The 144,179-nt window shown below is 45.6% G+C and overlaps 2 protein-coding genes across 2 annotated transcripts; both read right to left on the bottom strand.

The window, feature by feature from the left end:
* Window positions 1-55,502: 55,502 nt before the first annotated feature.
* On the bottom strand, window positions 55,503-143,235 carry COMMD8 (COMM domain containing 8). Its single transcript, XM_069744510.1, has 5 exons — window positions 143,088-143,235; window positions 139,978-140,133; window positions 119,890-120,042; window positions 67,034-67,189; window positions 55,503-56,248 (listed from the first exon to the last, which is right to left on the bottom strand). Exons 1-5 carry the CDS (start codon window positions 143,151-143,153, stop codon window positions 56,228-56,230), a joined length of 552 nt encoding a protein of 183 aa, XP_069600611.1. The 5' UTR covers window positions 143,154-143,235; the 3' UTR covers window positions 55,503-56,227.
* Window positions 120,754-123,056, bottom strand: LOC138657033 (uncharacterized). Its single transcript, XM_069744509.1, has 2 exons — window positions 120,980-123,056; window positions 120,754-120,820 (listed from the first exon to the last, which is right to left on the bottom strand). The coding sequence occupies exon 1, from the start codon at window positions 122,770-122,772 to the stop codon at window positions 121,339-121,341; it is 1,434 nt and encodes a 477-aa protein (XP_069600610.1). The 5' UTR covers window positions 122,773-123,056; the 3' UTR covers window positions 120,754-120,820; window positions 120,980-121,338.
* Window positions 143,236-144,179: the final 944 nt, after the last annotated feature.

The raw sequence follows: 144,179 nt of genomic DNA, 5'->3' as shown, positions 1-144,179 counted from the left end.
GTACTCCCCACGGCTACTTCTAGTTGCGCTGCTAGGTTCAGGGTTTGCGGTCAGTACAGGGACCACCTTCTCCAGAGTCAATCTCATGCTGCTCCTAGGCCACCAGATCATAACAGTATGTTCAGAAGTTAGTTTCTCTGGTGGATCAGCTTGCTGCTAAGGTACAGGGTATTTCAGATTTCATTGTTCAAACTCCTGCCTTAGAACCTAAGATTCCCACTCCTGATTTATTCTTTGGTGACAGATCCAAATTTTTGAGTTTCAAAAATAACTGTAAGCTGTTTTTTGCATTAAGACCCCGGTCTTCTGGTAATCCAATTCAGCAGGTTAAAATCATCATATCTCTGCTGCATGGTGACCCACAGGATTGGGCATTTTCCCTGGAATCTGGCAATCCTGCTTTGCTTAATGTTGATTCATTCTTTCAGGCATTGGGGTTGTTGTATGATGAGCCTAATTCTGTGGATCAGGCTAAAAAAATCTTGTTAGCCCTGTGTCAAGGTCAAGAAGCGGCAGAATTGTATTGCCAGAAATTTAGAAAATGGTCTGTACTGACTAAATGGAATGAGGATGCCTTGGCGGCAATTTTCAGAAAGGGTCTTTCTGAATCCGTTAAAGATGTTATGGTGGGGTTCCCCACGCCTATTGGTCTGAGTGATTCTATGTCTCTGGCCATTCGGATTGATCGGCGCTTGCGTGAGCACATAGTTGTGCACACTGTGGCGTTGCCCTCTGAGCGGAGCCCTGAGCCTATGCAGTGTGATAGGATTTTGTCTAGAGCTGAACGTCAAACATTCAGGCGTCAGAATAGGTTGTGTTTTTACTGCGGCGATTCTGCTCATGTTATTTCTGATTGCCCTAAGCGTACTAAGAGAATCGCTAGTTCTGTTGCCATCAGTACTATACAACCTAAATTTTTGTTATCCGTGACCTTGATCTGCTCATTATCATCATTTTCTGTCATGGCATTTGTGGATTCAGGCGCCGCTCTGAACTTAATGGACTTAGAATTTGCCAGACGTTGTGGTTTTCCCTTGCAGCCTTTGCAGAACCCTATTCCTTTGAGGGGCATTGATGCTACACCGTTGGCTAAAAATAAACCTCAGTTTTGGACACAGCTGACCATGCGCATGGCGCCAGCCAATTAAGGAAGATTGTCGTTTTCTGGTGTTGCATAATTTGCTGATGATATTGTGCTGGGTTTTCCATGGTTGCAGCTACATTATCCGGTGTTAGATTGGAAATCCATGTCTGTGACTAGTTGGGGTTGTCAGGGGGTTCATGATCAGGTTCCTTTGATGTCAATTTCCTCTTCCCCCTCTTCTGAAGTTCCTGAGTTTTTGTCTGACTTCCAGGATGTATTCGATGAGCCCAAATCCAGTTCCCTTCCACCGCATAGGGACTGTGATTGTGCTATTGACTTGATTCCAGGTTGTAAGTTCCCTAAGGGCCGACTTTTCAACCTGTCTGTGCCTGAACATACCGCCATGCGGAGCTATATTAAGGAGTCTTTGGAGAAAGGGCATATTCGGCCATCTTCTTCACCGTTGGGAACGGGGTTCTTTTTTGTTGCCAAGAAGGATGGCTCCTTGAGACCCTGTATTGATTATCGCCTCTTGAATAAGATCACGGTTAAATTTCAATACCCCTTGCCTTTGCTTACTGATTTGTTTGCTAGGATTAAGGGGTCTAGCTGGTTTACTAAGATTGACCTTCGAGGGGCATATAATCTTATTCGTATCAAGCAGGGCGACGAATGGAAAACTGCATTTAATACGCCCGAAGGCCATTTTGAATACCTTGTGATGCCATTCGGACTCTCTAATGCCCCATCTGTGTTCCAATCCTTCATGCATGATATCTTTCGGAGTTATCTTGATAAATTCATGGTTGTATATTTGGATGATATTTTGATTTTTTCCAATGATTGGGAGTCTCATGTGAAACAGGTCAGGATGGTATTTCAGATCCTCCGTAATAATGCTTTATTTGTGAAGGGGTCAAAGTGCCTCTTTGGAGTGCAGAAGGTTTCTTTTTTGGGTTTCATTTTTTCTCCCTCATCTATAGAAATGGATCCGGTTAAGGTTCAGGCCATTCATGATTGGATTCAGCCCACATCTGTGAAGAGCCTTCAGAAATTCTTGGGCTTTGCTAATTTTTATCGTCGTTTCATTGCCAACTTCTCCAGTGTGGTTAAACCTCTAACCGATTTGACGAAGAAAGGCGCTGATGTGACAAATTGGTCCTCCGCGGCTGTTTCTGCCTTTCAGGAGCTTAAACGCCGATTTACTTCTGCCCCTGTGTTGCGTCAGCCAGATGTTTCTCTTCCATTTCAGGTTGAGGTTGACGCGTCTGAGATTGGGGCAGGGGCCGTTTTGTCTCAGAGGAATTCTGATGGCTCCTTGATGAAACCGTGTGCCTTCTTTTCTCGGAAGTTTTCGCCTGCGGAACGCAATTATGATGTCAGCAATCAGGAGTTGTTGGCTATGAAGTGGGCATTTGAGGAGTGGCGACATTGGCTTGAGGGGGCCAAGCACCGTATTGTGGTCCTGACAAAAGAATCTGATTTACCTCGAGTCTGCCAAACGGCTGAATCCTAGACAGGCTCGATGGTCCCTGTTTTTCTCCCGTTTTGATTTTGTGGTCTCATACATTCCTGGTACTAAGAATGTTAAGGCGGATGCCCTCTCTAGGAGTTTTTTTCCTGATTCCCCTGGGGTTCTTGAGCTGGTCGGCATTTTGAAGGAAGGGGTGATTCTTTCTGCCATCTCCCCTGATTTGCGACGGGTTCTTCAGGAATTTCAGGTTGATAAGCCTGACCGCTGTCCTGTGGGGAAACTGTTTGTTCCTGATAGATGGACTAGTAAAGTGATTTCTGAGGTTCATTGTTCTGCGTTGGCTGGCCATCCTTGGATTTTTGGTACCAGAGATTTGGATAGTAGGTCCTTTTGGTGGCCTTCTTTGTCACGGGATGTGCGTTCTTTTGTGCAGTCCTGTGGGATTTGTGCGCGGGCTAAGCCTTGCTGTTCCCGCACTAGTGGGTTGCTTTTGCCATTGCCAGTCCCTGAGAGACCATGGAAGCATATTTCTATGGATTTTATTTCCGATCTTCCTGTTTCCCAAAGAATGTCGGTTATCTGGGTTGTCTGTGACCGATTTTCTAAGATGGTTCATTTGGTACCTTTGCCTAAATTGCCTTCTTCTTCTGATTTGGTTCCGTTGTTTTTTCAGCATGTGGTCCGTTTGCATGGTATTCCGGAGAATATTGTGTCCGACAGAGGTTCCCAGTTTGTTTCCAGGTTTTGGCGGGCCTTTTGTGCCAAGCTGGGCATTGATTTGTCTTTTTCCTCTGCATTTCATCCTCAGACAAATGGCCAGACTGAGCGAACTAATCAGACCTTGGAGACCTATTTGAGATGCTTTGTGTCTGCTGATCAGGATGATTGGGTGGCTTTTTTGCCATTGGCCGAGTTTGCCCTTAATAATCGGGCTAGTTCGGCTACTTTGGTTTTGCCTTTTTTTTGTAATTTTGGTTTTCATCCTCGTTTTTCTTCTGGGCAGGTTCAGCCTTCTGACCTTCCTGGTGTGGATTCTGTGGTCAACAGGTTGCAGCAGATTTGGGCTTATGTGGTGGACAATTTGGTGCTGTCTCAGGAGGAGGCTCAGCGTTTTGCTAACCGTCGTCGGTGTGTTGGTTCCCGGCTTCGGGTTGGTGATCTGGTTTGGTTATCTTCCCGTCATGTTCCTATGAAGGTTTCTTCCCCTAAGTTTAAGCCTCGATTTATTGGTCCTTATAGGATTTCTGAGATTATTAATCCGGTGTCCTTTCGCCTGGCGCTTCCGGCCTCTTTTGCTATTCATAATGTCTTCCATAGATCTTTGTTGCGGAAATATGTGGAGCCCGTTGTTCCCTCTTGATCCTCCGGCCCCTATATTGGTCGATGGGGAGTTGGAATATGTTGTTGAGAAGATTTTGGATTCCCGTTTTTCGAGGCGGAAGCTTCAGTACCTTGTCAAGTGGAAGGGTTATGGCCAGGAGGATAATTCTTGGGTTTCTGCCTCTGATGTCCATGCCGTTGATTTGGTTCGTGCCTTTCATCAGGCTCATCCTGATCAGCCTGGGGGCTCTGGTGAGGGTTCGGTGACCCCTCCTCAAGGGGGGGTACTGTTGTGAATTCAGCTTTTTGGCTCCCTCCGGTGGTTGTAGAGGGTAATGCATTTGTGCCTGGACTGCAGGAGTGGACAGGTGTATCTACTAATTGCAAAACTGACTGGGGTATATAGCTTTGCAGGATCCTTTAGTCAGTGCCAGTTGTCCATTGTTCTGGAAGGATTCACTTCCCTGCTGGTCTCTCCAGTTTGCTGTGCTTTTCTACAAAGATAAGTCATGGCTTGGTCTTTGCTGTCCACCTGCAGTGGACTTTATAGTTCTGTGCATTTTCATGTTTTTGTTTTGTCCAGCTTTGTCTGTGAAGGATTTTTTGCAGCCTAGATATTTCTCTGGAGATGCAGATATACCCCCCATGTCATTAGTCAGATGTGGTGATCCGTATTTTCTGCGGTGGATATTTTCTAGTGTTTTTATACTGACCGCATAGTACTCTGTTCTATTCTTTCTTTTTAGCTAGTATGGCCTCCTATGCTATAATCTGATTTCATATCTGCGTATGTTATTTCCCTCTCCTCTCCCAGTCAATATTTGTGGGGGGCTATCTATCCTTTGGAGATTTTCTCTGAGGCAAGATAGGTTTCCTGTTTCTGTCTTTAGGGGTAGTTAGATCTTAGGCTGTGCCGAGGGGTCTAGGGAGTGTTAGGTACCCCCCCACGGCTACTTCTAGTTGCACTGCTAGGTTCAGGGTTTGCGGTCAGTACAGGGACCACCGTCTCCAGAGTCCATCTCATGCTGCTCCTAGGCCACCAGATCATAACAGACTACCGCGAGATTTCACACTGTGGCGAATCTTTTGGGCCCAGGCATACTAAATCGTCGAGGTAATGGATATGTGCCGCCTTACAAATGTCCATGACAACACATTCGAGGAAGCAACTAAACGCCTCAAATAGTGAGCAGGATATGGAGCACCCCATGGGCAAAGAGCGATCTATGTAGTATGCTCCTTCACAGAAGCAGCCCAATGGGAGGACACTATTCAGAGGCACAGTACCCCACCCATGAAGCAAGCAACACCGCCTGTTTACCTAACTACTATGTTGTAATGGCATCTAGCCCAGGAAATCCTTTTGGGCCTAGTAGAATTTGGTGCTACTCAGCAGCGTACCCCACCCATGAAGCAAGCTACACCGCCTGTTGATCTAATTACTAATTTTTATCTGCATCTAGCCCAGGAAATCGTTTTGTACCTAAGCATTTTGTGCTACTCAGCACAGTACCCCACCCATGAAGCAAACTACACCGCCTGTTTACCTAAGTACTATTTTTTAACGGCATCTGGCCCAGGAAATCCTTCTGGGCCTAGTAGAATTTAGTGCTACTCAGCAGCGTACCCCACCCATGAAGCAAGCTACACCGCCTGTTTACCTAAGTACTATTTTTTAACGGCATTTGGCCCAGGAAATCCTTTTGGGCCTAGTAGCAATTTCTGCTACTCAGCAGAGTACCCCACCCATGAAGCAAGCTACACCGCCTTCTTTTTCTCAATCTAACCCCTCGGCTCTAGGGGTGTCCACTCTCCCTCCAGCTCTCTCCTTCTCACAGGTGGACTACTGCGAGATTTCACACTGTGGCGAATCTTTTGGGCCCAGGCATACTAAATCGTTGAGGTAATGGATATGTGCCGCCTTACAAATGTCCATGACAACACATTCGAGGAAGCAACTAAACGCCTCAAATAGTGAGCAGGATATGGAGCACCCCATGGGCAAACAGCGATCTATGTAGTATGCTCCTTCACAGAAGCAGCCCAATTGGAGGACACTATTCAGAGGCACAGGTAGTAACCGGAACGCCCCCTCAATGTCTGTTTTGGCCATTAGGGTGCCCCTTAACAACTTCTTGACCCGCCTGATTGCCTCGTCAAAGGAGGTATAGTACATAGTACTGTACTTGATTCCGCATCGATGTTGTCGTTTACTTACCTGTCCCTTGGATATGACAAATGGTGGATTAGTCTGAATGTATTGGGTTCATTTTTTGGCACAACTCCAAACGGGGGTACCACTACCATTCTACCTAAAGATTTTTTTTTTTTTTGTCAAGACGTCTGGGTGTTGGTAGAGTGAGTTTAGATTTTTAGTCCAGCCTTTCTTGATTTTAGAAGGGCATGACATGCCTATATCTGTGTCTCCTCCTCCACCTCTTTTTTTTCGCATGACTCTATGTAGTTGTGACTTTTCCATGTGTTTGTTGTGTCTCCTGAGCAGTTTGTCAGCTTTTGGACACCTTTTAAGGTGTTTTCTATGTGTTTTCCATGTGTTTGTATGTGTTTGTGTTTGCCTGCCATTGGTTTCAATGGGGTTCGACGAACAGTTTGGCGAACACCTCCCTGTTCGAAGAACCGAACCCGAACACTAGGGAGGTGGCTCAACAGTAGTCACCAATAAGTTATGCCTAGCCTGTGCCGCTGGAGGCATGCACCTGTAAGTTAGGTGGGCTCTCATCACTTCAGAAATGCCAAAGGGAAGGAGCATTTGGATTTGGGAGTGCAGAATTTGCTGAATTTCTTCTGGCGGGTGAGGAGCCATTTCTCTTTTCCAGAGCCTTTGTGAAACCAGTAACGTGGAAGCCCCCTATATTGTAAGTTGTATGGTGCATGATGTATGTTGCATGGTGCATGTTACATGTTGTATGTTGCATAGTTCATGTTGCATGTTGCAAGTTGTATGGTGCACGATGCATGGTGCATATGTATGGTGCATGCTGTATGTTGCATGGTGCATGCTGAATGTTGCATGTTGTAAAGTGTATGTTGTATGGTGCATTTTGTATGGTGCATGTTGTATGGTGCATTTGGTATGGTGCATGCTGTTTGTTGCATTGTATGCTGCATGGTGCATGTTGCATGTTGTATGTTCTATGTTGCATAATGCATTTTGTATGTCGCATGTTGTATGTTGCATGGTGCAGGTTGCATGGTGTATGTTGCATGGTGCATGTTGTATGATGCGTGGTGCATGTTGCAAGTTGTATGTTACATATTGTATGTTGCATGGTGCATGTTGTGTGGTGCATGTTGTATGGTGCATGTTGTATGTCGCATGGTGCATGCTGCATGTTGTATGCTGCATGGTGCATGCTGTATGTTGCAGATTGCATGTTGTATGCTGCATGGTGCATGTTGTATGCTGTATGTTGCACGTTGCAAGGTGCATATTTTATGTTGCATGGTGCTTGTTGCATGCTGTATGTTGCATGGTGCATGCTGTATGTTGCAAGGTGTATGTTGCATGGTGCATGTTGTATGATGCATGGTGCATCTTGCATGGTTCATGTTGTATGTTGCATGTTGTATGGTGCATGCTGTATGTAGCATGGTGCATGCTGTATGTTGCTTGTTGTATGCTAAATTTTGTATGGTGCATGTTGTATGCTGCATGGTGCATGTTGTATGTTGCATGGTGTATGTCGCATGGTGCATGTTACATGTTGTATGCTGCATGGTGCATGGTACATTTTGTATGTTGCATGTTGTATGTTCTATGCTGCATGGTGCATGTTGTATGGTGCATGTTGTATGTTGCATGGTTTATGTTGCATGATACATGTTGTATGCTGCATGGTGCATGTTGTATGGTGCATGTTTGTTGCATGGTGCATGTTGTATGGTGTATGTTGCATGTTGTATGTTGAATGCCATATGTTGCATGGTGCATATTGTATGGTGTATGTTGCATGTTGCATGCCATATGTTGCATGGTGCATGTTGCAAGGCGTATGTTGCATGGTGCATGTTGTATGGTGCAGGCTGCATTTTGTATGTTGCATGTTGTATGTTCTATGCTGCATGTTGTATGGTGCATGTTGTATGTTGCATGGTTTATGTTGCATGATACATGTTGTATGCTGCATGGTGCATGTTGTATGGTGCATATATTACTTGTTGCATGGTGCATGTTGTATGTTGCATGCTGCATGTTGTATGGCGCATGTTCAATGTTGCATGCTGCATGTTGTATGTTGCATGTTGTATGGTGCATGCTGTATGGTGCATGATGTATGGTGCATGTTGCAAGGTGTATGTTGCATGTTGTATGTTGCATGGTGCATGTTATATGTTACATGGTGTATGTTGCATGTTGTATGATGCATGTTGCATGGTTCATGTTGTATGGTGCATGTTGTATGGTGCATGCTGTATGTTGAATGCTGCATGTTCTATGCTGCATGGTGCATGTTCTATGCTGCATGGTGCATGTTGTATGCTGCATGGTACATGTATGCTGCATGGTACATGTTGTATGCTGCATGTTGTATGGTGCATGTTGTTTGTTGCATGGTGCATGTTGTATGTTGCATGGTGCATGTTGTATGTTGCATGTGCACTCAGTCTAGACAAGTCCACTCTGCTACATCTGGATGCCTTGACATCCAGATGTAGCAGAGCATGTAGATGATCGCCAGAGATAACTCTGCAGCGATCACCTATGCTGCAGCGTTCTCACAATCAGCTGATCAGGTGACAGTGAAAACCAGCCTAGTGACCGGAGGTAACCCCCATTCACGTGCATGGCAGTTCTCGCGATAAGCTAACTTATCACGAGAACTGCAGTGGACGAGGGACTTCCGGCAGCAGGACAGGTGAGCCGGCAGACATGCGTAGTAAGCTGCGTTTACGCAGTTACTACGCATGTGACTAATCATTAGATGCAGTTTTACCGCATCTAATGATAGTCTATGGTAAATTTACGGTGCAGTGACGGAGCGTCGCCGCATTGTAAACAGACATGCTGCGTTCTGAAAAGACGCGCCGCATGTCCATTTACGCAGGTCTGCCGCCTGCGTGTCAACGCATAGTGGAGACGGGATTTCATGAAATCTGCGTCAAACATGCAGCGTTTCCTGACCGTGGAAACATACCCTAAAAGGGGTTAATTAGTGGGACAGTTTTGTAGGTCGGGTTGTTGCGGATGTGGAGATACCAATGTAAATGTACTTTTACTGTTTATAATTTTTTTATTCAAATATTTATAGATACAATATCCTTTGATTTTTTTTTAGATTATTTTTGATTTTTAAAAAAAATATTTTTCCAATTATTAAAAAAAATGCTTACTTTTTTCTAACTTTTTTTACTTTGTCCCACTATGGGACTATTATTTTTTGCAGGCTGATCGCTTCTACGGCATGGGGATGCAGCAGCATCCATATGCTGCAGAAACTGTCAACTCTGCACTGACAAACTTGCTCATCATGCACTGGGCATCATCAGCAAGTTTCCTAGGTCTGGTTACCCGGATGTCATCATGACAACATCTGATCACCATGGCAACGATCGGGACCCCATGTCACTCCATGGGGTCTCCAATCCAAAGGCAAAGGAGCTGTCAGCCCTATGCCGGATCCCGGAATGCTGCAATCGTATTCAATTGCAGCATCACGGGGGTTTAAGTGCCGGGAGCAGTCTGTGACCGCTTCTGCCACTTAGTGCCAGGTGATAGCTGTCAGAATCAGCTGCCAACCGGCGGCAGTCGCCCGTATGCCTCTTGTGTGCGCAGGCGATTGCGCAGACGTAATAATCCGTCCCTGGTCAAATAGGCCCAGGGCACATGGACGGATTATTACGCCTGATGTTAGAAAGGGGTTAAAGTTACCACTTTAGGAGAGTCTAAGGGCATCTGCACACATTCAATATTGGCAACATAAAAACCTGCATAAGAAAAACAGTGTAAAATACATGTTTTTGCCACGTTTTGTTCCCCCAATTAATTTGACTGGGAAAAATGCGACATAAATGTTGAACAAATTGAAATTCTGCAACTTGTGGAAAGAAAGGATTTGATGGCTGAAATCCGCAAGGAAAAAATAAGCAGCGTGTGCGTGAGATTTCAGAAACCGCATTCACTTTGCTGGTACAGTAAAGCACTGCATTTGTTTCAAGGACAAAGACAAAAAATGCATTGTGTTCACATACCCTAAGTTATACCTAAAATACAGTAAGGTGAACACATCCTATGGTTCACATTGAACTTTTAGAAACGGAAACTCCAAGTTTTTGAGGGTTTGGGGGCAGATTTGTAGAGTTTTTGCTCATGAATTAATTTAAAAAAATGGAAAAAAAGTGAACATATCCAAAAGAGCAAGAAACCTGAAAGGCGAACAGGGTGCCTGTAACTCCCAGAGATTTTATTAGAAAGGGACAGTTGCACCTACGAGAATGGGAAACGGGACTTTTTGATACAAGTGCATTGCAGGAAAACTTATTCAGTGTTTCTACTCAAATCCATATTTCTTCCAAATAATTTCTTTTGAAGCCGTGGGTGCTGTGTATAGGGGTATACATGTTCACCCAGGCAACATTTTCTTCTGCCTTATCTAGGCCTCGCTCTTGCAGCTTGGTATCGTGTGATTATTTGTCAGATGCATTTGCCATAGTTTTAGAAAGTCTTTGAAGCCCGAGACAGATGGCTCTTTATACTGTAGTTAACCAGTTTGATGATGTTAATAACCGAATCAGAATTTTATGCAAGAAACTTCAATAGTAATGGAAGTAATGCTTCTTTTTATAACATGGGTGAAGAAAAAAGAGCAATATCATCCATAACCGAAATCTGTTAGACTCAGGGGCTGTAGGTATTCCTTTTTTGTTTTACACCCTGACAGGCACAAACTGCACAATATTTCCACTTCAGATATCTTGCATCTATAAAAAGAGCACCAGAATGTATAATAAAACCTACCGCTCGCTGGCATACTGGCCGTGAATTTCAAGTGATTTTCTCCACACCATCTAACAAGCTTCACGGGTCACAGAAAACAAAGGTTTCTACTCAGATTCTGCATTGATTAAGTCAGTAATAGGTGACCTTCGACACCCCAGCTGTACACAGGATTCAACTTTATTTCCCATGATGCTCAGCCAGATGCTGAGCATCGTGGGTGATGTAACCACAATTTAGCAGCACAATCTAGGAAAACCATTGAGTATGCATGAGCATTAGCTCACATTTCATTGTTTTTGGCTTGCATTGATCAGTTGCTATAGATGAGTATTGACTGGACCTTGGTTTGATAGAACATTATAGTTACCCACACGGTAGTGTAGGTAACGAAAATGTAAAATATTCCATAGGAGAGACTGTATATGAGCAGCAATTCTAAAGCGGAGTAAAAGTATGTGATGTTATAACCTGAAAATGGTGTCATCAACTATTTTGCTCTATACTTTGCACATATAAAGTAACAGAAGGCTCCATGAGATAGAAGAGCCTAGCGTGAGGTCATCAGACATATTCAGGCTCTCGGCTGCATAAAGGGATATTCTGCTTATCAGTGATTCACTCTAATTCACATATCGAATAAAAGATTCATAGTTTGGTTCCTAATGGTGAATAGTCTGTTACCTTTAGTGTCCCTTCCCCTTTCATAGTGCCAGTTAGTGATAAAGTCAGAGGTTCCTGTCCAGTGCTAGTGGGTACGTTTAGTTGTGAATTCTCTAGTGATCTAGAGATTTGTAGACCCATAGTGTTATATCAGGGGAACAGCAGCTTTGTATGAATATCCCTATTTATTATAATTGCCAGACCTGAAATAACAAGCACTTTTCGTCTATTGTGTCCCCCCATTTCCTTGTAGATTGTAAGCTTGCGAGCATGGACCTCACCCCTACTGTCACTGTTTAAATTGTCTTAACTCGTACCGAATTTATTGTCTGTACATGTCCCCCGTAAATTGTAAAGTGCTGCGGAATATGTTGGCGCTATATAAATAAAAATTATTATTATATAAATAAAAATTATTATTATTAACAGTAATCCATAGTGATTGGAAATCACCAGAAATATGAGCATGTTGTCTGGTTGGCATTGACTCACAGTCAAGATTCTTATGATCTATTTCAATAACTACTAGCTGTAGCAAGAGATCTGGTTGACCAAAACATTGTTGGTAAAACTCCTTGTAGATGTTCTCTGCGTGCTTGCGTGGGTTACCTCTGGATATTCCGGTTATCTCCTACACTCCAAAGACGGATGGAACCACTGTTGGGAGACAAGTCAAGAGTCGATATCAAGAGCAGAACCACAAGATTTATGTGACACATTCAAGAATGGAAGTGTAATCCAGAAAAAAGGTTGAGAGAAGGAGGCAAGAGCAAGGCAATGTAATGGCCATCTGATCCTGGTTTTCAAGGCCACCAGATGCTTCAACAAGCAGCAAGTGAACCATGGCCTGATCAGCTGAGCTATGCATGCGAGGAAGCTCAAAGTCCACAGAATACAGCAATACCATTTTGTAGAAACCGGATCTAGGACCACAAGCAGCGAAAAGACAAAACAGTCAAAAGGAGAATGCCACATCCTTTTTACTGGCCAATAATCGGTTAATGAGGGTTGTTCGAAAAGCTTATTACACACTATCAAGTTCGTTCTTCGGGTGTAATTTTTTTTTTAACTGGCTTAAAAATTCTCGGCAGATCATTTCCTCAGTAAACAGGAAGTATACAGAAGAGAACAATGATATTCCACACACAGAACAATCATATTAGTGATGTGTTTAGAAATACGCCCAGCCACAGGACATTGAACAGTCGAGTATTAGATAAAGCCAATCGGTGGTCAGCAGCTGCCGACACATATAAAACTAGCATAAGACTGCTCAGGAAATGTACAAAGCTTTCCACTAGTGATGGGCGAACATGCTCAGATAAGGTCTTATCAGAGCATGCTTGTGTGCTAAACGAGTGTCAAACTTCGAGCACACAGAAGACTGTTAGCACCCGAGCACGTTCGCTCATCACTACTTTACACAATACAACGAACTTCTCAAAGCTACTAAGCGGAGCATTACGAAGTTGCTAGAGTAACTGCTTTGAAACTCAAGTTCTGTATCTACTAAGCTAAATTTCTAAGGATGCCATTTAATTAGAGTGTATATCTAATTTAATTATAGTCAGAAAATTGCATTGCTTCCCAATGATAACGTCTACAATGTGACTCAATGTCAAACACTCCTGCATTCGTAAGATCTCTTATGGAAGCTTTTTAGCAACATCCTTGATGCCACTAAACTCATCTAAAGACAGAGATAATTATACCCTTAAAGAAAACCTCTCACCAAGTTTTGTCTCATTCTTATCCTTTATTTTATAGTAGTTTGTGAACTCAATTACAGGAATTGGATACAGAAAGGCAGATAGAGCAGGATAAGACAAGCAGATCTATCAGTATAAAGTATATGAGTAGTTGAGTGAATTTGTTCGGATTTAGTCACCGAATCTGAATTTGCCATATTCGTGCCATATTGGTACCCTATTCGTGCCGAATGTATGTTTGATGATCGGTTCTGAACATATTCGGCAAATTCTACTTCCATTGACAAATGACGTTCGGCTATGTTCGATGAATATTGCAAAAACAATATTCGATACCTATCATATTCAGAACTGAATCCGAACAAACTACTATCACAATCAAAGAAGCCTGTTTTTCTCTTTAATTGTCTGTATAGCGAGTCAGGTAGGTTCAGGAAATTAAGGCGCCATTAAGTAAGGTCAATACAGCACAGGGTCTATACATTTACTGCAGTTTAAAATGTATATTCATTTGGAATTGTGCAAATCTTGCAATAAGAAGTGGAAAATATTTAGGCTATATGTTTACATGTTGCTTTTTTGCTGCTTTTTTTTCTGCAGGCAAAACCTGCTGTCTTGGTGGTAAAGAAGCCGCTTACAAAAAAGGTTTTGTTGCATTTTTGCGGCAATTTAAGTGCGTCATTTGTCAACAGTAAATGTATAATAAAGCTAATTTGATTCGCCAAAAAACGCAGTAAAAACGTTTGGTTGAGTTTTTTGCATTTACCCATTGCTTTCTATGGAGAAAAAGAGCGCTGCAAAACAGCTGAAAGAAGAGACATGTAGTGTTCAAAAAATGCAGCAGTTTTCCAATTCAGTCAGAGACAAAACGCAAAACATGAGTCTGTGCATGAGGCTTCTGAAATCATATTGCTTTTGCTGGCACTGTAAAAAGCAGCTTTTAAATTTGCATAAAAAACAGCTGCAAAAGCACAATGTGTGAACATAGCCTTTCTATACAAAATGTAAATTTGACCATAAAACCTATGTTCTATACATTATTTAGAAACTGCGGAATTTCTCTGAACTGGACTAACCAGCCTAGATTCCCTTATTAATCACAAGATTATTTGTAACAGTAGCACAGACAGCCAGGAGTGATACAAGACTAGGGAAGCAAAAACTAGTTAAATATAATTACAGTGGTATATTCTTATATTTTATAGCCACTGGCCCCAATTTGCAATTTAATCAATAAGGTCAGACAGCCTGCTGTATACAAAAGTGAAGACAGTTGTGATAATGGAATTCTAATAAATTACGACTAAACTTTGTTAACCCGAGAAATACCTAAGATAACAGTAAATGTTTTACAAGTGCAATCACCAGCAAAGTAAGGAAACAAGTAGGAATTACCTTTCAGGCTGAAGATAACATTTGAAGAATGACCGAATCGTACCAGGTACAGTACAGAGCAAAAGTTTGGACACACCTTCTCATTTAAAGATTTTTCTGTATTTTCAGGACTATGAAAATTGTACATTCACACTGAAGGCATCAAAACTATGAATTAACACATGTGGAATTATATACTTAACAAAAAAAGTGTGAAACAACTGAAAAGCATTAAGCTACTTACTGGTAGCGGCATTTTTCGGAGGCCCATGACAGCACTACGAGAGAGGGGATCCGCCCTCCAGGAACAGGAAACCTACAGATACAAAAGGGCGGCACCTCTCCCTTTGCATCAGTTGTATTTCAGAGCCTGAGAGGACTACCGCGGTTAGTAGCACACAAATATACAATATATACAGTTTATGTACAAAAATAATCCATCATATTGAACTATATACCACACGTGAGATCTATCTATCTCATTATATATACTATAGGAAGTGCAACCCCCACGTGAATAGGGAGGGAACTAAGGGTGCTGTCATGGGCCTCCGAAAAATGCCGCTACCAGTAAGTAGCTTAATGCTTTATTCGGATTCCCATGACAGCACGACGAGAGAATTACAGAGATGTAAACTACCTTAGGGAGGGACTATAGCCTGCAGCACCCTTAACCTGAAGGTGAGATCAGAAGAGAACCCCAAGTCCAACCTATAGTGTTTGAAAAAGGTGGAAGGGGATGACCACGTAGCCGCCTTACATATCTGGTCGATCAACACTCCAGATCTTTCAGCCCAGGATGTAGCCATGGCGCGGGTGGAATGTGCCCTCAGATTCTGCGGAGCTGGACCTCCACCTGCAGTATAAGCCAGAGAGATAGCCTCCCTAATCCACTTCGCTAGCGTGTACTTTGAAACTCTAAGACCTTTCCTGGGACCTTGGAAGGATAGAAACAACGCATCCTCTCTCTTCCAAGCATCAGTGACTGATATATATTCTAATAGACATCTCCTAACATCTAATGTATGGAGTAACTCCTCTTTGGAATTAGAAGGATTAGGGAGAAATGACGGTAACACTATCTCCTGAGATCTGTGAAAATCTGAGGCCACTTTTGGTAAATAAGCTGGATCTGGTCTGAGGACTACTCTGTCCTGTAGAAATTCTGTATAAGGGGACAGCCTAGAAAGAGCCTGTATGTCTCCTACCCTACGAGCAGATGTAATTGCCACCAAAAACGCTGTTTTGAGGGATAGTAATTTAAGTGAGGCTGAATGTAAGGGCTCAAATGGTTCCTTAGTCAAGGCTGAAAGGACTAGATTGAGATCCCAAGGCATTGACCTATTCCTGTGTATAGGTCTGGATCTACTAGATGCTTTGATAAACCTTGATACCCAATAATTACCCGCAATGTTACAAGAAAATAGAGCCCCCAGGGCTGATACTTGTACTTTTAGTGTACTTGTGGATAGATTTAGCTCTAGCCCCCTCTGCAGGAATTCTAGAATCTGGTTGATTGGTATACCCTCTTCAATATTAAAATTTGAAGAGGCCAGAAATTTCCTCCAAGTTCTAGAGTAGATCTTAGTTGTTATGTTTTTCCTACTCTTCATAAGGGTATCAATTAGGTTTGGAGAAAAACCTCTGCTTTTTAACAATGACCTCTCAAAAACCATGCCGTCAAATGGAGACCCTTCACTTGTGGATGGTTGATCGGACCTTGATGAAGTAAGTCCGGAATGTCCGGCAGCACCCAGGGGTCTTTCACGGACATGGTCCTGAGCCAGGAAAACCAAGCTCTTCTGGGCCAGAACGGAGCGATCAGTATGACTCTCGCTTGATCCTCCCTTATCTTTCTGACCACCAGCGGCAACAGATTGAGCGGGGGGAACGCATATGCCAATCGGAAATCCCATCTGATCAGGAAGGCATCCACTGCCAGTGGATATTCCCTGGGATTTAAGGAACAGAAATTTATCGTCTTTCTGTTGTGCTTGGTGGCAAATAAGTCCACTTCTGGATGACCCCACATGTGGACAATCCGGTTGAAGATCTTTGTGTTCAGAGACCATTCTCCTTGTTTTAAGGTGCTTCGACTTAGAAAGTCTGCTCTTATATTCTCTCTCCCTCTTATGTGAACTGCGGATAAAGATAGAAAATGGTTTTCTGCTGTCTGGAGCAGGCGATCCGCTACTTCCATCAGGGACTTGGAGCGTGTTCCACCCTGGTGATTCACATAGGCCACTGCCACCTGGTTGTCGGAGAGGATTTTGACATGGTGACCCTGTAGATATACGAGGAGTTCTTTAATTGAGAATTCAATTGCCATTAACTCCCTCTGATTGGAAGAGGCTGATGTTTGGGGATCCCATAAACCCTGGACTACTACGTCACCCGTGTGTGCCCCCCACCCCGTGGGGCTGGCGTCCGTCGTAATTACCCGAGTCACTTGAGTCACCCAGGGAACTCCTGCTGACAGATTGTCTTCCTTCAGCCACCATATAAGAGATGTCAGAACCTCTGGACTCAACGTCAACTGACCCTGCAAGGAACCTTGTAAGACTCTATCATAATTCAGTACGTCAAACTGTAAAGGTCTGGAGTGGAACTGTGCCCAACGGACGGCCAGAATACAGGAAGTTAGGGAACCTAACAAAGACATAGCCTGTCTAAGTCATGGTTGGTTTATTAATTGCTTTTAATACCTGTTGTTGGATATGGAGCAGTTTATCAGGTGGAAGACAGCATTGTTGGGACTCGGAATCTAACAGCAGCCCTAGAAATCTCTGGGTTTTTAGGGGTTGTAATCGGGATTTTTCATAGTTTATAATCCAGCCCAGATGCTCTAGTTTAGACATAGCTGTTTTTACTTGAGCAAGGCAATGGTCTGCTGAGTTTCCAACTATCAGGAAATCATCCAGATAAGGGATTATGAGGATATCAAATTCACGTAAGTGTGCCATGACCTCCGCAACAACTTTAGTGAATACTCGGGGAGACGTTGAGAGGCCGAAGGGAAGGGCTCTAAATTGAAAATGTCGAACAATACCCCCCATAGACACTGCCACACGTAGAAACCTCTGAAAGTTCTCATGGATAGGAACATGATAATACGCATCTTTTAAGTCCACAACTACCATGAAGCAGTGTTTGAACAACATTTTTATTGCAGAGCTGATTGACTCCATTTTAAATGTGGCATTAACCAGGTATTCATTAAGGGATTTAAGGTTAATAATAGTCCTAAATGACCTGTCCGGTTTTTGAATCAGAAATAGAGGAGAGTAGAATCCACTCCCTCTTTCTGACTCTGGGACCTCAATCAGCACGTTTTTAAGGCATAAACTCACAACTTCTGCCTCTAAAGCAGTCTGTTCAATAGTGGAGGAACGTAAGGGGGTTAGCATAAACTTATCCTGAGGCCAGTGAATAAATTCCAATTTCAGGCCTTCTGAAATAATACCTCGGACCCAGTCACTATTTGAGATGTTAGTCCATGCGGAAGAGAAGGCTGACAATCTCCCTCCCACAGGGATTGCTAGTCATTGGTCCGGTTTCTTACGTTCTTTTGAGGAATGGCGGAACATGTAACCCGTACCTCTCCTGCGTCTATCCTCCCATCTAAAATTCTGTCTAGAGGGCGAGGATGCGCGCTTCCTTCCGCGACCAAATCTCCTCCTGTTGACTGGACGCCGATAAGAGGCTGATGACAAACTAGGGAATTTTTTCTTGTCATCTCCAGCCTTTTCAAGCAGCTCATCCAAGGTTGGCCCAAAGAGATATTCCCCTTTGCATGGAATAGCGCATAATTTGGACCTTGATTGAATGTCACCCGACCAACACTTCAACCACAGGGCTCTACGAGCCGCGTTGGAGAGTCCTGCTGCTCTGGCCGCCATTCTGACCGAATCGACCGACGCGTCCGACAGGAAAGCCGCAGCATTTTGAATCACCGGAAGCGCACTTAGAATAGAACTTCTGGAAGCGCCTTCTTTAAGCTGGGATTCCAACTGTTCCAACCAGACCATTAGGGATCTGGCTGTACAAGTCGCAGCCACTGCCGGTCTCAAGGATCCGGCTGCCATCTCCCAAGTACCTTTAAGGAAGGTATCCGCCTTCCTGTCAAGAGGGTCTTTAAGGGATCCCATGTCCTCGAAAGGTAATGCGGCTCTCTTTGATGCCTTTGCCACCGCGGCATCTAATTTAGGGGCCTTGTCCCAGGTATCCACAGTCGTATCCTCAAAGGGATACCTGCGTTTTAAAGCTGGTGGTAATGAGCCTTTCTTCTCCGGTTTCTTCCATTCTCGGAGAATCAGATCTTGAATTTTAGCATTCACCGGGAAGGATCTACGCTTCTTGTGTTCCAAGCCACTGAACATTAGCTCCTGACGGGAAAGCTGAGTCTTAGGTTCTTCTAGGCCCATCGTAGCTCTGACCGACTTAACTAATTTATCCACCCGGTCCAGAGGCAGACAGAATCGGCCATATTCCTCTTCTGATGACGAGGAAGAGAGATTTGAGCCATAAGAACCTTCCTCTTTATCTTCCTCTGACGAATCAGAGATCACCGAGGTTCTCTGTTTTGAACTTCCCGCCTGGGACATAGACCGCAGGGATTCCCTTACTTCTGTGTGGATCATCTCACGTAGATTAGCCGTAGAAGCAGATTCTTCCGCTACCTAGGGGAGGACAATAAGGGTGATACCATCTATCTAGCCTGATGTCACTCAACCCCTCCACTCCTGTAGACCTCACCGTCTGTTGTATACAGGAGGCGCATAATTTTTTAGTATAAGAATCTGGTAACGGGACTTCACACAGGGCACACTCCTTATGTTTCGACTTTGCACTTTTCTTCCCCTAGAATGACAAAGTATAAGGGGCCCGAGTCACTGAGTGAGCATTCACGTAGGTCTCTTACCAATGTACACCAACAAAGGTACCGGAACACGATGGGGTTCTTTGCCAGTCGATGCTCTAGATCCCTGCTTGGACGAGCTTTTACGGCTGGACTGGTCACTCCTGGCATGCTCCTTCTCCGTGGGCTTTTGTCGCACCTCCTCCGACAGCTGAAGCTGCCGCTCACCATCACTCTCCATGATGTGGATGTGACCAAAGGCAGAGCTCTAAATCCAGCTCCTGCTTAAATCCCCCTCAGATCCGGTCAGCAGGCTGCCTGGCGCCACTCTCATTGGTTCCTGCTGATGAGGCTACAGCTGGGGGGTCAGCGCAGTGTGTGAGGAGTCTGGCATTCAGGATCGATGGGTGCCGCCATCTTGGATGAACTGCGCATGCGCAGTTCCCCAGTGACCCGGAAGCACCTGCTGACTCTGCCCCCTCGACGTCACTGCACCCGGAAACGCTCCAGCTAACGCTGAGAGCGATGCAGGATGCCGAAGAGCACGCAGCAGCGCTCCGGATAGCGTTCCCTTCCTGGCACCGCTACCTCACCACCGCACTGCACCACCACATGAACCGAAGGAGCGCTATACTTACCGGCGCCGGCGCTGAAGGAGATCAGGAATCCTCCGGACTCTGCTCCCTGCTGTCTACGTCACTGACGTGCAGTCCAGCCAGGACCACCGTGACGTCTTCCAGGGGCTTCCGCACCGGCCGAGGTAGGAGACCCCCCCGCTACCTGATTCGGTCCGGCCGGCCTGGGATCCATTACGAGATTCATCTGTAGGATCCTGTCCCTTCAGGAACAGGAAACCAACTGATGCAAAGGGAGAGGTGCCGCCCTTTTGTATCTGTAGGTTTCCTATTCCTGGAGGGCGGATCCCCTCTCTCGTAGTGCTGTCATGGGAATCCGAATAAATATGTCTTATATTCTAGGTTCTTCAAAGTAGCCACCTTTTGCTTTGATGACTGCTTTGCACACTCTTGGCATTCTCTTGATGAGCTTCAAGAGGTAGTCACCGGGAATGGTCTTCTAACAATCTTGAAGGAGTTCCCAAAGATGCTTAGCACTTGTTGGCCCTCTTGCCTTCACTCTGCGGTCCAGCTCACCCCAAACCATCTCGATTGGGTTCAGGTCTGGTGACTATGGAGGCCAGGTCATCTGGCGTAGCACCCCATCACTCTCCTTCTTGGTCAAAAAGCCCTTACACAGCCTGGAGGTGTTTGGGGTCATTGTCCTGTTGAAAAATAAATGATGGTCCAACTAAACGCAATCCGGATGGAATAGCATGCCGCTGCAAGATGCTGTGGTAGCCATGCTGGTTCAACAACTGAAAATATGTCTTATATTCTAGGTTCTTCAAAGTAGCCACCTTTTGCTTTGATGACTGCTTTGCACACTCTTGGCAATCTCTTGATGAGCTTCAAGAGGTAGTCACCGGGAATGGTTTTCACTTTTCAGGAGTACCCTGTCAGGTTTAATAAGTGGGATTTCTTGCTTTATAAATGGGGTTGGGACCACCAGTTGTGTTGTGCAGAAGTCTGGTGGATACACAGCTGATAGTCCTACTGAATAGACTGTTAGAATTTGTATTATGGCAAGAAAAAAGCAGCCAAGTAAAGAAAAACGAGTGGCCATCATTACTTTAACAAATGAAGGTCAGTCATTCTGAAAAATTGAGAAAACTTTGAAAGTGTCCCCAAGTGCAGTGGCAAAAACCATAAAGCGCTACAAAGAAACTGGCTCACATGAGGACCGCCCCAGGAAAGAAAGACCAAGAGTCACCTCTGCTTCTGAGGATAGGTTTATCTGAGTCACCAGCCTCACAAATCGCAGGTTAACAGCAGCTCAGATTAGAGACCCGGTCAATGCCACACAGAGTTCTAGCAGCAGACACAACTCTACAACAACTGTTAAGAGGAGACTTTGTGCAGCAGGCCTTCATGGTAAAATAGCTGCTAGGAAACCACTGCTAAGAACAGGCAAGAAGCAGAAGAGACTTGTTTGGGCTAAAGAACACGAGGAATGGACATTAGACCAGTGGAAATCTGTGCTTTGGTCTGATGAGTCCAAATTTGAGATCTTTGGTTCCAACCACCATGTCTTTGTGCGACGCAGAAAAGGTGAACGGATGGACTCTACATGCCTGGTTCCCACCGTGAAGCATGGAGGAGGAGGTGTGATGGTGTGGGGGTGCTTTGCTGGTGACACTGTTGGGGATTTATTCAAAACTGGAGGCATACTGAACCAGCATGGTTACCACAGCATCTTGCAGCGGCATGCTATTCCATCCGGATTGCGTTAAGTTGGACCATCATTTATTTTTCAACAGGAGAATGACCCCAAACACCTCCAGGCTGTGTAAGGGCTTTTTGACCAAGAAGGAGAGTGATGGAGTGCTACGCCAGATGACCTGGCCTCCATAGTCACCAGACCTGAACCCAATCGAGATGGTTTGGGGTGAGCTGGACAGCAGAGTGACGGCAAAAGGGCCAACAAGTGCTAAACATCTCTGGGAACTCCTTCAAGATTGTTGGAAGACCATTTCCAGTGACTACCTCTTGAAGATCATCAAGAGAATGCCAAGAGTGTGCAAAGCAGTCATCAAAGCAAAAGGTGGCTACTTTGAAGAACCTAGAATATAAGACATATTTTCAGTTGTTTCACACTTTTTTTGTTAAGTATATAATTCCACATGTGTTAATTCATAGTTTTGATGCCTTCAGTGTGAATTTACAATTTTCTTAGTCATGAAAATACAGAAAAATCTTTAAATGAGGTATGTCCAAACTTTTGCTCTGTACTGTACATGTAAGCGATCAATGTAGTAGATCAAGTATACAAAAGGAAACATAAGTAGCTTAATATTTGAAAAAACAACTTTTTTTTTCTAAGAAAAGAGGTATACTTGATATGCAGGATTTCTAGAAGGTCTCTGTTGGAGGTAGCAATCCTAGAAGTCAATATTGACCCTCTAAAAAGTCGTGCCTTATGACTTCAGATATAAAGCCAAAACCTTTCTCCAAAAGGGAAAGAACTCCATTTGTTCACAGCTGTAAAGGAGCTCTAGCTCCTCAATATACTGAAGCCATGGTACCAGTCCTCAATATTAGAAGAGTCTAACAAGCCCTGAGACTTCCCAAGTCACGTCAACATGTGTACTTGGAGTATACTAAAAATGTAAGTAGTCAGATGCCGCCTTAGGGAAGGTTAGGTGCAACCCTTTAGGCACAGGAACAATCCCATCTGGTAATCTTAGCCTGTAGTCACAGTCTGGGCATTGTCAGTCTACGTCTAGCAAATTCCATGTCTAAAAGATGCAAGCAAGGTTCAGTGACAAGATAAACATGAGGCTGATATGAAAAACCAAGAAATCTGGAACACAGAATAAAAAAAAAACCTTTACTTTGACAGCGAACCAAAATCTGAGATCCAATGCAATTCTTGACATCATGAGGAACATTTCATATTGGATTCCATGACACTCATCTTTTAGACCCAACTAGATCATCAGAGCAGAAACCACTGTAGGTGAAAACATGCTGTGGTTCCTAGGTTAAAATTTGACCCGGGGCAACATCGAACGGTGTGCTGCCTACCTAGCGCTCGAGTCCGACACATCGCTGATCGGGTGGACAGATTACTGGGAGGGGCTGGTGAGGACCCAGCGGTCATGGTGCACATTGGCACAAATGACAAAGTTAGAGGTAGGTGGAAGGTCCTTAAAGATGATTTCAGGGAATTAGGCCGCAAGCTGAAAGCAAGGGCCTCCAACGTGGTATTTTCCGAAATACTGCCTGTACCACGTGCCATGCCAGAGAGGCAACGGGAGATTAGGGAGGTTAATAAGTGGCTCAAGAATTGGTGTAGGAAGGAGGGGTTTGGGTTCCTGCAGAACTGGGCCGACTTCTCAGTTGGCTACAGGCTCTACGCTAGGGATGGGCTGCATCTCAATGGGGAAGGTGCAGCTGTGCTGGGGGAGAAAATGGCTAGAAGGTTGGAGGAGTGTTTAAACTAGGAATTGGGGGGGTATTCATTTTATAGGAGGGGAAGATAGTGCAGATAGAGACCTGGGCACAAATAAGGAAGTTGGGGGTGGCGGTGGCATGGGGGGTGGGGTTAGAACAGTTAATAATTTAAGAAAGAAGAGAGGTACAGAGAGGAACATCAAGTGCATGTATACTAATGCCAGAAGCCTCGCCAACAAAATGGACAAATTAGAACTAATGTTGTTGGAGCATAATTATGACATGGTGGGGATATCTGAAACGTGGCTGGATGAGAGCCATGACTGGGCTGTTAACTTGCAGGGCTACAGCCTGTTCAGAAATGACGGTACAGATAAGCGAGGGGGTGGGGTGTGTCTATATGTAAAATCGTCCTTAAAACCCATCCTGCGTGATAACATAGGTGAATTTAATGAAAATGTAGAATCCCTGTGGGTGGAGATAAGGGGAGGGGGAAAAATAATAAATTACTGATAGGGGTTTGTTATAAATCACCAAAAATAATGGAAGCAATGGAGAATATCCTCGTAAAGCAAATAGATGAAGCTGCGACTCAAGGGGAAGTCATTATTATTGGGGACTTCAACTACCCTGAAATAGATTGGGGAACAGAAACCTGCAGTTCCAGCAAAGGTAATCGGTTTTTGACAACTATGAGAGACAATTACCTTTCACAACTGGTTCAGGACCCAACAAGAAGGGGGGCACTGCTAAACCTAATATTAACCAACAGGCCAGACCGCATAGCAAATACAAGGGTTGGGGGTCGCTTGGGAAATATCGATCACAAAATAATAAGTTTTCATGTATCCTTTAATAAAATGTGTAGTAGAGGGGTTACAAGGACACTAAACTTCAGGAGGGCAAATTTCCAACCGATGAGAGCAGATCTTGGTGCAATTAACTGGGACGATATCCTGAAACACAAAAATACAAAAAGAAAATGGGAGACATTTATTAGCATCCTGGATAGGACCTGTGCACAGTATATACCGTATGGGAATAAGCATACTAGGAATAGGAGGAAACCAATATGGCTAAATAGAGCTGTAAGGGGTGCAATAAGTGACAAAAAGAAATCATTTAGAGAATTAAAGGAAGTAGGTAGTGATGAGGCATTAAATAAATACAAAAAATTAAATAAATTCTGTAAAAAGCAAATCAAGGCAGCAAAGATTGAGACAGAGAGACTCATTGCCAGAGAGAGTAAAAATAATCCTAAAATATTTTTTAACTACATAAATAGTAAGAAACTAAAAAATGATAGTGTTGGCCCCCTTAAAAATAGTCTGGGTGAAATGGTGGATGAGCATGAGGAAAAAGCCAATATGCTAAATGACTTTTTTTCATCAGTATTTACACAAGAAAATCCCATGGCAGACAAAATGACTAGTGATAAAAATTCCCAATTAAATGTCACCTGCTTAACCCAGCAGGAAGTGCAGCGGCATCTAAAAATCACTAAAATTGACAAATCTCCGGGCCCGGATGGGACACATCCCCGAGTACTGCAGGAACTAAGTACAGTCATTGATAGACCATTATTTTTAATCTTTAAAGACTCCATAATAACAGGGTCTGTACCACAGGATATATATAGGTATAGCAAATGTGGTGCCAATATTCAAAAAGGGGACAAAAACTGAACTCGGAAATTATAGGCCAGTAAGCTTAACCTCTACTGTGGGTAAAATCCTGGAGGGCATTCTAAGGGATGCTATACTGGATTATCTGAAGAGGAATAACCTCATGACCCAGTATCAGCACGGGTTTACTAGGGACCGTTCATGTCAGACTAATTTGATTAGTTTCTATGAAGAGGTAAGTTCCGGATTGGACCAAGGGAACCCAGTGGATGTAGTGTATATGGACTTTTCAAAAGCTTTTGATACGGTGCCACACAAAAGGTTGATACATAAAATGAGAATAATGGGGATAGGGGAAAATATGTGTAAGTGGGTTGAGAGCTGGCTCAGGGATAGGAAACAAAGGGTGGTTATTAATGGAGCACACTCAGACGGGGTAGCGGTTAGCAGTGGGGTACCACAGGGGTCAGTATTGGGCCCTCTTCTTTTTAACATATTTATTAATGACCTTGTAGGGGGCATTCAGAGTAGAATTTCAATATTTGCAGATGACACTAAACTCTGCAGGGTAATCAATACAGAGGAGGACAATTTTATATTACAGGATGATTTATGTAAACTAGAAGCTTGGGCTGATAAATGGCAAATGAGCTTTAATGGTGATAAATGTAAGGTCATGCACTTGGGTAGAAGTAATAAGATGTATAATTATGTGCTTAATTCTAAAACTCTGGGCAAAACCGTCAATGAAAAAGACCTGGGTGTATGGGTGGATGACAAACTCACATTCAGTGGCCAGTGTCAGGCAGCTGCTACAAAGGCAAATAAAATAATGGGATGCATTAGAAGAGGCATAGATGCTCATGAGAACATAATTTTACCTCCATACAAGTCACTAGTTCGACCACACTTAGAATACTGTGTACAGTTCTGGTCTCAGGTGTATAAGAAAGACATAGCTGAACTAGAGCGGGTGCAGAGAAGAGCGACCAAGGTTATTAGAGGACTGGGGGGTCTGCAATACCAAGATAGATTATTACACTTGGGGCTATTTAGTTTGGAAAAACAAAGACTAAGGGGTGATCTTATTTTAATGTATAAATATATGAGGGGACAGTACAAAGATCTCTCTGATGATCTTTTTAATCATAGACCTGAAACAGGGACAAGGGGGCATCCTCTGCGTTTGGAGGAAAAATGTTTTAGCATAATAACAGACGCGGATTCTTTACTGTAAGAGCAGTGAGACTATGGAACTCTCTGCCGTATGATGTTGTAATGAGTGATATATTACTTAAATTTAAGAGGGGACTGGATGACTTTCTTGAAAAGTATAATGTTACAGGGTATATACACTAAATTCCTTGATAGGGCGTTGATCCAGGGAACTAGTCTGATTGCCGTATGTGGAGTCGGGAAGGAATTTTTTTCCCCAATGTGGAGCTTACTCTTTGCCACATGGGTTTTTTTTGCCTTCCTCTGGATCAACATGTTAGGGCATGTTAGGTTAGGCTATGGGTTGAACTCGATGGACTTATAGTCTTCCTTCAACCTTAATAACTATGTGGCTATCTGCAAAACGTGGTATATTTTCTTCACTATTGCCTTAGTTTCTGGTAAGACTCCAAAAACATAAAACAAACAAAAAAACGTCGGTAGAAAATCAGCTCACAGCCATACTGGAGTAGATGGCAAAAAAAAAAATCATCGTTAAAGTTCGTCAGCCTCGGTATGACTGACTAAAAGCATTTATTAGCTGGTGTTTGGATTCATATACATTTCACTGGTTCATAGTCATAACTTTGTCAAAGACTACAGCTAAGCACCTGCCTGGGGTTGAAATGTCTAAGCGTGGATTCTTCAAATTGGAAGTACTGTACATTGTCCACTAAGGGTGGGGGACTTTTGACATTGGTGCAAATTTGTCAATATATATGCTTGAGAAAGGGACTGGTGTGATCAACATCAATGTACTGTGCCATGGAAGAAAAAAAATAATGGTGCTGCAGGTAATTTACTGCTGTCAGTCAAAAAAATCTATAGGCGTTTTTAAGAAGAACAAAATCAAAAGAGAAATTGTACAGATGGCTTTCATCAGTTTAAAAAAAAACTACTGAAAACCATTCCAGGTAATAGCGTTTGCACTTTGTTCTGTGAGAAAAACATTTTAACAAACAAAGCCTATAAAAAAAATCTTAGCGGAAATGCAAACATAGATAAAAGAAAGTGAACCCTGAGAAATGGCAGTGAAGAAACTGTATAAAGCAAACCAATATACAGTTCAGGATTGAAGGGAGGATCAATAATCTACCGAGCCACATAGAGAAGATAAATCCAAAAGGATTAATAACGTGTACTTAGACTTAGCCGTCAAGAAATCATTACACCAGTCAAGAGGTCGTATTTATGTATTATGCTTCATAGGCTGAAACAGGAGAATCTGTTCTTTCACATAAACAGCAATGTGCACATCGAGACTATCAGGGCATTTTCTTGTCACATATCATGGTCATGCAACCACTAGCACGCTGTCTGAAGATATAGCGGTAAGAATGAGAAACCTGTGGACTCCAGCACCATCTAGTGTAGACAATGCTATGTGGAGCAGCTAGACCTGCAATAAACCTGTCTGTCCTTTGATCAAATCATGGCTTCATGCATGATGGATTGTTTTATGGGTCACAGTAAAACATGTGTGTGTGTATGTTATATATATGTTCTTACCAATGTAAATTAATGTAAATTACACAACTTGATGTTCCTCATCATGCAATCTTGACCTTCAAGCATTTTTTTAAACTACTGAAGTTGTAATGTGCTGCAGAATGTTTGAGTTATAGAAATAATAATATTCAACAAGAAGTAAGGCTTAAATCTATAAGAGCGAAGGCATTAATGTACGAGTAAAGGGTTGATTTACCTGTGGTACACAGTATGAACAGACCCCTAGCCTGAAGAATTGAGAAGAACCTTAACATTTAGAAAAGATCAACAATTAAAGAGGTTGTCCACTACTTGGACAACCCTTTCTCATTCCCCATGTTTGGGCACCATAAAATAAAGACATACTCATTCCCAGTGCCAGCGCTGTTCCAGCACTCAAGTTTCCAGGCCTCACGTGCACCTATGACACGTGAGCCAGGCGTCCAGTCACTGCTGGCGTCACTGTCATCACCATCAGATGTATACACATTCAAGAGGGAGTGGGAACTGCGGCTGTCACTCACTTCCTCTTGTTTACTAGAACATCTGAAGGTGGGGACAGCTTTGGTTCCGGGATCACGCGCCAACCACACGGGAGCCCCGGGAACACGAGTGCCAACACTGCTGGAATTACACCGTCACGGAAGGGGAGTATAGGTGTTTTTATTTTATCGAGGCCAAACATAGTGAATGAGAAGAGGTTGTCCAATTCCTTTAAATGTGTATTATACTTTAACCCCTTCTGTGACTTCATAATCAGGTATTTATCTAGACGCACTTCCAGCCTTCAGATCATACACCGCTCACCTGTTATTTTACTTTATTTCATATTCCTCCTTATTTCCCCGTACAGTAGGTTTCCTTGCCCGGTTCCCTGTACCCGCAAGTATGTTTCCTCTCACACATACACACGTGGTGGTGGTATATTTCTTGCGCTGACTTATCTACACTTTAGGGTGTAATATATATGGCGGTCTATAAGAACTTTCTCCTATATGGTACTCTGTCTGATCTCTTGTTATGTCATGGTATACATCTTTTACATATATGGTGGCTTTCCTGAACATGCCGTCCCCTTCATAGATGGATTATTTTCAGTCTATTTGGAAGAGCCTCCATTGTCAAACTTTTTCTGGGTCTCATGACATTTGGTTTCTATACTATACAGGGGGGACATGATGTAATGTCCTCCAGTTCTTTTCTTTCACTTTATTCTTACATTAATTATTATTATTATTTATTGTTATAGCGCCATTTATTCCATGGCGCTTTACATGTGAAGAGGGGTATACATAATAAAAACAAGTACAATAATCTTAAACAATACAAGCCATAACTGGTACAGGAGGAATGAGGACCCTGCCCGCGAAGGCTCACAATCTACAAGGGATGGGTGAGGATACAGTAGGTGAGGGTAGAGCTGGTCATGCAGCGGTTTGGTCGATCGGTGGTTACTGCAGGTTGTAGGCTTGTCTGAAGAGGTGGGTCTTCAGGTTCTTTTTGAAGGTTTCGATGGTAGGCGAGAGTCTGATGTGTTGTGGTAGAGGGTTCCAGAGTAGGGGGCATGCACGAGAGAAATTAATGATTTATGTTATCCTTATGTATTTTTCAGAAGGACATTTAATCTCTTGAGAAAGGCTTTTTAAGCCGAAACGTTGAGAAAGAAAGTGTATGTCCAATTAAGTGTACAGAAACGCCTTTTATTTGGAAATCCTATGTTATAGCATACATTGCTGAAATTTGCTGGAAAATAAATCATAATCTCATTTGGACTTTATAGTGTGCCGGAGTTTTTTCATCTCTTTTATATATATTGGTTTTCTCCTGAGCACCTCAAGTTACAGTGAGCACCTCATTTACCCTGATATATGAACTCATAATGACCTGGATAATCACAGTCACAGGTCAGTTTTAGCATGTGGTGAACATGGTTAAAAAAAAAAAAAAAGTTGTTGAATTGCACTTTCTTTTTGCAATTTAACAGCACCTTGAATTTTTTTCCTGTTTTTGTGTACACGATATGGTAAAACCAATGGTGTTGTTTAACCCCTTTACCCCCAAGGGTGGTTTGCACGTTAATGACCAGGCCAATTTTTACAATTCTGACCACTGTCCCTTTATGAGGTTATAACTCCGAAACGCTTCAACAGATCCTGGTGATTCTGACATTGTTTTCTCGTGACATATTGTACTTTATGATAGTGGTAAAATTTCTTTCATAGTACCTGCGTTTATTTGTGAAAAAAACGGAAATTTGGCGAAAATTTTGAAAATTTCGCAATTTTCAAACTTTGAATATTTATGCAATTAAATCACAGAGATATGTCACACAAAATACTTAATAAGTAACATTTCCCACATGTCTCCTTTACATCAGCATAATTTTGGAACCAATTTTTTTTTTTGTTATGGAGTTATAAGGGTTAAAAGTTGACCAGCAATTTCTCATTTTTACAACACCATTTTTTTTAGGGACCACGTCTCATTTGAAGTCATTTTGAGGGGTCTATATGATAGAAAATGCCCAAGTGTGACACCATTCTAAAAACTGCACCCCTCAAGGTGCTCAAAACCACATTCAAGAAGTTTATTAACCCTTCAGGTGTTTAATAGGAATTTTTGGAATGTTTAAATAAAAATGAACATTTAACTTTTTTACACAAAAAATTTACTTCAGCTCCAATTTGTTTTATTTTACCAAGGGTAACAGGAGAAATTGGACCTAAAAAGTTGTTGTCCAATTTGTCCTGAGTACGCTGATACCCCATATGTGGCAGTAAACCACTGTTTGGGCGCATGGGAGAGCTCGGAAGGGAAGGAGCGCAGTTTGACTTTTCAATGCAAAATTGACAGAAATTGAGATGGGACGCCATGTTGCGTTTGGAGAGCCACTGATGTGCCTAAACATTGAAACCCCCCACAAGTGACACCATTTTGGAAAGTAGACCCCCTAAGGAACTTATCTAGAGGTGTGGTGAGCACTTTGACCCACCAAGTGCTTCACAGAAGTTTATAATGCAGAACCGTAAAAATAAAAAATCATATTTTTTCACAAAAATTATATTTTTGCCCCCAATTTTTTATTTTTCCAAGGGTAAGAGAAGAAATTGGACCTCAAAAGTTGTTGTCCAATTTGTCCCGAGTACGCTGATACCCCATATGTGGCAGTAAACCACTGTTTGGGCGCATGGGAGAGCTCGGAAGGGAAGGAGCGCCGTTTGACTTTTCAATGCAAAATTGACAGGAATTGAGATGGGACGCCATGTTGCGTTTGGAGAGCCACTGATGTGCCTAAACATTGAAACCCCCCACAAGTGACACCATTTTGGAAAGTAGACCCCCTAAGGAACTTATCTGGATGTGTGGTGAGCACTTTGACCCACCAAGGGCTTCACAGAAGTTTATAATGCAGAGCCATAAAAATAAAACAAAATTTTTTTCCCACAAAAATTATTTTTTAGCCCCCAGTTTTGTATTTTCCCTAGGGTAACAGGAGAAATTGGACCCCAAAAGTTGTTGTCCAATTTGTCCTGAGTACGCTGATACCCCATATGTGGGGGGGAACCACCGTTTGGGCGCATGGGAGGGTTCGGAAGGGAAGGAGCGCCATTTGGAATGCAGACTTAGATGGAATGGTCTGCAGGCGTCACATTGCGTTTGCAGAGCCCCTAATGTACCTAAACAGTAGAAACCCCCCACAAGTGACACCATTTTGGAAAGTAGACCCCCTAAGGAACTCATCTTGATGTGTTGTGAGAGCTTTGAACCCCCAAGTATTTCACTACAGTTTATAACGCAGAGCCATGCAAATAAAAAATATATTTTTTTCCACAAAAATTATATTTTAGCCCCCAGTTTTGTATTTTTCCAAGGTTAGCAGGAGAAATTGGACCCTAAATGTTGTTGTCCAATTTGTCCTGAGTACGCTGATACCCGATATGTGGGGGGGAACCACCGTTTGAGCGCATGGGAGGGCTCGGAAGGGAAGGAGCATCATTTGGAATGCAGACTTAGATGGATTGGTCTGCAGGCGTCACATTGCGTTTGCAGAGCCCCTAATGTACCTAAACAGTAGAAACCCCCCACAAGTGACCCCATATTGGAAACTAGACCCCTCAATGAACTTATCTAGATGTGTTGTGAGAACTTTGAACCCCCAAGTGTTTCACTACAGTTTATAACGCAGAGCCGTGAAAATAAAAAATCTTTTTGTTTTCCCACAAAAATTATTTTTTAGCCCCCAGTTTTGTATTTTCCCAAGGGTAACAGGAGAAATTGGTCCACAAAAGTTGTTGTCCAATTTGTCCTGAGTACGCTGATACCCCATATGTTGGGGTAAACCCCTGTTTGGGCACACAGGAGAGCTCGGAAGGGAAGGAGCACTGTTTTACTTTTTCAACGCAGAATTGGCTGGAATTGAGATTGGACGCCATGTCGTGTTTGGAGAGCCCCTGATGTGCCGAAACAGTGGAAACCCCCCAATTATAACTGAAACCCTAATCTAAACACACCCCTAACCCTAATTCCAACGGTAACCCTAACCACACCTCTAACCCTGACACACCCCTAACCCTAATCCCAACCCTATTCCCAACTGTAAATGTAATCTAAACCCTAACCCTAACTTTAGCCCCAACCCTAACTGTAGCCCCAACCCTAACCCTAACCCTAGCCCTAACCCTAGCCCTAACCCTAACCCTAGCCCTAACCCTAACCCTAACCCTAGCCCTAACCCTAGCCCTAACCCTAGCCCTAACCCTAACCCTAGCCCTAGCCCTAACCCTAGCCCTAACCCTAGCCCTAGCCCTAGCCCTAACCCTAGCCCTAACCCTAGCCCTAACCCTAACCCTACCCCTAACCCTAGCCCTAACCCTAGCCCTAGCCCTAACCCTAGCCCTAACCCTAGCCCTAATGGGAAAATGGAAATAAATACATTTTTTTTTATTTTTCCCTAACTAAGGGGGTGATGAAGGGGGGTTTGATTTACTTTTATAGCGAGTTTTTTAGCGGATTTTTATGATTGGCAGCCGTCACACACTGAAAGACCCTTTTTATTGCAAAAAATATTTTTTGCAATACCACATTTTGAGAGCTATAATTTTTCCATATTTTGGTCCACAGAGTCATGTGAGGTCTTGTTTTTTGCGGGACGAGTTGACGTTTTTATTGAAAACATTTTTGGGCACGTGACTTTTTTTATCGCTTTTTATTCCGATTTTTGTGAGGAAGAATGACCAAAAGCCAGCTATTCATGAATTTCTATTGGGGGAGGCGTTTATACCGTTCCGCGTTTGGTAAAATTGATAAAGCAGTTTTATTCTTCGGGTCAGTACGATTACAGCGATACCTCATTTATATCATTTTTTTATGGTTTGGTGCTTTTATACGATAAAAACTATTTTACAGAAAAAATAATTATTTTTGCATCGCTTTATTCTCAGGACTATAACTTTTTTACTTTTTTGCTGATGATGCTGTATGGCGGCTCTTTTTTTGCGGGACAATATGACGCTTTCAGCGGTACCATGGTTATTTATATCTGTCCTTTTGATCGCGTGTTATTCCACTTTTTGTTCGGCGGTATGATAATAAAGCGTTGTTCTTTGCCTCGTTTTTTTTCTTTTTTTCTTACGGTGTTTACTGAAGGGGTTAACTAGTGGGACAGTTTTATAGGTCGGGTCGTTACGGACGCGGCGATACTAAATATGTGTACTTTTATTGGTTTTTTTTTTTTATTTAGATGAAGAAATGTATTTATGGGAATAATATTTTTTTTTTTTTTCATTATTTTGGAATTTTTTTTTTTATTTTTTTTACACATTTGGAAAATTTTTTTTTTACTTTTTTACTTTGTCCCAGGGGGGGACATCACAGATCAGTGATCTGACAGTTTGCACAGCACTCTGTCAGATCACTGATCTGATAGGAGTGCAGGCTGCTTCACAGTGCCTGCTCTGAGCAGGCTCTGTGAAGCCACCTCCCTCCCTGCAGGACCCGGATCCGCGGCCATCTTGGATCCGGGGCTCGAGCAGGGAGGGAGGTGAGGAGACCCTCGCAGCAACGCGATCACATCGCGTTGCTGCGGGGGGCTCAGGGAAGCCCGCAGGGAGCCCCCTCCCTGCGCGGTGCTTCCCTGCACCGCCGGCACATCGCGATCATCTTTGATCGCGGTGTGCCAGGGGTTAATGTGCCGGGGGCGGTCCGTGACCGCTCCTGGCACATAGTGCCGGATGTCAGCTGCGATAAGCAGCTGACACCCGGCCGCGATCGGTCGCGCTCCCCCCGTGAGCGCGGCCGATCGGCTATGACGTACTATCCCGTCCAGGGTCAGATAAGCCCAGGGCACCTCGACGGGATAGTACGTCTAAGGTCACAGAGGGGTTAAAAGTACAACTTGTCCTGCAAAAATCAAGCCCTCACATGGCCATATTGACAGAAAAATAGAAAAGTTAAGGCTCTGTAAAAAAGGGGAGCTAAAAACAAACGCAAAAACGAAAAAGGGCTCCGTCATGAAGGGGTTAAAAGAAATCTATAACAGTTGCTTGTCTCAGGGTAGGTTCCAACTTGCGTACCGGGGCTTTGCAAAAGGCTGCGTACTTCCTCCCTGAACCTCCACCCACTTCCGCACTTCTTCCGTTTAGGTCCGCCTACTTCTGCATGCGCACCTATCTTTAACATTGGACTCTTTTTTTAATATAATTTTTTGGACTCTGGTTCAGCAACTTGTCCAGGAGGTAATGGGCCCTCTTTGTACATAATTTTCAAGTAATATGGGGAATACCTTTCCTAAATTAGTGTGCATGTGTTTTTATGTGCTCCATTAAGAAGAAAAAAAAAGACTGTGTGGCCCTATACGAAATGAGGCACTGTACACAAGTAACATAGGATGTTTACTGAATGAAGATTAATAAATATCTTTCTCAATGCTTTCAAACTACGAAAAAAAAGCATTTATAAAGTATTTTCCACTAATGGTTTTGGATTACAATTGCTCTGTTTTAGGGATCGTTGTTCTAGACATGTCTTGGTAATGGTTAGCTCTGGGGATAAAAAATAAATTAATCACAGCCAGATACATGCTTTGTCAGTGCTAATGACTAATATCCCAGTGAATATTTTTCTGATTTTGATCGGCATTTTACACACAATGACATTTGAGTTAATTTAACATTTATTGAACATATGTTATGCACTTAGCCATTTAATCATTCAATTTAATAGTTCTGACACATTGATAATTGGAATGCTATTACACGAAACACAAAGACTGAACACAATTTTCCATTGTAGAAACCCTGGTGGAATTTTACATTTTGTCTTATAACAGCCAACAGTTTTCTGCATTTAGTAAATTTTAATAGTGTAATACATAGTTACAAGCATAGTTACATAGGTTGAAAAAAGACCTGGGTCCATGAAGCACAACCTTTCTCTAATTGTACATTTTGTCACTAATTTAACTATAACCCACAATGTTGTGTGTACTGAGGATATCATTCAGCCCATTTTTTAAACATGTCATAGTGTCTGCTATCACTACCTCTTGTGGTCGGACATTCTACAGTCTGACTGCTCTAACTGTAAAGAACCCTTTCCTGAGATAAAGCAGTTATTCCATGGCAAAGAACTAACATCCATCTTCTCTCTTCACACAGGTACAAATTCCCTCTGCTTACTGTCTCATCATAGTAACATAGTAACATAGTTAGTAAGGCCGAAAAAAGACATTTGTCCATCCAGTTCAGCCTATATTCCATCATAATAAATCCCCAGATCTACGTCCTTCTACAGAACCTAATTGTATGATACAATATTGTTCTGCTCCAGGAAGACATCCAGGCCTCTCTTGAACCCCTCGACTGAGTTCGCCATCACCACCTCCTCAGGCAAGCAATTCCAGATTCTCACCGCCCTAACAGTAAAGAATCCTCTTCTATGTTGGTGGAAAAACCTTCTCTCCTCCAGGCGCAAAGAATGCCCCCTTGTGCCCGTCACCTTCCTTGGAATAAACAGATCCTCAGCGAGATATTTGTATTGTCCCCTTATATACTTATACATATTTATTAGATCGCCCCTCAGTTGTCTTTTTTCTAGACTAAATAATCCTAATTTCGCTAATCTATCTGGGTATTGTAGTTCTCCCATCCCCTTTATTAATTTTGTTGCCCTCCTTTGTACTCTCTCTTGTTCCATTATATCCTTCCTGAGCACCGGTGCCCAAAACTGGACACAGTACTCCATGTGCGGTCTAACTAGGGATTTGTACAGAGGCAGTATAATTCTCTCATCATGTGTATCCAGACCTCTTTTAATGCACCCCATGATCCTGTTTGCCTTGGCAGCTGCTGCCTGGCACTGGCTGCTCCAGGTAAGTTTATTATTAACTAGGATCCCCAAGTCCTTCTCCCTGTCAGATTTACCCAGTGGTTTCCCGTTCAGTGTGTAATGGTGATATTGATTCCTTCTTCCCATGTGTATAACCTTACATTTATCATTGTTAAACCTCATCTGCCACCTTTCAGCCCAAGTTTCCAACTTATCCAGATCCATCTGTAGCAGAATACGATCTTCTCTTGTATTAACTGCTTTACATAGTTTTGTATCATCTGCAAATATCGATATTTTACTGTGTAAACCTTCTACCAGATCATTAATGAATATGTTGAAGAGAACAGGTCCCAATACCGACCCCTGCGGTACCCCACTGGTCACAGCGACCCAGTTAGAGACTATACCATTTATAACCACCCTCTGCTTTCTATCACTAAGCCAGTTACTAACCCATTTACACACATTTTCCCCCAGACCAAGCATTCTCGTTTTGTGTACCAACCTCTTGTGCGGCACGGTATCAAACGATTTGGAAAAATCGAGATATACCACGTCCAATGACTCACCGTGGTCCAGCCTATAGCTTACCTCTTCATAAAAACTGATTAGATTGGTTTGACAGGAGCGATTTCTCAGAAACCCATGCTGATATGGAGTTAAACAGTTATTCTCATTGAGATAATCCAGAATAACATCCCTCAGAAACCCTTCAAATATTTTACCAACAATAGAGGTTAGACTTACTGACCTATAATTTCCAGGTTCACTTTTAGAGCCCTTTTTGAATATTGGCACCACATTTGCTATGCGCCAGTCCAGCGGAACAGACCCCGTCGCTATAGAGTCCCTAAAAATAAGAAATAATGGTTTATCTATTACATTACTTAGTTCTCTTAGTACTCGTGGGTGTATGCCATCCGGACCCAGAGATTTATCTATTTTAATCTTATTTAGCCGGCTTCGCACCTCTTCTTTGGTTAGATTGGTGACCCTTAATATAGGGTTTTCATTGTTTCTTGGGATTTCACCTAGCATTTCATTTTCCACCGTGAATACCGTGGAGAAGGTGTTTAATATGTTAGCTTTTTCCTCGTCATCTACAACCATTCTTTCCTCACTATTTTTTAAGGGGCCTACATTTTCAGTTTTTATTCTTTTACTATTACATTACTCACTACTGAGAGGCACAGAAGCAGCCATCTGCAGACCGGACATAACTGCAAGAGAAGTATGCTGCCTTCCAGGTGCGATGATCAAGGATGTGACCGATAGGATACCAAAGCTCTTCAGCTCCAAGGACGTCCACCCATTTCTTCTGATACATGTTGGCACCAATGACACGGCAAGGAAAGACCTACCGACAATCTGCAAAGACTTTGAAGAGTTGGGGAAGAAAGTAAAGGAACTGGATGCACAGGTAGTTTTTTCTTCTATCCTTCCAGTAGACGGGCATGGCACCAGGAGATGGAACAGGATCCTTGATGCAAACAACTGGCTAAGACGATGGTACAGACAACAAGGATTCGGATTCCTGGACCACGGTGTGAATTACTTGTACGATGGACTCCTCGCCAGAGACGGACTACACCTCAACAAACCTGGGAAACACACATTCGCCAGAAGACTCGCTACACTCATCAGGAGGGCGTTAAACTAGAAGAACAGGGGACGGGAAGAAAAACATTAGACTTGAACAAAGAAGATCCAGGAAAACATACTCAGAAGGGAGGTAAGAACATTTCTAAAACAATCCACAGCGAGGAGATTGGAACAAAACAAAATCCTCTAAACTGCATGCTCGCAAACGCCAGAAGCCTGACAAACAAGATGGAAGAACTAGAAGCAGAAATATCTACAGGTAACTTTGACATAGTCGGAATAACCGAGACATGGTTAGATGAAAGCTATGACTGGGCAGTTAACTTACAGGGTTACAGTCTGTTTAGAAAGGATCGTAAAAATCAGAGAGGAGGAGGGGTTTGTCTCTATGTAAAGTCTTGTCTAAAGTCCACTTTAAGGGAGGATATTAGCGAAGGGAATGAGGATGTCGAGTCCATATGGGTCAAAATTCATGGAGGGAAAAATGGTAACAAAATTCTCATTGGGGTCTGTTACAAACCCCCAAATATAACAGAAATCATGGAAAGTCTACTTCTAAAGCAGATAGATGAAGCTTCAACCCATAATGAGGTCCTGGTTATGGGGGACTTTAACTACCCGGATATTAACTGGGAAACAGAAACCTGTGAAACCCATAAAGGCAACAGGTTTCTGCTAATAACCAAGAAAAATTATCTTTCACAATTGGTGCAGAATCCAACCAGAGGAGCAGCACTTTTAGACCTAATACTATCTAATAGACCTGACAGAATAACAAATCTGAAGGTGGTCGGGCATCTAGGAAATAGCGACCACAATATTGTACAGTTTCACCTGTCTTTCACTAGGGGGACTTGTCAGGGAGTCACAAAAACACTGAACTTTAGGAAGGCAAAGTTTGACCAGCTTAGAGATGCCCTTAATCTGGTAGACTGGGACAATATCCTCAGAAATAGGAATACAGATAATAAATGGGAAATGTTTAAGAACATCCTAAATAGGCAGTTTAAGCGGTTTATACCTTGTGGGAATAAAAGGACTAGAAATAGGAAAAACCCAATGTGGCTAAACAAAGAAGTAAAACAGGCAATTAACAGTAAAAAGAAAGCATTTGCACTACTAAAGCAGGATGGCACCATTGAAGCTCTAAAAAACTATAGGGAGAAAAATACTTTATCTAAAAAACTAATTAAAGCTGCCAAAAAGGAAACAGAGAAGCACATTGCTAAGGAGAGTAAAACTAATCCCAAACTGTTCTTCAACTATATCAATAGTAAAAGAATAAAAACTGAAAATGTAGGCCCCTTAAAAAATAGTGAGGAAAGAATGGTTGTAGATGACGAGGAAAAAGCTAACATATTAAACACCTTCTTCTCCACGGTATTCACGGTGGAAAATGAAATACTAGGTGAAATCCCAAGAAACAATGAAAACCCTATATTAAGGGTCACCAATCTAACCCAAGAAGAGGTGCGAAACCGGCTAAATAAGATTAAAATAGATAAATCTCCGGGTCCGGATGGCATACACCCACGAGTACTAAGAGAACTAAGTAATGTAATAGATAAACCATTATTTCTTATTTTTAGGGACTCTATAGCGACAGGATCTGTTCCGCAGGACTGGCGCATAGCAAATGTGGTGCCAATATTCAAAAAGGGCTCTAAAAGTGAACCTGGAAATTATAGGCCAGTAAGTCTAACCTCTATTGTTGGTAAAATATTTGAAGGGTTTCTGAGGGATGTTATTCTGGATTATCTCAATGAGAATAACTGTTTAACTCCATATCAGCATGGGTTTATGAGAAATCGCTCCTGTCAAACCAATCTAATTAGTTTTTATGAAGAGGTAAGCTATAGGCTGGACCACGGTGAGTCATTGGACGTGGTATATCTCGATTTTTCCAAAGCGTTTGATACCGTGCCGCACAAGAGGTTGGTACACAAAATGAGAATGCTTGGTCTAGGGGAAAATGTGTGTAAATGGGTTAGTAACTGGCTTAGTGATAGAAAGCAGAGGGTGGTTATAAATGGTATAGTCTCTAACTGGGTCGCTGTGACCAGTGGGGTACCGCAGGGGTCAGTACTGGGACCTGTTCTCTTCAACATATTCATTAATGATCTGGTAGAAGGTTTACACAGTAAAATATCGATATTTGCAGATGATACAAAACTATGTAAAGCAGTTAATACAAGAGAAGATAGTATTCTGCTACAGATGGATCTGGATAAATTGGAAACTTGGGCTGAAAGGTGGCAGATGAGGTTTAACAATGCTAAATGTAAGGTTATACACATGGGAAGAAGGAATCAATATCACCATTACACACTGAATGGGAAACCACTGGGTAAATCTGACAGGGAGAAGGACTTGGGGATCCTAGTTAATGATAAACTTACCTGGAGCAGCCAGTGCCAGGCAGCAGCTGCCAAGGCAAACAGCATCATGGGGTGCATTAAGAGAGGTCTGGATACACATGATGAGAGCATTATATTGCCTCTGTACAAATCCCTAGTTAGACCGCACATGGAGTACGGTGTCCAGTTTTGGGCACCGGTGCTCAGGAAGGATATAATGGAACTAGAGAGAGTACAAAGGAGGGCAACAAAATTAATAAAGGGGATGGGAGAACTACAATACCCAGATAGATTAGCGAAATTAGGATTATTTAGTCTAGAAAAAAGACGACTGAGGGGCGATCTAATAACCATGTATAAGTATATAAGAGGACAATACAAATATCTCGCTGAGGATCTGTTTATACCAAGGAAGGTGACGGGCACAAGGGGGCATTCTTTGCGTCTGGAAGAGAGAAGGTTTTTCCACCAACATAGAAAAGGATTCTTTACTGTTAGGGCAGTGAGAATCTGGAATTGCTTGCCTGAGGAGGTGGTGATGGCGAACTCAGTCGAGGGGTTCAAGAGAGGCCTGGATGTCTTCCTGGAGCAGAACAATATTGTATCATACAATAAGGTTCTGTAGAAGGACGTAGATCTGGGGATTTATTATGATGGAATATAGGCTGAACTGGATGGACAAATGTCTTTTTTCGGCCTTACTAACTATGTTACTATGTTACTATTGATATAGTTGAAGAACAGTTTGGGATTAGTTTTACTCTCCTTAGCAATGTGCTTCTCTGTTTCCTTTTAGGCAGCTTTAATTAGTTTTTTAGATAAAGTATTTTTCTCCCCATAGTTTTTTAGAGCTTCAATGGTGCCATCCTGCTTTAGTAGTGCAAATGCTTTTTTTTTTTTTTTTACTGTTAATTGCCTGTCTTACTTCTTTGTTTAGCCACATTGGGTTTTTCCTATTTCTAGTCCTTTTATTCCCACAAGGTATAAACCGCTTACAGTGCCTATTTAGGATGTTCTTAAACATTTTCCATTTATTATCCGTATTCTTATTTCTGAGGATATTGTCCCAGTCTACCAGATTAAGGGCATCTCTAAGCTGGTCAAACATTGCCTTCCTAAAGTTCAGTGTTTTTGTGACTCCCTGACAAGTCCCCCTAGTAAAAGACAGGTGAAACTGTACAATATTGTGGTCGCTATTTCCTAGATGCCCGAACACCTGCAGATTTGTTATTCTGTCAGGTCTATTAGATAGTATTAGGTCTAAAAGTGCTGCTCCTCTGGTTGGATTCTGCACCGATTGTGAAAGATAATTTTTCTTAGTTATTAGGAGAAACCTGTTGCCTTTATGGGTTTTACAGGTTTCTGTTTCCCAGTTAATATTCGGATAGTTAAAGTCCCCCATAACAGGACCTCATTATGGGTTGCAGCTTCATCTATCTGCTTTAGAAGTAGACTTTCCATGATTTCTGTTATATTTGGGGGTTTGTAACAGACCCCAATGAGAATTTTGTTACCATTTTTCCCTCCATTAATTTCGACCCATATGGACTCGACATCCTCATTCCCTTCGCTAATATCCTCCCTTAAAGTGGACTTTAGACAAGACTTTACATAGAGACAAACCCCTCCTCCTCTCTGATTTTTACGATCCTTTCTAAACAGACTGTAACCCTGTAAGTTAACTGCCCAGTCATAGCTTTCATCTAACCATGTCTCGGTTATTCCGACTATGTCAAAGTTACCTGTAGATATTTCTGCTTCTAGTTCTTCCATCTTGTTTGTCAGGCTTCTGGCGTTTGCGAGCATGCAGTTTAGAGGATTTTGTTTTGTTCCAATCTCCTCGCTGTGAATTGTTTTAGAAATGTTCTTACCTCCCTTCTGAGTATGTTTTCCTGGGTCTTCTTTGTTCGAGTCTAATGTTTTTCTTCCCGTCCCCTCTTCTTCTAGTTTAACGCCCTCCTGATGAGTGTAGTGAGTCTTCTGGCGAATGTGTTTCCCAGGTTTGTTGAGGTGTAGTCCGTCTCTGGCGAGGAGTCCATCGCACAAGTAATTCACACCGTGGTCCAGGAATCCGAATCCTTGTTGTCTGCACCATCGTCTTAGCCAGTTGTTCGCATCAAGGATCCTGTTCCATCTCCTGGTGCCATGCCCGTCTACTGGAAGGATAGAAGAAAAAACTACCTGTGCATCCAGTTCCTTTACTTTCTTCCCCAACTCTTCAAAGTCCTTGCAGATTGTCGGTAGGTCCTTCCTTGCCGTGTCATTGGTGCCAACATGTATCAGAAGAAATGGGTGAACGTCCTTGGAGCTGAAGAGCTTTGGTATCCTATCGGTCACATCCTTGATCATCGCACCTGGAAGGCAGCATACTTCTCTTGCGGTTATGTCCGGTCTGCAGATGGCTGCTTCTGTGCCTCTCAGTAGTGAGTCTCCCACCACCACCACTCTTCGTTGCTTCTTGGGTGTACATTTTGCTGTCACTTGTTGCTGTGTGCCCTTTTCTTTTTTGCTTGCTGGTATTGCTTCATCCTCTACAAAGATTTGATATCGGTTCTTCAGTTGTGTGGTTGGTGATTTCTCCATGGTCTTCTTGCTTCTTTTGGTCACATGCTTCCACTCATCTGCTTTTGGAGATTCTCTGACACTTTTTTCACCTTCTGTGACCAGTAGAGATGCTTCTGTTCTGTCTAGGAAGTCTTCATTCTCTTTGATGAGTTTCAAAGTTGCTATTCTTTCTTCCAGACCCCGCACCTTTTCTTCTAAAAGGGCCACTAGTCTACACTTCTGACAGGTGAAATTGGATTCTTCTTCTGGTCGATCTGTGAACATGCTGCAGCTCACCATGTAGGTTGTCACAACTGCCATGTTGCTCCTAGATCCTGCTGACTTGCTGTGTGTTTTCCTTCTTGTGTAATCTACTCAGCCAAGCTTTCTTGCAATAATGTCCTACGGCTCACGGTTTGGTGATGCTTTCCAAGCAGCTGGTCCCGGCTGTACCCAACGATCTTCTTGCTGAGGGAGACTCTTCGCTTTTCCCAGAAGGCACCTGGAATATGCAAATTATCCTCCTCAAGCTTAATTTCCTGGTTTGGTGATGCTTTCCAAGCAGCTGGTCCTGGCTGTACCCAACAATCTTCTTGCTGAGGGAGACTCTTCGCTTTTCCCAGAAGGCACCTGGAATATGCAAATTATCCTCCTCAAGCTTGAATCCCTGCAATATATTCTAATGGTACAAATTCCCTCTGCTTGCTCTCTCATATCCTGCAATATATTCTAATGGTACAACTTCCCACCTCTGATTGCTGTCGCATCTGCTGCAATATATTCCAATGGTACAAATTCCCTCTGCTTGCTTTCTGCTATCTGCCGCTTTACCATCTAGAAACATATTTTAATGTGCCTGCTAATTCATTTGTATAATTTATTTGGTGCATTGTACTTAATACTCACTGTTACATATCCATAACAGGGATCAGTGTAGAGGTTATCTGGTGGAAGGTGCTATAGCAAATACAGTAGATGTAGCCAGGCCCAATGTCTTTGGTCATCTAACCACCCCTTGGTGTGCTGGCCCCAGCTGCCAAATTATCCTCAACCAGTTCCCATGATCCATCTCTCCTGAGCCTGGATTGTGGTCTATAAATTTAGAAACATCGTTAGGGGTGCACACATGTGGGGGTGCACGTGAGCATCCCCGAAGCAAAACATCCCAGAAGATAAGCATTGCTATAAAGCAGTTATTCCATGGCAGTTAGTCATGGCAGGAGTCAGGTAATCCACACTCTACTCTCCCTTCTATCCATGTGCTTTATTGGTATCTCCCCTTGCCATCCACATTCACCGCCCAGTCCCCCCTCCATCACGACTCATACATCAGCTCCTCTCTCCTTCCCTCTCCCATATACAGCTCCCATGCACTTTTCACCTTCCTGAAAAACCTCAGCCCATCTTGACTAAACACACTGCACAAAAAAACTTCCTACAATTCCAAAAACTACTTGCTCTTTATCTTCCTACTCCTACTGATTTCAGGGGACATCTCCCCCAACCCTGGTCCACCATCCCGCAACCTCAACCCCTACCCTACCTCACATTGAAACCTTACTAATATTAGTTGCACTCTTTCATCTCCTTTTAATTGGGCCCTTTGGAATCCAGAGTCTGCATATAACATGCTTCCTTTCCTACACAATTAATTTTTGAAAAACTCTCTTAATCTGTTGGCTCTCACGGAAACATGGATTCAGGATTCTGACACTATCTCTCCTGCTGCAATTTCCCATGGTGGCTTACAATTCTCACATTCCCCAAGACCCACAAAGTCTCCACAGTGCACTTTCCAGGTCATCCCCCAGTTTCATCACCGATTCCCTTCTTTTGAGGTCCACACCATCAGGCTCTTTTGTCCCCTCTCCCTCAAAGTAGCAGTCATATACCGGCCCCAAGCTCACCCACCCACTTCCTGGACCATATCTCTGCCTGGCTGCCGCACTTCATGTCCTCAGAACTACCAACCCTTATCCTTGGAAACTTCAACATCCACACTAACAGCCCCACTTCCACATCTGCATCCTAGCTTCTATCACTAACCACTTCTCTAGGCCTCTCACAGCTCTCAACCTCTGAAACACACAAAGACGGTGACATCCTTGACCTGGCCTTTTCCGGCTCTGTTCAATCTCCTACCTAGATAACTCACCGCTTCCCCTCTCTGACCACAACATTCTCTCCTTCACACTCACAATTGCTTGCCCACCCCAGCATACTCCTACCTACCACACATTCAGAAATCTACATGCTATTAACCCACATACACTTTAAGACTTCCTACACTCATCATTGTCCCCAATCTCCTCTTTATCCTGTTCTGATCTGGCTGTACATCACTACAATGACACTCTTAGAAGCACCCTTGACCAAGTAGCTCCCATCACCCCCAGAACCTCCAAACAGAGTAAAACAGCCCTGTCTCACATCGCAAACCCGATTTCTCCAGCGATGCTATAGGTGTGCTGAATGCTTATGGAGGAAAACTCGCACACCAGAATACTTCATACATTTCAAATTTATGTTAAGAACCTATAATTCTGCCCTTCACCTCGCCAAACAGATCTACTTCACCACTCTGATCTCCTCACTATCCAACAACCCCAAGACACTTTTTGACACCTTTCACTCCGTCCTCAGGCCAAAAGCACAAGCTCCTATCACAGACATTTGTGCTGATGACTTGGCCTCCCACTTTATAGAGAAAATAGATAACATCCGTCAGGAAATCCGCTCCCATCCACCAAGTGCAGTGACTCCCATCCCTCCCTGCATTTCCCTTGACTCACTCTCCACATTCAATCCCATCACAGAAGTCTCCAAGCTCCTCTCTTCTTCTTATTAGACTACATGAACTACCGACCCTATTCCCTCTCATCTCCTCCAGTCTTTCTCTCCAGTCGTCACAACTCGCCTAACTACAATCTTTAATTTCTCTCTCTCCTCTGGCATTTGCCCCTCCTACTTCAAACACTCTATCATTACTCCACTAATAAAGAAACCCGCCCTCAACCCATCCTGCACAAATAACTACAAACCAGTCTCCAATCTCCCCTTCATCTCTAAACTCTTTGAGCGCCTGATCTACTCCAGCCTTACCCGTTACCTCTCCACTCATTCTCTCCTAGACCCTTCACAGTCCGGTTGACAGTATTCGACATAAACTGCACTCATCAAGGTGACCAACGACCTTCTGACAGCAAAATGTAACGGTGACCACTCTCTGCTTATTCTTCTCAACCTTTCTGCAGTTTTTGACACTGTTGACCACCCTCTCCTACTCCCTAGGCTCCAGTCACTAGGCATTAAAGACACTGCTCTCTCCTGGTTCTTTTCCTATCTTTCTAACCACTCCTTCAGTGTTCTGTTTGCTGTCTCCACTTCATCTCATCTTCCTCTCACTGTCAAGAGTACCTCAGGGCTCAGTCCTTGGCCCCCTTCTCTTCTCCCTCTACACGGCCCCAATTGGACAGACCATCAGCAGATTTGGCTTTCAGTATCTTTATGCCGATGACACATAACTATACACGTCATTCCCTGTCCTTACCCCTGCTGTAATACGCCAGTGACTGTCCGCAGTCTCCAACATCATGTCCGCTCTCTATCTGAAACTCATCCTCTCTGAACTTCTTCTGCTCCCGCCATCTACTAACCTCCCTAAATCTGACATTTCCCTCTCCGTGGGTGGCACCATAATAACACCCCGGCAGCAGGCGCGTTGTCTTGGTGTTATGTTTGACTCCGATCTCTCCACATCCCATATACAATCTCTTGCCCACTCTTGCCACTTACACCTAAATAACATCTCTAGAATCCACCCTTTTCTCACCATGGAAACAAAAACCCTTAGGCCGGCGTCACACTTGCGAGCTTTACGGACGTAAGAGCGCAGAAACTACGTCCGTAAAACTCGCAAAACATACGGCACAATTATTCTCTATGCCCCTGCTCCTATCTGCCGTATTAAACTGATCAGTATTATACGGCTTTCTACGGCCGTAGAAAATCGCAGCATGCTGCGTTTGTCACCGTATTGCGCAAATAAAGCGTCAATAAAAGTCTATGGAAGCCCCAAAAATACGGATTACACGCGGACCAGCAGTGTGACTTGCGAGGAATACGCAGCGCTGTTAGAGAGAAAAGCCGGCAATTCAGTGCAGTGTACAGTAAAATCACACTGACAGCTTACAGTAGAATAGGTAGAATAAATGTGTACACATAGAATAGGTATATATATATATATATATATATATATATATATATATATATATATATATATATATATATATATATATATATATATATATTTCATCCAGCGCGATATAGCAGAAAGCCGGTAATTCAATTACCGGCTTTTGCTCTCTCCTTCCTAAACCCAACATGATATGAGACATGGTTTACATACAGTAAACCATCTCATATCACCAATACAATAGCAAGGTGGCATTAACCCTTCATTACCCCATATCCCACCGCTACACGGGAATGGGAAGAGAGTGGCCAAGTGCCAGAATAGGCGCATCTTCCAGATGTGCCTTTTCTGGGGTGGCTGGGGGCAGGTGTTTTTAGCCAGTGGGGGCCAATAACCATGGACCCTCTCCAGGCTATTAATATCTGCCCTCAGTCACTGGCTTTACTACTCTGGCGGAGAAAATTGTGCGGGAGCCCACGCCAATTTTTTCCGCCATTTAACCCTTTAATTTACTAGCTAGAACGGCCAAATTTTGCATAGACACACTACTGACATTAGTAGTGTGGAATATGCAAAAAAAAATGGGGAGAAGACATGGTTTACTGTATGTAACCAGGTCCCATATCATGTCGGGTTTAGGAAGGAGAAAGCAAAAGCCGTTAATTGAATTACCGGCTTTCTGCTATATCGCGCTGGATGAAATATTAATATATATACATATATGTGTCTACTGACTATATAACAGTATATATGTTTTTTTTAAACACATGGATCCCTTGTATAGCCGTATGTCGGTTTTGCAAGCCTGCGATAAAAACACGCAGTACGGATGCCATACGGATTACATACGGAGTATGCCATGCGCAAAAAACGCTGAAACACCCTGCCTACGGAGGAGCTACGGACCACTATTTTCGGGACTTTTCAGCATATTACGGCCATAATATACGGACCGTATTTTCATACGCTGTGTGTGACGCCGGCCTGTCGCCTTGATCCACTCCCGCCTGTAACACTAACGCTCTATTAATCGGCCTCCCCCTTACTCGACTTTCCCCTCTCCAGACTATCCTTAATGAAGCAGCCAGGGTGGTCCATCTAGCTAATCGTTACTTGAATGCTTCCGCTCCTCGCCAGTCATTGTACTGGCTGCCCATTCATTATAGAATCCAATTCAAAGTACTTGCTCTCACCCACAAAGCTCTCCACAGTGCAGCACCCCCTTACATCTCCTAACTCATTTCGGTCTATCGGCCTAACCGACCGCTGCACTCTGCAAACGACTTTCGACTAACCTCTGTACTAATCCGTACCTCCCACTCCCGACTCAAAAGACTTCTCCGATGCTGCGCCAATCCTCTGGAATGCTCTAACGCAAGATATTAGGACCATCCACAATTTGCATAGTTTTAAGCGCTCCCGCTAAACACATTTGTTCAGAGCGGCCTATCATGTTCACTAAAGTACACACCTGTACTTTGTATCTCCCCCACCTCATTGTAGATTGTAAGCTCTCACGAGCAGGGTCGTCTTGTTTTGCTTTCAATATTGTATTGTTAACGTTACTTATGACTGTTGTGTTTGAAACTGTTAAACTGTAAAGCGCTGCGGAATATGTTGGCGCTATATAAAGATTATTATTATTAAGCTGCCAATATTGTCTTTCACTCGTAATGAGTGCTCTCTGGTCTAGTATGGTCTTTGGACACAGAGGGTTTCTACACACTTACCGTGGACACTGAGGACTATTGATTAAAAATTAAGTTTATATTATCTCGTGTATACAGACCTACATGGCAACATTCCCAAAACTGCACTAGGCACTTTGTGGGTTTGTACTTCACTTAATCCATGTTTTTGATCTATTTACTATATTAGCGTTCTAATTAGTTGAGATATAACATTATTGTAGAAAATATCTTGCCCTCTAAATGGGACATCCCATTTAGACATATCAGATATCTAAATCATCAGAGATGTAATATTATACTCACCCAGGGGCGGTCCCGCTGCGGTCCGGGGCCTCCTATCTATTAGATGACGTCCTCTTCTTGTCTTCAAGCTGCGGCTCCGGCGCAGGCGTACTTTGTCTGTCCTGTTGAGGGCAGAGCAAAGTACTGCAATGCGCAGGTGCCGGGAAAGGTCAGAGAGGCCCAGCACCTGCGCACTGCAGTACTTTGCTCTACCCTCAACAGGGCCGACAAAGTACGCCTGCGCCGGAGCCACAGCGTGAAGACAAGAAGAGGACGTCATCCTATGAAGATGGGACCGTGACACCCATCAGACCGACCGCAGCGGGAACGCCCCTGGGTGAGTATAATCTAACCTCTTTTTCTCATCTCTCAGGTTACATTAGGGCTTATCTACAGCATTCCAGAATGCTGTAGATAAGCCCCTGATGCTGGTGGGCTTAGCTCAACTTCCATTTTGGAGGTGACAGGTTCCCTATAAACATGCCCCATTTATGTTAGATATCCCCAGTTACCATGACATGGTCCCAGTCTACTCGATTAAGCTCTTGTCTTAATTGGATGAAATCAGCTTTCCGCATTTCCCCTTTTGAATGTTTGACTGAAAATTACATTGAAAAATTACCATATTATGGTCACTGCTCCGAAATGGTTGGTTTGACAGGACCAGATCCAGCAGATTATCTCCCCTGGTTGGTTGAAGCCACCAGCTGAAAGATTTAATTGTCCTGAACTGTGGATAAGAACGAGAAGATTCTATGTCCCATTGAATGTCTGGATAGTTTAACCCCTTTCTGCCATTAGACGTACTATTGCGTCCATGTGGGGTGGGCTTTACTTCCCAAGGACGCAATAGTACGTCATATGCGATCGGCAGCGCTCACGGGGGGAGCGCCGCCGATCGCGGCCGGGTGTCAGCTGTTTATCGCAGCTGACATCCGGCACTATGTGCCAGGAGCGGTCACGGACCGCCCCCGGCACATTAACCCCCGGCACACCGCGATCAAAGATGATCGCGATGTGCCGGCGGTACAGGGAAGCACCGCGCAGGGAGGGGGCTCCCTGCGGGCTTCCCTGAGCCCCCCCGCAGCAACGCGATGTGATCGCGTTGCTGCGAGGGTCTCACCTCCCTCCCTGCTCCCTCCAGCCCCGGATCCAAGATGGCCGCGGATCCGGGTCCTGCAGGGAGGGAGGTGGCTTCACAGAGCCTGCTCAGAGCAGGCACTGTGAAGCAGCCTGCACTCCTATCAGATCAGTGATCTGACAGAGTGCTGTGCAAACTGTCAGATCACTGATCTGTGATGTCCCCCCCGGGACAAAGTAAAAAAGTAAAAAAAAAAATTTCAAATGTGTAAAAAAATATAAAAAAAAATATTCCAAAATAATGAAAAAAAAAATAAAAATATTATTCCCATAAATACATTTCTTTATCTAAATAATAAAAAAAAAACAATAAAAGTACACATATTTAGTATCGCCGCGTCCGTAACGGCCCGACCTATAAAACTGGCCCACTAGTTAACCCCTTCAGTAAACACCGTAAGAAAAAAAAAAAAAAAACGAGGCAAAAAACAACGCTTTATTATCATACCGCCGAACAAAAAGTGGAATAACACGCGATCAAAAAGACAGATATAACTAACCATGGTACCGCTGAAAACGTCATCTTGTCCCGCAAAAAACGAGCCGCCATACAGCATCATCAGCAAAAAAATAAAAAAGTTATAGTCCTGAGAATAAAGCGATGCAAAAATAATTATTTTTTCTATAAAATAGTTTCTATCGTATAAAAGCGCCAAAACATAAAAAAATGATATAAATGAGGTGTCGCTGTAATCGTACTGACCCGAAGAATAAAACTGCTTCATCAATTTTACCAAACGCGGAACGGTATAAACGCCTCCCCCAAAAGAAATTCATGAATAGCTGGTTTTTGGTCATTCTGCCTCACAAAAATCGGAATAAAAAGCGATCAAAAAATGTCACGTGCCCGAAAATGTTACCAATAAAAACATCAACTCGTCCCGCAAAAAACAAGACCTCACATGACTCTGTGGACCAGAATATAGAAAAATTATAGTTCTCAAAATGTGGTAACGCAAAAAATATTTTTTGCAATAAAAAGCGTCTTTCAGTGTGTGACGGCTGCCAATCATAAAAATCCACTAAAAAACCCGCTATAAAAGTAAATCAAACCCCCCTTCATCACCCCCTTAGTTAGGGAAAAATTAAAAAAATGTATTTATTTCCATTTTCCCATTAGGGCTAGGGTTAGAGTTAGGGCTAGGGTTAGGGCTAGGGTTAGGGCTAGGGTTAGGGCTAGGGTTAGGGCTAGGGTTAGGATTAGGGTTAGGGCTAGGGTTAGGGCTAGGGCTACAGTTTGGGTTGGGGCTAAAGTTACAGTTAGGGTTTAGATTACATTTACGGTTGGGAATAGGGTTGGGATTAGGGTTAGGGGTGTGTCAGGGTTAGAGGTGTGGTTAGGGTTACTGTTGGGATTAGGGTTAGGGATGTGTTTGGATTAGGGTTTCAGTTATAATTGGGGGGTTTCCACTGTTTAGGCACATCAGGGGCTCTCCAAACGCGACATGGCGTCCGATCTCAATTCCAGCCAATTCTGCGTTGAAAAAGTAAAACAGTGCTTCTTCCCTTCCGAGCTCTCCCGTGTGCCCAAACAGGGGTTTACCCCAACATATGGGGTATCAGCGTACTCAGGACAAATAGGACAACAACTTTTGGGGTCCAATTTCTCCTGCTACCCTTGGGAAAATACAAAACTCGGGGCTAAAACATATTTTTTGTGGGAAAAAAAAAAGATTTTTTATTTTCACGGCTCTGCGTTATAAACTGTAGTGAAACACTTGGGGGTTCAAAGTTCTCACAACACATCTAGATTAGTTCCCTGGGGGGTCTAGTTTCCAATATGGGGTCACTTGTGGGGGGTTTCTACTGTTTAGGTACATTAGGGGTTCTGCAAACGCAATGTGACGTCTGCAGACCATTCCATCTAAGTCTGCATTCCAAATGGCGCTCCTTCCCTTCCGAGCTCTGCCATGCGCTCAAACGTTGGTTTCCCCCAACATACGGGGTATCAGCGTACTCAGGACAAATTGGACAACAACTTTTGGGGTCGAATTTCTCCTCTTACCCTCGGGAAAATACAAAACTGGGGGCTAAAAAATAATTTTGGGGGCAAAGATTTTTTTTTTTAATTTTCACGGCTCTGCGTTACAAACTGTAGTGAAACACTTGGGGGTTCAAAGCTATCACAACACATCTAGATGAGTTCCTTAGGGGGTCTAGTTTCCAAAATGGTGTCACTTGTGGGAGGTTTCTACTGTTTAGGTACATTAGGGGCTCTGCAAATGCAATGTGACACCTGCAGACCATTCCATCTAAGTCCTCATTCCAAATGGAGCTCCTTCCCTTCCGAGCCCTCCCATGCGCCCAAACAGTGGTTCCCCCCACATATGGGGTATCAGCGCACTCAGGACAAATTGGACAACAAATTGTGGGGTCGAATTTCTCCTTTTACCCTCGGGAAAATACAAAACTGGGGGCTAAAAAATAATTTTTGTGGGAAAAAATTTTTGTTTTATTTTTACGGCTCTCCATTATAAACTTCTGTGAAGCCCTTGGTGGGTCAAAGCGCTCAGCACACATCTAGATAAGTTCCTAAGGGGGTCTACTTTCCAAAATGGTGTCACTTGTGGGGGGTTTCTACTGTTTAGGTACATTAGGGGCTCTGCAAACGCAATGTGACACCTGCAGACCATTCCATCTAAGTCTGCATTCAAATGGCACTCCTTCCCTTCTGAGCCCTCCCATGTGCCCAAACAGTGGTTCCCCCCACATATGGTGTATCATCGCACTCAGGACAAATTGGGCAACAAATTTTGGGGTCCAATTTCTCCTGTTACCCTCAGGAAAATACAAAACTGGGGGCTAAAAAAATAATTTTTGTGGGAAAAAAATTTTGTTTTATTTTTACGGCTCTGCATTATAAACTTCTGTGAAGCACTTGGTGGGTCAAAGTGCTCACCACACCTCTAGATAAGTTCCTTAGGGGGTCTACTTTCCAAAATGGTGTCATTTGTGGGGGGTTTCAATGTTTAGGCACATCAGTGGCTCTTCAAACGCAACATGGCGTCCCATCTCAATTCCTGTCAATTTTGCTTTGAAAAGTCAAACGGCGCTCCTTCCCTTCCGAGCTCTCCCATCCACCCAAACAGTGGTTTACCCCCACATATGGGGTATCCGCGTACTCAGGACAAATTGTACAACAACTTTTGGGGTCCAATTTCTTCTCTTACCCTTGGGAAAATAAAAAATTGGGGCAAAAAGATAATTTTTGTGAAAAAATATGATTTTTTATTTTTACGGTTCTACATTATAAACTTCTGTGAAGCACTTGTTGGGTCAAAGTGCTCACCACACCTCTAGATAAGTTCCTTAGGGGGTCTACTTTCCAAAATGGTGTCACTTGTGGGGGGTTTCAATGTTTAGCCACATCAGGGGCTCTCCAAACGAAACATGGCGTCCCATCTCAATTCCAGTCAATTTTGCATTGAAAAGTCAAATGGCACTCCTTCGCTTCCGAGCTCTGCCATGCGCCCAAACAGTGGTTTACCCCCACATGTGGGGTATTGGCATACTCAGGACAAATTGTACAACAATGTTTGGGGTCCATTTTCTCCTGTTACCCTTGGTAAAATAAAACAAATTGGAGCTGAATTAAATTTTTTGTGAAAAAAAGTTAAATGTTCATTTTTATTTAAACATTCAAAAAATTCCTGTGAAGCACCAGAAGGGTTAATAAACTTCTTGAATATGGTTTTGAGCACCTTGAGGGGTGTAGTTTTTAGAATGGTGTCACACTTGGGTATTTTCTATCATATAGACCCCTCAAAATGACTTCAAATGAGATGTGGTCCCTAAAATAAAATGGTGTTGTAGAAATGAGAAATTGCTGGTCAACTTTTAACCCTTATAACTCCCTAACAAAAAAAAATTTTGGTTCCAAAATTGTGCTGATGTAAAGTAGACATGTGGGAAATGTTACTTATTAAGTATTTTGTGTGACATATCTCTGTGATTTAATTGCATAAAAATTCAAAGTTGGAAAATTGCGAAATTTTCATAATTTTCGCCAAATTTCCGTTTTTTTCACAAATAAACGCAGGTACTATCAAATAATTTTTACCATTGTCATGAAGTACAATATGTCACGAGAAAACAATGTCAGAATCACCAGGATCCATTGAAGCGTTCCAGAGTTATAACCTCATAAAGGGACAGTGGTCAGAATTGTAAAAATTGGCCCGGTCATTAACGTGCAAACCACCCTTGGGGGTAAAGGGGTTAAAAAAAAAACAAAAAAAAAACAACACATAAGGGATTATTATTTGCTGCCTTTTTAATTTGTTGCAGCATTTCCTCCTCTACCTGTTTAGCTATATTAGGAGTTTTGTAGCAAACTCCAATTAGCAGATTTCCATTATTGCCACCCCATGTACAGTTACCCATACTGACTATACCTTGTTGCAGTCCCCTTCCCCACCCCCCCCAATTTCGTCACTGAGCACTGGTTTTAAGTTGGATTTTATGAAGATGCACACCCCACCTTTTTTTTTGTCTTTCCTGTCCTTTCTAAATGTAGTGTAACCCAGTCACTGCTTTCATCCAGCCAGATTTCCGTAGTGCCCACAACATTGTATTCTGTGACCGACAAAAGAGTCTCCAGTTCTTTTTGTTTGCAAGACTTCTTACATTTGCCAGCAGACATTTAACACATTTGTACTCTTACTCAGCTTCTTACCTTCCTTGCATATCCTAGCCCCACTAAATCCCCATTGACCCCTACTGTCTCAGTTGCTCTGTCTACTCTACTCTATTTAACCCCTTATTAGAACAATTACCCTACAGGTGGAATAAAATCTGGTCACAGAATTGTGTTCTCAAGATCAAAGAGAAAGGGGTGATGTATCTATGCAGACTTCATCAATGGGTTTACAATGATTTTCTCCGCTCCTCTTTGGGATACATTTGAAAATCACAATTACCAGTATTTGCAGAACTAGCTTCATATCAATTTTTTGCTGCAATGTTTCTTTAAAGTTGTATTCCACTTATAGCAACATGGGCATATAGCAAAGAAGTCCCCCTGAAGGAAGCCATTTGGCAAGGTGTACTCCAGGGGGTGGACAGGTTTGGTTGATGTTGTTTAGTATTTTGTTCATGCATTCTTCTATGTACTTTTCCCATGTTCAACGTGCTCATTATTGTACCATTACTTGTAATATACGATACATGGGGACTTAATAGTTTCGATTTGACATACGCCTACGCTTCTTTGTCTTCATACTTACCTGCAGCCAATAAAGTCTATAAACTGGTTGTTGACTACTGGATAACCCCCTATTTATAGCCCCATAGAGGAGCAGCAGCAAATAAAAATGCTCTATACTTACCTCTTAGAACGGGGCACTTTCTTCAATCACAGGGCTGAATCTCGCCGCAAGTCACCTAACACATACAATGTTACTTGACCGCTGCATCCAATCAGTGCCCACTCAGCTGAAGCTTTCACCATTTCATCAGTGGAAGGACCGTGTTTTTGCCACTTGGACAGAATAGTGAAGGCTGCAGCCAGTCAACGATAGAGGATAACCCCTTTAAATTTTAGCAATCTGACCATTTGTTATAAGCAGACAATTTAGCCACACAAAAAATATATTTTTTGTTTTATTCGGTTTATTTTTTTTTGTTTTAATCTTCAAAAGTATAAAGCATTGTTGCATTGTGAAATATACTTTAAAACAACAATTCTACCTACATTTATACCATGCACTGTAAATAAGTTGTACATACAAAGAAATGTAAATTTTTGTTCAGGACAAAAAAAAAAAACAAAAAAACCACAAAAACAATAATGCAAAAAGTATATTTATACTTCTGCAATACTAAAGATGCCCATTGGCAGAGCAAAGCAAGCTGAAAGGTGGGACCAAATAACCAACAGATGTCAAGGGGAAAAAAAAAGGATAAAGCTGTTTGAGAAGAAAAAGGAGCAGGCATGTTGATAGAGAAAATTGGTTAATCCCAGAGGAATCTAGCATTGGCTCACGCTCCCATCTTCTTAAAAAACACATTCACACTCAGCTGACCTGACTGTGGCGAAGGTAGTGGTTGGAAGAATAGCGGTCGGCAGAACGAGCGCTCAGCTATTGAACATGTGTGACCGCCTTACAAGCAGTCCATGTATTCTTCTAAGGTGAGAATTCTGGGGCACCGATGACCGTGCAGCACATTCATACAAGTGTGAGTAATAAATGCACGCAGAGGAAAATCTGGTAATGTTTTGGATACGCTGTCGGCATATTTCACCACATTAATCCATAATCAGGGCTACAGCAACGGTGTCTTACAGAGAAAGTAACCATCCACCAATTCTTCATCATTTCAGTTGAAGGACGACCTGACAACATGAATAAAATGTTAATAAAACACAGAGCACTATAACAAACTAATATATAGAAGAAAAAAAAAATGGTACAAGTTGAATCTATTGACCTCCACTGCCTGGAGAGGAGCCACTGACATCTTATTCTGGACAGAAGTTCAGACTATAGATTATTTTACCTTTCAGAAAGAGAAATAGTCCTCAACGTTTGAGGTTCAATCCGCTTTGGGATATGATAGTGTAACTAAAAGAGAAACTGGGGTTTGGTATTTCTTTATTGTCTTTATGTAGAGGATACAGGACCATCTAATAGATTCTGTATTATCCAAAGGTCTAAGTCCTTAACAAAATATTCTTCAGCAGCCATTTTCCATAGATACACACAGCTAAAATAAATAAAAGGGAACACTTAAACAACACAATGTAACTGAAAGTCAATGACACTTGACACCTGTGAAATCAACCTGTCCTGTTGTAAAGCAACAATGAATGTGAATCAATTTCTCCTGCTGTTGTTCAAGTGGAACAGACAACAGGTAGAAGTGAGAGGCAATTGGCAAGACAACCCCTATAAAAAGAGTGGTTCCGCAGGGGGTCATCACAGATCATTTCTGTTCTCATCCTTTTTAGCCGTTTTGGTCACACTTGCATTTTATCATTGTTCTCACCCCTAGCGGTACAGTAGAATGAGGCGGTGTCTACCGTACAACCCAAAAGAAGTTGCCCAGGTTGGTCAGCTCATCTATGATGGCACATCAGTGTGAGATGTGGCAAGACGGTAGCTGTGTCTGTCAGCACAGTGTCCAGAGAATGGAGCAGATATCAGGAGACAGGCCATTACTCCAGGAGACGTGGAGGGGGCCACAGGAGGGCAATAACCCAGCAGCAGCACAGCTACCTCCTCCTTTGTGCCAGGAGGAACAGGAGGAGCAGAGCCAGAGAACACCAAGATTGGCAGATTCGACATTGGCACCCTGTGCTCCATGGAAGAGAGCAGGTACCCACTGAGCACATGTAACACTCGTGACAGATACTGGAGACGCCGTGGAGAACGTACTGCTGCCTGCAACATCCTCCAACCTGACCATTTTGGCAGTAAGTCAGTAATGGTGCGGGCAGGCATTTCTTTGGAGGACCGCACAGCCCTCCATGTGCAAGCTAGAGAAACCTTAACTGCCATTAGGTACCAGGATGCCATTAGGTACTCAGACTCATTGAGAGACCATATGGAGGTGCACTGGGCCCTGGGTTCCTTCTGATGCATGACAATGCTAGGCCTCATATGGCTGAAGTGTGTCAGCAGTTCCTGCATGATTAATGCATTGATGCTATGGACTGGCCTGCCCTTTCCCACTTTCCCAGACCTGAATCCAATCAAGCACATGTCTCTTTCCATCCACCGACACATTGCACCAAAGACTGTCCAGGAGTTGACTGATGCTTTAATCCAGATCTGGGAAAATATCCCTCAGGAGAATATCCGCCGCTTCATCAGGAGCATGCCCAGGCATTGTAGGGAGGGTACACAGGCACGTGGAGGCCACACACACTACTGAGCATCATTTCCTTGTCTTGAGGAATTTCCATTGAAGTTGGATAAGACTGTAACTGGATTTTCCACTTTGATTTTGAGTATCATTCCAAATCCAGACCTTCATGGGATATTACTTTTGATGTATACTACTGTTCCAAAGTTTAGGGTCACTTAGAAATGTCCTTGTTTTTGAAAGAAAAGCAGTTTTTTTTCCAATAAAGCGAACATTAAAATAGGGATTTTTGTGTTACTCACCGTAAAATCCTTTTCTCCGAGACGCTCATTGGGGGACAGGACTGTGTGTGGGTGTATGCTTCTGCCGCCAGGAGGCTGACACTAAGTAAACTTGAAAAAAAGTTAGCTCCTCCTCCATCGTATACACCCTGACACCGGCTACCAGAGACTCCAGTTTGGTGCAAAAAGCAGTAGGAGAACAAAACACAAAAAAATAATGTAACAGCATAAATACAGAAACTTTATGTCTAGAAAAGATCCTACTGAGTAATGTAATCAGAAATAACCAAAGCAGCCATAGGCTACCAGGGAGGGAGCTGTGTCCCCCAATGAGCGTCTCGGAGAAAATGATTTTACGGTGAGTAACACAAAAATCCCTATTTCTCCTTCGCCTCATTGGGGGACACAGGACTGTGGGATGTCCTAAAGCAGTCCCTGGGTGGGAAAAATAACTCACCAGTTAAAGACATCCAGATGATGGTTGTCTATAAATGCGCCACTGCCGCTTGAAGAATCCTTCTACCCAGACTTGCATCTGCAGAGGTCTGGGAGTGGACATTATAATGTTTGACAAACGTATGCAGACTAGACCAGGTCGCAGCTTTGCAAACCTGTTCTGCTGAGGCCTGGTGCCGAACGGCCCAGGAAGCCCCCACCGCTCTTGTTGAATGAGCCTTGATTCCGGCCGGAACCGTCATGCCCATGGTGCGATAAGCCTCCTGAATGGTCGCCCTTATCCACCTGGCCAGGGTAGATTTTGAAGCAGCGCATCCCCTCCTGCGACCCTGCGGAAGGACAAATAGAGCATCTGTCTGGCGAAAAGGAGCCGTACGGGAAATATACCTCCTCAGAGCCCTCACCAGATCCAACGTATGGAGAGCTTTTTCTACACGGTGCGTAGGTGCCGGACAAAAAGAGGGCAGAACAATATCTTCATTGATGTGAAAAGATGAAACAACCTTTGGAAAAAAGGACGGTGCCGGTCTGAGAACTACCTTGTCCTGATGAAATTGCAGAAAAGGGGGACGACAAGAAAGAGCTGCCAGCTCCGATACCCGTCTAATGGATGTTATAGCCACTAAAAATACAACTTTCCAGGAAAGAAACATCAAAGAAACATCTTGCAGGGGCTCAAAAGGAGCGTTCTGTAAAGCCCTTAAGACCAGATTAAGGTCCCAAGCTTCCAAAGGAGTCTTATAAGGAGGGACCTTATGAGCGACTCCCTGAAAAAAAATCCTGACCTGACGATTAGTAGCAATCTTGCGCTGAAAAAGGACAGATAAAGCCGAAATCTGCCTTTTAAGGGTACTTGGAGCAAGCCCAGAATCAAGGCCTGCTTGAAGGAAGGCTAGAATGTTAGGAATGGAAAAACGCAGAGGAGGCAGCCCGCGCACTCTACACCAGGAAAGGAAAACCTTCCAAGTGTGATAGTAAATCCTGGCCGAGATGGGCTTACGTGCACTGATCATGGTATCAGCTACTTTTTGAGAAAACCCTGCCTGAGTTAAAACCCAAGATTCAATGGCCAGGCCGTCAAACGTAGGACCCCTGAGTTCTGGTGGTAGATCGGCCCTTGAGATAGAAGATCCGGCCGATCGGGGAGCCGCCATGGAACCCCGGCGAGAAGTTGTACCAGGTCTGATTACCAGGTCCGTCGTGGCCAATCCGGAGCGATCAGGATGGCCGGCACTCTCTCCGATTTGATCTTCTTGATTACCCTCGGGAGCAGTGCCAGAGGAGGGAACAGATAAGAGAGATGAAATTGGTTCCAAGACAGTACCAGCGCATCCACGGCGATAGCCTGGGGATCTCGGTACCGAGACATAACTGGGCACCTTGGCATTCACCTTGGACGCCATTAGATCCACGTCTGGAGTTCCCCAAAGATGGCATTTCTGCAAAAAAACCTCGGGATGGAGAGACCATTCCCCGGAGGCTAGACCCTGACGGCTTAGGAAATCTGCCGCCCAGATTTCTTCGCCCGGAATGTGGACCGCTGAGATCACAGAGTGATTTCTCTCCGCCCAGAGTAGAATCTGTTTTACCTCCTGCATGGCTGCCTTGCTGCGGGTGCCCCCCTGGTGATTTATGTAAGCTACCGCTGTGGCATTGTCCGATTGAATTCGGACAGGGCGACCCGCCAGAAGATGGTGAAAACGTAACAAGGATAGCCGAACTGCTCGAATCTCTAAGATATTGATGGGGAGATCTGATTCCCGAGGAGACCAGCGTTCCTGAGCTGTGTGATGGAAGAACACTGCTCCCCAACCCAGGAGACTGGCATCTGTTGTGACCACTAGCCAATTGGTTGGAGGAAAGGGCTTCCCCCTGAGTAGAGATGGGCTGTTTAGCCACCAAGAGAGAGCCTGCTTGATCTGGAAAGACAACCGAAATCTGCGGTTGAGAGAGAGAGGATTTCTGTTCCACACTGACAGGATTGCTCGTTGGAGGGGTCGAAGATGAAGCTGTGCAAACGGAACTGCCTCTATGGTTGCAACCATCTTTCCTAACACCCTCATCCCGGACTGAATCGTATGAGGGTATGGTTGTAGAAGATTCCTCACTTCCCGCCGAAGGGCTAGGACCTTGTCCTGGGGAAGGATTGATAGGGCTTGAGAGGTGTCGAAAATCATGCCTAAAAAAGAGATTTTCCGAGACGGCTGTAGGGATGACTTCCTTAAATTTACCAACCAACCTAGACGGGAAAGGGTGTCCAGAGTGATGCCGACATTTTCCCTGCAAGACTGAAATGTCGGTCCCTTGATCAGCAGATCGTCTAGGTATGGCAAGACGACTATACCTCGGGAGTGCAGAATGGACACTACAGTCGACATGACTTTTGTGAACACCCTGGGAGCGGAGGCCAGTCCGAAAGGTAATGCCGTGAACTGGAAGTGTAGATTGTTTACGGCAAACCGGAGAAATCTTTGATGAGGCGGAAAGATGGGAATATGAAGATAAGCATCCTGAATGTCTACTGAGGCCAAAAATTCTCCCTTTTCCAGAGAGGCGATGACCGACCGCAGAGACTCCATCCGAAAGTGTCGAACGCGGACAAACCTGTTTAAGAGTTTGAGATCTAGGATAGGCCTCACTGCTCGGTCCTTTTTGGGCACTACAAAAAGATTGGAATAAAAGCCCTGAAACCTTTCTTCCTTTGGAACAGGAGAAATTACACCGCTGATACGGAGAGACTCTATGGAATTGAACAAGCTTTGACGGAGAGATTTGCACCTGGGAAGAACCGGGAAGGAGGAAGACGGACCAGCTCTATCTTGTAACCTGAAGATACGAGCTCTGCCACCCACTGGTCGTGAATTACCTGAAGCCAGACCTGGCGAAATAAAAGTAGATGTCCGCCTACTTTTTTGGAGACACCCGGAGGAGGCCTCCAGTCACTTGGCCGAAAATCTTTGAGTCCTAGATCCTCTGGATCTAGAAGACTGGGGACGCATTCTTCCCCCTTGGCTGGCCGTATAAGAGATCCGACCGCCTCGTTCCTGATTGGGCCGACCCTGCGCAGGAGAGCCTGATGCTGGGGCCCATCTGACATAGCGAAAGGTTCTAAAACGGGCCTGAAATTGGCGCCGAAAAGGCTGTCTAGCCTTCTGCTGAGGAAGAAACTTGCTTTTCCCTCCTGTGGAGTCGGAAATGAGCTGATCCAGCTTTTCTCCGAACAAACGACCACCCTGAAACGGCAGGGATGTAAGAGATTTTTTAGAGGTAGAATCAGCCCGCCAGGACCTTAACCAAAGGGCCCTTCTGATGGCAATAGCATTAGACGCAGCCGAAGAAGCACAATCTGCCGCATCCAGAGATGCGTTAATCAGATAGCTACCAGCCATAGCTACTTGAGACGACATTTCAGCCAATTCCGCTGACACATTACCTTCTTGGAGAGCCTTAGATAACGAATCTGACCAAGATATCATAGCCCTGGCAACCCAAGTTGCTGCAAAGGAAGGAAAAATTGCTGAGCTTGAGGCCTCAAAGACGGAACGAGCCAAACTCTCTATAAGACGATCCGTAGGATCCTTAATCGATGAGCCATTAGGGAGAGATAGCAACGTGTTAGAGGCTAAACGGGACACTGGAGGATCTACAGAAGGATTTTCTGCCCAATCACTACAAAGTTCCGAAGCAAAAGGATACCTAGCCTTCAGAGCTCTTTGCCCTGAAAAACGTTTGTCCGGGTGCTCCCGATTGCGTCGAATCAGGTCCTCGAACTCAGGGTGAGAGGAAAAGACCCTATGGGCCCGCCTTATGATCAGAGGAAGAGGTGAGCTCGTCTTCTATCCCCAAAGACTGATTGACAGCTTCAATTAGGCTGTCTACTGACTCCTGAAACCCAGGTTTATCAAAATTAAGAGACCCTTCCGACTCGTAGTCAGTCTCAACTTCCCCACTTTCTGCAGGGGAAGGAGAGCGGGATGCGGAACTCCAGGATGCGGAAGCACCTGAGTGCCTGGGCGACGCTTTGCGATTCCGCTTTCCATGCGTCTGTCGAGTGAGAGCGCGGCCCCTGCAGGCCGAAGACTCCTGAGATCCCGAGGCCCTCTCTGAGACAGGTTGATTACCGGTCCCGACCGCCGGGGTCTGCAGAGATTTGATCGCTTCAGTAAGGGACGCCATGGATTGTGACAAGGACGTGACCCATTCCGGTGGAGCTACCCCAGCATCTGCTTGAGGGACCGGAGCCGGAGAGACTACTGGAGAACTGGCAGGGGGGGGGGGCTCCTGGACGCGTTCAGAGTCACGGCGTGCGGAAAAAGGGCACTACAAGATACACAACTGGTAAAAAGAACCGTGTGAGTCTTAACCCTTCTAGACATAACGATCCGTAATGCTATACCCAGGGCCAGAGACTGGGAAAAAAGGAATGCTTCAGCCAGATGGAGGGAGAAGCACCTACCCCAGTCCTGTGTCCCCACGAGTACCGTGATGGATCCTGAAAGCACGATGCGGAGCCCAAAAGCGCTGTCTTATATGCACAGCAGGCCTTAGGGGAGAGGGACCGCCAAACGATGCTGCGGCCTGGAGCAGGCCCGAAGCCGGGGCCTCAATTTTCCCCCCCTTAGAGCGAGGAGAGCCAGAACCGGAAGTGACGCGCCGGAGGGGGCGGAGCCTCACAGCGCGGTCCGATGGCCGGAAGTCCCGGCTCCAGGAAGCTGCTCCACGCCCGAAGCGGCCAGGCAGGGCCGAAGCCTCTGGGGGGACAGCGGCGCTGATCATACCCGCAGCGCCACTCTTAACGCCGCGCGCCGCCGGACCACGCTGCAGCGTAGCTGCGCCACAGCGTCGCCGACATAACGCCACAGCGCCGGACAACGCTGCAGCGCCGCCGACCCAACGCCGCAGCGCCGGATCACGCTGCAGCGCAGCAGTCCTAACGCTGCAGCGCCGGATCACGCCGCAGCGCTGCTGTCCCAACGCCGCAGCGCCGGACCATGCCACAGCGCCGCCATACCAAGACGCCGGCCTCAGCAGCGCTGAAAAAAGGCACCGCACTCCCGAAGTGCAGGTAATGCCAGGAGCCCCCCTTGTCATACCGCACTATCGAGGGGTAGAACCAATGACGGTGCAGGAACCCTATCTCCATTATCCCCAGGATAAGGAGAGGGACCGTCCACCACCCCAGCTAACACCGCAGGGGTGTAGAAATCAGGGGGGAACACACGGACATCTTATGGGCACCTGTACAGCCTGGAGTCTAGCTACCTCAGGGTGGTCAGGGCTAGTCCGGTGAAGAATCCCACGTAGCGGGGAAGGATACGTGGAGAAACATCGCACGTACTTGCCTGTTGATGGTTTGGGGAGATCGGACCCTCAAAAAGGTCCGTCGCCCCTTCAATCCAAAGATGTTGAAAAAATCGGGTCCAACGATCCAGGACCCAGAGATGTGCCTCCTTGAGACACTAAGCATAAACTGGAGTCTCTGGTAGCCGGTGTCAGGGTGTATACGATGGAGGAGGAGCTAACTTTTTTTCAAGTTTACTTAGTGTCAGCCTCCTGGCGGCAGAAGCATACACCCACACACAGTCCTGTGTCCCCCAATGAGGCGAAGGAGAAAGATTCAGAAGTACACTCTATACATTGTTAATGTGGTAAATGACTATTCTAGCTGCAAACATCTGGTTTGTAATGCAATATCTTCATATAGGTGTATAGAAGCCAATTTCCAACAACCATCACTCCAGGAGACCCCCGGAAGAAGTTGGTGGTGAAACGTACGTCGGGGTGAGTGGACGCCGAACAAATAGAGCACCTTTGGTACAGGCAATGTTTACATTTATAAAGGATTGATGGGACTATTGGTGGTTTAGTTGTGGGAAACGCTGATAATATAATCTGTATTAGCCCCGCACTTGGGACTGATCTATATGGGGATATTATATCTACCACTTTACTTCATCACATCATCCACTGCACATGGCTGAATGTCAGTTCGGTGGGCCTTGATAAGCATATTCTTTAGGGGTATCCCTGCCATTACATGCCAAGTCCCAGTTTTTCATTTGCATATATAAGGGAGCATATACGTTGATCATATAGTATTTTGTATTATTGCATTTATTCCATAGAACTGTGGGGCCTCATAAATTGCATCATTTAGGCATAGCAGTATTATTGTGTCTGCATTATGATTGTTAATGTAGAATATCCCTTGTATTATTAACTTCAGTACATTATTGGTGTATTCACTTGTTTGGTGTCCAATGACAGTAATTGCTTTTTTATTGGTTTTATGTATTATTAAAAGTTAATTATCATCTTTACTTGGGATCTCTTCATATTTCCATAAACACTGTGTTAAATGGGAATTGTGTGGTATTGAATATAGAAGTGCCTTTTATATCACTTTGTAGTATTATCAACCAAAATGTCCAATCTAGGCTGTTTTGGAAACTTGAGCCCTGAATCAGGCATATAAAAGAATAACTTTAGACAGACGCTTTTTTAATTTCTCCAATTTTAGTTTATAACTGTTTTGCTTACATACATGTTGCTTTATTTTTCTTTTTTATACCCTTTCTTGTAAGTTCTGTGCTTTTTGAATATAAAGCTTAAAACTTTAAAAAGATTGGGCCTTGTATACTGTGAGGAAGTGAGGGGGATCATATGCGAGGGTTGATTTGTATTCCGCAGGATGCGGATGGAGTCCTGTTAGGGTACCGTTACACTATACGATTTACCAACGATCACGACCAGCGATACGACCTGGCCGTGATCGTTGGTAAGTCGTTGTGTGGTCACTGGAGAGCTGTCACACAGACAGCTCTCCAGCGACCAACGATGCCGAAGTCCCCGGGTAACCAGCGTAAACATCGGGTTACTAAGCGCAGGGCCGCGCTTAGTAACCCGATGTTTACCCTGGTTACCAGCATAAAAAAACAAACACTAGATACTTACCTTCCGGTGTCTGTCCCTTGCCGTCTGCTTCCCGCACTGACTGACTGCCGGCCGTAAAGTGAAAGCACAGCACAGCGCGCTGTGCTCTGCTTTCACTTTACGGCCGGCAGTCAGTCAGTGCGGGAAGCAGACGGCAAGGGACCTGACGGACACCGGAATGTAATTATGTACTGTTTTTTTTTTTTACATTTACGATGGTAACCAGGATAAACATCGGGTTACTAAGCGCGGCCCTGCGCTTAGTAACCCGATGTTTACCCTGGTTACAAGTGAACGCATCGCTGGATCGGTGTCACAAACACCGATCCAGCGATGACAGCGGGAGATCCAGCGACGAAAGAAAGTTCCAAACGATCTGCTACGACGTACGATTCTCAGCAGGGTCCCTGATCGCTGCTGCGTGTCAGACACAGCGATATCGTATGGATATCGCTGGAACGTCACGGATCGTACCGTCGTAGCGACAAAAGTGCCACTGTGAGACGGTACCCTTAGACCTGCCGAAGTACCTTGTGTTCACAGCAGGACGCCCGTGAGTCACAAGGCAAAATAAAAGTAGATGTGGACCTGGTCAAGCGATTTGGCCAAGGCAATGTTCAGGAAAACCCTTTAAGGGCTTTTATTTCTGGATCGGGTCTTACAAGTGGCCCATAGCCACAGATTCCATTTAAAAACCCTGCAGTAAAGGTTTGGGTATGTCAGTCTTGGTTTGCAACTGCAGAGCAGGCGGCTCTGCAAACCTCAGCCTGTGTGAAGTAACACGGAGCCGAGCGAAGCCAAAAGGCTTGGCACCCCTCAGCATGACACGGCAGTACAGTCGCCCACGATAACAGGTCTCGGATGACTACGTGGGGCCCATTATACTGTATGGACGACTATGTGGATTGCCTTTCAGAGAGTGTGTGGCCTTTTGACTGTTGGACAGTAATATATATTTCGGGGACTCATCACCCCGTGTGTTTGAGGAGTTATGGAAGCGTGTTGTCTATCTGGTTTGTGTGGATTGTATTGGGGTGTGATATGTGCTCACTTTGCAGCCTAAAACAGAGGTCGAGTGCAAGATCAAGCTAGAGGTGCTACATTAACCCTTGCAGTCAGAGCCCACGTCACATACTAAGAATGGTGTATGTGACATACTCCATTTTATATATGCCGATTTGTATTGCCCAAGCTAATGAAATCAGGAGAATATTCCTTATTGTCTGACATGCATTATAGAGATACACGATACTTTCCATCCATGTTACTTTGAATTTTCCACATTCAGAACTTCATTATAATTACAAACAGAAAAATGTCCAATACCGTGGAAAAGTAATTTCCTAATGGATTAAAATCTGGAGACTTTTTTAGCTTCACATATAAATCATGGCGGAGAACAGTGCTGGCCTTCACAGGTAATATCGTGCTGTACGCTCCTGTAGAAGGTGGTAAGATGCTCCATTTATCACGTCTATTTTCCAGCATTACATTTGTATAACGTAGCACTTTCAGGAAATCCAGTCCAAATAAATCACGGCGATGTCATCTCAATGCATTCAGCAGCATCTAGACACAGCAGATATTCTGGAGGAAGAAAGGTGATCTGGGATAATAGGACAGATAAAAAGGCCAGCACATACCTTGTTAGCTGCCTCCAGAGAATTGATAAGATTCTGCAACTCTTCTTTATTCATCTCAATGGAGACTGGTGCGATCGCTCCGTTTTCTACAATATCCAGGTCGAGATTCACAAGTGGCATTTGCAATGTAGAAAGCTTATCACTGGACATAGCAAGCTGGAAGGAAAACCCAGAAAAACACTCAGACAAGAGCAGATTTATACTACACAGGAGGTGGAAACCATTAAAATACAACATGGCTTCCAACCAAACAAGCCAACTTACTTCCAACCAAAACTGTGCAGGATCGCTCTGCATGACTTCTGCAGTATTACGATATTGTCGCATGTAAAATTCGCAATGTTTTTACAGTACCAGCATAAATCAATCAGATTTCTGAAAGTTCATGCTCACGCTGGATTTTTTTGTAGCATGCATATTTTGAGTCCTGCTGTGTTTTTTTTCCTGAGAGGCATCGATCTTCCAGCGCTTTTCACCCATTCAAATAAATAGGTGAAAACAATACAAGTAAAAATGCTGCAAACGCACGCATGTAAAAAAGAGACGTATGAGCATACTCTAACAGGGATTCTGAGCTAAAGTGAAGAGTAGTCACAATATAATACAAGTAATAAAGGCAAGAGAGGCAGATCTAGCAATTGGTCAGGGTGGGAAGGTGAAAACAAAATGTCAAGAACGGTTTGAACTTTTCCAGAACTGATGCTCAAAGAGCCCAAGCTCACAATTTTTGTTTTGTTTTATTACTCAATAGTTTTGCAAATGCTAAATCTGAACAGCTTCTTAAATAGTCTTCATTAATAATGATGTTCTACAATTTCTGCTGTAGAGTTTCTATAAGTCGTTTATGTAGCAGAGAGCTCTAAAAACGACTGCAAATCAGTCAGAGCTCGTGTTACTGATGGTTCTTTGGTCTTCCAACCCAACTCGAATTATTTTAGTTTGCAGATGAAAAAGGGTCTCGTGCCTAGATCTGCACTTGGAAGAGGATAAAGCATCAAATCTCTGAAGGAGGGCAGAGAGTAAAGGCTACAGGTAAGGCCAGATTCACACCTGTGTTTTGCAGTCCAAGTACGGAACGTGATGTAATGGACCACCCACGGGTCTCCTGAACCAAACTTCACAGCCCCATGGATGCTTACGAGTCTGTTGAGTTTGGGATAAGAGACTCGAGAGCTTCCCATGTATTGTGGTATGTAGATAAACGCAGAGTAATGCACCTAGGACGGAGTAATCCTATAGCTGCATATACATTAAATGGGAGTGTACTCAAGACTACAGAGCAGGAGAAGGACTTGGGTATTCTGGTGACAAGTAAGCTGAGCAGCAGCACTCAATGTCAAGCAGCAGCCGCAAAAGCAAACAAGATTTAAGGATGCATAAAAAAAAAAAGGAAAAAAAGGAGGTCTCAGAGGGGATCTCATTTACAAGCATGTGTGGTCAGTACAAAGAACTGGCACATGACTTATTCCTTCTAGAGACCAAACTAAGGACAAGAGGGCACTCATTAAGGTGGAAGAAAGGCGAATCCTGCAGCTAAATAGGAAAGGGTTTTCTACAGTTAGAGCAGTCAGATTGTGGAATATCCTGCTGCAAGAGTTAGTAATGACAGACACTACAACCGCTTTTATACAAGGGCTGGACAATAACCTCAACACACGTAACACTGCGGTTTATAGTTAATTTAGTGACAAAATGTACAATTGGTTGAGAAAGGTTAAACTTAATGGACCTAGGTATTTTTCCACCTTTGCAACTACGTGGTCCGTACTCAGACTGAGAAGCATGGATATGTGAATCTGGCCTAATAAGGAAAGCACATGAAGAAGTAATCCATCTTGTATTCCAGCCAAGCCGATATACAAGCGGATGAAGACAACAGCACTGTACACAGCCAGAGCTCACAGCCAGCCTATATTACAGGTAGGAATTCTCCCCAGAGAGAAACATCTGAAATTTGGATCATGCGGGAAAACTGCATAAAGGGGGTTTGAAGGTTGGATTTTCTTTTTTCAGTCAAAAGTGTGAAGAGTTTAAAAAAAAAAAAAAAAAAAAAAAAAAAATGATGCAGGTCAGCCGTTTTGGTGCCCATAGGGGACCTACTGAATACTAGGCAGGTGGATTCAAACACATGACTGGTGAATTTTATAGGCAATGAGGTGGGACAGGGTGCGGCTCTTAAGATTTAATGGAAAACATGCAACAGCATTATCCACCATAGAATTTTTCAAAGAAAAAAAAAAAAAACAATCCTAAATAAGCTTTTAATTTGAGTAGAAATCACATAGCATATTAATAAAATAAGATGATTATTAGACAACTGATGAATGGATATCACCACTATGCTTCACTCTAGGCATGGCAGAAGCCACCGCTTCTCCTGGTACCACGGCATATGGTCCAATATTACAATCGCGTGGTACTGACATGCACATTTTGTTCTTAATATAAAAGAAATCTTTCAGTTCTGTGCTTTACTTCAAATGTGGTAAAATCCATGTAATTACTGTAGGAAAGTAGGATGATGCAAGGCTCTATTCAGTCCTGACAATCAATGAATAAATGTATGAAATCAGCAAGATTCTTAAACACCGCTCCCTAATGAGAGGAATGTTCTCCGTTTCTCCCATTTTCAGTTTTACATTCAGACCACCACTACAATTCAATCACGGAGATAAATCGATATCAAGCGGCAGATGGGCTCAGAACAACATGATGCTTGCTGTTATTTCTGTGTGAGCCATTTCAGGTCAGAAATTCACTTAAAATTCATCATTTTTCAATGTTCCATTTGTTCCAAACCAATTCTCTGAAAAATAGGAAAAAAAAAATGGGGATAGAGAACCTGGACTTGGCCAAACGTGAAAAATGCATGCGGAGCAAGCCTAAAAAACACAGAATGGCAACTATATTACATTTGCAATTCATTTTTCCAAATGTGCAGCAAATAAAAGATGAAAAAAACGACATTCTACAGGAACCCGATGAATCATTATCCTGAGGTCAGAGGAACAACGAGAGCCGCTGCCACTAGCCGCGCACGAGGATAGAAAATGAAGTCTGCAAATTAAAATACTCCAAGATTCATGTACAAAACAATAACCTTCATGGAGAAACGTGCAAAACTGCGATATTCTCCTACTAAAAATTGCCAATCCGAAGGCTCCTATATCGTTCACTTGGCTTTAGGATTGCAAGTGTCCAGGCCCTAATGAAAATTCACCATTGTGAAATTGAATGTTAGCTTGGGATCATAGGGGTCAGGAAGGGCATGTCGGCCATTCAGCTCGATTTACATTTCTACCTTTCAGTCTGGGATGCCGCGGCTCTGGTGCACAGCGCTGGTAGCCAATACAAGTCATAGAGCTCTTCACAGAAGATAACTGATGGATGTATTGGATTTTGCTTTTACAATTATATTGAGATTTTGTTTACATTATTTTATAAAGTAAGTAAAGTTTATAATGCATGTTTAAAAGTCATTTTCAATGAGCCCTGTGAAGAGGACCCGTCACTTGCAATGAATACGTCATTTTTAACCTGGTGTAAATGCGGCCTTTCTTCTGAATCTGGCATGGTGTTTGCTTTTCCTCCTGAGCCCTGTTCCTCGTATGTAAATGTATTCTTTTAAGCCAAGTAGGCATAGTCCTCAACTTCTCTAAGGCTAGATGTACGCTAGTGCAGAAAGTCAGATGCAGCAGCATTTACATCAGGTTAAAATTGAAATATATGTTATAACATAATAGTATATACACACAGCCATGTCCAAACATGACGGCGTCCTTGAAATTGCTCCAGAAAATGAAGTACCGTATCCCTCCCATAAAATTAATAGTGTATATATATATTAGCTATTGAACCCGTTCTACGCCCGGGTGGCGAGCATTTATTTTAGTATATGGTCTCCATCCTGTCATGTGCTGCACCATCCTGCGTCCCCATCCTGACATGTGCTGCTCCCATCCTGCTTCCCCATCCTGTCATGTGCTGTTCCCATCCTGCGCCCCCGTCCTGTCATGTGCTGTTCCCATCCTGCACCCCCATTCTGTCATGTGCTGCTCCCATCCTGCGCCCCCATTCTGTCATGGGCTGTTCCCATCCTGCACCCCCATTCTGTCATGGGCTGTTCTCATCCTGCACCCCCATTCTGTCATGTGCTGCTCCATCCTGCGTCCCCATCCTGTCATATGCTCCCATCCTGCGTCCCCATCCTGTCATGTGATCCCATCCTGCGTCCCCATCCTGTCATGTGCTCCCATCCTGCACCCCCATCCTGTCATGTGCTCCCATCCTGCATCCCCATCCTGTCATGTGCTCCCATCCTGCACCCTCATCCTGTCATGTGCTCCCATCCTGCACCCCCATCCTGTCATGTGCTCCCATCCTGCACCCCCATCCTGTCATGTGTGCGCCCCCATTCTGTCATATGCTGCTCCCATCGTGCACCCCCATTCTGTCATGTGCTGCTCCCATGGTGCGCAACCATTCTGTCATGTGCTGTTGCCATCCTGTGCCCCCATTCTGTTGTAATGTGCTGCACCCATTCTGCCTGTTCCTGTTTCCATTCTGCCATATGTTGCTCCCATCTTTCTCTCTCCGGCTCTACTGCCCGAGTGCAGGTGGCTGTGCTGGGGGCGGCTGTGCGTGGCTGTACTGGGGGCGGCTGTGCGTGGCTGTGCTGGGGGCGCTGTGTGTGGCTGTGCTGGGGGCGCTGTGTGTGGCTGTGCTGGGGGAGGCTGTGCGTGGCTGTGCATGGGGCGGCTGTGCGTGGCTGTGCTGGGGGCGGCTGTGCGTGGCTGTGCTGGGGGCGGCTTTGCGTGGCTGTGCTGGGGGCGGCTGTGCGTGGCTGTGCTGGGGGCGGCTGTGCGTGGCTGTGCTGTAGGCGGCTGTGCTGGACAATTCATATGTTCCCTGCAGCAGCGTTATAAATAGATATATCTATAATATAACGGTGGGAGCGTCACTCTGTCCGAAGCCTTTATAGACTGCGCAAGCGCGACGCACCGCACCTGCGCAGTCTGGACCAGAGTGACGCAGCCGAACTTAATTATCCCCCCCATAATATACCGGCCGTGGGGGCTCCACCCCCTCCCACCCCCTGTGCGCACCCCCCTCCCACCTCCTGTGCCCCCCCTCGCTGTGATTAAAATACTCACCTAGCTTCCGGATCCCTCGCCGCAACGTCCTCTTCTGGCCGCAGCCTCTCCTGTATGCGGTCACGTGGGGCCGCCGATTACAGTACTGAATATGCGGCTCCGCCCCTTTGGGAGGCGGAGCCGCATATTCATGTTTCAATCGGCGGCCCCACGTGACCGCATACAGGAGAGGCTGCGGCCAGAAGAGGACGCTGCGGCCAGAAGAGGACGCTGCGGCGAGGGATCCGGAAGCTAGGTGAGTATTTTAATCTGGATCTGCATTTTAAACACTAATATTCATATGCTCCCTGCAGCAAACGCTGCTGCAGGGAACATATGAATCGCGGCTTCAGCACCAGTGGGGGGGGACAGCGCTTAATGTAGCGCTGTCTCCTGCACTGCACACGGACAATATCCGTGTGCGGTACGTGTTTTACACGTCCAGCACAGCCGCACCCAGCACAGCCACAGCCACGCACTGCCGCCCCAGCACAGCCACGCACAGCCGCCCCCAGCACAGCCACAGCTACAGCCACGCACAGCCGCCCCAGCACAGCCACAGCTACAGCCACGCACAGCCGCCCCAGCACAGCCACCCTCAGCACAGCCACAGCTACAGCCACGCACAGCCGCCCCAGCACAGCCACAGCCACACAGCCGCCCCAGCTACAGCCACGCACAGCCGCCCCCAGCACAGCCACGCACAGCCGCCCCCAGCACAGCCACGCACAGCCGCCCCCAGCACAGCCACGCACAGCCGCCCCCAGCACAGCCACACACAGCCGCCCCAGCCACGCACAGCCGCCCCAGCACAGCCACCCCAGCACAGCCACGCACAGCCGCCCCAGCACAGCCGCCCCAGCACAGCCACGCACAGCCGCCCCAGCACAGCCACAGCTACGCACAGCCGCCCCAGCACAGCCACCCCAGCACAGCCGCCCCCAGCACAGCCGCCCCCAGCACAGCCACAGCCACGCACAGCCGCCCCCAGCACAGCCGCCCCAGCACAGCCACGCACAGCCGCCCCAGCACAGCCACAGCTACGCACAGCCGCCCCCAGCACAGCCGCCCCCAGCACAGCCACAGCCACGCACAGCCGCCCCCAGCACAGCCACGCACAGCCGCCCCCAGCACAGCCACGCACAGCCGCCCCAGCACAGCCACCCCAGCACAGCCACCTCCAGCACAGCCGCCCCAGCACAGCCAGCTACAGCCACGCACAGCCGCCCCAGCACAGCCACAGCCACGCACAGCCGCCCCAGCACAGCCACAGCCACACAGCCGCCCCAGCTACAGCCACGCACAGCCGCCCCAGCACAGCCACGCACAGCCGCCCCCAGCACAGCCACGCACAGCCGCCCCCAGCACAGCCACACACAGCCGCCCCAGCCACGCACAGCCGCCCCAGCACAGCCACCCCAGCACAGCCACGCACAGCCGCCCCCAGCACAGCCGCCCCAGCACAGCCACAGCCACGCACAGCCGCCCCAGCTACAGCCACGCACAGCCGCCCCAGCACAGCCACGCACAGCCGCCCCCAGCACAGCCACGCACAGCCGCCCCCAGCACAGCCACAGCCACACACAGCCGCCCCAGCACAGCCACAGCCACACACAGCCGCCCCAGCACAGCCACAGCCTCGCACAGCCGCCCCAGCACAGCCACCCCAGCACAGCCACGCACAGTCGCCCCCAGCACAGCCACAGCTACAGCCACGCACAGCCGCCCCAGCACAGCCACAGCTACAGCCACGCACAGCCGCCCCAGCACAGCCACGCACAGCCACCCCAGCACAGCCACGCACAGCCGCCCCCAGCACAGCCACAGCCACGCACAGCCGCCCTCAGCACAGCCACAGCCACGCACAGCCGGCCCAGCACAGCCACGCACAGCCACCCCAGCACAGCCACCTCCAGCACAGCCGCCCCAGCACAGCCACAGCCACGCACAGCCGCTCCAGCACAGCCACGCACAGCCGCCCCCAGCACAGCCACGCACAGCCGCCTACAGCACAGCCACAGCCACGCACAGCCGCCTCCAGCACAGCCACAGCCACGCACAGCCGCCCCAGCACAGCCACGCACAGCCACCCCAGCACAGCCACCTCCAGCACAGCCACAGCTACAGCCACGCACAGCCGCCCCAGCACAGCCACAGCCACGCACAGCCGCCCCAGCACAGCCACGCACAGCCGCCCCAGCTACAGCCACGCACAGCCGCCCCAGCACAGCCACGCACAGCCGCCTACAGCACAGCCACAGCCACGCACAGCCGCTCCCAGCACAGCCACAGCCACGCACAGCCGCCCCAGCACAGCCACGCACAGCCACCCCAGCACAGCCACGCACAGCCGCCTACAGCACAGCCACAGCCACGCACAGCCGCCCCCAGCACAGCCACAGCCACGCACAGCCACCCCAGCCCAGCCACCTCCAGCACAGCCGCCCCAGCACAGCCAGAGCTACAGCCACGCACAGCCGCCCCAGCACAGCCACAGCCACGCACAGCCGCTCCAGCACAGCCACAGCCACGCACAGCCGCCCCAGCTACAGCCACGCACAGCCGCCCCAGCACAGCCACGCACAGCCGCCCCCAGCACAGCCACGCACAGCCGCCCCCAGCACAGCCACAGCCACACACAGCCGCCCCAGCACAGCCACAGCCACACACAGCCGCCCCAGCACAGCCACAGCCACGCACAGCCGCCCCAGCACAGCCACCCCAGCACAGCCACGCACAGTCGCCCCCAGCACAGCCACAGCTACAGCCACGCACAGCCGCCCCAGCACAGCCACAGCTACAGCCACGCACAGCCGCCCCAGCACAGCCACGCACAGCCACCCCAGCACAGCCACGCACAGCCGCCCCCAGCACAGCCACAGCCACGCACAGCCGCCCTCAGCACAGCCACAGCCACGCACAGCCGCCCCAGCACAGCCACCCCAGCACAGCCACCTCCAGCACAGCCGCCCCAGCACAGCCACAGCCACGCACAGCCGCTCCAGCACAGCCACGCACAGCCGCCCCCAGCACAGCCACGCACAGCCGCCTACAGCACAGCCACAGCCACGCACAGCCGCCTCCAGCACAGCCACAGCCACAGCCACGCACAGCCGCCCCAGCACAGCCACCCCAGCACAGCCACCTCCAGCACAGCCGCCCCAGCACAGCCACAGCTACAGCCACGCACAGCCGCCCCAGCACAGCCACAGCCACGCACAGCCGCCCCAGCACAGCCACGCACAGCCGCCCCAGCTACAGCCACGCACAGCCGCCCCAGCACAGCCACGCACAGCCACCTACAGCACAGCCACAGCCACGCACAGCCGCCCCCAGCACAGCCACAGCCACGCACAGCCGCCCCAGCACAGCCACCCCAGCACAGCCACCTCCAGCACAGCCACGCCACGCACAGCCGCCCCAGCACAGCCACAGCCACGCACAGCCGCCCCAGCTACAGCCACGCACAGCCGCCCCCAGCACAGCCACGCACAGCCGCCCCCAGCACAGCCACGCACAGCCGCCCCCAGCACAGCCACAGCCACACACAGCCGCCCCAGCACAGCCACAGCCACACACAGCCGCCCCAGCACAGCCACCCCAGCACAGCCACGCACAGCCGCCCCAGCACAGCCACAGCTACAGCCACGCACAGCCGCCCCAGCACAGCCACGCACAGCCACCCCAGCACAGCCACGCACAGCCGCCCCCAGCAGCCACCCCCAGCACAGCCACGCACAGCCGCCCCCAGCACAGCCACAGCCACGCACAGCCGCCCCAGCACAGCCACAGCCACGCACAGCCGCTCCAGCACAGCCACGCACAGCCGCCCCCAGCACAGCCACGCACAGCCGCCTCCAGCACAGCCACAGCCACGCACAGCCGCCTCCAGCACAGCCACAGCCACGCACAGCCGCCTCCAGCACAGCCACGCACAGCCGCCGCCAGCACAGCCACGCACAGCCGCCCCCAGCACAGCCACAGCCGCCCCCAGCACAGCCACAGCCACGCACAGCCGCCCCCAGCACAGCCACAGCTACAGCCACCCCAGCACAGCCACAGCTACAGCCACGCACAGCCGCCCCAGCACAGCCACGCACAGCCGCCCCCAGCACAGCCACGCGTACTCGGGCAGTAGAGCCGGAGAGAAAGATGGGAGCAACATATGGCAGAATGGAAACAGGAACAGGCAGAATGGGTGCAGCACATTACAACAGAATGGGGGCACAGGATGGCAACAGCACATGACAGAATGGTTGCGCACCATGGGAGCAGCACATGACAGAATGGGGGTGCACGATGGGAGCAGCATATGACAGAATGGGGGCGCACACATGACAGGATGGGGGTGCAGGATGGGAGCACATGACAGGATGAGGGTGCAGGATGGGAGCACATGACAGGATGGGGGTGCAGGATGGGAGCACATGACAGGATGGGCACGCAGGATGGGATCACATGACAGGATGGGGACGCAGGATGGGAGCATATGACAGGATGGGGACGCAGGATGGAGCAGCACATGACAGGATGGGGGCGCAGGATGGGAGCAGCACATGACAGGATGGGGGTGCAGGATGGGAACAGCCCATGACAGAATGGGGGCGCAGGATGGGAACAGCACATGACAGGACGGGGGCGCAGGATGGAGCAGCACATGACAGGATGGGGACGCAGAATGGGAGCAGCACATGTCAGGATGGGGACGCAGGATGGTGCAGCACATGACAGGATGGAGACCATATACTAATATAAATGCTCGCCACCCGGGCGTAGAACGGGTTCAATAGCATATATATATATAATTATTAGTTTGAAAGGGTGTGGGGGGGGGGGGGAGGGTGGGTGGAGAGAGAGACTTTGCTCCCCAAGCAGGAGAAGAAAAAAAAAAAAAAAAAAAAACACACACACCACACGCCAGGGTGGATTTGATTTAAATCTAACTGATTTAAATCACGATTTAGATCACGATTTAAATCACTAGTCAATAAGGCTTGATTTAAATCAGTGATTTAAATCAAAGTTTCTACCTAACTGAATTTGACCCCGCAGAGGTGCCAGCCTCTTCTTCACGGCAAAAATGTTACAACATGAACAGAGTTGAGAAAAAGACCTTAATCCTATTGTTCTACAAACCTATGAATACAGAATCAACCCCTTCAGTGCCAAGTCCAAGAAGTTAGACAATATGTTTCTGATTGTTTGGAGTGGAATAGATCTGCACAACACAAGAAGAATGTGAATCTAAGTGTGAGGAGGAGGAAGGGCAAGCAGACAAGAAAATGAAAGTGAAACTTTGAGCACAATACTGCAGCATAGCCACAGACAGACAAGTCTGGATCTGTTTGTGTGTACGATCTGAGGTTTATTACATTCTTTCCTTATAATGGCAGTAGGCCGTAAAAGAGACCTAGTTTGGGAATATTTTAATGAAGCTCCTTCGTTTATCGGTAAGGCAGGCATGCGTGCAAAATGCAAACGATGCAACAAAGAGATGCAAGGCCTGGTGGCGCGAATGAGGCAACATCATGAGAAGTGCGGTGATGAAGATCACCGCAAACAATAACCGACCTCGGCAGCTCTGCCACAGGTCGCAGCACAAGCCCACCCAGATACCAACTGGCTGCAATGTGATGTACTGTAAGTACTGCAGACAGTATGACACAGGAATCAGCGGCTGACACTCAACATTGGACATAGAGAGGCAGAGAAAGGACAGTTCTAAAAATAAATGAAAACACTGCAGCAGAGAGACAAGTGTGTTCCAAAAGGAGTGCACTCTTGCTCGTGGAATATACGGTCACTAAAAATTTCGGTTGACAGAACATTCCCCATCTTCACAGACCTTATAGAACGAACGTCTTATCCCGACATTTAGGCCAAACTGTCTCTAGGTATCCTGGTGACCAGATCAGAGTTTTAAAGATACCGCTTCAGTCTGGCCAACTGCATGCAGTAGTTGCTTTTCAGCAGAGGAGTTAACTCCTAAGATACCAGCCACCTCTCAACTGCCCATTCATGTATATACAAGCAAGCTGCTCAACTTCTCCCTGTTAGATCCTTCAGAAGAAGCAGACGCAAAATGTGCGTTAAGGGGATTCATAGCGTGGCCAACCAGCACTGAACAGTGGTAATTATTATGCCCAGTAAGCCATATGTTTGATGTGTTATGTAAGGAGACTGCACAGTCCATGGAGTAAAACAACTTATTATAATAAAAAGCACTTTACCGTAAAAGCTTTTATATCTGCACCTTGCACTTTATATCTGCACCTTGCACTTTATACCACTTACACTGTGGTAAATTAGTTACTAAATATTTTTTAAAAGGTCTCATTTCTCACATCTAACATGTGGCTGCCTATGAATTCAGATTTCTAAAGGGAAATTAAATAAATGTTTTATATCTTTCTGCTCCTCATTTGTAATGGCGTCCCAAGCGGTTTTATTTTTATTTTCGTTTTTTTTTTTTATCACCTTCTCTGAATGTCCAACAGTGCAGGTATGGGGGGAAAAAAAAAAAGAAAATTGCTCCACGGGCTGGGGTTGATATTAAATCTCCTGTGCAAGTGCACATGAAGTCTGAGCTAATGGTCTAGTGCGTTCACTGACAGTGGACACATTAGGTGGATGTTCCATCCAAAGAACATCAGGTGTCATCACAGTATGCAACAGCAATATGTAGACACCGGAGCCTACTCATGTATAAGTCGCGTTTTTCAGCACATTTTTTTGTGCTGAAACCCATCCCCCTCCCGGCTTATACACCCAGAAAGACGGTGGGGGAAGGGGAACGGAAGAGCAGCGGGTCACAAAGGCAGTAGCCGGCGGCTGTAACTGTGCCAGCTACTCAAAAGAAATGAATATTCACTGCGCTGGCAGTGAATATTCATTTCTCTTATAGCGCGCACAGTTACAGCCACAGCTTACATACCTTCCCTGCGCGCCCTCGCTGCATCTCCTTCCGGTGCCAGTCTTCCAGCCGTGTGATCACGTTACCCCGCTCATTAAGGTAATGAATATTCACCCCTCTACACTCCCATAGGCATGGAGTGAATATTCATTACTTTAATGAGCAGGGACATGTGATCGCTCAGCCGGAAGAGCTGCTGGTGCCATAACGAGATGCAGCGAGGGCGCGCACGGAAGGTAAGTAGGATGTGTTTTGTTTGTTTTTTCTTTATAGGAACCATGCATTCAACGACGGGTGATAAGGAGCCATGCATACAACGATGGGTATAAGGAGCCATGCATATAAGGACGGGGAGCCATGCATACCAGGATAGGGATGAGGGGACAATGCATACCCGGCTTATACTCAAGTCAATAAGTTTTCCCAGTTTTTGGTGGCAAAATTAGGTGCCTCTGCTTATAATCGGGTTGACTTATACTCGAGTATATACAGTATATTTCATGGAAACCTGAGATATTCCATTGTTAGATAACCTATTTAGGACAGATTTGAATTTTAACCACTTATATCTCAAAAAAGTGAATTGCCAACCGTCTGTACGCGAGTACAGGCAATATGTTAAGAATTTAGTGATGAGCGAGCGTGCTCGGATAAGGTGGAGCCCACTCTACCCACGACGTATGCCCCAAGATCAGCCAGCTTTCAGTCACCGTTCAGAGTGAAGGCTGTGACACACCCCAGAAATTACTGACAGCCAGCTTTGCCCTGATGCTCTGGTACTGACTAACAACCGGCTCTGAAGAGTGTGTTTAAAGCAGTCGCCCTCAGTGCTGTGAGCCATGAGTATACTTGCTCCAAGCACACCTGTATGACAAAGCCAACGGCTCCCAGAACAAAAAGTTCATTTTCTCCCAGGTGCCAGGCCTATTCATAATGCTATTAGCCCTATACCTGCAGGTTAATAGATTTATTGGACCAGACAGGATCCCTTTAAACAACTTGACCATTTATTCTGTGGGTTGACGGAATAGACAACACTTGCACTAGCTTATCACTCCTAACAATCCTCATTAGATTCTCATGTCGAGCAAAATACAAGGTTTAAGAAGTATCGCAACGACGTAGCAGACTGCTACCCACCGAAGGCCACTAAAAAAAAAGCTTTCCAGTGTAGATATGTCCTTTTCAGGCATTGCTTTTTAAGAAGTGCGAGGTGCCCCAGTACATCTCTGTATGATTCTATGCGTTGTGCATGCTGTTTTTAATTTAACGTAATGAGTATCCATTTTGTAGGAGCACATTTAATATAATTGCATTTCGCAGGTGTAAAAGGCCTCGAAGTCCACACAAGACCTCGGCCATCTGTGTAATTACAATGGGCTATTACCGAGAGAGGCGGGTGGAAGCAAGCCATATGCCTGTACGTCAGCGGAACGCGCTTACAATTACACAAAACTTTTGTTGTCAACTCTTTTATTACACTTAAAGGGGACGTCACCAGATTTCACAATAAAAACTTCATACACTATTAACCCCTTAAGCCCCGAGGGTGGTTTGCACGTTAATGACCGGGCCAATTTTTACAATTCTGACCACTGTCCCTTTATGAGGTTATAACTCTGGGACGCTTCAACAGATCCCAGTGATTCTGACAAGGTTTTCTCATGACATATTGTACTTCATGACAGTGGTAAAAATTCTTTGATAGTACCTGCGTTTGTTTGTGAAACAACGGAAATTTGGCGAAAATTATGAAAATTTCGCAATTTTCCAACTTTGAATTTTTATGCAATTAAATCACAGAGATATGTCACACAAAATACTTAATAAGTAACATTTCCCACATGTCTACTTTACATCAGCACAATTTTGGAACCAAATTTGACCAGCAATTTCTCATTTTTACAACACCATGTTTTTTTTTAGGGACCACATCTCATTTGAAGTCATTTTGAGGGGTCTATGTGATAGAAAATACCCAAGTGTGACACCATTCTAAAAACTGCACCCCTCAAGGTGCTCAAAACCATATTCAAGAAGTTTATTAACCCTTCTGGTGCTTCACAGGAATTTTTGGAATGTTTAAATAAAAATGAACATTTAACTTTTTTTCACAAAAAATTTACTTCAGCTCCAATTTGTTTTATTTTACCAAGAATAACAGGAGAAAATGGACCCCAAAAGTTGTTGTACAATTTGTCCTGAGTAGAGTTGAGCGACCTTGACCTTTTTAGAGTCGAGCCGGGTTTCGCGAAACCCGACTATCTCAAAAGTCGGGTCGAGTGAAATCGGCCGATTATGACGTAAAGTCGGGATCGACCGAAACACGAAACCCAATGCAAGTCAATGGGGCAGCATAGTCGGCAGTGAGTGGGGGCCAGGAAAACACCTAGAGTGCCCATTTTAATGTCAAAACCATCCATTCTTCTTAATGAAGCTTGTCAAGCGTAATTTACCTTATAATAATTGGAAGGCATTTGAAATTGGGGGTCATTTGGCTAAAGTTGTGGTGGGTAGGGCTGGTTCAAGTAATTAGTGGGCCCAGGAAATCTGGACCACGTCACGGCAGTGGAGCAGGGAGAGGTAAGTATTTCAACTTTGCAAGTGCTGTGAACCTGAGCAAGCAGGGGGGGCCCACTCGTTGGCATTGGCACTGGCACAGGGCCCCTCAAAGTACAGCGGTGTGTTTGCACGGCGGGGGCGCCTCCCACCGGCAGCAACACTTTTGCGTACTATGAGAGGCCCTGTGCCAGTGACGTCGCCAACTAGTATTCCTCCCCCCACCTGATGAAGGAACCTGCACTTTCATCTGCACCTTCCTCTTTGTCCCCGTGTAAGGTGGTATGGTATGCGGGAAGAGCAACCTGACTTTCAGCAGGGTCACAATGTTGTTGTGTAGCGTGCACGGGGAATGTTGCGTTATGGGTCAATGTACCAGCAGACTCATCTATCACTGGCTGGGCAATGATGTACCAGCAGACTCATCTATCACTGGCTGGGCAATGGGCAGGATGAGGAGGAAACACAGATATAGGCCCAAAGAATAAAGTTGGCTAAATGCAGTTCAAAATTGGTAACACAGGAATAACCAGGGGGCATTGCAGTGGAGGACAACTGGAATGAGAGGCTGACACAGAGAGTAGGCCCAAATCAGTAAGTAGTCGAAATGCAGTTCAAAATTGGCAACCGTAGTAAACAGGCGGCACAGCTTTGTTCAGTGGAGGAGAACAGCAAGGAGTGGCAGACACCGATAGTAGGCCCCAAACCAACTAGTACGCCAAATGCAGTTGTTCCGTTTAACCACAATTTAATGAGAGCCTGAAGATAGAAGTTCAGGAAAGGCAACCTGGAGAACACCTTGGAGTGGAACACACCATCTCTCTACACCCCATACCCAATTTGTAGGCCTAATGCAGCGTAGTTTCCAACAACTACTAAACGAGAGCATAAAGATCGAAGCATTGGCGAGGAAACCTGGGGAACACCTTGGAGTGGAACACACCATCTCTCTACACCCCATACCCAATTTGTAGGCCTAATGCAGTGTAGTTTCCAAGAACTACTAAACCAGAGCCGGAAGATCGAAGCTCAGGAAAGGCAACCTGGAGAACACCTTGGAGTGGAACACACCATCTCTCTACACCCCATACCCAATTTGTAGGCCTAATGCAGCGTAGTTTCCAACAACTACTAAACGAGAGCATGAAGATCGAAGCATTGGCGAGGAAACCTGGGGAACACCTTGGAGTGGAACACACCATCTCTCTACACCCCATAGCCAATTTGTAGGCCTAATTCAGCGTAGTTTCCAACAACTACTAAACAAGAGCATGAAGATCGAAGCATTGGCGAGGAAACCTGGGGAACACCTTGGAGTGGAACACACCATCTCTCTACACCCCATACCCAATTTGTAGGCCTAATGCAGCGTAGTTTCCAACAACTACTAAACGAGAGCCGGAAGATCGAAGCTCAGGAAAGGCAACCTGGAGAACACCTTGGAGTGGAACACACCATCTCTCTACACCCCATACCCAATTTGTAGGCCTAATGCAGCGTAGTTTCCAACAACTACTAAACGAGAGCATGATGATCGAAGCATTGGCGAGGAAACCTGGGGAACACCTTGGAGTGGAACACCATCTCTCTACACCCCATACCCAATTTGTAGGCCTAATGCAGCGTAGTTTCCAACAACTACTAAACGAGAGCCGGAAGATCGAAGCTCAGGAAAGGCAACCTGGAGAACACCTTGGAGTGGAACATACCATCTCTCTACACCCCATACCCAATTTGTAGGCCTAATGCAGTGTAGTTTCCAAGAACTACTAAACCAGAGCCGGAAGATCGAAGCTCAGGAAAGGCAACCTGGAGAACACCTTGGAGTGGAACACACCATCTTTCTACACCCCATACCCAATTTGTAGGCCTAATGCAGTGTAGTTTCCAACAACTACTAAACGAGAGCCGGAAGATCGAAGCTCAGGAAAGGCAACCTGGAGAACACCTTGGAGTGGAACACACCATCTCTCTACACCCCATACCCAATTTGTAGGCCTAATGCAGCATAGTTTCCAACAACAACTAAACGAGAGCCGGAAGGTCGAAGCTCAGGAAAGGCAACCTGGAGAACACCTTGGAGTGGAACACACCATCTCTCTACACCCCATACCCAATTTGTAGGCCTAATGCAGTGTAGTTTCCAACAACTACTAAACGAGAGCATGATGATCGAAGCATTGGCGAGGAAACCTGGGGAACACCTTGGAGTGGAACACACCATCTCTCTACACCCCATACCCAATTTGTAGGCCTAATGCAGTGTAGTTTCCAACAACTAGTAAACGAGAGCCGGAAGATCGAAGCTCAGGAAAGGCAACCTGGGGAACACCTTGGAGTGTAACACACCATCTCTCTCCACCCGATACCCAATTTGTAAGCCTAATGCAGCCTACTTTCCGACAACTACTAAACGAGAGCATGAAGATCGAAGCTCAGGAAAGGCAACCTGGGGAACACCTTGGAGTGTAACAAACCCTCTCTCTACACCACGGAAGGGCTGATTCTTAGGAAGGAAGGCTGTCGGAAAGAAGCAGGGCGCGTCCGAGGGTGATTATATTCTTATTAGGTATATACTCACCCTCGGACGCGCCCTGCTTCTTTATTTGTAATGAATGTTTATTTGCAATGTGGTTTTGACTTACTCTATTTTTTTGGTAAATAATGATTTTATTATTTTCATTGTTTTGCATCTTCTTGGCAATAATATAAAGAAGACGCGACAGGACAACACTCGGTGGATGCCATATCTGTGTTTAAAATTGAAAAAACCTTTCAGTTAACTACTTGCAGGAGAAAGTTATTGTAGCTGGTGGCCATTTTTAGTACTGTACCAGATTTTTGTTGTATGTGTTTGTTTTTAATGTTAAAATGTCTGCATTTGATATCTCTCCAGTATTTTCTTTTTTATAAGCAAAATACTTATTTTTATATTTTCTGATGTTGGTTCCAGGGGTACACGGGCAGCAGTGGTGTGGTCAGTGGAGGCCTAGTGGAAGGAGTGACCACAGACAGGCATCGAAGGCCTAAAATAATAACACATGGCTGTAGGCAATTTTAAATTGGTTCCAGGGGTACACGGGCAGCAGTGGCCTGGTCAGTGTAGTAGTAATAGAAAGAACGGACCGCAGACAGGCATCGAAGGCCTAAAATAAAAAAATTGGGCTGGCTGTAGGCAATTTTAAATTGGTTCCAGGGGTACACGGGCAGCAGTGGTGTGGTCAGTGGAGGCCTAGTGGAAGGAGTGACCGCAGACAGGCATCGAAGGCCTAAAATAATAACACATGGCTGTAGGCAATTTTAAATTGGTTCCAGGGGTACACGGGCAGCAGTGGCCTGGTCAGTGTAGTAGTAGTAGAAAGAATGGACCGCAGACAGGCATCGAAGGCCTAAAATAAAAAAATTGGGCTGGCTGTAGGCAATTTTAAATTGGTTCCAGGGGTACACGGGCAGCAGTGGTGTGGTCAGTGGAGGCCTAGTGGAAGGAGTCACCGCAGACAGGCATCAAAGGCCTAAAGTAAAAAAATTGGGCTGGCTGTAGGCAATTTTAAATTGGTTCCAGGGGTACACGGGCAGCAGTGGTGTGGTCAGTGGAGGCCTAGTGGAAGGAGTGACCGCAGACAGGCATCGAAGGCCTAAAATAATAACACATGGCTGTAGGCAATTTTAAATTGGTTCCAGGGGTACACGGGCAGCAGTGGTGTGGTCAGTGGAGGCATATTGTAAGGAGTGACCGCAGACAGGCATCGAAAACCTAAAATAATAACACATGGCTGTAGGCAATTTTAAATTGGTTCCAGGGGTACACGGGCAGCAGTGGCCTGGTCAGTGTAGTAGTAGTAGAAAGAATTGACCGCAGACAGGCATCGAAGGCCTAAAATAAAACAATTGGGCTGGCTGTAGGCAATTTTAAATTGGTTCCAGGGGTACACGGGCAGCAGTGGTGTGGTCAGTGGAGGCATATTGTAAGGAGTGACCGCAGACAGGCATCGAAGGCCTAAAATAATAACACATGGCTGTAGGCAATTTTAAATTGGTTCCAGGGGTACACGGGCAGCAGTGGTGTGGTCAGTGGAGGCCTAGTGGAAGGAGTGACCGCAGACAGGCATCGAAGGCCTAAAATAAAAAAATTGGGCTGGCTGTAGGCAATTTTAAATTGGTTCCAGGGGTACACGGGCAGCAGTGGTGTGGTCAGTGGAGGCATAGTGGAAGGAGTGACCGCAGACAGGCTTCGAAGGCCTAACATAACAAAAATGTCAATACAATGGTATTGTCAGTGGCAGGCATTGAAGGATGTCAGCGCATAGACTAAACATTGGTGGAGCTGTGAGATAATTTTGCAAGTGGTAGAGCACTGTTTGAGCTGGGGGGGGGGGAACTGTCTTGTGGCCGGCGGTACAGGCCCAGGGCCCCTCATATTACAACGGTGTGTCTGACGTTGGGTGCGCACCACCACCGCCAGAGACACTTTATTGTACTAGGAGGGACCCAGTGGCAGTGCCGTCGACCAAAAGCGGGCACACCCACCTCTTCAGACAAACAGCACTCTCACGGGTGCTGTCGCCAAGTGTCGATACCACGGCCCCGTGTGGGGAGTTTGGCCATTTAGTGAGGTGTAAACATGTCGTATGCTGGACAATCAGGTGCAGAAAATTACGAGATTGGAAAAGGCATTCAGAATAGTCCACAGGCAAGACCTTTTCATAGGAAAGCTAGGTGTCAGCCGGGCAAGGTGGGGCAAAAGATTTCGAAATCCAGTTGTGGTTCATTTTAATGAAGGTTAGATCATCTACATTTTGGGTAGCCAGACGAGTCCTTTTTTCTGTTAGTATTGAACCTGCAGCACTGAATACTCTTTCTGATAGGACACTAGCTGCCGGGCAAGCAAGCTCCTTCAATGCATATTCTGCCAATTCTGGCCAGGTGTCTAATTTTGATGCCCAGTAATCAAATGGGAATGACGGTTGAGGGAGAACGTCGATAAGGCATGAAAAATAGTTTGTAACCATACTGGACAAATGTTGTCTCCTGTCACTTTGAATTGATGCTGCAGTACCTGTCCTGTCTGCGGTCATAGCCAAATCACTCCACAACCTGGTCAGAAAACCCCTCTGGCCAACGCCACTTCTGATTTCTGCCCCTCTAACTCCTCTGGTCTGCTGGCCCCTGCAGCTCGTGTGAGAACGATCACGGGCGCTGTGTGCAGGGAATGCCAGAAGCAAACGGTCAACAAGAGTTGATTGTTTGGTTGCTAATATTAGTTTCAAGTTCTCATGTGGCATTATATTCTGCAATTTGCCTTTATAGTGAGGATCAAGGAGGCAGGCCAACCAGTAATCGTCATCGTTCATCATTTTAGTTATGCGTGTGTCCCTTTTGAGGATACGTAAGGCATAATCCGCCATGTGGGCCAAAGTTCCAGTTCTCAAATCTGCGGTTGTGCTTGGTTGAGGGGCAGTTTCAGGCAAATCCACGTCACTTGTGTCCCTCCAAAAACCAGAACCCCGCCTTGCCGCGCCACCAATTTCCAGTGGCCCCGGAAAAGCTTCCTCATTAAAAAATATAATCATCCCCATCATCCTCCTCCTCCTCTTCGCCCTCTAACTCGTCCTGTACACTGCCCTGGCCAGACAATGGCTGACTGTCATCAAGGCTTTCCTCTTCCTCAGCTGCAGACGCCTGATCCTTTATGTGCGTCAAACTTTGCATCAGCAGACGCATTAGGGGGATGCTCATGCTTATTATGGCGTTGTCTGCACTAACCAGCCGTGTGCATTCCTCAAAACACTGAAGGACTTGACACGTCTTGAATCTTCGACCACTGCACACCTGACAACTCCATGCCTGCCATTCTACTTCCTGCCTGTGTATGTGTATCCTCCAACAAAAACATAACAGCCCGCCTCTGTTCGCACAGTCTCTGAAGCATGTGCAGTGTTGAGTTCCACCTTGTTGCAACGTCTATGATTAGGCGATGCTGGGGAAGGTTCAAAGAACGCTGATAGGTCTGCATACGGCTGGAGTGTACGGGCGAATGGCGGATATGTGAGCAAAGTCCACGCACTTTGAGGAGCAGGTCGGATAACCCCGGATAACTTTTCAGGAAGCACTGCACCACCAGGTTTAAGGTGTGAGCCAGGCAAAGAATGTGTTTCAGTTGGGAAAGGGAGATGGCAGCCATGAAATTCCTTCCGTTATCACTCACTACCTTGCCTGCCTCAAGATCTACAGTGCCCAGCCACGACTGCGTTTCTTTCTACAAGAACTCGGACAGAACTTCCGCGGTGTGTCTGTTGTCGCCCAAACACTTCATAGCCAATACAGCCTGCTGACGTTTGCCAGTAGCTGCCCCATAATGGGAGACCTGGTGTGCAACAGTGGCAGCTGCGGATGGAGTGGTTGTGCGACTGCGGTCTGTGGACGAGCTCTCGCTTCTGCAGGAGGACGAAGAGGAGGAGGAGGGGGTGCGAACGGCTACAGCCAACTGTTTCCTAGACCGTGGGCTAGGCAGAACTGTCCCAAACTTGCTGTCCCCTGTGGACCCTGCATCCACCACATTTACCCAGTGTGCCGTGATGGACACGTAACGTCCCTGGCCATGCCTACTGGTCCATGCATCTGTTGTCAGGTGCACCTTTGTGCTCACAGATTGCCTGAGTGCATGGACGATGCGTGTTATGGCCGGCAATCAGGCAACACAGCGTGCAGTAATCAGCGCACATACAGAGATCTGGCAATAACCAAAAACAATAGGACGAGCTCTGAGACGTGGAATCTCTGTAGACTGCAGTACCTGATCTATCCTCACACAACTATAAGCAGCAGTGGATTGCGCCTATCACTACCTATGCAACTCGGCACTGCCTGAGGAGCTGACTAGCCTGAAGATAGAAATACAAGCCTGACTTACCTCAGAGAAATACCCCAAAGGAATAGGCAGCCCCCCACATATAATGACTGTTAGCAAGATGAAAAGACAAACGTAGGAATGAAATAGATTCAGCAAAGTGAGGCCCGATATTCTAGACAGAGCGAGGATAGCAAAGAGAACTATGCAGTCTACAAAAAACCCTAAAACGAAAACCACGCAAAGGGGCAAAAAGACCCACCGTGCCGAACTAACAGCACGGCGGTGCACCCCTTTGCTTCTCAGAGCTTCCAGCAAAAGTTAATAGCAAGCTGGACAGAAAAAACAGAAAACAAACTAGAAGCACTTATCTAGCAGAGAAGCAGGCCCAAGGAAAGATGCAGTAGCTCAGATCCAACACTGGAACATTGACAAGGAGCAAGGAAGACAGACTCAGGTGGAGCTAAATAGCAAGGCAGCCAACGAGCTCACCAAAACACCTGAGGGAGGAAGCCCAGAGACTGCAATACCACTTGTGACCACAGAAGTGAACTCAGCCACAGAATTCACAACAGTACCCCCCCTTGAGGAGGGGTCACCGAACCCTCACCAGAACCCCCAGGCCGACCAGGATGAGCCACATGAAAGGCACGAACAAGATCTGGGGCATGGACATCAGAGGCAAAAACCCAGGAATTATCTTCCTGAGCATAACCCTTCCATTTGACCAGATACTGGAGTTTCCGTCTAGAGACACGAGAATCCAAAATCTTCTCCACAATATACTCCAATTCCCCCTCCACCAAAACAGGGGCAGGAGGCTCCACAGATGGAACCATAGGTGCCACGTATCTCCTCAACAACGACCTATGGAATACATTATGTATGGAAAAGGAGTCTGGGAGGGTCAGACGAAAAGACACCGGATTGAGAATCTCAGAAATCCTATACGGACCAATAAAACGAGGTTTAAATTTAGGAGAGGAAACCTTCATAGGAATATGACGAGAAGATAACCAAACCAGATCCCCAACACGAAGTCGGGGTCCCACACGGCGTCTGCGATTAGCGAAAAGCTGAGCCTTCTCCTGGGACAAGGTCAAATTGTCCACTACCTGAGTCCAGATCTGCTGCAACCTGTCCACCACAGAATCCACACCAGGACAGTCCGAAGACTCAACCTGTCCTGAAGAGAAACGAGGATGGAACCCAGAATTGCAGAAAAATGGAGAGACCAAGGTAGCCGAGCTGGCCCGATTATTAAGGGCGAACTCAGCCAACGGCAAAAATGACACCCAATCATCCTGGTCAGCGGAAACAAAACATCTCAGATATGTTTCCAAGGTCTGATTGGTTCGTTCGGTCTGGCCATTAGTCTGAGGATGGAAGGCCGAGGAGAAAGATAGGTCAATGCCCATCCTACCACAAAAGGCTCGCCAGAACCTCGAGACAAACTGGGAACCTCTGTCAGAAACAATATTCTCAGGAATGCCATGTAAACGAACCACATGCTGGAAGAACAAAGGCACCAAATCAGAGGAGGAAGGCAATTTAACCAAGGGCACCAGATGGACCATTTTAGAAAAGCGATCACAGACCACCCAAATGACCGACATTTTTTGAGAAACGGGAAGGTCAGAAATGAAATCCATCGAAATATGTGTCCAAGGCCTCTTCGGGACCGGCAAGGGCAAAAGCAACCCACTGGCACGTGAACAGCAGGGCTTAGCCCTAGCACAAATTCCACAGGACTGCACAAAAGCACGCACATCCCGTGACAGAGATGGCCACCAGAAGGATCTAGCAACCAACTCCCTGGTACCAAAGATTCCTGGATGACCGGCCAGCACCGAACAATGAAGTTCAGAGATAACTTTACTAGTCCACCTATCAGGGACGAACAGTTTCTCGGCCGGACAACGATCAGGTTTATTAGCCTGAAATTTCTGCAACACTCTCCGCAAATCAGGGGAGATGGCAGACACAATGACTCCTTCCTTGAGGATACTCGCCGGCTCAGATAACCCCGGAGAGTCGGGCACAAAACTCCTAGACAGAGCATCCGCCTTCACATTTTTAGAGCCCGGAAGGTATGAAATCACAAAATCAAAACGAGCAAAAAATAACGACCAACGGGCCTGTCTAGGATTCAAGCGCTTGGCAGACTCAAGATAAGTAAGGTTCTTATGATCAGTCAAAACCACCACACGATGCTTAGCACCCTCAAGCCAATGACGCCACTCCTCGAATGCCCACTTCATGGCCAGCAACTCTCGGTTGCCCACATCATAATTACGGCTCAGCAGCAGAAAATTTCCTGGAAAAGAAAGCACATGGTTTAAACACTGAGCAACCAGAACCTCTCTGTGACAAAACCGCCCCTGCACCAATCTCAGAAGCATTAACCTCGACCTGGAACGGAAGAGAAACATCAGGTTGACACAACACAGGGGCACAGCAAAAACGACGCTTCAACTCCTGAAAAGCTTCCACGGCAGCAGAAGACCAATTAACCAAATCAGCACCCTTCTTGGTCAAATCGGTCAATGGTCTGGCAATGCTAGAAAAATTACAGATGAAGCGACGATAAAAATTAGCAAAGCCCAGGAATTTCTGCAGACTTTTTAGAGATGTCGGCTGAGTCCAATCCTGGATGGCCTGAACCTTAACCGGATCCATCTCGATAGTAGAAGGGGAAAAGATGAACCCCAAAAATGAAACTTTCTGCACACCGAAGAGACACTTTGATCCCTTCACGAACAAGGAATTAGCACGCAGTACCTGGAAAACCATTCTGACTTGCTTCACATGAGACTCCCAATCATCTGAGAAGATCAAAATGTCATCCAAGTAAACAATCAAGAATTTATCCAGATACTCACGGAAAATGTCATGCATAAAAGACTGAAAAACAGATGGAGCATTGGCAAGTCCGAACGGCATCACCAGATACTCAAAATGACCCTCGGGCGTATTAAATGCCGTTTTCCATTCATCTCCCTGCCTGATTCTCACCAGATGATACGCACCACGAAGATCAATCTTAGTAAACCAACTAGCCCCCTTAATCCGAGCAAACAAGTCAGAAATCAATGGCAAGGGATACTGAAACTTAACAGTGATCTTATTAAGAAGGCGGTAATCAATACACGGTCTTAGCGAACCATCCTTCTTGGCTACAAAAAAGAACCCTGCTCCCAATGGTGACGACGATGGGCGAATATGTCCCTTCTCCAGGGACTCCTTCACATAACTGCGCATAGCGGTGTGTTCAGGTACGGACAAATTAAATAAACGACCCTTAGGGAATTTACTACCAGGAATCAAATCGATAGCACAATCACAATTCCTATGCGGAGGAAGGGCATCAGACTTGGACTCTTCAAATACATCCTGAAAGTCCGACAAGAACTCTGGGATGTCAGAAGGAATGGATGACGAAATAGACAAAAATGGAACATCACCATGTACTCCCTGACAACCCCAGCTGGTTACCGACATAGAGTTCCAATCCAATACTGGATTATGGGTTTGTAGCCATGGCAACCCCAACACGACCACATCATGCAAATTATGCAGTACCAGAAAGCGAATAACTTCCTGATGTGCAGGAGCCATGCACATGGTCAGCTGGGCCCAGTACTGAGGCTTATTCTTGGCCAAAGGTGTAGCATCAATTCTTCTCAACGGAATAGGACACCGCAAAGGCTCCAAGAAAAATCCACAACGTTTAGCATAATCCAAATCCATCAGATTCAGGGCAGCGCCTGAATCCACAAACGCCATGACAGAATACGATGACAAAGAGCACATTAAGGTAATGGACAAAAGGAATTTGGACTGTACAGTACCAATAACGGCAGAGCTATCGAACCGCTTAGTGCGCTTAGGACAATTAGAAATAGCATGAGTAGAATCACCACAATAGAAACACAGTCTGTTCAGACGTCTGTGTTCTTGCCGTTCTACTTTAGTCATAGTCCTGTCGCACTGCATAGGCTCAGGTTTACTCTCAGACAATACCGCCAGATGGTGCACAGATTTACGCTCGCGCAAGCGACGACCGATCTGAATGGCCAAGGACATAGACTCATTCAAACCAGCAGGCATAGGAAATCCCACCATTACATCCTTAAGAGCTTCAGAGAGACCCTTTCTGAACAAAGCCGCTAGTGCAGATTCATTCCACAGAGTGAGTACTGACCACTTCCTAAATTTCTGACAATATACTTCTATATCATCCTGACCCTGGCATAAAGCCAGCAGATTTTTCTCAGCCTGATCCACTGAATTAGGCTCATCGTAAAGCAATCCCAGCGCCTGGAAAAATGCATCAACATTACTCAATGCAGAATCTCCTGGTGCAAGAGAAAACGCCCAGTCCTGTGGGTCGCGGCGCAAAAAAGAAATAATAATCAAAACCTGTTGAATAGGATTACCAGAAGAATGAGGTTTCAAGGCCAAAAATAGCTTACAATTATTTCTGAAGCTCAGGAACTTAGTTCTGTCACCAAAAAACAAATCAGGAATCGGAATTCTTGGTTCTAGCATCGATTTCTGATCAATAGTATCTTGAATCTTTTGTACATTTACAACGAGATTATCCATTGAGGAGCACAGAGCCTGAATATCCATGTCCACAGCTGTGTCCTGAAGCACTCTAATGTCTAGGGGAAAAAAAAGACTGAAGACAGAGCTAAGAAAAAAAAATGATGTCAGGATTTCTTTTTTCCCTCTATTGGGAATCATTGGTGTGGCTCCTTGTACTGTTATGGCCGGCAATCAGGCAACACAGCGTGCAGTAATCAGCGCACATACAGAGATCTGGCAATAACCAAAAACAATAGGACGAGCTCTGAGACGTGGAATCTCTGTAGACTGCAGTACCTGATCTATCCTCACACAACTATAAGCAGCAGTGGATTGCGCCTATCACTACCTATGCAACTCGGCACTGCCTGAGGAGCTGACTAGCCTGAAGATAGAAATACAAGCCTGACTTACCTCAGAGAAATACCCCAAAGGAATAGGCAGCCCCCCACATATAATGACTGTTAGCAAGATGAAAAGACAAACGTAGGAATGAAATAGATTCAGCAAAGTGAGGCCCGATATTCTAGACAGAGCGAGGATAGCAAAGAGAACTATGCAGTCTACAAAAAACCCTAAAACGAAAACCACGCAAAGGGGCAAAAAGACCCACCGTGCCGAACTAACAGCACGGCGGTGCACCCCTTTGCTTCTCAGAGCTTCCAGCAAAAGTTAATAGCAAGCTGGACAGAAAAAACAGAAAACAAACTAGAAGCACTTATCTAGCAGAGCAGCAGGCCCAAGGAAAGATGCAGTAGCTCAGATCCAACACTGGAACATTGACAAGGAGCAAGGAAGACAGACTCAGGTGGAGCTAAATAGCAAGGCAGCCAACGAGCTCACCAAAACACCTGAGGGAGGAAGCCCAGAGACTGCAATACCACTTGTGACCACAGAAGTGAACTCAGCCACAGAATTCACAACAGATGCGCTCTTTAACATGCTGGTGGAGGGCTGGGATGGCTTTTCTGGAAAAAAAGTGTCGACTGGGTAGCTCGTAGCGTGGTACAGCGTAGTCCATCAGGGCTTTGAAAGCTTCGCTTTCAACTAACCGGTAGGGCATCATCTCTAACGAGATTAGTCTAGCTATGTGTGCGTTCAAACCCTGTGTATGCGGATGCGAGGCTAAGTACTTCCTTTTTCTAACCATAGTCTCATGTAGGGTGAGCTGGACTGGAGAGCTGGAGATCGTGGAACTAGCGGGGGTGCCGGTGGACATGGCAGACTGAGAGACGGTGGGAGATGGTATTGTTGCCGCCGGTGCCCTAGATGCAGTGTTTCCTACTACGAAACTGGTGATTCCCTGACCCTGACTGCTTTGGCCTGGCAAAGAAACCTGCACAGATACTGCAGGTGGTGCGGAAAATGGTGGCCCTACACTGCCGGAAGGGATGTTGCGTTGCTGACTAGCTTCATTGGCCGAAGGTGCTACAACCTTAAGGGACGTTTGGTAGTTAGTCCAGGCTTGCAAATGCATGGTGGTTAAATGTCTATGCATGCAACTTGTATTGAGACTTTTCAGATTCTGTCCTCTGCTTAAGGTAGTTGAACATTTTTGACAGATGACTTTGCGCTGATCAATTGGATGTTGTTTAAAAAAATGCCAGACTGCACTCTTTCTAGCATCGGATACCTTTTCAGGCATTGCAGACTGAGCTTTAACCGGATGGCCACGCTGTCCTCCAACAGGTTTTGGCTTTGCCACGCGTTTTGGGCAAGATACGGGCCCGGCAGATGGAACCTGTTGCGATGTTGATGCCTGCTGCGGCCCCTCCTCCACCGCTTCAGAACTGCTGCCGCCTGCACCCTGTTCCCCCAATGGCTGCCAATCGGGGTCAAGAACTGGGTCATCTATTACCTCTTCTTGTAGCTCGTGTGCAACTTCGTCTGTGTCACCGTGTCAGTCGGTGGTATAGCGTTCGTGATGGGGCAACATAGTCTCATCAGGGTCTGATTCTTGATCATTACCCTGCGAGGGCAATGTTGTGGTCTGAGTCAAAGGACCAGCATAGTAGTCTGGCTGTGGCTGTGCATCAGTGCACTCCATGTCAGATTCAACTTGTAATGGGCATGGACTGTTAACTGCTTCACTTTCTAAGCCAGGGACGGTATGTGTAAAGAGCTCCATGGAGTAACCCGTTGTGTCGCCTGCTGCATTCTTCTCTGTTGTTGTTTTTGCTGAAGAGGACAAGGAAGCGACTTGTCCCTGACCGTGAACATCCACTAACGACGCGCTGCTTTGACATTTACCAGTTTCACGAGAGGAGGCAAAAGAGCTAGAGGCTGAGTCAGCAAGATAAGCCAAAACTTGCTCTTGCTGCTCCGGCTTTAAAAGCGGTTTTCCTACTCCCAGAAAAGGGAGCGTTCGAGGCCTTGTGTAGCCAGACGACGAACCTGGCTCCACAGCTCCAGACTTAGGTGCAATATTTTTTTTCCCACGACCAGCTGATGCTCCACCACTACCACTACCCTCATTACCAGCTGACAATGAACGCCCCCGGCCACGACCTCTTCCACCAGACTTCCTCATTGTTTTAAAAACGTAAACAAACTAACGGTATTTGTTGCTGTCACACAAATTACACGGTGAGCTATAACTTCAGTATGATTTAGCTACCCCTTTACAGGTGAGTGAGACCACAACGAAAATCAGGCACAATGTTACACACTCTGTTGTTGGTGGCAACAAATGAGAGAGATGCCACACACGCAGGACTGTCACTGAAGCACAAATGTAAATATTAATCTCCCACTGATTTGATTTTTTTTTTTTTTTTTTTCAGGGAGACTTTAGGAAAAAAAAAATAATAGAATAAAATGATTTTTTCAGGAAGAATTTAGAAACCAAATAAAATAAAATGATTTTTTCAGGGAGAATTTAGAAAACAAATAAAACAAAAAAAGGCTTTCTATGGCCCACTGAGTGAGAGATGACGCACACAGGAGTCAGGAGTGGCACACAAGCCCAGAGGCCAATATTTATCTCCCACTTTTTTTTTTTTGTTCCAGGGAAAATTTATAAACCCAATAAAAAAAAATAATAAATAGGCTTTCTATGGCCCACTATCTGAGAGAGAGAGATGGCACGCTTAGGACTGGCACACAAGCCCAAAGGCCAATATTAATCTCCCTTTTTTTTTTTCAGGGAGAATTTATAAAACCAAAAAAAAATAAATAAATAGGATTTCTATGGCCCACTGAGTGAGTGATGATGCACACAGGAGTCAGGAGTGGCACACAAGCCCTGAGGCCAATATTTTTCTCCCACTGATTGATGTAGTGATTTTTTCAGGTAGATTTTAGAACCCAAATCAAGCAAAAAAATAAATAGGCTTTCTATGGCCCACTGAGTGAGAGATGGCACACACAGGGATGGCACTCTAGCAGAAATGTCAATCTTAATCTCCCACAAAAAAAAAAAAAAAACAGGGAGTGTCCTTCAATTACTATCTCCCTGCAGTAATCTCAGCCAGGTATGGCAAGCAGCAATACGGAGTGGACTGATGCACAAATTAAATAAAAAGTGTGTACAAACAAAAAAGATAGCTGTGCAGAAAGGAAGGAACAAGAGGATTTGTGCTTTGAAAAAAGCAGTTGGTTTGCACAGCGGCGTACACACAGCAATGCAGCTATCAGGGAGCCTTCTAGGGCAGCCCAATGAGCTACAGCGCTGAGGGGAAAAAAAAAAAAAATGTAGCTTCCACTGTCCCTGCACACCGAAGGTGGTGTTGGGCAGTGGAAATCGCTACAGCACAAGCGGTTTGGTGGTTAATGGACCCTCCCTAACGCTATCCCTGCTTCTGACGAAGCGGCAGCAACCTCTCCCTAAGCTCAGATCAGCAGCAGTAACATGGCGGTCGCCGGGAACGCCCCTTCATAGCCCCTGTGACGCCGCAGACAGCAAGCCAATCACTGCAATGCCCTTCTCTAAGATGGTGGGGACCAGGACCTATGTCATCACGCTGCCCACACTCTGCGTTTACCTTCATTGGCTGAGAAATGGCGCTTTTCGCGTCATTGAAACGCGACTTTGGCGCGAAAGTCGCGCACCGCATGGCCGACCCCGCACAGGGGTCGGATCGGGTTTCATGAAACCCGACTTTGCCAAAAGTCGGCGACTTTTGAAAATGAACGACCCGTTTCGCTCAACCCTAGTCCTGAGTACACCGATACCCCATATGTGGGGGTAAACCACTGTTTGGGCGCATGACAGAGCTCGGAAGCGAAAGAGCGCCATTTGACTTTTCAATGCAAAATTGACTGGAATCGAGATGGGACACCATGTTGCGTTTGGAGAGCCCCTGATGTGCCTAAACATTGAAACCCCCCCACACGTGACACCATTTTGGAAAGTAGACCTCCTAAGAAACTAATCTAGGAGGTGTGGTGAGCACTTTGACCCACCAAGTGCTTCACAGAAGTTTATAATGCAGAACTGTAAAAATAAAAAATCATATATTTTCACAAAAATTATCTTTTCGCCCCCAATTTTTTATTTTCCCAAGGGTAAGAGAAGAAATTGGACCCCAAAAGTTGTTGTAAAATTTGTCCTGAGTACGCTGATACCCCATATGTGGGGGTAAACCACTGTTTGGGCGCATGGGAGGGCTCGGAAGGGAAGGAGCGCCATTTGGAATGCAGACTTAGATGGAATGGTCTGCAGGTGTCACATTGCGTTTGCAGAGCCCCTAATGTACCTAAACAGTAGAAACCCCCCACAAGTGACACCATTTTGGAAAGTAGACCCCCTAAGGAACTCATCTAGATGTGTTGTGAGAGCTTTGAACCCCCAAGTGTTTCACTACAGTTTGTAACGCAGAGCCGTGAAAATTAAAAAAAAATTTTCCCCAAAAAATTATTTTTTAGCCCCCAGTTTTGTATTTTCCCAAGGGTAACAGGAGAAATTGGATCCCAAAAGTTGTTGTCCAATTTGTCCTGAGTACGCTGATACCCCATATGTGGGGTAAACCCCTGTTTGGGCACACGGGAGAGCTCGGAAGGGAAGGAGCACGGTTTTACTTTTTCAACGCAGAATTGGCTGGAATTGAGATCGGACGACATGTCGCGTTTGGAGAGCCCCTGATGTGCCTAAACAGTGGAAACCCCTCAATTATAACTGAAACCCTAATCCAAACACACCCCTAACCCTAATCCCAACAGTAACCCTAACCACACCTCTAACCCTGACACACCCCTAACCCTAATCCCAACCCTATTCCCAACTGTAAATGTAATCTAAACCCTAACCGTAACTTTAGCCCCAACCCTAACCCTAACTTTAGCCCCAACCCTAACCGGAAAATGGAAATAAATACTTTTTTTAAATTTTTCCCTAACTAAGGGGGTGATGAAGGGGGGTTTGATTTACTTTTATAGCGGGTTTTTTAGCGGATTTTTATGATTGGCAGCCGTCACACACTGAAAGACGCTTTTCATTGCAAAAAATATTTTTGGCGTTACCACATTTTGAGAGCTATAATTTTTCCATATTTTGGTCCACAGAGTCATGTGAGGTCTTGTTATTTGCGGGACGAGTTGACGTTTTTATTGGTAACATTTTCGGGCACGTGACATTTTTAGATCGCTTTTTATTACGATTTTTGTGAGGCAGAATGACCAAAAACCAGCTATTCATGAATTTCTTTTGGGGGAGGCGTTTATACCGTTCCGCGTTTGGTAAAATTGATAAAGCGGTTTTATTCTTCGGGTCAGTACGATTACAGCGACACCTTATTTAAATAATTTTTTTATGTTTTGGCGCTTTTATACGATAAAATCTATTTTATAGAAAAAATAATTATTTTTGCATCGCTTTATTCTCAGGACTATAACTTTTTTATTTTTCCGCTGATGATGCTGCATGGCGGCTCATTTTTTTGCGGGACAAGATGACGCTTTCAGCAGTACCATGGTTATTTATATCTGTCTTTTTGATCGCGTGTTATTCCACTTTTTGTTCGGCGGTATGATAATAAAGCGTTGTTTTTTGCCTCGTTTTTTTTTTTCTTACGGTGTTTACTGAAGGGGATAACTAGTGGGCCAGTTTTATAGGTCGGGTCGTTACGGACGCAGCGATACTAAATATGTGTACTTTTATTGTTTTTTTTTTATTATTTAGATAAAGAAATGTATTTATGGGAATAATATTTTTTTTTTTTCATTATTTAGGAATTTTTTTTTTATTTTTTTTTTTTTTTTTTTACACATTTGGAAACATTTTTTTTTACTTTTTTACTTTCTCCCAGGGGGGGACATCACAGATCGATGATCTGACAGTTTGCACAGCACTCTGTCAGATCACCGATCTGACATGCAGCACTGCAGGCTTCACAGTGCCTGCTCTAAGCAGGCTCTGTGAAGCCACCTCCCTCCCTGCAGGACCCGGATGCCGCGGCCATCTTGGATCCGGGTCCAGCAAGGAGGAAGGAGGTAGGAGACCCTCGCAGCAACGCGATCACATCACGTTGCTGCGGGGGGCTCAGGGAAGCCCGCAGGGAGCCCCCTCCCTGCGCGATGCTTCCCTATACCGCCGGCACATCGCGATCATGTTTGATCGCGGTGTGCCGAGGGTTAATGTGCCGGGGGCAGTCCGTGACCGCTCCTGGCACACAGTGCCGGATGTCAGCTGCGATAGGCAGCTGACACCCGGCCGCGCTCCCCCAGTGAGCGCGGCCGATCGCCTATGACGTACTATACCGTCGGTGGGAATTAAAGCCCACCCCACCTCGACGGGATAGTACGTCATATGGGATTAGGGAGTTAAGGACTGGATTATTTTTCATTTTTTAGACTTCATTTTTCCTTCCAATATATGGTACTACTGAGAAAAAAAAAAAATAAAAAAAAACACACACAAGCAACATCGCCATTGGCTCTTACTACATTTATTGGACAATAAAATTTACCTGACAACATCATTCTCCATGTCAGTACAATTACAGCAAAACCAAACAAGATTAGGTTTCATGGCATTAAAAATAATTAAATAAATAAAATACAGAACAAAACTAAATACTTAAAATCCAAAATATAAAAGCAACTAAGGGCACTGCACACAAGGTTATTTCTTGGTAGTCCTCCTGCTGCAAATAAACGGACACAACTACCTAAAATGTCCAATATTAACCCCTTAGTGACAGAGCCAATTTGGTACTTAATGACCAGGCCAATTTTTGCAATTCTGACCACTGTCACTTTATGAGGTTATAACTCTGGAACGCTTCAACGGATCCCGCTGATTCTGAGATTGTTTTTTCGTGACATATTGTACTTCATGTTAGTGGTAACATTTCTTCGATATTACTTGCGATTATTTATGAAAAAAAACGGAAATATGGCGAAAATTTTTAAAATTTTGCAATTTTCAAACTTTGTATTTTTATGCCCTTAAATCAGAGAGATATGTCATGAAAAATAGTTAATAAATAACATTTCCCACATGTCTACTTTACATCAGCACAATTTTGGAAACAAAATTTTTTTTTGTTAGGGAGTTATAAGGGTTAAAAGTTGACCAGCAATTTCTCATTTTTACAAAACCATTTTTTTTTTAGGGACCACATCACATTTGAAGTCATTTTGAGGGGTCTATATGATAGAAAATAATGAAGTGTGACACCATTCTAAAAACTACACCCCTCAAGGTTCTCAAAACCACATTCAAGAAGTTTATTAACCCTTTACGTGCTTCACAGGAACTGAAACAATATGGAAGGAAAAAATGAACATTTAACTGTTTTTTGCAAACATCTTAATTCAGAACCATTTTTTTTCATTTTCACAAGTGTAAAAACAGAAATGTAACCATAAATTTTGTTATGTAATTTCTCCTGAATACGCCAATACCCCATATGTGGGGGTAAACCACTGTTAGGGCGCACCGCAGAACTTAGAAGTAAAGGAGCGCCGTTTGACTTTTTCAATGCAGAATTGGCTGGAATTGAGATTGGACGCCATGTCGCGTTTGGAGAGCCCCTGATGTGCCAAAACAGTGGAAACCCCCCACAAGTGACACCATTTTGGAAACTAGACCCCTTAAGGAACTTATCTAGATGTGTGGCGAGCACTTTGAACCCCCATGTGCTTCACAGAAGTTTATAACGTAGAGCCGTGAAAAAAAAAATTGCATTTTTTCTACAAAAATGATCTTTTTGCCCACAAATTTTTATTTTCACAAGGGTAACAGGAGAAATTAGACCACTAAAGTTGTTGTGCAATTTCTCCTGAGTACGTCGATACCCAATATGTGGGGGTAAACCACTGTTTGGGCGCACCGCAGAGCTTGGAAGAGAAAGAGTGCCGTTTTACTTTTTCAATGTAGAATTGGCTGGAATTGAGATCGGACGCCATGTCGCGTTTGGAGAGCCCCTGATGTGCCTAAACAGTAGAAATCCCCCACAAGTGACCCCATTTTGGAAACTAGACCCCACATGGAACTTATCTAGATGTGTGGTGAGAACCTTGAATGCCCAAGTGCTTCACAGAAGTTTAGAATGCAGAGTCGTGAAAATAAAAAATATTTTTGTTTTCACAAAAAAGATTTTGTAGCCCCCAAGTTTTTATTTTCACAAGAGTAACAAGAGAAATTGGACCCCAGAAGTTGTTGTCCAATTTATCCCGAGTACGCTGATGCCCCATATGTGGGGGTAACCCACTGTTTGGGCGCACGGCAGAGCTCAGAAGGGAGGGAGCACCATTTGACTTTTTGAGCGCAAAATTGGCTGTCGAGTTTGGAGACCCCCTGATGTACCTAAACAGTGGAAACCCCGCAATTTTAGCTCCAACCCTAACCCCAACACACCCCTAACCCTAATCCCAACCTCATCCATAATCCTAATCACTAACCCTAACCATAATCACAACCCTTACCCCAAAACAATCCTAACGTCAACCCTAACCATAACCCTAATCAAAACCCTAAATCCAACACACCCCTAATCCTAATCTCAACCCTAACCTCAAACCTAACCCTAATCCCAATACACCCCTAATCACAACCCTAACCTTAACCCTAATCCCAAACCTAACCCTAATCCCAAGCGTAACCCTAATGCCAACCCTAACCCTAATACCAACCCTAATCCAAACCCTAACCCTAATCCCAGCTCTAACCCTAACTTTAGCCCCAACCCTAGCCCTAACTTTAGCCCCAACCCTAACCCTAGCCCTAGGGCTACTTTCACACTTGCGTCGTTTGGCATTCCGTCGCAATCCGTCGTTTTGGACAAGAAACGGATCCTGCAAATGTGCCCGCAGGATGCGTTTTTTGCCCATAGACTTGTATTGCCGACGGATCGTGACGGATGGCCACACGTCGCGTCCGTCGTGCACTGGATCAGTTGTGTTTTGGCGGAGCGTCGGCACAAAAAAACGTTCAATGAAACTTTTTTTGTACGTCGCATCCGCCATTTCTGACCGCGCATGCGTGGCCGTAACTCCGCCCCCTCCTCCCCAGGACATAGATTGGGCAGTGGATGTGTTGAAAAACTACAGCTGCTGCCCACGTTGTGCACAATTTTCACAACGTGCGTCGGTATGTCGGGCCGACGCATTGCGACGGCCCCGTACCGACGTAAGTGTGAAAGAAGCCTAACCCTAAGTTTAGCCCCAACCCTAACCCTAAATTTAGCCCCAACCCTAACCCTAAATTTAGCCCCAACCCTAGCCCTAACCCTAGCCCTACCCCTAACCCTACCCCTAACCCTACCCCTAACCCTACCCCTAGCCCTACCCCTAATTTTAGCCCCAACTGCTGTTCTCCTGCCGGCCTGCAGATGGAGACAGATGGCGGGCGCACTGGGCATGCGTCCGCCATGTTCTTCTGCCGGCGGCCAGGAGGAGCAGCAAGAGGATCCAGGGACCTAGGTGAGTATGCTAGGGTCCCCGAATCCCCCTATTTCTCTGTCCTCTGATGTGCGATCACATCAGAGGACAGAGAATTACACTTTACTTTTTTTTTTTTTTTGCGGTCGCCGGTAAACAGTTAATTACCGGCGATCGCAAAACAGGGGTCGGTAATACCGACCCCAATCATGCTCTTTGGGGTCTCGGCTACCCCCGGCAGCCGAGACCCCAAAGATTCTCCCGGTGCCGGCCGGCGGGCGCACTGCGCATGCGCCCGCCATTTTGAAGATGGCGGCGCCCACCGGGAGACACGAGGAGCATCGGGGGAGCTAGGTGAGTATTGGGGGGCCACCTGGGACCCCTTTTCTCTGTCCTCCGATGTGCGATCACATCGGAGGACAGAGAAATTAAAAAGAGATCGCTTTTTTTTTTTTTTGCGATCGCTGGTAAACGGTTAATTACCGGCGATCGCAAATGCGGGGTGGGTTAAAAACCCCCCGAATCATGTTCTCTGGGGTCTCGGCTACCCTCGGCAGCCGAGACCCCGGAGAAAATCGGCCTCTGGGGGGCGCTATGGACTTTTTCCACAGCGCCGTTAATTAACGGCGCTGTGGTTTAAGTACCCTTAGCGGCCGCCGTTAAAAGGCGTATCGGCGGTCGCTAAGGGGTTAAGTGTGGAAACACAAACGACTATATGTATATATATATTTGCGCTGAAGGTACCGTCAGATCTAAAAAACTATTAATAACTATTAATAGTTTTTTAGATCTGACGGTACCTTCAGCGCAAATATATATATACATATAAAACTAAATACTTGCTTTGCCTCACCATTTTGTAAGACCCAAAATGTATTTTTTTATTGTTAAGTCAATGGAGCTGTGTAAGTTTGTTTTTTAATTGTTTTTTTTACAAAGAGAAGCTGAATCCAACATGGTTTCACTTACTGGGTGCAGCTGCTCTGAAAAGCACCCAGTTTTTTTTTAGATTTAGCAGTGCAGCAGAGCTGAGAAAGCTAGCCCCGCCCCTATCAAGCTCTGTGTATACATACAGGTCCTTCTCAAAAAAGCATTAAGCTACTTACTGGTAGCGGCGTTTCTCGGAGGCCCATGACAGCACGACAGAGAGAGGGGATCCGCCCATTAGGAACAGGAAACCTACAGATACAAAAGGGCGGTACCTCTCCCTTGTCTCAGTTTGTATTTCAGAGTCTTGAGAGGACTACCGCGGTTAGTGGCACAAAAAATATACACTATATACAAAATTATATACAGATTATATACAGATTCCCAACTATATATTTGGAACTGGTATCATGTGTGAGATATATATATCTATAGGAAGTGCAACCCCCACGTGAATAGGGAGGGAACTAAGGGTGCTGTCATGGGCCTCCGAGAAACGCCGCTACCAGTAAGTAGCTTAATGCTTTACTCGGACTCCCATGACAGCACGACAGAGAGAATTACAGAGATGTAAGGTACCTTAGGGAGGGACTATGGCCTGTAGCACCCTTAACCCGAATGTGAGATCAGAGGAAGCTCCCAAATCCAACCTATAGTGCTTAAAGAAGGTGGACGGGGATGACCATGTGGCCGCCTTACATATCTGGTCGATTGATACTCCAGATTTTTCCGCCCAGGATGTAGACATGGCCCTGGTGGAATGCGCCCTCAGATTCTGCGGAGCTGGACCCCCACCTGCAGTATAAGCCAGAGAGATAGCCTCCCTAATCCACTTTGCTAGTGTGTATTTAGATACCCTGAGTCCTTTTCTAGGATTTTGGAAGGATAAAAATAATGCATCATCTTTCCTCCATGTGTCGGTAACAGAGATGTATTCTAGCAGGCATCTCCTAACGTCTAATGTATGGAGTATCTCTTCCTTAGGGTTAGCAGGATTAGGGAGGAAGGATGGTAAAATTATCTCTTGTGACCTGTGAAACCGTGATGACACTTTGGGCAAATAGGCTGGGTCCGGTCTGAGGATTACTCTGTCTGGTAGAAACTCTGTATAAGGGGATACCCTGGAGAGAGCTTGTATGTCTCCTACTCTACGGGCAGATGTAATAGCTACCAGAAACGCTGTTTTAAGAGAAAGGGCCTTAATTGAAGCTGATCGTAAAGGTTCAAATGGTTCTTTAGTCAGGGCTGATAGAACTAAGTTGAGATCCCAAGGCATAGACCTATCTTTCTGAATGGGTCTAGATCTACTGGATGCCTTAATGAACCTTGAAATCCAATAATTATTGGCGATGTTACAGGAGAATAGAGCCCCTAGGGCCGAGACCTGTACCTTTAAAGTACTAGTAGATAGACCTAGTTCTAAGCCTTTTTGCAGGAATTCTAATATCTGATTTACAGGAATTCCTTCCTCTAAATTGAACTCAGAAGAGGCCAGAAACTTTCGCCAGGTCCTAGCGTAGATCGTTGTAGTTATTTGTTTCCTACTTTTCATAAGGGTTTCAATCAAACTCGGGGAGAACCATTTGTCTTTCAGTAACGCCCTTTCAAACTCCATGCCGTTAAATGCAGGTTCTTTATCTGCGGATGACTGATCGGCCCCTGGTAGAGTAAATCCGGAATCTCCGGAAGCACCCAGGGATCCTCCACTGACATGATCCTGAGCCAAGTGAACCAGGCCCTTCTGGGCCAGAATGGGGCGATCAATATAATCCTGGCTCGATCTTCTCTTATTTTCCTGACTACTAAGGGTAATAGGCCTAGTGGAGGGAATGCGTAAGCCAGCTGAAAATCCCAATTGATCAGAAGGGCGTCTACTGCCAGAGGATTCTCCCTGGGATTTAGGGAACAGAATTTTGTTGTCTTCCGGTTGTCCCTGGTAGCAAATAGATCTACCTCTGGATGTCCCCATTTGCGGACAATCTGATCAAATACGCCATTGTTTAGGGACCATTCCCCTTGCCTCAAGGTGTTGCGGCTTAGAAAGCCCGCCTTGGCGTTTTCCTTCCCTCTTATGTGCAGAGCAGATAGGGATAAAAAGTGACTCTCTGCTGTCTGGAACAGACGATCTGCCACTCTCATCAGTGACTCGGAATGAGTTCCACCCTGATGATTTATGTATGCGACCGCCACCTGGTTGTCCGATAGGATCTTGACATGATGACCCTGCAGATATGAGAGGAATTTATTTACTGAAAACTCTACTGCCATTAACTCTTTCTGGTTGGAGGAGGTTGATGTTAGGGAAGGGGGCCACAGCCCCTGAACCGTCATGTCATCTATGTGTGCTCCCCACCCTGCTGGGCTAGCGTCAGTTGTTACCACACGTGTTACGTGAGACACCCAGGGAACCCCTGCTGATAAATTCTCACTGTCCAGCCACCACCTAAGGGAAGTGAGCGCTTTTGGACCTAAAGTAACCTGACTCTGCAGGGACCCCTGTAACCTCTTATCATTAACCAGGACCTCGGATTGTAATGGTCTGGTGTGAAATTGGGCCCAACGGACAGCGGGAATGCAAGAAGTTAAGGAACCCAATAGAGACATAGCCCGTCTAAGGGTCATGGATGGTTTGTCAATCGCCTTAGATACTTGTTGCTGGATGTGCACTGTTTTGTCGGGTGGCAGACAACACTGTTGTAACTCTGAGTTTAATGACAAACCTAAGAATCTCTGTATCTTTTGAGGCTGTAAGCGAGATTTCTCATAATTTATGATCCACCCCAGACGCTCCAGTCTGGATGTGGCCGACTCTAGCTGGGACAAGCAATGATCTGCTGAGCTCCCTACTATAAGGAAGTCATCCAAGTAAGGAATGATCAGGATGTCGGACTCTCGCAAGTGTGCCATGACCTCAGCCACTAGTTTCGTGAATACCCTAGGAGCCGCTGATAAGCCAAAGGGAAGAGCCCTAAACTGGAAATGGCGAATGTTACCCTCCATTAACACTGCTACTCTCAAGAATTTCTGGAAATCCTCATGTATTGGAACATGATAGTATGCATCTTTAAGATCTACGACTACCATAAAGCAGTGATCAAACAAAATCTTTATTGCGGAATTAATTGTTTCCATTTTGAAGGACTCATTAACCAGGAATTTATTAAGACACTTTAGATTAATGATCGTTCTAAACGATCCATCTGGTTTTTTGATCAGAAAAAGAGGAGAATAAAATCCCCTTCCTTTTTCTGAAACTGGAACCTCCACCAATACATTCTTGGTGCATAAGTTTATGACTTCAGCCTCTAGGGCTGCTTGCTCCAGGGGGGAGGAACGATAAGGGGTTAATTTGAATTTATCCCGAGGCCAATGATTAAAGTCCAACTTTAGACCTTTAGTAACAATGTCAATGACCCATCTACTGTTTGAAATGTCAAGCCATGCTGCGGAGAATGCTGACAGTCTGCCCCCCACAGGGACTGCTAGTCATTGATCTGGTTTTTTCTGATCCTTTGAGGAACGACGAAACATATATCCCGTACCTCTACCGCGTCTATCTTCCCATCTGAAACTCTCTCTAGTGGGAGAGGACCCTCTTTTCTTTCCACGGCCAAATCTTCTTCGACTGAAGGGTCTGCGGTAGGATGCTGAATACAGGCTGGGAAATTTCTTTTTATCATCGCCTGCCTTTTCCAGCAACTCGTCCAGTGTTGGACCAAAGAGATACTGTCCTTCACATGGAATGGTGCAGAGCTTAGTTCTGGACTGGATGTCACCTGACCAGCATTTTAACCATAAGGCCCTGCGAGCTGCGTTAGACAGACCTGCCGCTCTGGCCGCCATCCTGACAGAGTCCACAGAAGCATCCGATAGGAAGGCTGCAGCGTTCTGAATTGTCGGAAGCGCTTTGAGAATAGAATCTCTGGATGCCCCATCCTTCAGCTGAGACTCTAACTGGTCTAGCCAGACCATTAATGACCTGGCTGTGCATGTCGTGGCCACTGCTGGTCTGAGGGATCCAGCCGCCATCTCCCAGGTACTTTTTAGAAAGATATCTGCTTTTCTGTCTAGGGGATCTTTGAGGGTCCCCATATCCTCAAAGGTTAATGAGGCTTTCTTTGACGCCTTTGCTACAGCCGCGTCCAACCTTGGAGCTTTATCCCATGTCTCCACCACTGGATCATCAAAGGGATATCTGCGCTTTAAAGCTGGCGGTAAGGCCCCCTTTTTTTCAGGCTTTTTCCATTCTCGGAGTATCAACTCTTTGATCTTCTCATTTACTGGGAAAGATCTATGTTTCTTACGATCTAACCCACTAAACATTAACTCCTGTTTAGAAGGCTGGGATTTGGGTTCCTCTATACCCACCGTGCCTCTAACTGACTTGACCACCTTATCAACCTTATCTAGGGGTAGACAAAATCGTCCAGATTCCTCGTCTGATGAAGAGGAGAAAGGACTAGAGAGATAAGTATCTTCTTCTCTTTCCTCTTCTGACGAATTAGCGTCCAGAGGGTTCCCATGTTTCGGGCCTTCCGCTTGGGATAGGGATCGTAACGACTCCCTTACTTCCAGCCGTATCATTTCTTTTAAATTTGCCGTACTCACGGACTCTTCTGCTACCTGGGGGAGGACAATATAGGTGATAACCACTATCTGACCTAAGGTCACTTCCACCCAACCACTCCTGTAGACCTCACCGTCTGTTGTATACAGGGGGCACATAACTTTTTAGTACAGGAGTCGGGTAAGGGGACTCCACAGAGGGCACACTCCTTATGTTTGGATTTCTCCGTACTTTTCTTCCCCTAGAAAGATAAAGTATAAGGGCCCCGCGTCACAGAGTGAACTTTCACGTAGATCACTTACCCGTGCGCCCAATCAAGTACCGAAATCCGAGGGGGTTCTTTTCTAGTCGAAGCTCTGGATCCTTGTTCGGATGAGCTCTTTCGACTGGGTTGGTCACCTCTATCCTTCTTGGGCTTCTGACGCATCTCGTCTGACAGCTGCTGCTGCTGCTGCTGCTGCTCACCACCACTCTCCATGACGGAATACAACCAAAAGCAAGGTACTGACCATGTGACCTGCTTATATCCCCCTTGGATCCGGTCAGCAGATAGGTCAGCGCTAACCCTATTGGCCCTGGACACCGCAAGGAGGGCAGAGGGCTATCTGGGTGAACCGGCATTCAGATGCAATGGGCGCCGCCATCTTGGAACGCCCGCGCATGCGCAGACGCCCGGCGACCCGGAAGCGACAACCAAACTCCGCCCCCAGACGTCACCGCACCCGGAAACGCTCCAGCACACGCTGAGAGCGGTGCAGGACACTGGGGACGGACCGGCAGCGCTCCGGAGCTCGACCACGCATCCCAGCCCGGTACCCGCAGCCATGCCGCACCGCTGCGCCACCAATGGGAATACTTACCTGCGCTGACTCTCCTGGATGCAGGAAATCCTCCGGACACCGCTCCCTGCTGCGAACGCCACCGCGTGCAATCCATCCAGGACCACCGTGGCGTCTCCAGGGATCTCCGCACCGGCCGAGGTAGGAGACCCCCCCGCTACCGTAATCGGCCGGCCGGCCGGGGCTTCCATTCTCTGTAGGAACCCGTCCCCTCAGGAACAGGAAACCAAAACTGAGACAAGGGAGAGGTACCGCCCTTTTGTATCTGTAGGTTTCCTGTTCCTAATGGGCGGATCCCCTCTCTCTGTCGTGCTGTCATGGGAGTCCGAGTAAATTAGCATATAGTGTTAAATTTCATTATTTACCATAATGTAATGATTACAATTAAACTTTCATATATTATAGATTCATTATCCACCAACTGAAATTTGTCAGGTCTTTTATTGTTTTAATACTGATGATTTTGGCATACAACTCCTGATAACCCAAAAAACCTGTCTCAATAAATTAGCATATTTCACCCATCCAATCAAATAAAAGTGTTTTTTAATAACAAACAAAAAAACCATCAAATAATAATGTTCAGTTATGCACTCAATACTTGGTCGGGAATCCTTTGGCAGAAATGACTGCTTCAATGCGGCGTGGCATGGAGGCAATCAGCCTGTGACACTGCTGAGATGTTATGGAGGCCCAGGATGCTTCAATAGCGGCCTTAAGCTCATCCAGAGTGTTGGGTCTTGCGTCTCTCAACTTTCTCTTCACAATATCCCACAGATTCTCTATGGGGTTCAGGTCAGGAGAGTTGGCAGGCCAATTGAGCACAGTAATACCATGGTCAGTAAACCATATACCAGTGGTTTTGGCACTGTGAGCAGGTGCCAGGTCGTGCTGAAAAATGAAATCTTCATCTCCATAAAGCATTTCAGCCGATGGAAGCATGAAGTGCTCCAAAATCTCCTGATAGCTAGCTGCATTGACCCTGCCCTTGATGAAACACAGTGGACCAACACCAGCAGCTGACATGGCACCCCACACCATCACTGACTGTGGGTACTTGACACTGGACTTCAGGCATTTTGGCATTTCCTTCTCCCCAGTCTTCCTCCAGACTCTGGCACCTTGATTTCCGAATGACATGCAAAATTTGCTTTCATCAGAAAAAAGTACTTGGGACCACTTAGCAACAGTCCAGTGCTGCTTCTCTGTAGCCCAGGTCAGGCGCCTCTGCCGCTGTTTATGGTTCAAAAGTGGCTTTACCTGGGGAATGCGGCACCTGTAGCCCATTTCCTGCACACGCCTGTGCACGGTGGCTCTGGATGTTTCCACACCAGACTCAGTCCACTGCTTCCTCAGGTTCCCCAAGGTCTGGAATCGGTCCTTCTCCACAATCTTCCTCAGGGTCCGGTCTCCTCTTCTCGTTGTACAGCGTTTTCTGCCACATTGTTTCCTTCCAACAGACTTACCATTGAGGTGCCTTGATACAGCACTCTGGGAACAGCCTATTTGTTGAGAAATTTCTTTCTGGGTCTTACCCTCTTGCTTGAGGGTGTCAATGATGGCCTTCTTGACATCTGTCAGGTCGCTAGTCTTACCCATGATAGGGGTTTTGAGTAATGAACCAGGCAGGGAGTTTATAAAAGCCTCAGGTATCTTTTGCATGTGTTTAGAGTTAATTAGTTGATTCAGAAGATTAGGGTAATAGGTCGTTTAGAGAACCTTTTCTTGATATGCTAATTTATTGAGACAGGTTTTTTGGGTTATCAGGAGTTGTATGCCAAAATCATCAGTATTAAAACAATAAAAGACCTGACAAATTTCAGTTGGTGGATAATGAATCTATAATATATGAAAGTTTAATTGTAATCATTACATTATGGTAAAAAATGAAATTTAACACTATATGCTAATTTTTTGAGAAGGACCTGTAACTATAGACAATGAGCTGATTACCACACGAGGGGGCGGAGCTAAATGATTGCCCATAGTCACAGCAATTTTAATCACACGGTGACTACAGCTCCAATCTAAGGCCAGTCTCACACGTCCAGATAATTCCGGTACCGGAAAAATCGGTACCGGAATTATCCGTGTCCGTGTGCTTACCGTAAACATCAGTGTGGCACACGTGCGGCAGCCGTATGCCGCCCGTGTGCCAACTGGGTACCACATGGACCGTGCAGGAGACAGCGTTACAAGTAAGCGCTGTCCCCTGCATCTGGTGCTGAAGCCGCCATTCATATCTTCTCTCCAGCAGCGTTCGCTAGAGAGAAGATTTGAAAAATCCTTTTTTTTTTTCGTATTTAACCCCTTCATGACCCAGCCTATTTTGACCTTAAAGACCTTGCCGTTTTTTGCAATTCTGACCAGTGTCCCTTTATGAGGTAATAACTCAGGAACGCTTCAATGGCTCCTAGCGGTTCTGAGATTGTTTTTTCGTGACATATTGGGCTTCATGTTAGTGGTAAATTTGGGTCAATAAATTCTGTGTTTATTTGTGATAAAAACGGAAATTTGGCGAAAATTTTGAAAATTTCGCAATTTTCACATTTTTAATTTTTATTCTGTTAAACCAGAGAGTTATGTGACACAAAATAGTTAATAAATAACATTTCCCACACGTCTACTTTACATCAGCACAATTTTGGAAACAAAATTTTTTTTTGCTAGGAAGTTATAAGGGTTAAAATTTGACCAGCAATTTCTCATTTTTACAACGAAATTTACAAAACCATTTTTTTTAGGGACCACCTCACATTTGAAGTCAGTTTGAGGGGTCTATATGGCTGAAAATACCCAAAAGTGACACCATTCTAAAAACTGCACCCCTCAAGGTGCACAAAACCACATTCAAGAAGTTTATTAACCCTTCAGGTGCTTCACAGCAGCAGAAGCAACATGGAAGGAAAAAATGAACATTTAACGTTTTAGTCACAAAAATGATTTCTCAGCAACAATTTTTTTATTTTCCCAATGGTAAAAGGAGAAACTGAACAACGAAAGTTGTTGTCCAATTTGTCCTGAGTACGCTGATACCTCATATGTGGGGGTAAACCACTGTTTGGGCGCACGGCAGGGCTTGGAAGGGAAGGAGCGCCATTTGACTTTTTGAATGAAAAATTGGCTGCACTCTTTAGCGGACACCATGTCACGTTTGGAGAGCCCCCGTGTGCCTAAAAATTGGAGCTCCCCCACAAGTGACCCCATTTTGGAAACTAGACGCCCCAAGGAACTTATCTAGATGCCTAGTGAGCACTTTAAACCCTCAGGTGCTTCACAAATTGATCCGTAAAAATGAAAAAGTACTTTTTTTTTTTTTTCACAAAAAATTTTTTTTCGCCTCAATTTTTTCATTTTCACATGAGCAATAGGATAAAATGGATCCTAAAATTTGTTGAGCAATTTCTCCCGAGTACGCCGATACCTCATATGTGGGGGTAAACCACTGTTTGGGCACACGGCAGGGCTCGGAAGGGAAGGCGCGCCTTTTGACTTTTTGAATGGAAAATTAGCTCCAATTGTTAGCGGACACCATGTCGCGTTTGGAGAGCCCCTGTGTGCCTATGCATTAGAGCTCTCCCACAAGTGACCCCATTTTGGAAACTAGACCCCCAAAGGAACTTATCTAGATGCATACTGAGCACTTTAAACCCCCAGGTGCTTCACAGAAGTTTATAATGCAGAGCCATGAAAATAAAAAATAATTTTTCTTTTCTCAAAAATGATTTTTTAGCCTGGAATTTCCTATTTTGCCAATGGTAATAGGAGAAATTGGACCACAAATGTTGTTGTCCAGTTTGTCCTGAGTACGCAGATACCCCATATGTGGGGGTAAACCACTGTTTGGGCGCACGGCAGGGCTCAGAAGGGAAGGCACGCCATTTGGCTTTTTAAATGGAAAATTAGCTCCAATCATTAGCGGACACCATGTCGCGTTTGGAGAGCCCCTGTGTGCCTAAACATTGGAGATCCCCCACAAATGACCCCATTTTGGAAACTAGACCCCCAAAGGAACTAATCTAGATGTGTGGTGAGCACTTTGAACCCTCAAGTGCTTCACAGAAGTTCATAACACAGAGCAGTGAAAATAATAAATACGTTTTCTTTCCTCAAAAATAATTTTTTAGCCCAGAATTTTTTATTTTCCCAAGGGTTACAGGAGAAATTGGACCCCAAAAGTTGTTGTCCAGTTTCTCCTGAGTACGCTGATACCCCATGTGTGGGGGTAAACCACTGTTTGGACACACGTCGGGGCTCAGAAGGGAAGTAGTGACTTTTGAAATGCAGACTTTGATGGAATGGTCTGCGGACGTCACGTTGCGTTTGCAGAGCCCCTGGTGTGCCTAAACAGTAGAAACCCCCCACAAGTGACCCCATTTTGGAAACTAGACCCCCCAAGGAACTTATCTAGATATGTGGTGAGCACTTTGAACCCCCAAGTGCTTCACAGACGTTTACAACGCAGAGCCGTGAAAATAAAAAATCATTTTTCTTTCCTCAAAAATGATGTTTTAGCAAGCAATTTTTTATTTTCTCAAGGGTAACAGGAGAAATTGGACCCCAGAAATTGTTGCGCAGTTTGTCCTGAGTATGCTGGTACCCCATATGTGGGGGTAAACCACTGTTTGGGCACACGTCGGGGCTCGGAAGTGAGGGAGCACCATTTGACTTTTTGAATACAAGATTGGCTGGAATCAATGGTGGCGCCATGTTGCGTTTGGAGACCCCCTGATGTGCCTAAACAGTGGAAACCCCTCAATTATAACTGAAACCCTAATCCAAACACACCCCTAACCCTAATCCCAACAGTAACCCTAACCACACCTCTAACCCTGACACACCCCTAACCCTAATCCCAACCCTATTCCCAACTGTAAATGTAATCTAAACCCTAACCGTAACTTTAGCCCCAACCCTAACCCTAACTTTAGCCCCAACCCTAACCGGAAAATGGAAATAAATACTTTTTTTAAATTTTTCCCTAACTAAGGGGGTGATGAAGGGGGGTTTGATTTACTTTTATAGCCCAACTGTAGCCGTAATCCTAATCACAACCCTAACCCCAACACACCCCTAACCACAATCCTAACCCCAACACACCCCTAACCACAACCCTAATTCCAACCCAACCCTAAGGCTATGTGCCAACGTTGCGGATTCGTATGAGATTTTTCAGCATCATTTTTGAAAAATCCGCGGGTAAAAGGCACTGCGTTTTACCTGCGGATTTACCGCGGATTGCCAGTGTTTTTTGTGCGGATTTCACCTGTGGATTCCTATTGAGGAACAGGTGTAAAACGCTGCGGAATCCGCACAAAGAATTGACATGCTGCGGAAAATACAACGCAGCGTTTCCGCGTGGTATTTTCCGCACCATGGGCACAGCGGATTTGGATTTCCATAGGTTTACATGGTACTGTAAACCTGATGGAACACTGCTGCGGATCCGCAGCCAAATCCGCACCGTGGGCACATAGCCTAATTCTAAAGGTATGTGCACACGCTGCGGAAAACGCTGCGGATCCGCAGCAGTTTCCCATGAGTTTACAGTTCAATGTAAACCTATGGGAAACAAAAATCGCTGTACACATGCTGCAGAAAAACTGCACGGAAACGCAGCGGTTTACATTCCGCAGCATGTCACTTCTTTCTGCGGATTCCGCAGCGGTTTTACAACTGCTCCAATAGAAAATCGCAGTTGTAAAACTGCAGTGAAATGCACAGAAAAACCGCGGTAAATCCACAGCGGTTTAGCACTGCGGATTTATCAAATCCTCTGCGGAAAAATCCGCAGAGGACCAGAATACGTGTGCACATCCCGAACCCTAACCCTACCCCTACCCCTAACCCTAGTTCTTACCCCAACCTTAGTGGGAAAAAAAAAATATTTTTTTTTTTTTATTGTCCCTACCTATGGGGGTGACAAAGGGGGGGGGGGGGGGTCATTTACTATTTTTTTTTATTTTGATCACTGAGATATAACCTATCTCAGTGATCAAAATTCACTCTGGAACGAATCTGCCGGCCGGCAGATTCTGCGGGCGCACTGCACATGCGCCCGCCATTTTGGAAGATGGCGGCGCCCAGGAAAGAAAACTGACGGACCCCGGGAGGCTAGGTAAGTATAAGGGGGGGGAGATCAGGGCACGGGGGGGGGGGGGGCGTCGGAGCACGTGGGGGTGGATCGGAACACGGGGGGGGTGGATTGGAGCACGGGGTGGGGGATCGCTGTGCGGGGGGATGGATCGGAGCACGGGGGGGAAAAAAAAAAAAAAAAAAAAAAAAAAAAAAAAAAAAAAATCGCTGTGCGGGGGGGGGGGGGGGATCGGAGTGCGGGGGGGTTGGATTGGAGCGCGGGGGGTGTGATTGGAGCACGGGGGGAGCGGACAGGAGGACGGGGGAGCGGAGCACAGGACGGAGGGGAGCGGACCACAGATCGGGGGGCTGGGGGGGCGATCAGTGGGGTGGGGTGGGGGCACATTAGTGTTTCCAGCCATGGCCGATGATATTGCAGCATCGGCCATGGCTGGATTGTAATATTTCACCAGTTTTTTAGGTGAAATATTACAAATCGCTCTGATTGGCAGTTTCACTTTCAACAGCCAATCAGAGCGATCGTAGCCACGGGGGGGTGAAGCCACCCCCCCTGGGCTAAACTACCACTCCCCCTGTCCCTGCAGATCGGGCGAAATGGGAGTTAACCCTTTCACCGGATCTGCAGGGACGCGATCTTTCCATGACGCATACGCTGCGTCATGGGTCGGAATGGCACCGACTTTCATGACGCAGCGTATGCGTCAAAGGTCGGGAAGGGGTTAAAATAAAGATCCCTGTCCCCACCCCCCCTCCCACTGTTACTAAAATACTCACCCGGCTCCCTCGAAGCGTCCTCTCCACGCCGCACCTTCTCCAGTATGAGCGGACACGTGGTGCCGCCCATTACAGTCATGAATTTGCGGCTCCACCCCTAAGGGAGGTGAAGCCGCATATTCATGACTAATCGGCGGCACCACGTGACCGCTCATACAGGAGAAGCTGGCGCTGAGAGGACGCTGCGAGGGAGCCGAGTGAGTATTTTATTAACAGCGGGCGGGCGCACAGGGGGTGGGAGGGGGGAGGGGACAGGGATCTTTATTTTAAACACGAAAAAAAAAAAAGAAAAGATTTTTCATATCTTCTCTCCAGCGAACGCTGCTGGAAAGAAGATATGAATGGGGGCTTCAGCATCACGCTGGGGGGGACAGCGCTTACTGTAGCGCTGTCTCCAGCACGGCACACGGACTGCACACGGACAACGTCCGTGTGCGGTACGTGTTTTACACGGACCCATTGACTTTAATGGGTCCGTGTAATCCGTGCGCTCCCACGAACACTGACATGTCTCCGTGTTTTGCACACACGCTGACATGTGCAGAGACACATTGATTTCAATGTGTCTACGTGAGTCAGTGTCTCCGGTACGTGAGGAAACCGTCACCTCACGTACCGGAGCCACTGACGTGTGAAACCGGCCTAAGTAAACGACAGGGCACTGCCGGACATGTGACATCGTCGAGTTCAGTATTTTAACCCCTACATCATGCTGTCCTCATTACATAGCAAATACCTGCTGACAGACTCCCTTTAACCCCTTAGTGACGGAGCCAAATTTTTTAAAATCTGACCAGTGTCAATTTATGTGGTAATAACTCTGCAACGCTTCAACAAATCCCAGTGATTTTGAGAATGTTTCTTCGTGACACATTATATTTTATGATAATGGTAAATTTAGGTCAATATGTTTTGTGTTTATTTATTAAAAATATAAAAAATTTGAGAAAAATGTTAAAAAATTAGCAGTTTTCTAAATTTGAATGATTATCCCTTTAATCCAGATGGTCTTACCACAGCAAACCATTAATAAATAACATTTCCCACATGTCGGCTTTACATCAGCACCATTTGTAAAATGTTCTTTTATTTTTTTAGCATTTTAGGAGGTTTAAAAATATAGCAGCAATTTTTCATTTTTTCAAGGAAATGTACAAAATGTATATATTTTTTTAAGGACTGTGGTGCAGTGACCAATGTTACAGCCAGGGGGCGCTGCATCTGCACTTCAAGATGCACTTGGAGGCATGGTTGTGATGAGACAAAGTCCGGCAGAATTGTAGCTGGCCGGTATGTGTGTCGCAGAGGAGGACACTCTGCGCTGTCAGTCTAAAGTTATGTTGTGTCTGGGACCTGTAGTCCCACATGTATGTCTGGGACCTGTAGTCCCAAATGTAAATGTGTAAGTTCTAATGGGAGATTGGCAGGGCTAGTCATGAGAGATGGGAGGGTCAGACTAGCCACACACACCCACACTCCCACCCAGGGGAGTGGTTACAGGTATGTAATGTGACCAGGGTGTGGGTCACATGGTTCCTGTGTTTGGATCTGAATGGTACCTGTGAGGTTCCTGTGCAAGGTCCTGGACGGTCGGTGTTGGAGGCTCCTGGGAGTGGAGTCGTCCTGGAAGCACCTGGAGACCGTAGACCTGGATGGTCTGTGTTGAGGACCTGGAACTGACATGAAGTCAGTGTGAGGAGTGGAACTCCTGAGAGGTAACCCCGGACAAGGGGATTGTAATATACAGCAGAGAAGCCTATCTGCTACATGACCTGTCTGATGTCCTTTAATGTTTCGTGGTTTTATTACAATGGACTGTACATCATATGGTTTATGCAGTTTAATAAACCAGACTCATGTGAGGTACCGTGCCTAAGTGCTTGAATCTTGTGCCAAGCGAGTGTCCCCCAACACACTCAGGTAGCGTAATCTCACAGGACCTATCCATGTTTGAAGTGACTTTAGGGGTCCTATATATTGGGAAACCCCTAAACATGATACTATTTTCAAAACAGCACCCCTAGACAAATTGAAAACTGCTGTCAGGTAGTTTATTAACCCTTCAGGTGCTTTACAGGAATTAATGCAAAGTGGTATGACAGAAATAAAAATGTGTATTTTTACCACCTAAATGCCTCTAACTTCTGAACAGATTACTAGAGCTGTCAGACTGTAAGGCCGCTATTTGGTCGTGAATTGCCATGGCAAACATCAGGACCACACAATCATGATCTGAGGGCACAAGTTTGGACAAAGAGGAAGCCCCCACACTCTGTTAACCATTTATAATGATGTAGTCACTATTGACAGCAGCATCTAAGGGGTTAAACAGATTTGGACGGTGCAAACACTGATTGTGGTTGATGCAGCAAGTTGTCAGCTATAGTGTACAGCCGACAGCTGCTGGATTGTCACCTGTATGGGGAGGCTATTCTCTTACGCATTGGCGGTCATTAAGGGGTTAAATCTGCACTTGCTTGATCGCCCATGTAATACAGCAGTATAGTGACCAACGTACCTGTATATAGTACAATGGATCCAAGACTTGATGAGGCTGATGTACCTCCTTTTATCCATACATGTTATTTCCTCATCTAACTACCACTTCCCCAGACTTACAAGTGTTGAAGGGTAGCACAGAATTTAAGACAAAAAAAATAAAATGTCTGCCCTCTTCCAACAACAGCACTACAGCTGGCACAGGTTGTGCGCGGCAATGAAGCACAGCTCAATACATTTCGATACAGCCGAGTTGCAATAATATACACAACCATGAACAAATGTGGCACGGTTTTTTTTCTCGTATGTTTTTCTAACTCGACCAACAGTAAATAACCGCCTACTCTTGCTGGGTTATGTGCAGCGCCGATGTTCGATTACGGTCGGCGGTTTTGCAGCACTCTACCTCTAGGCGCCATAATTTCAGTGCAGAATGCTTGCTCCTCACTGGAGACATAAGAACCTGATTGGTTTAAGTGACAATTAGGTTAATGCGTTATCTTCTAGATGCAGCGAGTGGGCTCCTTCTCTTACCCCTCTGGCAACTCCGCATCACGGCCATGGGGGAAGCAAGGGTTGTCATGGCAGCTGAGGTCCAACGATGACCTCTGGGTCTGCCAGCTACAGTGGCCTGTTAGACCCAGCCAGCAGCAGGGTCTACCAGGCGAACTGTCAGTGTACACCTGACATATCATGCATCCCAGCACATGCGTATTGCACTGCATCAGACCACTGATCAGAGAAACAAAAGTTAAGTCCAATAGAAAGAAAAGAGTTAAAATAAAAACCACATATCTGGTATCGCCCTATCTATAAAAATTGTCACACTAGTTAACCCCCGCACACACAGCTTTTTCATCATACGAGATCAAACCGTATGATGTAAACAAAAATGGTATCGCTGAATGCGTAATCTTATCCCACAAAAAACAAGCCGCCAAAAGCTTTGTGAGCCGAGAAAAAAAAAAGGGATATAAATGGGGTATTGCTGTAATCGTACTGACCTGAAAAATAAAGCTACCTTATCAATTTTACCACACTGAACGGCATTTAAAAAAAATAAGTTAGAAAAAATAAATAAACAGTTCCTGAATTGCTGACGTTTGTTCATTCTGCCTCTCAAAAAATGGAATAGAAAGGGATCAAAAAAGGTCATGTGCTCGAAAATGGTAGCAATAAAAATGTCAACTCCTCTGGCAATAAACAAACAGGAAGGTGAAAACAGGCTTGGGGATGAAGGGGTTAAAGAAGAAATAAAGCAACCCATCTAATGCTGAACAGAAGCACGTACCTTTAGCTGCCAGTCAAAGTCTTGCAGGTAAGAAGACGACATGGCGCACACCTTCTCCACTAAGGCTTCTTTTATCTCAGGGTTCCGACTTTTTATGCACTTGATCATCATTTCTTGATACTCAGGATTTAATCCACTTAATTCGTTAGAAGTCTTTGAATACAAGAAAAAGATATTCTTTACTAGAATACATCAGGCAAAAATCCTGAATATCTACATTTAAAAAAAAAAGGGTATTGATGCCGGGCAGGATGAGCAAGGAAGCGCTGCATCACTATGAAAGTTACTAAGGCTGACAATGATGGTCGGCCAAAGCGTGAACTCGCCAGAAATAACACAGCTCTGCATCTTATTAGTGCATGGAATATTCTCCTTGTTAGGCCGGGGGTCTCGCACCTCAATACCCGGCACCGCCGCCGGCACATAGAAATACATAGAACCGCACACTCAGCAGCAGTGCCGGGTATTGATGCGCGAGTTTCTCACAAGTGTGACCCCGGACTATGACTGAATGCTTATTTGGATGAAGTTACATGTTTAGTTTATGCAGCTTTGCTTTTTGTTTATCTTTTTTTTTTTTCCTTTAACCTCTTCATGACCCTGGGTATTTTAATTTTTTCATTTTCCACCCCCCTCCTTCCCAGAGCCATAACACTTATTCTTCCGCCAATATGGCCATGTGAGGGCTTATTTTTTGCGGGGGCGAGTTGTACTTTTGAACGACATCATTGGCTTTAGCATGTCGTGTACTAGAAAACGGGAAAAAAATTCCAAGTGCAGTTAAATTGCAAAAAAAAAAGTGCAGTCCCACACTTGTTTTTTTGTTTGGCTTTTTTGCTAGGTTCACTAAAAGCTAAAACTGACCTGCCATTGTGATTCTCCAGGACATGACGAGTTCATAGACACCAAACATGTCTAGGTTCTTTTTTATCTAAGTGGTAAAAAAAAAAAAAAACAAGTTGCGCAATTTTCTGTTACCCGTAACGTCTTCATTTTTCGTGATCTGGGGATGGGTGAGGGCTTATTTTTTGCATGCCGAGCTGACGTTTTTAATGATGCCATTTTGGTGCAGATAAGCCGGATTACGTACCGGTAATGCTCTTTTAATGAGTCCACGACAGCACCCCACATGAGAGAGAGGGATCCGCCCATAGGAACAGGAAACCTACAGAATAAAAGGAGGCGGTCCCCTCTCCTCCTCAGTTTAGTTTACAGAGTATAAAAAGGGAACCGCAAAAGTGTTAGTATTCATTCTTATTCAGCAACATAAAATTCTTAACCCTATACAACCATTACTTTTTGAACTTAAAGGAAAGAACTGTGCAGAATTTAGGGAGGGTAATACATGGGTGCTGTCGTGGACTCATTAAAAGAGCATTACCGGTACGTAATCCGGCTTTTTACTCTTCGCCACGACAGCACCCCACATGAGAGATTTTCAGAGAGTCATTATTTGGGTGGGATTACTGTACTAAGAACAGCTCTACCAAAGGTCAAATCAGAGGAAGCAGAAAGGTCAAGTCTGTAATGGTTGTAAAAGGTAGAAGGTGTGAACCAGGTTGCGGCCTTACATATCAGATGGATCGGTACATCCGCATGCTCCGCCCAAGAGGAAGCCATGGCCCGCGTGGAATGCGCCTTTATCCCCACTGGCGGGATTTCGCCCTTCGATGTGTAGGCCAGACAGATAGCTTCTCTGATCCATCGAGAAATGGTAGCCTTTGTAACCCCATGTCCTTTCTTGCGGCCCTGAAAGGAGACAAGCAGAGCCCTACTCTGCCTCCATGTCTGAGACCTTTCTATATACGTCAGGATGGCTCTTCTGACATCTAAGGTGTGCAACTTATGTTGTTCTGGGGTTACAGGTGTATTAAAAAAGGAAGGCAGAATTATTTCCTGAGATCTGTGATAGATGGATGCAACCTTAGGGAGGTATGAGGGATCAGGTTTTAGGACAATTCTATCCTGAAATACCATTAAGAAAGGTGGGTCTACCGATAGGGCCTGGATGTCACTAACCCTTCTAGCTGAGGTTAGGGCTACCAATAAGGCGACTTTGTAGGTTAGGACCTTTAGAGGTATGGCATCTAGTGGCTCAAATGGGGAGTCAGTTAAGGCTTCTAAGACTAAATTCAAATCCCACGGAGGTAGACGGGGAATATGTACCGGATTGGAACGTTCACAGGATTTGATAAACCTGGAGACCCACTTGTTAGCTGCTATGTTGTCTCCATACAAGGCTCCTAAAGCTGAGACTTGAACCTTTAGGGTGTTCACCGATAAACCTAATTCTCTACCTTTTTGTAGGAACTCTAGAATCGGAACTATCGGAATCTGCCTAGAGAATGGTCTTGTATGAAAATCTAAGAACTTTTTCCATACCCTACTGTATAATAGGGTGGTAGATCTTTTCCTACTCAACATCAGGGTGTTAATCAGTTGTTCTGAGAACCCTCTTGACTTTAATAACTGCCTCTCAAATTCCACGCCGTCAAGTGAAGACCTTTCACTTGCGGGTGGAAAAATGGGCCCTGAGACAGCAGTTCCTTGTGTAAAGGAAGGATCCATGGATCGCATAGAGACATGCTCTGGAGACATGAGAACCATGGTCTTTTTGGCCAGAAGGGCGCAATCAGGATTACTCTGGCTTGGTCCCTCCTGATCTTCCTGATCACTAGAGGTATCAGAGACATTGGAGGGAAGGCGTACGCTAGCTTGAAGCTCCAAGGATGGTGAAGAGAGTCCAACATGTCTGGGTGATCCATGAGATTCAGGGAAGCAAATCTCTTTACTTGTCTGTTGTCTCTTGTGGCGAACAGATCTATTTGGGGTACGCCCCATGCTTTTGTTATCATGTTGAATATGTCCTTGTTTAACGACCATTCCCCTTGTCGTAGCCTGTTTCGACTGAGGTAGTCCGCCTTGGTGTTTTCTGCCCCCTTGATGTGCAGGGCTGTTAAGGATGGAAGATGAAACTCTGCCAACTGGAGGATGTTTGCTGCTATGTTCATCAGGGTTCCTGATCGCGTACCTGCCTGACGGTTTATGTACGCCACTGTGGTGGAATTGTCCGACAGAACTCTCACATGCATTCCCTGAACCTGTGGAAGAAAATGACTTAGTGCATATTCTACTGCTTTTAACTCTTTCCAATTTGAAGAACACACCAGCTCTGCCTGATGCCAGGTGTCTTGGATCAGACTATCTTCCATATGTGCGCCCCAACCCACAGGGCTGGCGTCAGTGATAATTGTTTTAGAGGGATTTATCATCCATGGTACACCCCCTGAAAGGTGATCCATGTCTAACCACCAGCTTAGGGATTCAATCACGTCACTGGAAAGAGTAATTTTACTCTCTAAATGTCGTACTTCCTTTTGGATGGATAATATTTCATACTGCAATTGACGGGTATGATATTGAGCCCACAGCACAGCTGGTATACATGAGGACAGTGATCCTAGTAAGGACATGGCCTTTCTCAGGGTCATGCAGGGTTTTTACATTGCCTCTGACACCTTTGATTGTATAATTATTCTCTTTTGACTGTGGCAGAAAACTTCTCTGACTTACTGAATCTAGTTGAATTCCCAGAAATATCTGGATGGTGTCTGGATTCAACCTGGATTTTTCGTAATTCACGATCCAACCTAGATCCTGCAAGGATGAGATCGCATTAGATAACCGCATTTCACATTGGGATATGGAATTTCCAATAACAAGAAAATCATCCAGGTAGGGTATTATGAGAGTGTTCTGCTGGCGTAAGTGAGCCATCACTTCCAGGATCACCTTTGTAAAGATGCGGGGAGCCATAGAAAGCCCAAAGGGCATTGCTACATACTGAAAGTGACGAACCTGTCCTGCCAGGATGACCGCTACCCTTAGGTACTCTTGGTGTTCGGCATGTATGGGAAGATGATAGTAGGCATCTTTTAGGTCTATTCCGGCCATGACACACCTAGGAAACAAGAGCTTGATGGCAGAACTAATAGATTCCATTTTAAAAGTTCGATTATATAAAAAGGAATTTAATTTTTTGAGATTTATGATGGTTCTGAATGAACCATCTGGTTTTTTGATCAAAAACAAAGGGGAGTAGAATCCCTTTTCTCTTTGATCTTGGGGAACCTCCACCAACACCTTTTTAGATAGCAGAGATATGATCTCGGACTCTAGAGCCTCTTGTTGTTCTTGTCCCTTTGGTGATGTTATTATAAAAGAATCCCAAGGGATTCTAAAAAATTCTAATTTTAGACCATCTCTTATAATGTCCAGAATCCAACGGCTGGATGTTATATGTTCCCACTTGGATAGAAAAAATTTTAACCTGCCGCCCACTTCAAGGTTAGCGGTACTTGCCACGTTTTGAGTTGTAAGATCCGGTAAACAGAGCTCCTTTTTGCTTAGGGTCTTTCGCTTCCCAGCGATCCCTTTGCTCAAACGGTTTCCTGGAAAAGGGTCGTCTCTTGAATGCTCTCCTGTAAGACGGAAGATATTGATTAGGAAAACCCTTCTTCCTTTCTCCTGCTTTATTTAAGATCTCATCCAGAGTCTTTCCGAAAAGGAACTCACCCTGGCAGGGGAGCGCACAAAGCTTTGCCTTTGCTTGTGCGTCCCCTTTCCAGTTCTTCAACCAGAGTGCTCGCCGGGCTGTATTTATTAAGCCGGCTGACCTGGCTGCTAGGCGTAGCGAATCTACTGAGGCGTCTGCCAGGAATGCTACAGCCTCCTTCATTAGAGGGATCTTTGGTAGAATGGAGTCTCTTGCAGTTCTACCTTTGATCTGCTCCTCCAGTTGTTCCATCCAAACCAGCAGCGATCTCGCCGTACAGGTAGCAGAGATGGCTGGTCGGAATGACCCTGTATTGGCCTCCCAAGATTTTTTAAGCAAGGCCTCTGCTTTACGGTCTAATGGGTCAGTTAGCATCCCTGAATCCTCCACAGGCAAGACCGATTGCTTCGAGGTTGAGGCTACGGCTGCATCTACTTTTGGCACTTTCGCCCAAGTATTCAGCTCCTCGTCACTAAAGGGATATCGCCTTTTAGAGGATGATGGTAAAAATCCTCTTGCGCTCTGTTTGTCCCACTCCTTTTTAATTAACTCCTTTACAGTGGTAACAACGGGGAAGGACCTACGTTTCCTTTGTCCTAACCCCGCGAACATAATGTCCTGAGCTGACTTTTTCCCTTTTTCATCCGGACACCCCATCGTGTTTCTGACTGCTTTCACCAAGTTGTCCACGCTGCTGTTAGGCAGACATAACCCTCCTTCATCTTCGGATGAACTTGGCCGAGATTCTGACTCGTCTGAGGACTTATGCACCTCCTCTGATTCTGGATTTTCCGGAGATGGGGACTTGCTAGGTTGACGGGAACTGGTGCTACTAGCCTGCGTCAGTCCCTGCATCTCTTCCCGAATCATGGCTCTAACGTCAGATGGAGTCATAATGTTTTCCTGGCGTAGGGTCAGTATGATGCAATCTGAGCATAACCTCTTCATATAGGAATCTGGTAGGGGCTGTATACATAAAGCACATTCTTTGTGCTTGGATTTGTGTGCCTTTTTCCTGGACTAAAGGAAGGGGACATAGGAGGAACATACATCAGCATATAGGTAGAGAAGTCTTTAAACTCACCCAGAGAAGCTGACAGGTACCGGATCTGGAGGCGGATTCTTTGAGGGATCTTTTTAGATCGCTCCTGTCGACCACCATCTTTAATGCTGCTCCTGGTACTTTTCTCCTTACTGGGAGAACGCTCTGGCACAGCAAGGTGCGTTTCGTCAGCCGGTGAAGCCATACTCACATACACACCGGCCGACGCTAGCGCTGCAGTTTTAAATATGGCGCCGAATCTCCTGCCTCCCCGGCCTGAACCCGGAAGTGCTCCAGCGACTTCCGGGTTAGACGCGCCGCTCATCTCTCCATGCGGCGGCTGCGTTCATTTAGCCGGCCGCTTGAGCGCGCGCGCGCCCTCATGGAGCCGGGCGGACCAGCGGTGACCGGACCCGGACCATGGCTACCGACCAGATGAGGGGGGAGGCTGAATACAGTGGCTCCCCCGCCACTGCTTCTGGAACCGCAGCCCCTGCCGTTCCCACAGATAGCGACGCAGGCGGGTGCATGGCCCAGGGATCCTCTTCATCTGTAGGTAAGCTGGGTCCCTGTAGGAACAGGAAACCTAAACTGAGGAGGAGAGTGGACCGCCTCCTTTTATTCTGTAGGTTTCCTGTTCCTATGGGCGGATCCCTCTTTCTCATGTGGGGTGCTGTCGTGGCGAAGAGTAAAACGTTCTTTTGATCGCCCATTATTGCATTTTAATGCAATATCACGGCGACCAAAAAAAAAAAAAAAAAGCGTAGTTCTGGCGTTTTTATTGATAGATCGGGCAATTCGGAACGTGGCGATACCAAATATGTGTATATTTGATTTTTTTGTTGTTTTATTTTGAATGGCGCGAACGGGGGGTGATTTAAACTTTTATATTTTTTTATTCTTTTCATATTTTTTAAAACTTTTTTACTTTTGCCATGCTTAAATAGCCTCCATGGGAGGCTAGAAGCTGGCACAACTCAATTGCCTCTGCTACATAGAGGCGATGCTCAGATCGCTCCTATGTAGTAGATTTACTGCATTGCTATGAGCCCCGACCACAGGGTGGCGCTCGCAGCGATCCGGCATCAACAACCGATCACTTGACGGGGTCAGCGATGCGCTGATTTCCGGCCCGATGGCCGGAAGCGCTAGTTAAATGCCGCTGTCAGCGTTTGACAATGGCATTTAACTAGTTAATAGAGGCAGGTGGATCACGATTCCACCCGCTGCTATTGCGGGCACATGTCAACAGCTGTCATGTCCCGGCTTTAATGCAAGCTCACCACCGGAGTCCACATCAAAGCAGGAAGGAAATCTGACCTCGGAGGTACTATCACGTCCGAGGTCAGAAAGGGGTTAAAGATCTTTTTGCACTATAACTTACAGAAGTTTATTCTTTTTCAATGTTTACAAACACACATTTGAGCAAAAAAAAAAAAAAAAATCACACGTGGACACGTATGGTTGATGTTCTGCGTTTACCAAAAGAAAAAAAATACAAACCAGGCTTTAGGGCATGTTCACATAGCGGGATTTGAGGGTGAAGTATTCAATGAAGATTTGCGGCAAGAATCTAAAACTGATGCTTGGCTTTCTGCCAAAAATGTGCAGTTTAATATGCAGCAAATCTGCATGAATAGTAACCCCTATTCCTTGTGTGAAAGTCACTGGTTACGTGCACACGTTGTGGATTTTGTTGTGGATCTGCTGCGTTTTTTCTGTGTGGAATTGCACCAAATCCGCAAAGGATAGCTGAAGCAATGTTAATCAATGGAGACCCAGAATTGGTGTGCACATGCTGCAGGAAAATTCCGCACTGATACGCAGCATTTTATTTTCCGCAGCATGTCAATTCTTTTTGTGAATCTGTAGCGTTTCTGCACCCATTGACTTACATGGAGTCAATCTGCATTCTCAGCTAAACCGCAGGTGTAAAACGGTTTGCAGATTTGCATGACCAAAACGTTGTAGAAAGGAAGGCAGAAGAGTGTGTTGGCGGAGACTGTGTGCGTGCGCATTTGGGCGCGTGCGTCTGTGTGCCGCCTGCGGGCGTGTGTGTAGCCAGGCATCGTCTGATGGGACTACTACTCCCATCCGGCTATGTCTTCTGTCACATATAACAGTGACAGTATGAGCCAATGATGGGAATGTGTTCAATTGTAAAACAAGAAAAAAATAAAATAAAACACATTGGATATGGATTAACCCAATCACTAAACAGCATAACGAGAGGAAAAAAAAAAAAAAAAAGGAAAAACGCCAGCATTACGCTTTTTTTTGGTGGCCGCAACATTGCATCGAAATGCAATAACAGGCGATCAAAAAAAAAAAAAAAATCGTATCTGCACCAACATGGAATCAATAAAAATGTCAGCTCGGTATGCAAAAAAATAAGCCCTCACCCAACCCGAGATCACAAAAATTGGAGACGCTACGAGTCTCGAAATATGACGCAATTTTGTATTTTTATTTTTTTTATTTTACAAAGTTTGGATTTTTTTTCCCCCACTTAAATAATAACAACCTAGACATGTTTGGTATCTATGAACTCGTAATGACCTAGGGAATCATAATGGCACATCATTTTTAGCATTTTGTGAGCATGGTAAAAAAAAAAAAATCCAAAAAAACTTTGTGGAATTGCAGTTTTTTTTTTTTTTTTAATTTCACTGCACTTAGAATTTTTTTCCCCCAATTTTTGAGTACACTATATGGTAAAACCAATGGTGTCGTTCAAAAGTACTTGTCCCGCAAAAATCGAGCCCTCAAATGGCCAAATTGACGGACAAAAAAAAAAAAAGTTATGGCTCTAGGAAGAAGGGGAGCGAAAAACAAACGCAAAATTGAAAAAAGGCACCGTCTTGAAGGGGTTAATTTCTCTCTCCTCTGATGTGCAATGGGGTCCCCTGGCCACCTGCGATACCCCTGCATCCCCCCCTTCCCCCTGTAAAGTGCCCCTTGCCGGTAGTGTCTTCTTCCGGGAAGAGAATGGCAGGCACATGGGCAGTACGCCCGCCGAGACCTGCCACCCGGCACCAATAGGAAATTTTTCCTATAGGTTCATTTTGATCACTGTGATAGACAGTATCACAGTGATCAAAATAAAAAAAAATAGTAAAAAGTAAGTAAAAAGTATTTATTTCCATTTTTCCATTAGGGTTAGAGATGGGCTAAAATTAGGGTTGTGGTTATAGTTGGGATTAGGGATAGGGGTATGTTGGGGTTAGGGTTGGAGTTAGAATTGAGGGGTTTCCACTGTTTAGGTACATCAAAAGCGACATGGCGCCACCACTGATTCCAGCCAATTTTGTGTTCAAAAAGTCAAACAGTGCTCCCTCCCCCCTTCTGAGCCCTGTGCCAAAACAGTGGCTATCCCTCACATAAGGAGTATCGGCGTACTCACAAGAAATTGCACAACAAATTTTGTGGTCCATTTTCTCCTGATACCCTTGTGAAGAAAAAAAAAACTGGTTCCAAAGTAAATTTTTTGTGTTTTCCTTCCACATTGCTTTAGTTCTTGTGAACCACATGAAGAGTTAATAAACTTCTTCAATGTGGTTTTGCGCAACTTGAGGGGTGCAGTATTTAGAATGGTGTCACTTTTGGGTATTTTCTGTTTTTGTACATTTTGTTGGAAAAATGAGAAATCGCTGGTCAACTTTTAACCATTATAACTTCCTAACAAAACAAAACTGTTTCCAAAATTGTGCTGATGTAAAGTTGACACGTGGGAAATGTTATTTATTAAGTATTTTGTGTGACACCACTCTCTGATTTGAGTGCATAAAAATTAAAAGTTTGAACTGCTAAATTTTCAACATTTTTTGCCAAATTTCCTTTCTTTTTCATGAACACAAGTTATATCGAATTTTTTTTACCACCAACATGGAAGTACAATATTTCGCAAAAAAAAAAAAACAATCTCAGAGAATCATTGAGATATGCTGAAGCGTTCCAGAGCTATAACTTCATAAAGTGACAGTGGTCAGAATTGTAAAAATTGGCCAGGTCATTAAGTACCAAATTGGCTCTATCAGTAAGGGGTTAAAAATCTCCCTGACTATACTAGGGGGTTCAGTAGGGCCAACGGGTTAACAAAGGATTGTTCGGACGGTGCCTCTGAGTGAACTTAATTAAACTCCATGATCAGACTATGCTGGTACCCGTCAAAATCGGAAAAGTGTTCCACTGTGGACCGCACGGTCCATCAAAAGGCACCGCAAATACGCTCCATGCTGGAGAGCTTGCTGAGCGCGGTCCGGAAGTCCGGCCAGAGGATGCAGCATGGAGCCGGAAGAGGGAAGCAGCGTTCGTCAGGAGCCATTTCCCGCTCTACTGACCTGACTGAGGGAACCCTACTCGGTGAGATATCAGCCTGGAGCGTCTTCACAGCAGGGAAGAAGAGAGATGGATGCCCCCCCATCTCCCAGGTAAAAACTCTGTGCCGATGCGCTCTCCAATCTTGCGCCTGTCCTGATAGGGACAGGAAAACCACTGAGGGTAAGATGTAGGGGGATAGAGGGATATGCACATACATATATTGTGCCTAGAATACAAATCTTTAACTGTAGGCTTTTTAGAGATCATTTCATCTTCAACTTCTTTAAGGCCGGCGTCACACTAGCAAGTTTTACGGACGTATGAGCGCATAAAATACGTCCGTAAAATAGAATTATTCTTACCGTTAATTCGGTTTCTAGGAACCTTCCACGACGGCCTCTTTGCCCTAATGGGGAACAGGAAATCGAGAGGTTAAAAGGCCCTCCCACCTCCCTCTCACCAGTGACTTATAACTGAAAACCATAGCACCGGTTTACCTTGAATCCCAGATTTTAATCAAGGAGTATATAGGGAGGGAACTAGCGCCGTCGTGGAAGGTTCCTAGAAACCGAATTAACGGTAAGAATAATTCTATTTTCTCTAGTCACCTTCCACGACGGCATACGGAGGAATACCAACTAATTTTGGCGCTAGGGAGGGACAACGGCCTGGAGTACTTTCCGGCCGAAGACTAAATCCTTGTTGGACATTACGTCTAGTCTGTAATGTCTGGAGAAAGTATGCAACGAAGACCACGTGGCTGCCCTGCAGATTTGCTCTGTTGATGCACCTGCTCTTTCTGCCCAAGAGACTGAGGTTGATCTAGTCGAATGAGCCTTGATTCCCACTGGAGGAGTTTTATCTTGAGCGAGATATGCTTCTGCTATCGCTTTCTTTATCCAGTTGGCAATAGTGCTTTTTGCTACTTTCTTTCCTTTATTTTGTCCTGATGGATGGACAAACAGATTCTGGTCAATTCTGTAAGAGCTGGTCTGCTCTAGGTAAAATAATACAATGCGTCTGACATCCAGAGTATGAAATTTCTCTTCTTTTGGATTTGTTGGATTCTGGCAAAAAGTAGGTAAAATGATTTCCTGAGAGCGGTGGAAATCTGATACGACCTTTGGAAGAAAGGAGGGGTCAAGGCGCAGTATTATAGAGTCATCTCGGATAGACAAGTATGGTTCTCTTATTGAGAGAGCCTGTAGTTCTCCTACCCTCCTTGCTGAGGTAATGGCCACTAGAAAAATTGTTTTATAAATCAGATTTTTCTGCGAGCAGGAGGATAATGGTTCAAAGGGTGCACCTGTAAGTCCTTGTAATACCAGATTCAGGTCCCATAAAAGGTACTGTTATTTGTTTTTTAGGATTCATCTTAGAGGCTGATATCATGAACCTCTTAATCCAGCGATGATTTGCCAGATCCTGGTCAAATATTGAACTGAGTGCGGAAACTTGGACTTTTAGGGTGCTCGGCCTGAGCCCTATTTCTAGGCCTTTTTGCAAAAAATCTAGAATTTGCGACAGATTCGGATTAAGGGGATCTGGTACTTCGGGAAGACAAAAGGATGAGAATTTCTTCCAGATTTTATTATATATAGCAATGGTCACCGGTTTCCTTGATTTTTGAAGTGTGGAAACCACTGTTTCTGATAGTCCTTTGGCTCTCAACACCTGGGCTTCAGTAGCCATACCGCCAGATTCCATTTGTGGACGTCTAGGAGATGTATTGGTCCTTGAGAAAGGTTTTCTTCCATCGGAAACTGGAATGGCCCATCCACAATCAGGTTGTACCAACTCCTCTTTGGCCACAATGGGGCTACCAATATAGTTGGTGTTCATTCTTCCCGAACCTTCTGCAAGACCTTTGCCAATATCGGAATTGGTGGAAACGCATAGGCCAGTCGAAAATTCCATTCCTGGGCCGATGCATCCACTCCTCTGGAGCCATCTCTGGGGTTTAGGGAGAAGAAGGCTTCGACTTTCGCATTTTGCCGGGATGCAAAGAGGTCGATTTCTGGAAGACCCCATTTGTTCACCAGCATCTCGAAACTTTGGTTGCTCAAACACCATTCTCCAGGATGTATGTCTTGACGGCTTAGATAATCCGCCTGAGTGTTCGATGAGCCTTTCAGGTGAACTGCCGTTAGGGATAACAGATGTCTTTCTGCCCAGGAACATATTCTGGCAGATATGTTCTTCAGGTTGTTGTTTTTTGAACTGCCCTGATGTCTGATGTGAGCCACCGTGGTCACATTGTCTGAATATATTCGGACATGATGTCCCTTGATAAGATGACCCCCCATCAGATGGGCTTCCTCTACAGCTTTTAGCTCTCTGTAGTTGGATGATTTCTTGCTCGTCGATTGGTCCCAGAGCCCTTGGAAAGGGGTGCGATTTATCATGGCCCCCCAGCCTCTTTTGCTGGCATCTGTTGTGACCGTAGTCAGAGGAACCTGAGTCCAACTGACTCCTTTTTGTAAATTTTTCGGAGTCATCCACCACGCCAGAAAGGCCTTGACACAGCCCGGTGTGTACAGTCTCCTGTTCAAAGAACTGGGCTGACCATTCCAATTCTGTAGGATATGTGCCTGAAGAATCCTGGAATGGGCTTGGGCCCAGGGTACCGATTGGATGCAAGCTGTCATCGATCCTAGCAGAGACATGCCTTCTCTGATTGTAGGGGGATCTGGTGTCTCTGAACATCTTGACTTTTGATAGTAGAGTCAGACGATGTTCCAATGGGAGGAAGGACATTTGTCTTGCAGAGTCCAGAAGAACTCCCAGGAATTTCCTGCATTTGGAGGGTCGTAGGTGAGATTTTTCTAAATTCGGCACCCATCCCAGAGATGTCAGAATATCGAGTGTCTTTGATAAATGAGACTCCAGAGATTGTTTGGTGGGAGCCACTAACAAAAGGTCGTCTAGGTATGGCACTATACAGACGCCTTGCCTCCGGATGAAGGAGACTACTTCCCCCATTACTTTGGAAAAAACTCTTGGAGCAGAGGAGATCCCAAACGGAAGGCCGTTGAACTGATAGTGCTCTATCAGACGTCCCTTCTGCACTGCAAACTTGAGGTACTGGCGATGTCTCTGATGAATGGGGATGTGAAAGTATGCATCTTTCAAATCGATAGTGGCCATGTAGGAGTGGGGGCTTATCAAGGGAATCGCATTTTTCACTGATTCCATCTTGAATTTTCGGTATTTGACATGCCGGTTGAGGCCCTTCAGATTTATAATAATACGGGACTCGCCCGTTTGGGAACCAGAAATAGACGAGTGTAGTGTCCCCAATCCCTCTCTGATTCCGGAACCTGGGATATCATATTTGACCTCTTTAGGGTCTTTAGACCCGACTCTAGAGTGGACTGGTCTTTCACGGAGGGAAGGGAGGTGATTTTTAGACCCCGTGGGGGAGAGGAAATGAGTTCTATTAGAAGACCCTCTTCGATGACTTTGAGGACCCAGGAGCAATTGGTGATTTTTTGCCACTGGAGTATAAATTCTGAGAGTCTCACCCCCACCGGGTCGAAGTCACCGCTTCTCTTGTTGAGACTGCTGTTGCTGTTGCTGAGGGATAAGGATGTTTCTCCCCCTTCCCTTTGGGTAACTCCACCTCCCAGACTTGCCTTTCCCTCTCTGAGAGGTTTGGCCCTGAAAGGGACGAAAAAAACTTCTTTTTGGGAGTTTTTTGCTCTGGGAGGGCTTTCTTTTTATCGGTTGCCTTCTCCAAGATGTCATCCAGGGAAGGCCCGAAGACATAGTTACCTTTAAATGGTATGGCGCATAATTTGGCCTTGGAGGTGATATCACCAGACCACATTTTTAACCAAAGCGCCCTTCTAGCCGAATTGGTCTGTACTAATGACCTGGCAGCAATTCTGATGGTTTCCATAGAAGAGTCTGCTAGGAAACCCGTGGCTCTAAGGAGACTGGGTAGTGATTCCAACAATTCAGCTCTAGATGTACCCTGGGATATGTGGGATTCTAGTTCACCTAACCAATGGAAAAGTGCTCTAGCCACGCAGGTTGAAGCAATGTTGGCTTTGAGCGCTACCGAGGAGGTTTCCCACTTTTTTTTTTTTTTTTTAACAGACTTTCAATTTTTCTGTCCATTGGGTCTTTCAATTGAGACGAGTCTTCGAATGGAAGAGCCGTTCTCTTAGCCACTCTTGCCACCTGTGAATCAACTTTCGGAACATCCCATTTGGTCAGATCTCCTTCTAAGGGGAATCTATGCTTCATCTCGGATGGAGTACTGAGACGTTTTTCAGGAAGTTCCCACTCTTGATCGATCATATGAGATATATTTGAGTGGATCGGGAACCCCACCCGTTTACCCTTGGATATACCGCCAAACATCTGGTCCTGTATGGACTGTGGCTCTGGCTCTTCCTCCAGCCCCATAGTACTGCGTACAGCAGCTACTAAATCCTCAACCCATTCTGAAGAGAAAAGATACTTCCGAATTTCAGAGGTTATAGGGGACGTAGGTTCCTCCCGTCTACCCGAGGATGAGGCATAGGAGAGGTCTGATTCAGATTCAGAATCCTCCTCCTGGATTTTCCTTTTTTTAGCTGGGGAGGGTGGCTGAGGGGGTGGGGGGGGGGGGTAAAGGCCGCTAGGGAGGATTGCACCTCTTGTTTGACCAAGGAGCGTATTTCTTCTAGTAAAGAAGGTTGCTCTGCCCTGACAATCTTGTCAGTACAGGACTTGCAGAGTTTTTTCTCCCAAGATGGTGGCAGCTTAATGTTACAGATGGCACACTTCTTTTTTGTAGTAGTTTTGGGGGTAGACTTTTCTCCCTGCAATGAGAGGGGAGAGAGAGTCATGCTAATAGTAATACCCCCAAATACTATCTAAGGACCCCTTGTCCCTGCGGCACTTACTGTGGCAGGGGCAGCGCTGGGCTCTGCAAGTGCAGGGCAGGTACTGCTCTCCATGATAGGACAGTCTTACCTGCGACGTCTTCTGGCAGATTTTATGCTCTGTGGCATGTCCCAGCCCCCAGCGATTGTAAAATTCCTCCTCCCCTCCATGGTCCAGGGTGGAGAACGCCGTCCTGCACGAGATACCGCCGGCGGAAGTGCCTCCAGGTCGCCCAGAAAAGACCGGAAGTGACGCGCGCGATCACTTCCGGGTCGCCAGCGGCATGTGGAGGAGAGGACACCGGAGAGCTCAAGGATGACTCCGGAAAGGAACGCTAGCCTGCTTTGCCCTCACGGGGGCGCGGGAAGGCTAGGACCAGGTCCCGAGGACACCGCAGCGCGGCGCGACGGGAGCAGCATAAGCAGAAGGGGGAGGTAAGAAACGACCCCATGCTGCCCGGTTTATAATTTAGGCAGAGCCTGTGTAGCAGTAGTTACCGGCCACCACTGCATACGAAGTAAACCTCTCCTGTCCCATGGGGAACAGGAAAGACACTGGTGAGAGGGAGGTGGGAGGGCCTTTTAACCTCTCCATTTCCTGTTCCCCATTAGGGCAAAGAGGCAACCTCCGTATGCCGTCGTGGAAGGTGACTAGAGAAAACACGCCTAACAAACGTCCCAATTATTCTCTATGCCCCTGCTCCTATCTGCCGTATTTTACTGATCAGTATTATACGGCTTTCCACGGCCGTAGAAAATCGCAGCATGCTGCGTTTGTGACTATATTGCGCAAAAAAAAACGCCAATGAAAGTCTATGGAAGCCAGAAAAATACGGATTACACACGGACCAGTAGTGTGACTTGCGAGAAATACGCAGCGGTGTTAGAAAAGCCGGCAATTCAGTGCGGTGTACAGTAAAATCACACTGACAGCTTACAATAGAATAGGTAGAATAAATGTGTACACATAGAATAGGTAATATATATATATAGATAGATAGATAGATATCTCAGTGAGACACATATATGTATATATATTATTACTTCATACAGCGCTAGATAGCTTTAAAGCCGGTAATTCAATTACCGGCTTTTGCTATCTCCTTCCTAAACCCGACATGATATGAGACATGGTTTACATACAGTAAACCATCTCATATCACCTTTTTTTTTTGCATATTCCACACTACTAATGTTAGTAGTGTGTATATGCAAAATTTGGCCGTTCTAGCTATTAAAGGGTTAAATGGCGGAAAAAATGGCGTGGGCTCCCGCGCAATTTTCTCCGCCAGAGTAGTAAAGCCAGTGACTGAGGGCAGATATTAATAGCCTGGAGAGGGTCCACGGTTATTGCCCCCTCCCCCCCCCCCCCCCATCCGGCTAAAAACATCTGCCCCCAGCCACCCCAGAAAAGGCACATCTTGAAGATGCGCCTATTCTGGCACTTGGCCACTCTCTTCCCATTCCCGTGTGGCGGTGGGATATGGGGTAATGAAGGGTTAATGTCACCTTGCTATTGTAAGGTGACATTAAGCCAGATTAATAATGGAGAGGTGTCAATTCTGACACCTATCCATTATTAATCCAATAGTAGTAAAGGGTTAAAAAAAACACAAACACATTATTAAAAATTATTTTTATGAAAAAAAAATCACAAAGGTTGTTGTAATATTTTATTCTACGCTCAATCCACTCACTGAAGACCCTCGATCTGTAACAAAAAAATAAAATAAACCAACAATATCCATACCTTCCGAAGATCTGTAACGTCCAACGATGTAAATCCATCTGAAGGGGTTAAAACATTTTGCAGCCACGAGCTCTGCTAATGCAGCATTGTTCGTGGCTGCAAAACCCCGGGGAATGAAGGTAAAGTAGGTCAATGACCTATATTTACCTTCATTTGCGGTGAGGCGTCCTCTGCTGGTTGTCCCTAGATCGTGGGAACTTTCCTAGAAAGCTCCCATGCTCGAGTTCATATGAGGACAACCAGCAGAGGGCGCCTCTTATGAACTCGAGCCTGGGAGCTTTCTAAGTAAGTTCCCACGATCTAGAGACAACCAGCAGAGGGCGCCTCTTATGAACTCGAGCCTGGGAGCTTTCTAGGTAAGTTCCCACGATCTAGAGACAACCAGCAGAGGGCGCCTCACCGCAAATGAAGGTAAATATAGGTCATTGACCTACTTTACCTTCATTCCCCGGGGTTTTGCAGCCACGAATAACGCTGCATTAGCAGAGCTCGTGGCTGCAAAATATTTTAACCCCTTCAGATGGATTTACATCGTTGGACGTTACAGATCTTCGGAAGGTATGGATATTGTTGGTTTATTATTTTTTTTTTGTTACAGATCGAGGGTCTTCAGTGAGTGGATTGAGCGTAGAATAAAATATTACAACAACCTTTGTGATTTTTTCATTAAAATAATTTTTAATAATGTGTTTGTGTTTTTTTTTAACCCTTTACTACTATTGGATTAATAATGAATAGGTGTCAGAATTGACGCCTCTCCATTATTAATTTGGCTTAATGTCACCTTACAATAGCAAGGTGGCATTAACCCTTCATTACCCCATATCCCACCGCTACACGGGAATGGGAAGAGAGTGGCCAAGTGCCAGAATAGGCGCATCTTCCAGATGTGCCTTTTCTGGGGTGGCTGGGGGCAGATGTTTTTAGCCACGGGGGGGCCCAATAACCATGGACCCTCTCCAGGCTATTTATATCTGCCCTCAGTCACTGGTTTTACTACTCTGGCGGAGAAAATTGCGCGGGAGCCCACGACAATTTTTTCCGCCATTTAACCCTTTCATTTAATAGCTAGAACGGCCAAATTTTGAATATGCACACTACTAACATTAGTAGTGTGGAATATGCAAAAAAATGGTGATATGAGATGGTTTACTGTACGTAAACCAGGTCTCATATCATGTCGGGTTTAGGAAGGAGAAAGCAAAAGCTGGTAAAATTGAATTACCGGCTTTAAAGCTATCTAGCGCTGTATGAAGTAAAAAAAAAAAAAAAATATATATATATATATATATATATATATATATATATATATATATATATATATATATATATATATATATATATATATATATATACAGTGGGGCAAAAAAGTATTTAGTCAGTCAGCAATAGTGCAAGTTCCACCACTTAAAAAGATGAGAGGCGTCTGTAATTTACATCATAGGTAGACCTCAACTATGGGAGACAAACTGAGAAAAAAAAAATCCAGAAAATCACTGTCTGTTTTTTTAACATTTTATTTGCATATTATGGTGGAAAATAAGTATTTGGTCAGAAACAAAATTTCATCTCAATACTTTGTAATATATCCTTTGTTGGCAATGACAGAGGTCAAACGTTTTCTGTAAGTCTTCACAATATTGCCACACACTGTTGTTGGTATGTTGGCCCATTCCTCCATGCAGATCTCCTCTAGAGCAGTGATGTTTTTGGCTTTTTGCTTGGCAACACGGACTTTCAACTCCCTCCAAAGGTTTTCTATAGGGTTGAGATCTGGAGACTGGCTAGGCCACTCCAGGACCTTGAAATGCTTCTTACGAAGCCACTCCTTCGTTGCCCTGGCGGTGTGCTTTGGATCATTGTCAAGTTGAAAGACCCAGCCACGTTTCATCTTCAATGCCCTTGCTGATGGAAGGAGGTTTGCACTCAAAATCTCACGATACATGGCCCCATTCATTCTTTCATGTACCCGGATCAGTCGTCCTGGCCCCTTTGCAGAGAAACAGCCCCAAAGCATGATGTTTCCACCACCATGCTTTACAGTAGGTATGGTGTTTGATGGATGCAACTCAGTATTCTTTTTCCTCCAAACACGACAAGTTGTGTTTCTACCAAACAGTTCCAGTTTGGTTTCATCAGACCATAGGACATTCTCCCAAAACTCCTCTGGATCATCCAAATGCTCTCTAGCAAACTTCAGACGGGCCCGGACATGTACTGGCTTAAGCAGTGGGACACGTCTGGCACTGCAGGATCTGAGTCCATGGTGGCGTAGTGTGTTACTTATGGTAGGCCTTGTTACATTGGTCCCAGCTCTCTGCAGTTCATTCACTAGGTCCCCCCGCGTGGTTCTGGGATTTTTGCTCACCGTTCTTGTGATCATTCTGACCCCACGGGGTGGGATTTTGCGTGGAGCCCCAGATTGAGGGAGATTATCAGTGGTCTTGTATGTCTTCCATTTTCTAATTATTGCTCCCACTGTTGATTTCTTCACTCCAAGCTGGTTGGCTATTGCAGATTCAGTCTTCCCAGCCTGGTGCAGGGCTACAATTTTGTTTCTGGTGTCCTTTGACAGCTCTTTGGTCTTCACCATAGTGGAGTTTGGAGTCAGACTGTTTGAGGGTGTGCACAGGTGTCTTTTTATACTGATAACAAGTTTAAACAGGTGCCATTACTACAGGTAATGAGTGGAGGAAAGAGGAGACTCTTAAAGAAGAAGTTACTGGTCTGTGAGAGCCAGAAATCTTGATTGTTTGTTTCTGACCAAATACTTATTTTCCACCATAAAATGCAAAAAAAATTATAAAAAAACAGACAATGTGATTTTCTGGATTTTTTTTTCTCAGTTTGTCTCCCATAGTTGAGGTCTACCTATGATGTAAATTACAGACGCCTCTCATCTTTTTAAGTGGTGGAACTTGCACTATTGCTGACTGACTAAATACTTTTTTGCCCCACTGTATATATATATATATATATACATATATACATATACATATATACATACATATATATACATACATATACATACATATATATACATATATATACATATATATACATATATATACATATATATACATATATATATATATATATATATATACATATATATATATATATATATATATATATATACACACACACACACACAGTATATATGTTTTTTTTTTTTTACACATGGATCCCTTGTATAGCCGTATGTCGGTTTTGCAAGCCTGCGAGAAAAACACGCAGTACGGATGCCATACGGATTACATACGGAAGATGCCATGCGCAAAAAAAGCTGCAACACCCTGCCTACGGAGGAGATACGGAACACTATTTTGGGGACTTTTCAGCGTATTACGGCCGTAACATACGGACCGTATTGTCTTACGCTGAGTGTGACTCCAGCCTAACTGTTCGCAATCAGTGATTTTGACCCAGGGTGCCCAAAATTTTAGATGCCACTGTAGGTAGGAGCTCAAGAGCAAAGTTTGGAGCAAAATTACATTTCAGGAAATTACAACAGTTTGCTGTTTATGGGAACTAAAACTGAGACTACCTCATCAGAGGATCCATCTTTGCCAACAGAAGTTTTAATAAAAGCCGTGGTGTTCTCCAAGACTTCCAGCCATTCCCTCAAGCTCCAGATGACGCCATAGTCCTGAAATCGAGGCTGCGCCCTGCCACAGAGGCCATCGATCACCTTGTGAAGGAACTGAAAGAAATGACAGAAAAAGATTAGGATTTCTCTTTGACCATCTCAGACTTACACTAGATTGGAACTTATTAAATAGCTGGTGTGTAAGAAGCTGAAGAGCACAGGGGTAGTGGGGCGTCTACAGATCCGTCATTTATATCACACAGTGAAGTCACAAAAAGCAACGCAGAATTGCCGATGATTTCCATTCCCTCCACCCTATGGTGCGTCATACAGTGGGAAATGGAGCCCCAATGGCTCCCTAGGACTTTGTGGGCCTTTGTACAGGCCTGTGGCCACTTTCACCTGAATTTTTGGTTTATTTCAAAGCCAAAACCAGAAGTGTGACCTACATTGAAAAAATATCACGGAGGAAAGTTTCCTCTATGTTAAGGACCTGCTGCAGAATAGGAAGATGCAACACAAGAACCTTTCATATTTAACCAGCACTGGAGTTAAAGGGAAACTGTCACCTACAAAAATGCCATTTAACTGCGCATACACTGTAAGGCTGTGTGCACAAGTTGCGTTTTTTTCGCGGTTTTTCCCGATAAAAACGCCATAAAACCGCAAAAAAAACCGCATACAACAAGCATCCCATCATTTAGAATGAATTCTGCATGTTTTGTGCACATGATGCGTTTTTTTCCGCAAAAAAAACGCATCGCGGTAAAAACCGCAGCATGTTCATTAATTTTCCATTTTTTTTTGCGGATTTCCCACTCCAAAATGCATTGGGAAGTGTCCGGAAAAAACCGCGGCAAAAACGCATCGAAACCGCGGCAAAATCGCAGCAAAAACGCATGCGGTTTTCTTGCAGATTTCTTGCAGAAAATGTCCGGAATTCTCAGGAATTTTCTGCGAGAAATCCTGTCGTGTGCACATAGCCTAACCGCTCCTATCGCCACGATGACTGCAGAGAAACTAACACTTCTCCCTGTAGCTACATTTCCAGTTACACTACCAAGCAGGACTGAAACGTTATTTACCTGCAGATTGCCCCTATATCTGCAGTTAAATAGCAACATATTCCCTTTAAAGCAGCATAGAAGCCTATGGTGATCGGACTCCCGTCCTGATGCGAAGAGGTAACTCCATCAAACAAGTGACAAAATGTTGTTGTTAATTACCTGTAGGCTAGTAACAACTGGCAGAATTCGGACATTCTCTCATTTACTTCCAAAATGCAATAAAAAAAACAAAAAACAAAGTGAGAATCGATTTGCAGGACTCGGGACCCATCCGCCAAGTGGGTAATCTGTGGCCACTGGACCGGAGCCCTGAGAACTGCCTCCTGTGCCAGCTATGGTAATGGTATGTGCCCACGAACCGGAACTAGCTGCGTATGTTCGCTGCGCCCCAAGCGCGAGAAATAGCGTAAATAGATGTCCCCATCAAATTGAAATGATGATACTGACACTTGGCCCAAAGGTGAAACGGGGAGATTATTATTATTTTTTTTACTTATTCATGATGGCGCTGACCCCTACAGCCTTCCGCCTAGATACCCACCCTCTGGTGCCTAGTGGCAAATATGGCCCTGCCCTCAACGTTCTGTCCTCAGACCCCTACTCTTCTTCACCTAGACCTTTAACAGACCATAATGTCCCATGGCTTCCAATGCCACCTATGATGACACTTAACTCTACCTCTCCGGCCCAGAATCGCAGTGTCTCAGCCATATCCTCCTCATCATCATGCTTTTTCTATAAAAATGTGGACAAATTCAAACTCACCCTCTTTCTCAGCTAATGCCCTTCTAGTTATCACAATAAATGACATCACGATGGCCCCTGTCTCGGTGTAACCCTTGCTTGTGAACAGCTGACATGTGCCCCTAACAGCCGTGGGTGGAATCGCTCGCGATGCACCCACGGCTGTTAACCTGTTAACCTCAATTTGACAGCGGCATTTAATGTGATCGCGCCGGAAGAGCGTCACTAACCTCGCCCATCGGGACACATGGCCCGGTGGTCGGCGCTCATAGCATTGAGCATTTCTGCCACACACAGGCGATCTGATCATCGTCTGAATGTAGCAGAGGTGATCAGACAACTGTAGCTTCTAGTTTCCCATAGAGACTATTGAAGCATTCAAAAAAAAAAAAAATCACCCCCCATTCAATATAAAACAATTTAACAAAAATAAAAATACACATATTTGGAATCGCCGCATTCAGAATTGCCCAATCTATCAAGCTATAAAAATAATTAATCCGATCGGTAAACAGCATAGTGGAAAAAAAAAAAAAACAGTAAAAACGCCAGAATAATGTTTTTTTGGTGGCTGCAATATTGCATTAAACTGCAATAAAAAGATCGTATCCACACCAAAATGTTGTCATTAAAAACATCAGCTCGGCACGCAAAAACTAAGCCCTCACCCTGCCCTAGATCACGAAAACTGGAGACGCTACAGGTATCGGAAAATTACTTTTTTGTTGTTGTTTTTTTTTCCAGCATTTAAATAAAAATAAAAAAAACAACCTAGTCATGTTTGGTGTCTATGAACTCGTAATGACCTGAAAAATCATAATGGCAACTCAGTTTTAGCATTTAGTGAACCTAGAAAAAAAATTTACTTTTTTTTCCCCATTTTCCAGTACAAATATGGTAAATCCAACGATGTCGTTCAAAAGTACAACTCATCCCACAAAAGAGAAGCCCTCACATGGCCATATTGTTGGAAAAATAAAAAAGTTATGGCTCTGGGAAGGAGGGGAGCGAAAAACAGAAACGCAAAAATGGAAAAGGGCTGTGGCGTGAAAGGGTTAAGATTGCTCCTGAGCAAGATGTCCCATTGCCCCCAATGCTCCCATAGACACGCGCGTCTTCTCACAACCTGCAGGGGGCGCCGTCCTCTTATCCCCTCTAGAGTGTGGACTTGTAGGAAAGCCTCTACACCAGGGCACACATGCATCGCCACGGGGACTACAAACCCCAGCATTAGCCCATGGAGGGCGCTCTAGTCACCTGCGGACACTGCGATAACGGCAGCCTCTCCACCAGCTCCAGCCCGCCGTCCACAGCGCCGTCCATCTCCGGACCGCAGCGCTAATCACATGACCAGCACCGAACTTTCCAATCACAGGCGAGCGGCCGCTTCGGTCATGTGACCAGAAGTGTGTGACGTCAACATTTCCCTGTCAGTAGGGCGGAGTGAGCCGCACCGTCTGGTGTATTATGTATCCATGGTGCCGGGCGCTCCACTGACTCCCGGATAACTAGCGCCAGCAGCACGGCACACCGACCGTACACACACAGCCGCTGAGCGCCACGGTAGTCACATAGTGCCACACACTCCAGTAGCCATAGGGTCACACAGTCCACGGGGACACGGGAACTAAAGGCGCCAGAATGCTTTTACACCATAATGGTATTGCCCCATGCAGATATATTCGGGCCTCTTTCTGCACCTTGTCCCACAAAGACCGTGGACTAATGTGCGACACCGTGCGCCAGAATCGTGGCAGATGTGCGACACAGTGTTCCAGAATTGAGGCAGATGTGTGAGCCCTCGCGGGCAGGGTCCTCTCTCCTCCTGTACCAGTTATGACTTGTATTGTTTAAGATTATTGTACTTGTTTTTATTATGTATACCCCTCCTCACATGTAAAGCGCCATGGAACAAATGGCGCTATAACAATAAATAATAATAATGTGCGACACCGTGTGCCAGAATCATGGCAGATGTGCAACACCGTGCCCCAGAATCGTGGCAGATGTGTGACACCGTGCGCCAGAATCGTGGCAGATGTGCAACACCGTGCCCCAGAATCGTGGCAGATGTGTGACACCGTGCGCCAGAATCGTGGCAGATGTCCAACACTGTGCCCCAGAATTGTGGCAGATGTGCGACATTGTGTGCCAGAATCGTGGCAGATGTGCAACACCGTGTTCCAGAATCGTGGCAGATGTCCAACACTGTGCCCCAGAATCGTGGCAGATGTGTGACACCGTGCGCCAGAATCGTGGCATATGTGCAACATCGTGAACCAGAATCGTGGCAGATGTGCAACACCATGCGCCAGAATCGTGGCAGATGTGCGACACCGTGTTCCAGAA

The sequence above is a fragment of the Ranitomeya imitator genome, chromosome 1 (assembly GCF_032444005.1).
Source record: "Ranitomeya imitator isolate aRanImi1 chromosome 1, aRanImi1.pri, whole genome shotgun sequence".
Taxonomy (NCBI): domain Eukaryota; kingdom Metazoa; phylum Chordata; class Amphibia; order Anura; family Dendrobatidae; genus Ranitomeya; species Ranitomeya imitator.
This window is presented reverse-complemented; position numbering and strand designations above follow the sequence as displayed.

What these genes read in the sequence shown, in the direction of transcription:
- LOC138657033 (XM_069744509.1), bottom strand. Translation starts at nt 122,772, where the DNA reads ATGGTCGTTAAACAAGGACATATTCAACATGATAACAAAAGCATGGGG.
- COMMD8 (XM_069744510.1), bottom strand. Translation starts at nt 143,153, where the DNA reads ATGGACGGCGCTGTGGACGGCGGGCTGGAGCTGGTGGAGAGGCTGCCG. An exon ending in CGTTATCGCAGTGTCCGCAG is followed by an intron (nt 140,134 to 143,087) that starts GTGACTAGAGCG and finishes CATTTCTTTCAG; the next exon opens with TTCCTTCACAAGGTGATCGA. An exon ending in ACTTTGACTGGCAGCTAAAG is followed by an intron (nt 67,190 to 119,889) that starts GTACGTGCTTCT and finishes TTTTCCTTCCAG; the next exon opens with CTTGCTATGTCCAGTGATAA.